Source organism: Augochlora pura, chromosome 9, assembly GCF_028453695.1.
Source record: "Augochlora pura isolate Apur16 chromosome 9, APUR_v2.2.1, whole genome shotgun sequence".
Taxonomy (NCBI): domain Eukaryota; kingdom Metazoa; phylum Arthropoda; class Insecta; order Hymenoptera; family Halictidae; genus Augochlora; species Augochlora pura.
The window spans coordinates 10,307,538-10,430,496 of NC_135780.1; the positions used below are offsets into that span (position 1 = coordinate 10,307,538).

General features: G+C 42.6%; 1 protein-coding gene across 3 annotated transcripts; it reads left to right on the top strand.

The window, feature by feature from the left end:
• Positions 1-21,410: 21,410 nt before the first annotated feature.
• Positions 21,411-120,455, top strand: LOC144475061 (LIM/homeobox protein Lhx9-like). Of its 3 annotated transcripts, none has more exons than XM_078190605.1 (6): positions 21,411-22,339; positions 51,802-52,093; positions 54,328-54,727; positions 101,729-102,258; positions 109,522-109,739; positions 118,399-120,455. In XM_078190605.1, exons 1-6 carry the CDS (start codon positions 22,292-22,294, stop codon positions 118,612-118,614), a joined length of 1,704 nt encoding a protein of 567 aa, XP_078046731.1. In that variant the 5' UTR covers positions 21,411-22,291; the 3' UTR covers positions 118,615-120,455. The 3 variants fall into 3 exon arrangements, with proteins under 3 accessions (XP_078046731.1, XP_078046732.1, XP_078046733.1); XM_078190606.1 differs by having other exon boundaries at positions 51,805-52,093; XM_078190607.1 differs by lacking the exon at positions 21,411-22,339 and adding an exon at positions 26,768-26,870 and having other exon boundaries at positions 51,805-52,093.
• The last annotated feature ends 2,504 nt before the right edge of the window (positions 120,456-122,959 follow it).

Consider the following 122,959-nt stretch of genomic DNA (forward strand, 5'->3'; position numbering starts at 1 on the left):
ATCAATGGTACAAAACCACGGAGCAAAACACGGCTCCCCCCACTTCGGCCGGTCGATCGATCATATCGGTGGCCTCCCGACAACGAAGAATTTCCATGGTATCAGCGACGGGCCGACTCTGTTAGCGAAGATCTCCAAGGGGCCGCCGAAAGGAAAGATGATCAGGACAAGCCGTCGTCGCAGCTGTGCTCGCGATGCAGTCGCATAATTTATAGCATCGGCCGGGGGACACGAAGGCAGAGAGGAGAGAACACGCCGTGGCCGGTCGGAGGAAGGGAGGCGAAGAGGATGAAGAGGAGAGGAGCGAGGGGTGGGGAGAGGAGAAGGAGGAGGAGGAGGAGGAGGAGAGGGATAGAAAGGATACAGTCCCGGCGGCGGCGGCGGTGGCGAGACGCGGCGGAACAGCGAAGAAACAGAGAGACGAAACGGAGAGGAGATAGAGAGAGCGGACAAGGAAAGGGGTGAACGAGGGTAACGGGTGTAGCGGCTAGGGGATAGGGGAGTCGGCGGGGTGGGGACCGAGGAACATTAAGATACCGACACTAGCGTGGCAAGAGTGACGGGGGAAAGGCGCGGCCGTGGAAGAGAGGGACACGACACGAGGGACAAGCATTCTTTATGCGTCTTATCGGGCTTATCAAACGGCCGGTAGTGATGTGACTCTGGCCAACTCGATGGGCCCCTCCTCGCCGCGCTTCCAGGCGTATATACCCTGCCTGCCTGCCCCCCCTCCTCGGGCCCCCTTTCGTCGGCGCTCGTTCCGTCGACGGTCGACCGTGTTATTTACGAGCATCACCGATGCGAAGGGCACGGGGGGTCCAGACGGTCCAGGGTACCGGCGTTCTCTTTTTTAGGCTCCGCTCCAGCTGGAGCGGGTCATCCCGTGCAACTTGAATTTCAATTGTCGCCTATCATTCTCCGCGAGCGAGCGCGCGCGCGCGCTTCGGCAAGCTATAGGAAACTCGGTGTCCTTGGCAGCTGACACAGTCATCGTTCCCAGATATTACACGGTTGGAAAACACGGAGGATCCGTTCGGACAGGTCCACGGTGCGCCGATGATTCGTTATGGAATTCGTGGCAATCGTCGTCTCGGAATCTTTCCCGGGGTTGGCCCAGGAAGTGCAGCAAGGAGCGCGACAGCGTTCTAAATCAAGATCCTTGGCCGGTATCAGATCTACGACTATATTTACCGGGCGCGCAGCCACTTTGTTCGAATTCCATCTACTCCGGATCCTCGTTCCGACTTGTTCGTGGCTCGTCCGTCCGAAAAAGGAGCCCGTCTTCCCCGGGGACCGACCGCACCGCTCCGCACGGACCATAAATCACCCCGAGCGGAGTACGCATCGGTGTCCGGGGCGGCGTGGCAGCGCGACCGGCGGTGCACCACGGCGGACGTTAGATTATTTATCACTCTTGCATCGACGCGTCCAGGGGCCCCGTCACCGTTAATGCAACCGTCCATACGTTCACATTGTCAGCCCGCGCCAAAAGTCCGCGGCGCGATCCCGCCACACCTACGTAACGCCCGATCCACGGCGCGGCGAGAACCAGCGGGGGGAAGACGTAACCCTCTTCACTCTCGAGGGGCTGTAGCCGGAGCTGGCGTCTGATTGATATACGGACTGTTAAGTGTTTGCAATAACCGACGTTTATATCCACCTCTAATACATCCAGCCATAAATAACCGGCCACTTCGAACGCCTGCACGCGGCACGAACGCCGCGAGAGGTGCACTCGCAGCCGCTCCCAGGCCAGTCTCGAGAGGTGAGACGATGACCAGAAGTCCGCTTTCGGGGAGCCGGCGAGTCCCGCGGTGCCCATCGCCTATTTTAACGCGCGCTCCACAGATTTTCCGCGACGATGTTCCGTCTGGTTCCTGCATCGAGAAAATGCCCGAGCGGAGGTTCCCGTGTAGCTGGCTAAAAACAAGGGTGGTTTTAGCATTTTTATATGCGAGAGGTTAACCAAGTATTACTTGGAGGTTTTGAGATCTTATTTTTCTTCAAGTGTACTAAAATTATATAATTTTTTACTTTATCTAACTAGTCGGAATAGTAAGAATAGTTGGGTTACTTTGGTGACGTTATATTCCCTTCAAGTTTGCCACCGTAAATGCACCTTTGTCTTTGACTATATAATCAACTTATATTTGATGTACATTTCTTCTTCTTCCTTTTCCTCGGAGTTTGTATATTTTAGTTTCTTCCTAGTTTTAAGTTTTTGTGTTATACACGTTCTTGGGCTATCACTAAAAAATAATAATATGGAAATTTTATGAACAATTATGATCTTATCATTTATTAGGAATTAGAAGTTCTTTAAAAATATTTCTTTAATTGGAAATTTTGATCAATGGAATTATTAACACTTTCTGTCACTGTAACAATAGGCGTATCCCGACGATGAATAAAGCTATTCTTATTACTATTATTATTATAAGAATGGACAGGTCTTGTTCTATAGGGATCACCGAAAATTCTCTTTATATTATCCCCAGCTCAATAAATCAGATTTTCGTAGTCCTAATGACACAATTGTTCTGTCATGAAATGGTAAAACCGACGAGCTGCAAATTCGCCGAATGAAAAAGGGGAGAAGGTAATTTACGACCGGAGCTTAGCAAAATCAATTGATCCGGATCAGGTACGTCAGCCCGCGGCGATAGATTAGATTAGATTTGTCTTTGATGAGTTGCGGGGTTAATCACCCCTTTTTTACAGTGCTGCTCGCGACGGTAGAATATGCTCTCTCTCTCTCTCTCTTTCCTTCGCCGAAATCCTACTTAAACGCCGTTTATTAGTCACGAGTGACGCCGCATTGTGCGCAGCCAAAGCCGGAGGAATGCTCTTTCGACGAGAAAACGAATGGCCTCGGCGCGACGCGTCGATGAGTGCGCTTAAGGTTAGGGGATTTAGCAGAACTCGAAGATCTTAAGCCGTGGGCGACACCTGGATCCCCGGGAATCGCAGGTGTTCCCTTGGGAGGGTCTATTAGAGATCGTCGAAGTTCAATGGTTCTTGCGGGCACAAAAGGGCGTGGCGACACACTGAGCGCGTCAAGGGTAAATGGGTGATTTCACACAAATTAACCAAAACGTGCCCGGCAAATTATCCCGGGTCCGCCGGTTAATGACGAATCAATGAGATGGGTCCGGTGGCGAGGGCGAAGCGGAATTTTACCCCTCGGTAGGTAGCGTGAAATTCTGTCCTTTCTTAAGAATTAAAGGCCGCTGTGAATGGAGAGAGGGTACTTGCTGCGGCTAAATCGACCGCGTTATTTCCAGAGCTATACTTTTATTATAAATAAAATTTATGATTTATTTCCATTTTTAAATGGAGTTTAATATTCATTTTAAAGTAGAATTTAATAGTCATTTTAAAATAGAATTTAATAGTCATTTTAAAATAGAATTTACTAATCAATTTAAAGTAGAATTTAATATTCATTTTCTAAATAGAATTTAACACTCGAACGACAGATCTTCTAGACAAAAATACAATTGCACATTAAGAACATTTCTAAATTTATTTATCATATTTCTTAAATATATTATTTAACAAGCTCCCTTCAGATACATTATTTCCTCTATAAACTCTAACAAAATATGTGAAAATTTTAATTAGTTATCGAAAACTACTAGCAAATTAAATTTTAATTATATTATAAATGAACAGAAGCTAGAAAAGAAATAAGAATATTTATATTCAGAGCCCAAGCAGTTATTAAACGTTTCATTGCGGCAAGATTATTCTTATATAATACTTCAAATAAATAAATAAATCCTCCGATCGGAAAATAACGAAACAATTTCGTACGAAATGAGATTAAAACGCGACCGAAATATTTCATCGAGATGAAAAAAATGCTTTACAAGCAGAGTTTAATTCAATGCCGAGGGAGGGGAGAGAGAGAAAATAAGCCCGGTACGTCGGGGAACTTTTGCGAACTTTCGCCGCCGTTGGCGGATCGACGCTGGATTTCGCCTAACCGATTTGACGTTTTATCAATCACGAGCTGCCAGCGCTGTCGTTTTCATTAGGCCGCGGCCCTGCGCGGCTTTTTCCATGCTTGATGGATGAATCCTGGAAGTCTGTAACACGAGAACCGCGGGGGCGGAGGACGCGCGTCACCGTGCGCACGGGGCGCTGATCCCGTTGTTTATGAGATTTTTATGGAGGCGAAAATGTTGGGAGCCACGCCGCGCGACCTCTCGCGATAAGCCGGATAATAAAATGTCGAGCAATCAGCCGGGTCCGTTCGTTTTTTTCTGTTTTTTTTTTTTTTTTTTTTCTGTCGGGGCTGCGACGAGGGTTCATAATTAGAGAGACTTTCCCCTAAACGGGGAAGAAAGATCGTCGCCGATAAATTATCCTCCTTCTCTTTTTTTTTTTGTTTGCCACGAGACCTGTTGAATCCACCGTGGCAACGTACATACGTTTCCGGTGAAAGTTGTAACTGATTTTTCGAGGACCGATCCGAACTTCTATCTGGATTTTTTTCGTCGTTGCATTTTAGTGGAGTGGTCTGTAACGTTGACACCACGAGTGTTCGATATTAAATTATGAAGTTCGGAGGAAATTGAGAAAAGGAGAGAGAGAGAGATAAAGATGATATTTAGTTAATGGCACCCTTGGGGATAATCCACTGTCATAAACGAAATCTAATTTATTAACCCCTTGCACTCGAGCGGTGACTCCGAGACATCGCTGAAACTATATCACGTTCCAAGATAATTTTTATATCATCAATATTCATATTTAAAAAATTGTTAAAACTTGTGTCTATCGCATAAGTTATCACTCAATTTTGTATGGGCAATACTCAACAATACCCAATTTCATATAAAATAGAAATACTGTCAGTCAGAAAAATTACTTTAAATTTACAGGTAATAATAATTAGCAACACTCAATTAAAAAAAAAAATGGAAATACTGTGAGTCAGAAAAATTACTTTGGGTATTGCTGAGTGTTATTACCTGTAAATTTAAAGTGACTTTTCTGAATCACAGTAGTTTCACAGTATTTATTTCATGCAAAATGAAAATACCGTGAATCGGAAAAATAATTTTAAATTCACAGTTAAAATGGCTTCGAAAATAAAGAGTTCAAAATTCGAACTATTATAGCTACTATTTCAAATATTTTTGGAAATAGGAAAATATTTTTGCTTTCGATTTAGAAAATATTATTTTTATTTTCGTTTCAGAAAATATCACTTTTATTTTCGATTCAGTAAATATTATTGTTACTTTCAATTATCAGAAAATATCATTTCTATTTTCGTTTCAGAAAACGTCATTGTTATTTTCAATTATCAGAAAATTCTGACGCCCGCGGGAAAATACGATCTCATTAACGCCGCCTTTTCTCTCCTCGAGGAGAATATTATGTAAACGGTAATGGCGTTCCTTTTTTTCGCGTCTACGACGGCAAATTGGACGGCGCTATCCATTTTTTTTTCCACGAGCGAAAAGAGGGAAAGAGAGTCTCGTAACGGGTGGCTCGTAGCTTTCAGACCGTTTCCCACAATAAAGGGCACACGTGATCTCGTTGCGGGGTGCAGAATGTAGCTTTTTTTTTACGGGGGTATCCCTTACACGTCAGATCGGCTCTCGTCAGCGACTCGTATTGCTTTACACGGTATATTAAACCGTCAAGCTCTTCTGGCCTTATAGCATCCTAGCCGTGGATCATTGGATTTTCTTTGCTGCTTCTGTCTCGTTTCCCTTGCCACCCCGTGACACGATAACGGGGCTTGACGAATTAACCGAAATTAAATTCTCGTAGAAATAGAATCAGTTCTCTGGTCGCTTCTTATCCAAATTGCTGTAATTAATTAATAGATCTTTATTGCAGAATAAAACTTTTCCAAATTTTTATAGAAATCTGAAATTAAGTCCAGACGAATTTTTTATTTAAATCACTTTAATAAACTCGAATTAGTGTAACTAAATACATAAAATTCGAAGCCTATTAATTAACGTTTGAAAATTCTACACGGCAAAATCTAATCTTCTTATTAATCAAAATGTAATTTGTTTCTTGTTAATCAAAATCTAATTTATTTCTTGTTAATCGAAATCTAATTTATTTCTTATTAATAGACTGCGGATCTTTGTGCGAAATGAATATTGTTTAAATTAATTTTAAAAATCACAAGTTAATCAGGCATTAAGTTAACTAGACATTAAGGAAATGTCTGTCTTCTTTTATAATATTAGCAAGTTGAAAATAATTTAATAATCTCTTTAAATTCTTCTATTGCATTCGTAGTTTTGTATTTCATTTGTTCGATTTTCTGTGAAACATATCAAATTCCTAGTCTACTTACAGTAATAATATTTCGCCAGGGAGAATAATTCCAAATAAATCATGCAGTTTCCTCGATGCTCCTATAATTATTGCATTCATCGATTACAGAAGTAAGGGGTAAAACAATGAAATCTCCGCAACATTTGCGACAGAGCCTTTCCAAATACTTCGGAAAACTGGGAAGAATGTACGAACTATTAAGGAACTGTTACAGAACCGTAAATCGATAAATCCGAAGTCGACCTCGTTATTATCGATCAGTATGTATATTTTATGTTTTAAACGCGCGCATACCTAATTGCAACAAACGCAGCAGAAAATTGTATCGATAAAATCGTAACACTGCATGCCGCTAACTAAAACTCCATCAAAAACCAATTGCTCGAATTCTGTCCGAATTTTTCTAAAAATAAATTGCATAGTAACGCAACAAGGAAAGCACAACGCAGCAGAATGTTGACTAAAGAAACTTGGCGCGCATAGAATTAAGGAAGGAAGGAAGGTTTCAGCTGCGCCCGAAACGAAATCGAACCGCTATCGAGCCGGTACGATCTTCCACCGTCATCCTCCTCATGATTCACTTTCGGCTGGCAATTTCCATAATAAATATTCCGCAGGGACCATTATCAAGGACCAACCGGTGAAAGCGTGACCGTGTGGGCTTCGGGCCCAAATTTAATTAGTCCAATCTCGAGGCGATGATCGCGACGAAATTCAAGCCGGAAGACAATGGCCGAAAGGAGGACCCGGAAGTAGGGGTGGGTGGCATAACCCCGCGAAAGCGCCGAGAGAACTCGGGGTCCCCTCGAAGCCCGTAGCGAGGCGCCCGCTCTCTCGTCATCGACGATTCCGATCGGCGAACAGGAACCTCCAATTCCTCCCGGCTCCCCCGCGTTACCGAATTTCAAAGCGGCGATAAGCCGGCGGGGCAGGAGGACTCGAAAAATCTGACGTGTCCCGAATCTCGCTTAATTAATAGCGTTAGGACGAGGGCGGGGTGGGGGCCGCCGAAGGACCCTCTCTCCTCTCTCTCTCTCTCTCTCTCTCTCTCTCTCTCTCTCTCGGCTCCGCGCAGGACTGGTCGGTAAAGGGGGCACGTGCAGGCCACGTGTCGGTAAGAGGATATCCGTCCGTGCTACCCTAAGCGGCCCAGGGCCGAAGGGCCGAGGGAGAAGGACAGAGCTAGAGGGCACTGGCAGCGGCGTCGCCGACGGTCTCGGGTGCTCAGGTGCCTTCGGGTCCCGTCTTCGTTCCTCCCCCGGGAGACGCGGCCGTGCTCTTCCTCGTCAGCCGTGCGCGCACCGTGTAATCCGCCGGCGAAAGGGTCGAAAATAAAAGAAGGGAGTCGCTCGTGTAGTCGCCGCTCGGCCGTGCAACGATTTCGCAGGACCTTAATCCACGACCCGCGGCGAATTCGAATCCGAATCGCTCCTTCCTTCCTCGAGGACCGCGCTACCTACCCGGTCAAATCACTTCAACCTTCTTACAAGTTTGCTATGGTGCGGCGGGGAATGGACGCGGATTTTGCGCCTGGTGAAACGGACCCAAGAACAATGACTCACTTTTATTGCGGAGGAGAGAGGATATATTTAGTTTTAGATATAAGCTCCTCGTCCTTTCATCCAGCGCCTTTACAGCTCAATATTTCATGCTGGCGCGTAGCACTAATATAATAGTGGATAATGAGTATTCACTAATATAGTTGCAATAGTTTGAAAATGTTTCTAGGGTATATACTGTAGCGACCGTTCGTTCACGGTTATCAGCGGTGCAATTGTAATCGCTCGCCGATCGTCACCTCTCGAACGGATCGATTACAATTTAACGGTCGCTACAATACAATTTTAAAATAGATTAAAAATTGTTCGATAAAGAAGACGACCTCAAAGCAGCCGCCTATTACCGAAAAACTCTAATAAAGCGCCGGCATGAACGTGTTAACCCCTTGCACTGCGACTCCTTTCACGTTGCGTTGATTAGCACTTATTTGTCCTTAAAACTGTCTTTAATACTTAGACCTTCATCCTATAAGACCTTAGTCTTTAATACTAGGACCAGATAATTTTTATCTCTTTTATTGGCTTTATTTAGTTCCGTTTATAGACTTCGATAACAGAAGAATTCAATTTGATTTAAAAGAAATTAATAATATTCATATCTAGTAGACCTTGTACGGAATCCTATAATCATAGCGCTCCAAGTCGCGAGAAGTAAAGACTATTATCGTTTCTAATAACACGCGCGCAGTTCTCCAGCGACATTTATTCTAACAATGGACCACGAAGAGTCGAAGAAAGCGCCAACAAACAGCCCACTGTATAAGTACCACTATTTGTCGCGGCGCATTAAGGCTGGTTCGGCAGACGGTCATAATTCTGGTGGGCGAGCCGTCTAATTCCCGCGACAAAGAAGGCATTTCACTTCCGACTGTCCACTTGGTTAGAATCGAGGGAAATCTGTTAATCTGCGCGCGGTCCATTCATCAGCACGCGTTTCGGACAAGTCCGGGGCCGGTTTTACAACAGCTTGGACCGTGTCGGCGCGACAGAGCTTTCCGTTCTCGGGCACAATGGCCGAGAAATATTTTCCAGCTCGCCACCGGGCCCCCCCCCCCCCCCCCCCTTTCGGGTGAACATCGGCCGAAGAAAACCGAGGCCCTTCGGTCATTGTAATATCGTTGTCGTTCGGGCGCGTGTAACCGGCCCCTACGGTCATTCATCGGCCTTCGACTCCGTTTACGACTCCGCCGTCGGAGTACCTGGAGCCCGGGACGCGTGCTTGTGGGCGAGATACGAACCCCACGGGACAATGCCGACAATGCGCACGGGGTGGACCGTTTAGGGTCGCAGGGGTGCTTTGTGAAAAACGGCCGCCCCCGATTCAAATTGCCGCATTTCGAGGCCCGTGCTATGCTCCCTTGCCTCTCCTTTCTGATGTCTCTATCCAGTCGCGCCCCTCCACCCTCTCTCTCCCTCTCTCTCTCTCTCTCTCTCTCTCTTTCTGTTCTCTTCTGTTGCTCTCTTTCTCGCTTCGTTTTTCTCGTGGCCGGGCTTTGTGATCTCTTTGGGGATCGTTGGCTCACGGCCGTGCTGATGAACAACGTATTACCGATGCTTTTTCACGTCTGCGCCTGAAACCTCTGATTCCTTAAACGGTCGTTAGCGTCGCGTGACTGATTGCGAGTGACGAATTTGCGATCGTTAACCCCTTCGCGAGGCGAATGCTTCCGACGATTTTTGCGGCTATTACGGCCGGGGCCAGCCCGAGCTCCGGGGCAACAAATTCTTTGCGCAAGTTTGGTAAATATTTACGGGTGGACGGGGTCGATGATCCGGTTGCTGTGGCCAGTGCACCGGTTCTACACGTTCGTATTGTTGTTCATGGTTTTTTAGTTGAAGTTGGTTACACGTTTTAGCAGAGAGGAGAATTTTGAACTAGCATGTATATTGTGAACTCGTGTAATTAAACCCTTGCAGTACTGCTCTCTTTATGCTGTGACGATTAGCACTTATTCGTACTTAACACTAGGTTTACGTAGTAATAAAAGCAGCCGCTTTATATTTGTTTATGAAAGTAACGATTTATTCTAATCGTTGATGTAATCGATAAATAAATGAATATAAATAATTATAGTAAATATAATCGATAAAGAAGCAATAAATGTATCCAAAATCTGAATAATAATACGTTGACAAATCAGTGACCCGTCATTTTGACGGATTCCGTAAATTTAGTGTTAATAATTTTCCTAATAAGATCACAAAATTTTTGTTTCCTGTATTTATTTATCTTCGTTTCTATACTTCGAGAACAGCAGAATTTATTTTCACTTCGAAAATAAAATTATTAATATTCATATTTAGTAGAGCTTGCATAAAATCTTCATCACGTGGCTCGTTATTATAGTGCATGGGGTTAATGCTGAAACCATTTTTCCTATATTACAAATAATTCTTTGGAGAGAACCAAGAAAGTAGCAGACAGGATAAGATAGAATCAATTGAACGCAGAACTGTAAAGACAGAAGAAAGATTTAAAAATACTGCAACACTGCCAATGCACTCTGTGAACGTCTTTCAAAGAAGTAATACACTTTTAACTAATTTCTGTTTGACATTAGAAACGATGCAAAATTTTTAATGAAGTTTCACGGTCTAGTCATCGCTTTCAGTACCGTTGCATAGATTTTACTGAAATATCTACCTATTACTATAAAATCGCGTTCAAAAATAATTAAAAATTGTTCACATTGAAATAAATATTGAAAACAATTTCCCAAACTCCCTAACACCTTCTGACACGAGTAAGCAGCAGTTTTAGTTTCTTATACTGTTCATAGATAGAAAAAGATTTTCGGCAAAGCTAGGTCCTGCAGCGTTGAAGTATAAACTTCGTCCTCTAACCCTTATCGCTACAAGAATTTTACAGAACGCTGGCTCAAGCCTTGCAGCAACTATTACTGCCGGTTGGAGCGACAAAGGTTAAACTGAATACAGAACAGAACGTCGCAGGCTTTCAGCAGCCGAGATTACACGAATCGAAAGATCGAGGAGTGCTCGGTTACAAATGGCGACTCGGCGTCGCCTCGAATTCGCGTAGAACACAGAACCTTGTTAATTCGATTCGGCTAGCGGCAAAGCCGAAAGCAACATCGACGGCAGAACTTGGTTAAAGCGCGCCGCGGAACCTTGACCAACTTTTAGTCCGCCGCGGAAGCAACAACAAAGCGACGGTGCGCGCGGCTCTTCGCGGTCCCTGAATCCGTCGTAATTTCCATCGAATATTTAGCGAAGGGGGTTCCCGAAGTGGCGTAATCGGGCCAGCGAATCTCTCTGCGGTGGGGCTCTCGCGTAACAATTTCGTGCTTCTGTTCTGAATATCAGAAGAAAGCCCCGGCCGCCGAGGGCCGCGTCGAATGTTTAAAACGTGGAGGAGCAGCGGTGGAAACTAAACGCTCGAGAAACCAGTTTTCCCGAGGGAAATACGCGTTCCCCGGGCCGAGAGAACAACGACGGGAGCGTGCGCGCGCGCGCGCGCGCGAATGGAATAGAGGAAACGGTGTATAGAGGGAAAAGCGTTTTTGCCCTTTGACCCAGAACCAGACGCGGAAGCGGCTCTCGCGCGGAAGAATACGCCCTTCCGGCTTCCTCTTTGCCCTGTCATTTCGTTTCTAAAGCGAGCCAGAATCCGGCGCCCCCGACACTCGTACGCGCAATGAAATCCTCCCGGTTTCTGAATTTCGACGGTGAATAGCGGCCGTGTATCGCGATATCCACCGGCTGTGAAACGCGCGCGCGATGCTTTTTAATGGGAGAGAGACTCGTCGTTCATCGCGGCTTTCAAGATGGCGCGTATTCGCGTGTACCAACCGTTTGCACCTGATACAAACCGGGCTGAATCGCTCCGCGATGCTATTCCGGATCCTGGGATTTTATAACATTCGCTGAATCCGCGCGGCGCTTTGTTTTCTCGGTCAAGGACGGCGCTGCCGGGCTCTGTTTCCGTTCGAAACGGATCAACTTTCCTTTTTACGAACGCTCTCTGTTATTTTTCCGAGTGGCTTTTACCGCTGAATAACGTCTCCGCGCGCTGTTATCGGTGCAAAGCGAATTAGCTCGGCGAACGTCGATTTTTGATACACCAAGTAGACCATTTCATGTAACAACACGATGCACTCATGTAACATCAAATGTGGTTGATGAACTGTTTTCAAAATCAAGTAGGTAATATACAAAATATATTTCATTTTACTATTCCAGAAAAAGCTTCCTTGCCAATTTTTGTAAAGATACAAATATTTATAGTTTATAAAATAGTAAATAAACTATAAATATTTGTATCTTTACAAAAATTGGCAAGGAAGCTTTTCTCGTCGACTTTCTCTCAACCCTAGAAATTAATTTTAAAGATTTTTTTCTAGGTTATTAAAAAGATTGCAGGAGAAATTAAATTTCTGTCTTTTTCAAACTTTGACTTTACAGAAAAATCCGCTTGACACAATACAATTAATAGAACAGTAATACAACAAAATTATCTATAATACGAGATTCGCTGTCTTCAACTAATGGTATTAAAAAATTCGCAAACGTCAGCTAATGATAATATTAAAATTCGCCAAAGCCAATTAACGATCATACAAAAGTTTGCTAAAAATAAAATAAAAAATAAAAACTAATAATAATACAGAATTCTCCTCGATTATCTATAATTGACTATTATATTAATTATTATATTAATAATTCCTCGATTATTAAGTATTGCGAACGACGGACACGCGCGAACAGTGAAATAAATATCGATGCCGCGGTCGCGGCGGCTATTTAAAAATAAAATAAAAAATAAAAACTAATAATAATACAGAATTCTCCTCGATTATCTATAATTGACTATTATATTAATTATTATATTAATAATTCCTCGATTATTAAATATTGCGAACGACAGACACGCGCGAACAGTGAAATAAATATCGATGCCGCGGTCGCGGCGGGTATCTGCCGGTCAATTTGCCCCGAAAACGCAACAAATAGACGCGGTGGGGGACAACGGGGCGGAGTAGCAGTGCCCCGGCGTTATTGTGCAGCTATCAATGAACGAACACAAATTTTAACAGTTCATCCGGTTACGTTGATCCCGTAGGTACAAACGGTTCTGTGCGGATAGACCGAGCCCCCGAAACGCAAGGTTCCGTGCCCTCCGCGGGTCTTTCACGGGTTTCCGTCGAGGTCCCACTCTCATGGGGGGGCTTTCTCAACGGGCGGGGCCCCATTCACCGCGGGGCGCCGCCGTTCATTGTACCGTCACTGCGTGTTTAGTACTCGCGCGTCAAGTTAACAGCATCCCTCCCTTTCTCGCCTTCTATATACACATACATATATAATACATACATATATATATTTTTTTCTCCTCTTCTCGCCGCGCTCTGTTTCGATCGGGCGGATCTCATTTTTTCCCCCCCTTATCCGCGTCTTCCTACGGTGCCGGTACACCATTGGCGGCGACGATTTTCTCAGAGACGGGGGATCCGGGGGCCCGGAATAGTCGCCAACTGTTTCTTTATGCCGTTAAACAGCTCGTTTCGTTTGCATGTTTATAGAGGCGCGATGGGCCCCATCGAGAGATGTTCGGCGAGGGTACGCGGCGGGAACTATGCGAACGCGCATGATTTTTTGCAAAGACGAGGGTCCACGACGCTCCGTTGACGTCTTCCGAGGAGCGGGATTCGGCAGGAATGGCTCCGATACCGTTCTATTGTATTTTTAGGGTATAATGTCGCAGTATGAGACTCTTTTCTGCGACACGCTATGTGTTAATAACTTTTGAAAAATTGTAATTCTTCTGAATTTTCTTGTATATTTCAGGTAAAATATTCCTCTGAGAAATGATAAAAATCTTCGTTATCGATGTTTTCTATTTAAATTTTGCAAAGGGTGTTTGTTCTATCTAGTACATTGTAATGTCATTGTAATGTCATTTTTATCAAAAAATGTGTCAAGATAACTTTGTTTAGTCCAAAGCTAAGTATATCATGGTTCTGTCCAACCAACTCGGACACTATAATCTTTAATCCTTCGCGGTCGTGTTAATCGAATTAACTTTCGTCGATCGAACAGTAATACATATATAATAAAATACTGTAAAAATATTGTATATATAATATAGAAGATCGAGAAGGGAAAACAAAATGGACTGATTCTTTCTTAGAAGTTGTGACACATATAACACACTAACATGTTTAAATTTCATATAAAAAAAAAAACTAAAAGAAAAGAATAAATAACTTTAGTGATAATAGACATATAACCGCAAAGGGTTAAATCGACCTATATATTTCTCCGTTTCCACACACCTGCAACGCTCAATAACATCAACGAACATCGACATAATTAAATTACCACTTTCACACTGAAACAATCCCAAGCAACCCCTTTCGACATAACGAAGCAGCAATTCTGAAAGTTGCCAACAGGTTCTAATCCAATTCGATCTGCAACGACGCGAATTTTTCTTGCTACAAAGCACCTGTCGGTGAAACCCATGCCATAAAATTCGAGCTCGTCCTCGCTGATACACGGCAGATAATCGCAGCGGTCTCTCCGAGGCGATAGAAAAAACTCACCCCTTCGACAAAAATGGCGTGGAAGATCGAAACTCTCCGGGAGCCTGCAATAAACTATCTCTCGACACGACGCGTAATTAAACTTCATCATCGGACATTTCGTTGTCGGTCGCATTTTCTCTCGTTGCAATGTTGCTGACAGGGAAACTAGACCATGCAACTCGAACTCGTCTGCGCGAGCGTAGCGGTCGAGCCGGGTGAAGCGGGAGCGTGGTTCCTTCGCTGAAAGCGAAGCAGAGTATTCGAAAGAGAGTTCTCTTGGTTTTGTTAATAAATCATTGCAGTTGTAGTAAATGTAGACAATTTTCATGTGATAAATGTAGACAATTGACATGTGGTAAATGTAGACAATTGACATGTAGTAGATATCGACAAAGTTAACAGGTTCCATGCTATGATACATGCTTACATATTTATTTAAATCGCTAAGAAGCTAGTTTGCAACAAATTTAGAAGTGAAGAGTTAATTTCCACCATAAGAATGAGTCGTAATAAGTCCGTTCCATTGTTTTATATACGATAATTAATACTTACATATAATATGTCATCTTTGTGTAAAATATCAAATAGCGTGATGAGTCGAATAAAAGAAGCTCAGCACAGAAGATGTTAACCCCTTACACTATAATAACGAGTCAGACTGGTGACAAAGATTTCATGTAAGATCTCCTAAATATGAATATTATTAATCTCCTTTAAATTGAAATCAAATTTGATTGTTTTGCAATCAAAATCTATAAACGAAAGTAAATCAAAATAAGAGAAGAAACAAATATTGTTTGGTTCTACTAGGAAAAATATTAAAAACCAATAAGTGCTAATTAATGCAGCGTGAAAGGAGGCGTAGTGCAAGGGGTTAATGGATCAACTACTATTGTTGCCGACGAGAAAAGAAATCTCTGAGAGCGAAGACGTTTCTACGAAGTGGGAATATTAATTAAACATATTTATTTATTAATACTTTGATACCAAAATATTTTAATCTAAAACATCAATTACTTAATTAAATTATCATACTACAATCGATCGCTTAATTTTTACAAAACTCCTCGCATTTTTCGTTCTCTTTCTCTTTCTTCTCATCGCCGCCATTTGCGAAAAACGCAACGATTCATCGGCCAAACGCAGTGTACCGCATCCTTTGTCCCCGACGTTGCGTTGCGAAACATTTCCGCGCCAACGAGACGGAGGAAAGAGAAACTAGAGCAAGAGAACTCTAAGGAGCGACGCGTCGGTTCGATTTTCGATCTCGCTTTCCGACCGGCGACGCGAAATTGATCGTGGTCCAGGGGCGGACGTCGCTCGCCGGCGTGTTTCCCATGGCACCGCAGGGCGGGCAGCCTGTAAACACGGGATTTTAATCGCGCGATGGGTCAGCGCCGACCGTCCGCCGCGGATCCCATCGTTCGGCCGAGCGTTATCGGAGCCACCGGGGCCGACCGACGGTTTCCGTCCACATCGCAAACGGAACCGGTTCCTTTTTATGACGGAATATCGGCCGCGCGGACGCTGTCTCGTCGTTCTGTTTCAGCTGGTCGATCCTCTCTCCGCCATCCTCGGGCTCGCTCCTCTCCTTTCGTTCTTCCCCCCTTCCCCTCCTGTGTCTCTCCGTCTGTTCACCGCCGAGAGACCCGTGTCGTTTTTTCCACGGAGACGCAACACCGGGAAGGAAGCGGTGGGCGCGTTACGCTCGAGCCACGGCCGCGCGCGCGCGGAGAAAAAGAATGAAAACCGGCGGCGACGCTTTTTGTTGCGCCTTTTGTTCCAGACTGGCCTACGGGTCTTCCCGAGTGGATCGAGGTTACCAGATCTACGCCGGATCGCGGATCGTCGGAGAAAACCCGGCTCACGTCCGTCATCGGATGCTGCGCGCGGAAACCGCTGACCTTTCTTATTTAACCCTTTCGTCATAATTAATTTCGTCGCGTTATTCGCCGCGTTATTCGTCGCGTTATTCGTCGCGTTAATTTCGGCGAACGATTTGCGGAAAACGCGCCCATGGCTGGGTTCCATGTCCACGATTTACATTTGGCGATGGAGTAATAATTTACTATTTTATCGTCGCTATCTTTTTAATTGTAATACAATATTGTCGCGTTTATTTCGGCGGACGAGTTGCGGAAAACGCGTCGCCGCACGGTCAGAAACCCATTCACGAATGGGTCAGTGGTAATAAAATAAAGCAATCTTGGTATTTTATAACACTAATAATAACATCCAATTATATAACGCTAATGTTATAAGTGCTATATTTCTTTAGTGATCGTAAATCAATACACGTAATAATATATGTATAATACTTTTACTAGTTTTAATTTTTAATTTCTTTAAACAATTTTATAACAAAATAAAATTTCTTGTAACAAAATAAAGCAATCTTGGTATTTTATAGCGCTAATAATAATATCTAAAGTCAATATATGTAATATTATATAATGCTCTTGAATTATTGACGTCTTTCTTTGCATCATTGGTTAAGAAATGACAAGAGATAATCCTCTCAATAAAAAGAAGCTGAAGAAATGAATAAAACCCTTTCTCGATAAAAATATCTGAAAAATGATCTCAATCGAATATTCTAAAGCTGAATGGCATAATTGGTTTGCGGGTAAACGATGCCGTTTATCGAAGCTGATATAACAGCAAACAATGTTGAAATGCTAGACGCGTACATGATGCAGTATTAGATATGCAGTTATTTACTGATCGGAGTTGAATTAAATCGAACACGATCCTAATTATATGCATCCAACGGCGTCACGCAAGAATCGACGAACTTTGAATAATTTTCAATAATCCCTGAAATCTCAACGCAAACAGCACGACCCCGCGATGCCTGCACAATTTCAATGGATACCGTCGATCGAAAGACAAACGGACCAATCCGATTCGATTGTATCTGGCGAAACTATTGACGTCGAACATCGCAAACGAAATTTTCTCGGTGACATAAAATCCGATAGTTCGAAATAATGTCGCAGTAATCGTCGTGGTTGTTCCGGCTTTTTGTCGGCGATGATTCGACTCAACCCTTTCAGTGCCTCGACTTTAAAGGTTTAAGGCGAAAAACGAGCGCTTGTGCGAAGATAACCGATTTGACGAATTTATTAAGGGAAAGAATTTATAAATACCAAACTAAGAATGATATTTATTTGATTTATAAAGCAAGGTATTATGGAAGTAATAGAAAAATTTTATAAATAGTATATATGTGTAATAATAATTATATAAATTTAATTTGCGATAGAGTTCTCTCGCAATGCAAATGATAAGACGCTATTGGATGCTCAACGATATATCGCTGGCACTTTTTACAAGCGTTGCGAACAACGATATATCGCCGTTCGACACTAAAAGGGTTAATAAGAGCCTCGGAGCAAAGGGCTAATAAGATCCGCAATGCAAATGGTAAGACGCTGTTGGATGCGCAACGATATTTCGTCGCTGACACTTTTCTTAACACTTTATCGACCGGCTTTATATAAATCGGCTTTTTACCCCGATTTTAGCCTGTGAATCGGTTATGTCAGGTAATGTCATAGTAATTACATCATATTAATTAGGTTATGTCATAGTAATTAATAATTTGATAGACTACACTACCGTAAGCTTCAATATTATTATACAGTTCTTTTAGATATTATTGTAGATTTCTTTCACAATTTAATAAAATTGTGAAAATAAGTGAAATCAAAATAGAAACGAAATAGATAGTTTAACATTGACCATAACATTAACCAAATAGAAAGTTTAACATTGAGCTAAATTTTCACGACCTACATTAAGTATCGCGAACAATGATATATCGTCGTTCGGCACTAAAAGGGTTAACAAAACCCGCGTAGCAAAGGGTGAACAAAATCGGCCCGGACGGCGGATCGAAGCGAAGCGGGAAATGGCAACGGAAAGCGTCAACCTTCCGTCTCCGCGGAAGAAAAACGTTTCGGGCAGCTCGCGGTTCGGCCGTCCAGCGATTTCAGTCTATCGTGGACACCGGACCGAGACACGCCGCGGCGGCGGTTGTGTAACAGGCAAGAAAATCCGCCGGTCGAAAAAGTTCGGCGAACGGACAATGTCGTGCGCGAAGACAACAAAGGCTTCGACGGCGTGGCCGCGCTGCAAAAAGACGAAGGCCGCCTCGCTGTTCCGCCGAATCGACTTTCCAGTCAGCGAAATAAAAAGAGGCCCGGACCCCGTCGGACACCGCAGAAACCGTGGCCGGATGCGACTGCACCGCTTCGCTGGCTTCGGGATTCTCCGGGTGGATTCACGATCGCGCGAAACTTACGCGGCCAACCCCTTGCTCGGGTCCAATCGCACCCCCGTTGAACGTCCATGAGATCCGAGCACCGATTCTTTTATTTATTTTTCATATCTTTTCATGTTGGAAGATTATTCATTTTATTGCAATTTATTTCGAATCGATAGGAAAAGGAAATTTAAATAATATATGCTTTATAGTAATTTTTTGTGATCGGAGTTCTTTCGTAACTCTTTTCACCTTTTTAAGAATTGTAATTTAATTTTAATTCACTTCTATCGTTGCTTTCATATATTTATTTCCATGGCTCGCTATTTATTTCTAAACTATGAATGCTTGGAATGTCTATTTGGAGGTTAGGATATTTGAGTAATATGTAAATGCGTGTGTGCTTAATGGTAATATTGTATGATAGTTTTCGCGTACGTTCCCCTTGTCCAAACTTCGAAGATCTAAACACGTGTGAAATGTTACACGATTCGTTAAAGTATATTTTTGTTAAACGCAAATAGATTCTTTAATATTAGAAAACTACGCACCTAGTCAAAATGGCTGGTCTCCGATGTTCCCTTCTACACCTCGCGAGATTTAAAAAACTTCTCCATGACTAATTATTAAAAACAAGTATGTATTACAATAAAAATTATACGTAATATAAGCAAATCCAATCTCAGCGTCACTATAAATTAATGTACATAGACCGCGTTAAAACCACAGTGTTAACGCAGTTTTAACTCGACTTTCTTAACCAGCCCCTATTTCTCAAACCTGCACACGCAACGTCATCGTTGCGATTTCAATGATCTCAATAGAACTTGGGGTCTTAATGTTCCGTAAAATGGAATGGTCCAGACAGTAAACCGCGTTAAACGACCGATCACCGGCGAAGCTCGCGTGACGCGATCGCAGACGCTACGGCTCCGTGTAATTTGGATGTTTATGCAAATGCGCGGGGTGGTTAAGCGGTCCGTTCGCCAAACTGCGACTCCCGTCCTCCTTCCTCGCCGTTGCACGAGCGAAGCGAGCGGTAATTGGCCGGTCCGCCGAATTTCGGGTTTCAACGCGAAAATTGCCAGTCCCGGGACGTGTCCCGTGTCTTGCGGTTTTTCAACCCCCTTCGCGGTCCTCGCCGACTCCTTTTTTCGGTCGCCCGAACGCGCGAAATTGATCGCCAATTGATTTGTTGCGCCGCCTCTGATTTGCAAATTGTGGCGAGAGGATTTCCAATGGCGTGATTCCTGAAGGAACGCGAGTCGACGTTGCGATTGGTGATTACTTTATTAACCCTTTAGATACGGCAGGATTTTGCGCAAATAAAGTTTTTCGTAACTAAATTACGATTTTCTCTTAATACATATTTTTTCCGGACATTTATATATGGTACTAATAACATATATTCTTTTCTTAATATATTGTATATACACACTTTCACTTTAATTGTTTGCTTTAATAAATAATAAAACAATTGAGTAAAGCACGAGCCATTCGCGAAAGCCACTATAGTGGCGCGTAGTATCTAAAAGGTTAACGGAATAGTTTAAGGGTAGGTTTGTGGACGCATCGAATTGTTGTGCAATTAATTATACAATTAAAGTGCATTAATAGGCATGTTAATCCTTGCTGTGTATTTTTTAGGTCACTTTGTCCACTGTTAATAATGCAAAATATAAGTTGTACTAATTGCAATCTACAGGAACTTTGTTTCGTTTCTTAATAATTTGAAGGGGTTGGAAATTGTAGAATAATATTTCTAGATTTTGGAAATTTTGCTACCCTTTCTGTATTTGTGCTAACAATTCCTGCCATAAATGCATCGAATCCACAGTCTATTTATTATATTATATCTACATTTATTATACAAATGCAAATGCTAATATAATATAGTCTACCATGTAGTGTAAAAGTGTATAGTATATTATGGAACACAGTGATCAATCAACCTTTCCAATACGTCTTACAGTATCGTCAAAGACGTGAAACGTCAGGATTGAATTCAAGGATAAGATAAAAGGACGCGTTTCGCTCTAGAAAACCAGTCGACGCGTTTTTCCGCGTTGAAACATTTTGGTACATTTACGAAGCGTCGAACGAGGTCCCGTAGAACGAGAAGGAACCAGTCGGCGTAAAATAGAAGGGCGTCGGAACAGAGCCGAAAAGGTGTTAGGAGCAACTCCGCTAATCCTCGCCGGAATCGTTGTCCTCCGGGGTGCCTTGCTTATCCTGGCTACCTAATAAGCAACCTAATTTCCCTCTTCCAGGTAGAGCTGTGGCACAAAAGCCCGCGGCGGGAGGGGGTGAACGGTGGTAGCCGAATCACCTGGTCAAAGGGTGTGCACAGTGGTCCTCCGGGTTTTTCGACAATACGAGAGAGAGAGCCGGTCTACGCCACTGTGCGCGGCGCGTCGCGCCGGTGTCCTCCGTGCAGACGGGGCTCGGAGTTCGGTGTTGCGACGCGGAGCGAGAAGGGCCGCTATAGAGAAGAGAGCCGCGCGGGCTGGAAGGCAGGAATCGCGTCGGAGAGGGAAATCGTTGCTCGGCGGAATGGGCGTGGCGAGCGAGCGGCCCGCGGTGGGGGTAGAAGTGGGCGTCGCTCGGCGGGCAATCGTGTCCGCCCCACCTTGTATCGCCGGGCTTCGATAGTTCGACCGCGATGCGGCGCTGCCGGTGGCTGGAACCAGTTGCAGCTGTGCCGGTTCCCTCACTCCGCATCGCGGCTTCGTCCCGGCAGACGGGCCTGTATTTACCGTGGCGCAGCGTGCTCGCGCGAACCTCGTTTTCCTGGGGTTGTTCCTCTCGGCGTGTACTGTCGTCGGGTCTCGTCGAGTTCCGTAGTCCACGAAACCACGGGTCAGGCACATGCGCCATAAACCGGGCATCGCCGACGTGACCGTTCTCCAAGCGTTCGCCGTCGCCCAAACCGCGCGCGCGAGAGAGAAAGAGAGAGAGAGAGAGCAGACCCGGGCTTTCCGTCGTCGATCACCCTCGTATGCCTCGAGAGAAGGACTGCCCCCACGGCGAGTGGTAGTAATACGATCGTTACGATTGAGTGCAGGTGTCGCGGCCGCAGTGATAATTTTGTGAACCGGTAAACTGGCCCCCGGGTGTGGCCCCTGGCGATGGAACCAGGGAATTCGTTGCCACGGACTGAGCACAGTCTGCCCGGCTCGCGTGGATGAACCCCGCGGTCAGTGAATATTGTGCAGTGTGCGACTCTGATCAGCGAAAGAACCGTGACTGTAGATCAGAGGGGGTTGTCGTCGGTCATGTGCCTGTGACGGAGCGGAGGCGTAGCGATCGCGCCGGACAGGTGAGACACCCGGCCGAGAAGCGTATGTGGTTTCAGCAGTGACGTTCTACGACAGCGAGAGGAGACGTTTCGCAAGGGCCCCGAGGCAGAGCCAGGGAAGTCGAGGAACTCTGCTCTCTCGGGCGCAAAAGGTGGCCGCGCTCGAACGAAGAGGAGACAGAGGAAGAGAACCTGCGCAGCGGACGCCATCTCCGCGTTATCGGCAAGCGGATCCCCCGGGACTCCCCCCCAAGCAGCTTCGGCGTCGCGCACCCTCGGCGGGAGCTACCCCGCGACAGCAGCCACCCTGATGGGAGTGTATGAGGAGCGCGCCCCTCCTACCACCGGCATGCACTGGGTGAGTGTCATCCCTCTGTTCCAGCTTCTTCTTTGCCCATTGGCCGTGCACAAGACGCGTCGACGGCCGGCTCCCTTTCTACCAGAGCCCGCGATCCACGTCCTCGTCCAACCCCTTTCGTCTACCCTCGTCTCCTCCGCCGTCGTCTTTTTCCTCGTACGCGACACTTCCTCGTTCCACACTTCCTGTCTTACCTCCTAGACACTCCGGCTAGCTTTCCAACGACGAGGTTCTCCTAACCGCAAGAATGATCTCTCATGCTCCAGTTGTCCACTGACAGGTGGATCGATCGCTAAATTCTTTAAAAGCGTAGCGCGTTTACGGATACATGGCTTCGACCGTCGACCTCCTCGTCGCTACGCTGTCAAAGGGCTCTATCCCACAGTGGAACCACAATTCTCTATTCTCCTCGAACATCAGAATCATCTCTGCCAACCGAGCACTTTTCACCTGCAAATTTCACTTTTCATCAATCAAAGCCGTACCTTAACTCCAAACGATTCCCTGTGTAAATAAGAGAACATGACATCTGGCATTTTAACTATAGCTTTAACCGTGCAAACGACGGTTCGCTAATTGTTTAATTTACGATTGTCAGATCGTACGCTCGCGAGTTTTCCAATTATTTATCCGTCTAATATATGCTTGCGGCGAATGTTACAATACTCGTTTATAAACAGAATGAATAGAGTCTTGTTACTTTTATTGATTAATGTGATATCGTAGTTTTCTGTTGATCTATAGGTCGAGAGTTAACCAAGTGTTTTATCGTTTGAACATTTATGCCACTTTGCTGAGACTGGATATTCGTGGTTCCACTGTATAAGAGCCTCGCGACGTCCGACGCGAACAACCCTTGCATTTTCATCTCTTTTGGGAAATCATTCCGGGACGAAGGGATGCCGGTTCCTTTAGGGTGACGTTTCTAGCTGAGTGTAGATCATGAATTAGTATAGAGTCGCTACTAGACCGCAGACTTTATGCGTTTATGAGAAAAATTAGTAGGTCGAATACGAAACGGTGAAAGTCATTAAACGAAATAAATGTCTCCGCGGTTTCTGCATCTTGCAATCAGCGCTGACAATTTTTGTTTCATTATTAAATGATATCATAATTAACCTTTTAGATACCACGCGTCGCTATAGCAGCTTTCGCGAATGGCTCGCGCTTTACTCAATTGTTTTATTATTTATTAAAGCAAACAATTAAAGTGAAAGTGTGTATATACAATATATTAAGAAAAGAATATATGTTATTAGTACTATATATAGATATCCGGAAAAAATATGTATTAAGAGAAAATCGTAATTTAGTTACGAGAAACTTTATTTGCGCAAAATCCTGCCGTACCTAAAAGGTTAAATTAAAACGATGTTAGACGGATATACTCGAAGACCTAGGTTTAACATGCGGGTGGTTTCAACAAGCTTTTAAATAATACAAATTATCAAACACAGTTCCGAGAAATCACGGACCTGTCGTGTCGTAGTTGATAAACATTCTCGTTAATATCGCTGTTATTCAGCTATGAATTTTATTAACTCGGCGACCGTCTCCGACGCGTCCATCGTGGAACCACGAATATTTTCGATCGCGACGATCCGTTGATCGATGGCCGTTAACATCGCAATCAAGAGCGTCGACGGCGGCGTTTCAAGTCGCGCGCGATCCGAGCAATTTCCCCGGCGTCTCTGTTCGCAGAAACATGAATATTCCCGATATTCTGTTACTAATTTAACGAGCGATGTCAGCGTGCCGATAGTTGAAAATGGATCGTCGAACGAATCCCGGGCGACGCCTCGCCGGTTCGTGCCCCTTAATGGAAACAAATCCCGGGCCCCGGATAATTCGAGACGGCGCGCGCGGTTTTATTGCTCGTGATCCCGTAATTGGAATATTGCCGGTCGTCGCGCGACCAGTCGCGGACGAGTCCCCGACGCTTATCGGCGGACGTAACGCCCGGGTGATATATTCACCGGAGAAACGCGCGCGGACACCGGCCGAGAACGGGTTTCTCGATTCGCGGCGGTGTGTAGATCGATGCCGACAGCAAAAAAAAATACCGATTACGACGGTGACACGGCGCGTCGACGGTGCGCCGCGTTAATGGATCGCGATTGGGGGTTTGCCGGCGGTTTTTCGGGGGTTGCTTCGGAAACGTCGCCGCCTATGTCCTGCAGATATAATATGTCCTCGAATAATGACAGTCGACGTCATCGATTCGTCGAAAAGTCAAATCTCGCGGCGGAAAGGGGTCGGATTTTCTCGCGGATTTATTTTTGTCGAAGAGGATTAGATTTCTTCGTGGATTTATTTTTGTTAGCCGAGGTCGAGGTATTTGTGTTAGCCGAACTATCGTTTAGGAACTGTTTTTAAAAGTGACATATACGTGAGAATGATAAAACCGAATTTTTGCAATTTTTATTGCAACGAGCGCTTGGATTGAGAAATTTATTCGAGCATTTCCTGCGAAAGAGTCTCTGTAATTTCGGTAATTTTTAAATAGAAAATATGGAAGATTTTTACCGGCTTGGTTGGTTTATGAAATAAATTTTAACATTGTCTACTTGATAGAGTAGATATTAATTGTTTTAATTACTGTGGTGATTTCTTTTTGAATATTTGTTACCTCAATGTGACGTAGGTTAGGCTGTCTGTATAAATTTATTAAATTACGATGACAGCAATTATATTTTTAGCTTCAAGCTTTTATTTCTGTATTTTGTTGTTCTATATTACAGTAGCGAGTTCAAATTGTTAGCATTTGTTCACTTTTTCTTCGCAAGCTGTCACTTTCTATTCTAGTTTTGTGACATGAAGGGTTCTACTCGCTAAACTAACATAAGAAATAAACATGGTATTGTCTGAAGACAATAGCAACCGGTTTAAGAAAAACCTATAACAAATAACTTATAAGAATAAAAAGATAGAATTCGCTTAGATTTTACGAAGTTTTAATTCTAAAACTAGCTGCAATTTTATTCAATCATTTCACACAAAGATGTCTCCATAGATTATGCTATCGTAAAATTAGTAAATTTGGTTTAGTATAAAAAATGAGCAAAGTCGCTCGACTAGCTTGGACACCAAATTATTGCGTACAAATTCTACTTACTTTAACTTATTAATTATTTCACCGATTACGTTTTCATTAAACACAACGTTCCGTCACGTTTAAATCACTGACAAAATTTTACATCGACTTTTATTTCACCTCTCCATGCTATTATCAATACTTCGTGTATAAAAAAATGTCGGATTAGAGAGAATACTGATATATTTATAACCTTGACATACCCTTGATATATTTATGTTAGTTACTTATTGATGAACCTTTTTGTTCACTGTCGCAAATTAAACATCGACTTTAACGAAGGTAAATCGGTTTAATGTTTATTTAATGTTTCCTAACGTTAATTAGTCTATTATTACAAATTATATATCAATCATCAGAAATTAACTGTATCATTAGTTATAAATGGAATTATAAAGATAGAAATATAAAGCTAGTGCTTTAGAAATATTTATTTCTGTATAAGTTTCTCGATTTTGCAGAAATTCTTCTTTTTCAAAGCAGCTCACCTTTTAATAGCTGTCATTTTATATTCTCAACAATCGTTGCATTTCTTGTACCCAAAATGTTGATAATAACATCTACCTATAAAACGAGATTCCACTTAAACATTCGCCAGTGATTTAACTATTAACCCTTTGCACTGAAAGCCATTTTAACTGTAAATCTGAAATGAAATTTCCGGCTCATAGTATTTCTATTCTAAGCATCAATTAAAGTGCACTTTGATGCATAAGAAATTGATTTCTGTCACTCGTAACAACAGTTCCACTATTTAGTAATTTCTTAAATTTAATCTTTGTATAGAAATTATTATGTGACGCGATAGAACAGTGATTAGTTTAGTGGTGTCTCAGAGTCACCACTCGACTGCAAAGGGTTAATGTCGCTCAATGTTCAGTGACATAGAACAATATCGATAAAATGCAGTGTCCGAAATGAAAATCACGAAACTGAAATCGTATCGACGAGAAACTGAAATCCTATTGTCGAGAACCGAAATCCTATCGTCGTTAAAATAATTATCGACGATTCCAAAGCAACCCCCGTAGCAATAGCCATCGAACTCGACGAGAATCTCTCTCGGTCCCCGGAGTCGTTCGCGTTCCCCCGTAGTCGTGTAAACGCGAATCGCAGAGGAACGCGTTGTAAGCCGGGCACGAAACGTCGACATTCGTTTTCCATCCCGCAGCGCCGGTTAAACGCGAGCCGGCCCGAATGCCCGAACAATGTACGATCAGCGAAAACGGCGTTCATCTTCGCGGAATGTTAATTTCCGTTTTAAACGACTGCTGAATGGCCGGGCCGTTAACGGGTACACCTTGTAAACAAACGTAATTGATTGTTCCGTGTCACCGCGTTCGGCCCCGCTAATTGAACCGATGCATTAAACCGCGGCGGAGAGCCGACGAAAGGAGGTGGACACGGGAGGTGCACCCCCACCCCTCCCCACCTACGGTATTCCTTTGAATTCCTTTTTTCCGTTTTATCCGGCTGCGACGACGCGTCTCCCCACTCTCTCTCTCGCATTAAATTCGTTAAATTCGGGTCGAACGATCATACGAGCGTCGCGGATTTTTCCCGTCGCGGATTTTTCGCGTCGCGTCTCGCCGACGAGACGATCGACGGCCACGGCGTCGATTTCGTTCGCGGTTGCACGAGATTTTTCGCGGCCCGTCGCCGATCGGTGATTAGTGGTTTTAGGCCCCGGGAACTGGTTCCGCCGATTCCTAATGAGCTATTTGAACGATAATTATCGATCTCCTTTCGGTCGCGTTTTCGAACGATTTCGAACGTCGAGCGGACAGTGCTGGATTTACTGTCAGAGCCGTTGATAAATTGCCGGTCAATCTGCGAGCGCGATACTATTCCGAAACGCCAGATGCGGGTAGGTCTTTCGTACGGAGGTGGAAACGGTCGGTAAATTATTATAATTATATGATTATTAATTTGCTCGGTTGTTGAAGATGTAATTTCGGTAATCTAGATATTCCGTGATAAATCCGTTCGCGCAACGGCGATGGTTCGGATGAACTTTGAGAAATGTTCTGGCGGGGCTATTTCTATGAAACTTAGCTTGAATGAAAGCTGGTAGTGTCTACTTTGAGACGGGCTAGACTATATTGCAATAGAACGACGAGATCATTTTGAAAAATTATGATGAAACGAACGATGACATTATGGAGTTCGCGAGAATTAAAAGGAAAAATTCGAATGGATTTTAGGACGCTTTTTCGTAAAGCTATTTTTATTAAACTTAGCTTAAATTAAAGCTGATAGTGTCTATTTTAAGGCAGGTAATCTTAGATTTCAATATAACGACGAGATCTGTTTGAAAAATTAGGATGAATCGACCGATGACGTCATGGATTTCGCGAGATTTAAAAGGAAAAATTCAGATGGATTTTAAAACACTTTTCCGTAAAGCTATTTTTATTAAACTTAGCTTAAATTAAAGCTGAAAGTGTCTATTTTAAGGCAGGTAGTATTAGATTTCAATATGACGACGAGATCATTTTGAAAAATTAGAATGAATCGACCGATGACATCATGGAGTTCGCGAGATTTAAAAGGAAAAATTCGAATGGATTCTAGGGCGCTTTTCCGTAAAGCTATTTTTATTAAACTTAGCTTAAATTAAAGCTGGAAGTGTCTATTTTAAGACGTGTAGTCTTAAATTTCAATATAACGACGAAATCATTTTGAAAAATTAGAATGAATCGACCGATGACATTATGGAGTTCGCGAGAATTAAAAGGAAAAATTCAGATGGATTTTAAGACGCTTTTTCGTAAAGCTATTTTTATTAAACTTAGCTCAAATTAAAGCTGAAAGTGTCTATTTTAAGGCAGGTAGTCTTAGATTTCAATATAACGACGAAATCATTTTGAAAAATTAGAATGAATCGACCGATGACATCATGGGGTCCGCGTGATTTAAAAGGAAAAATTCAGATGGATTTTAGGACGCTTTTCCGTAAAGCTATTTTTATTAAACTTAGCTTAAATTAAAGCTGGAAGTGTCTATTTTAAGAGAATATAGATTAATAAGTCCATTCGGTTGGACGACAGCAGGTAGCAATATTCCTTCACAAGCTACCGCGATCAGCCTCGTTACGCAATTTAATAGTTCAATCTCAGACACGACACGCTTCAGCTTCGCGATCTTTTTAAAACGACTCGCTCACACGAACAAGACCTAATTCATCCCCGGCCACGTGAATTTCGTCTTTCTTTCGTAAACAGTGCTATAAAACGGCCGAGGAAATGCCATCGTTTCGAGAGTGGACCGCGACGAGAACAAAGCTGCCATTCAGTCGGCGTTAAAAAAGACATACATATTTGAAGGCAATCCTAAAATTCCTGCTCTCCGATTAAATATCTTCCTCGAGGGGCTCGCGAGCGGATTGTGAAACGGGCGGGACGGAATGGTCTCTAAACGCTGCGTCGGTTTCGCGAAACCGCGAAAACGAGCGAGGCGATGTTCGGTGCGGCGATGACCGGCGCGGCGGCGGACGTATCTCGGCCTGGCCGACTAATAAATTACGCGCCGCACAAACGGGCCACTATCACGAGCAGACACGTTCGTGGCACGATGCCCTTATCTCATCGAAGTTACAATAATCACACTCTCTTCGGCGGAGCCGGGCCTCGGCTCCAGGCTGACGAGCTCGCGAGCGCGCGCGCGCGGGCGCCTCGAAAACATCGGAGTCGCCGTCGTGAGACTAAACGACGCCGAATACGGGCCACGATAACGCGTATCCATCGAACGAAATTTCCGGTACATCGTTCGATCTGTCTCCGTCCTAATCTACACAATTTCCAAAATCGTCTGAAAATTATGCAAACCTCCGAACAATCGTTGAATTGGAGCAAGAATTCGAAGACACGCGATTGGTTGATGCGACACGCATTTAGAGATAAATTCAGGATGCGCTCGGAGATGCATTCCTGTCGTCGCATGCCGTGGAAACTAGATGAAACGACCAGGAATGCGATCTGTAATGTTTATACGTGCTGTTAGGTATTTTTAATGACGAGGAATTTTTTTAATCCGAGGTACGCGGTTTTTGTTGCGAAACCTAGGCGCGTGGAGTTAATATGATTCTGTAGCGATTGCAACAAATAGAAATTGAACAGGGTTTAAAGTTTTAGTTGGGGTTAGTATTGTTTATTTTATTATTTATTGGGGTAATTGTTTGTGGAATTTGTTAGGAGAGTTTATTGGAATCAGAGACGCGGGTGTTTACAGTTCAGAATCTTTTTAGTATTATATTTTCCTGTTCTATTCAGATTTGTAATTACTATTTGACGCGTTCTCGTCGCAATATTCAACCATAATTTTCTATAAAAATCCGCAGTCTATTTATAACAACGACAAGATTAGATTCCTTCGAACTTCCTACGACTTTTGTTACAACATCCGCGTCGACGAAGCTGTTCGCGTAGAAGCGTCTACCGAAACTGTTTTAACAATATCAGAGCCTATAAAAACAAATATTTGAAACTAATCACATCAGTAGTTTGATAGTACTAGTGACGAAACGACTCGTAGAGGTTCGACGACTCGTGAAACCGTGAAACGCGGAATCGAAGTCGCGGCGTTGTTTCAGAAATTCGCGGCGTTGTTTCAGAAATTCGCCGCGTTAGCTTGAAATTCGCGGCAAAGAAACCGAGTCGCATCGACTCCCATCGCCGAAGAATCGATCATTGTCCGAGGAGACCCACCCCGAGGAATTCTCAGGTCGAATAACTCACTGGTTGTCCGAAAAAGCGGCGGCGGCTCGTAAATTTGCCAGGCCCCGGGGGCCGGCCTCTGTCCGCCGTTGGTCCGGTTATTTATTTTCGTGTTTTCGCGGCCGATGCCGACGAAATGAATTATCCCTCGGGAAATCTGGTTGCGCAACGCTCGAAAAAGCGACGCGCTCGAAAAACCATTTTCGCTGGCTGGCTGGCTCTGGCTGGCTGGCACTCCGGCTGGCTGTTTCGCGGCGATAAAAGTAATCGCAGCGCCGCGCCGGCCAAAGGAGATTAGGATGTTCGACGCACGGCACCCGCCGCCGACTTCCAGCGATACGCTTTTAATCGGGCACGGCCGCTTTCGGTAAACAAAATATTTACGCGGTTCCACAGCGCCTCCGGGCATCGTGCTCGCTTTAACAACGCGTTTACGTACGGCCGTGGCGAAAGCGCGACACGAAGTGCCGCGCGGTGATGCGCGCACGGAGATGCACTTTGCTGCGCTTTAAATTAGACTGTACGGATTTTATTTTTGGTTATAGTATTTTCGGAGGCTATAATAATTTTTGCTTTTAATTTCGTGTTGGTGAGATATTTATAGGCTAAAGAATAGGTTTTGTTCTAAAGAATATATATATTGTTCTAGAGAATTATGTTTTTCTAAAGAATATATATATTGTTCTAAAGAATTATATTTTTCTAAAGAATATATATATTGTTTCAAAGAACTATAATGTTCTAAAGAACTGTATTGTTCTAAAAAAATTATACTACTCTAAAAAACTATACTGTTCTAAAGAATTATAAAACTTCATCAACAAAATTTTCGTGATCAAATTCAATTAAAAATTAAACTTAAATAAAATTTTCAATTTAAAATCAAATAAACCTAAAAATAATTCAACCAACATTATTTAACATAAAATCTACTCAATAAACTAAATTTTAAAGAATTCACTTATCAAAATTAAATTATAATTCTAAAGAATTATACTGTTCTAAAGAATTATACTGTTCTAAAAAACGATATTGTTCTAAAGAATTATACTGTTCGAAAGAATCATATTGTCCTAAAGAACTATACTGTTTTAAAGTAATATTGTTTCTTTCGACATAATTAAATTCTTCGAGTTTTAAAGCAAGCGATTGAACACACAAATTTTGTATTATTTCGAGCAATTTTAATCCGCTTCAAATTATTTTGTATTACTGCAGAGACTTTATTGTCCGAACAATTATTTTAGTAATATTCTGATACAAAATATTATATCATCAAAAAAGTTTATTAATATTCTTTAGCAAGTGATAATGCGTCTAGAGAATACAATGATTAGATAATGCTGTGTTTGGAAACCGGAGTGTTCTAAAAATAAGAACAATGTCGAGAACTCTTTAAATAATTATCGTCTAAATCCTAATAATTTCCGTATTATTGAATGTATTATTAATAATGACTTTGCACAGAAAACATTGCAATTTCATTTCAATCTCACCGTTTAACAACTTCGTAAAATAAAAATTCATTGCACTGGATGCTGCCAATAATTTCAAGTTTATAAAGTTATTATTATCATTTTTCAACTTCTTAATACACTTTCCATATCTTTGCCTTTCTTTGTGATCGCTTATTAATGGCTTAATTCCTTGCCGTACCATTTTCTTCATAGTTACAAGATTATGATGATGACAAGAAGACAGAATTTTGTTTCGCTTTAAAAGAACGGAATAACATTTATACGTAACAAGATATTAATAGATATTGATATAAGAACAAGATATTAATACAATTAACAAGATATTAATATAATAACAAGATACTAATATAATTAACAAGATATCAATATAACTAACAAGATACCAAATTAACTAACAAGATATTAGTATAATTAACAAGATAGTAATCTATGACGAGCCAGACGCGTCGAAATACAACAAAGGGTTAATGCAACAATGTTCCAGCGAACGATGAAATTCTTGAGCTCTCAGAACCCAGCGCTATTAATTATCGTCAAATCTTAATAATTTCCATATTATTAAATATATTATTAATAATGATTTTCCATAAATAACATTGCGACTTCTTTTCTATTTTGATTAAATCAACAACCTTTGAAAAAAGATGTACAGTTTCATATATTCGTTTAAACGCATCTTTCATATGCACCAACCTAATACATCGATTTAGAAGAAATTAATAATATTCATATTTCATATTTATTGTAGTACATCATGCATGGAACCTTTGTCACGAGTCCGACTCTTTATTATAGTGCACGGGGTTAACCCTTTGCACTCGGTTGTCCCCTCTCAGGGGACATCGTAATTCTAGTCTATAAATAAACGTTAAAGTTTATTAGCGATTTGCAACTATTTCTCGATGTCTACAAAATCATATAAATCGAATATTATTATAACAATATTACATATACATATACATATAATATATATTGTGTACTATATAATAATATAAATGTTTATAAGCGCTGATAAGTACAAGATATTAATACAATTAACAAGATATTAATATAATAACAAGATATTAATATAATTAACAAGATACTAATATAATTAACAAGATACTAATATAATTAACAAGATACCAATATAACTAACAAGATACCAATATAACTAACAAGATATTAGTATAATTAACAAGATAATAATCTATGACGAGTCAGACGCGTCGAAATAGAACAAAGGGACGCCTATGATGACGCCGAGTGCAAATGGTTAATCACAGTTACCCTAAAAGCCGTGATTCAGAGATTTCTAGCTGCGGCGTTCGATTTGCGGGAAAACAGCGTCGGGCCCCGAAACGGCCGCACATATCTCCTCGCGGGCGCGTAGCCCCGGGTTCGCCGCCGGGTGGACAGTGAGAAATCTATTAAACCGTCCGAACAAATGGCGGCGATCCGTCGCGCGATGCCGAGTCGGCCGGGATTCGGTCCCGGCGAAAAAGGGCGACGGGAATCGCAGCTACCGGTTCGGAACGGAAATTAATTTCGACGGGGAACACGACGCGCCCGTCTTCTAAGCCGAATTATTTCGCCGGCATTCCTGCCGGCCGCGGCCGGGCGAGCGGCTACCTGGGCACCCGCGACACACTCGAATCGATCAAACCGCGAAGCCGCGATGATAAATGATTTCATTTCTCGGACGATCGTTCTCCTTGTTAACCCTACCGCCGCGCCTTCTCTCGGCTCTCGGCTCTCGGCTACGTCCGACGAAAACGAGAGTGTTTCTCTTTTAACAGGGGAAACGCGTTTTGTTTAACGATACTCGCCGAGAATCGCCGGACGGAACTGGTTTAAACGGCGCGGCTCGTTTTCGCGTATCCGACCGGTGTAAAATTGTTCAAAACCGCCGCGCTGCCCTGTGGAACGGTGCTAATGATATTCCGACTCAACTTGTTACTAAATGAAGCGTAATCGACGACTTGTAACAGTTTCGCGAAAACGCTTCTGGGAACAGTTTCGGATTCACGAGGAACCGATTCGAAAATTCGCGGGGAATCGCTTCGACGAATGCGATGGTTTTTTTTTTTTTAAATTATTCGCGATATATTTTATATCGTGATGTATTCGAATTAAGGATAATCAATTTGGCGAATATATTTTTCTATAGTAGGTTCAATGATTAAGGATGTACGATTTATCGTTTTACTTTCATTCTTTTATTGTTTCGTATTTTGGGGGTTTTATTTATTCGATTTAACGTTGAATTTCTAGATTCGATTGTCCTTTGATTTTTATCCTATGGATTTCGATTACTCTTTCATTGATTACCTTTTAATTGAAAGATTCTTGTTATAAATGTATAAAATTCTCAATCTAGTGATTTTGACTACTAATTTAATAATTTAATAATTAAATTCTAATAATATAATAATTAAATTGACTCAAGATTTAAATATTCCAACTACTGCATAATAACTTAATAATTAAATTGACTTCAAATTGAATAATTTTAACTACCATATCATAATTTAATAATCAAATTAACCTTCAATTTAATAACTGTAACTACTATATAATAACCCAACGAAAAAATTGCTACAACAATTACCTTAAATTGCTACAACCATTACCTTAAATTGCTACGTGTTTCAACGACGGACTCTTTAATTCACTTCCACGATATCCATTAATATTGTTACAACTTCTGCTCTGTAACACATATTCCGAACAAATTGTTAACGCGTTTCTGAATGTACAGCATCGTTGGAGACCCGTCAAAAATGTCCGAGACCGTTGCCAATTCCGCCGAGATTCGCATCGATCAACATTTCCGCGGCGGAACGTTAGAAGCGGCGGATAAATGCGAGAGACGGTTTAGCCGGTCTTTCAGCGAACGGATAAAATTTCGTGCGCGATCGATCGCTGAAATTACGGCCAGCCGGATGACAGCGCCAGGCGGGAAGAAGAGACTCTGTCTAAATTTCCGTGGAACGCGTACGGAATACAATAATCTCGGGGTCGGGTCGTGATTCTTGGCCTGGTCGGCATGCGACGCTTTCTGTCGCTGCATCTCGCAGCGCTCAATAATCGGCGCGTACGTCTCGCGGATCTACGAATAAGACCGCACCGATGCCGTCACGTCGATGATCTACCTTAGGAGACTTTGATCTATTTTTAACACTTTATCGACCGGTAGCCTGTAAATCGGCTTTTTCTTACAATCGTCAGCTTGTGGATCGGTTGTCGTGATTACTAATAATTTTGTTACTTATTAGTGAAATAAATATATGAAATTGTACTACACCAAGCTTCGATATTATTATATAGTATTTTAAATATTAAATATCTCTCGCGAGTAATGAAATAAATTAAATCGAAATAGAAATGAAAATTCAACATTCAGCTAAATGTACAGATAATATACAGATAATAAAATATTAATAGATAATAGAATATACAGATAATAAAATATATAGATAATAGAATATATAGATAATAGAATATACATATAACAGAATATTTAGATGAAAAGTCTCTACATTTGGAAACATTTCTTTACATTAATATTACTGGGAGTATATAAAAGTACGTGGTCCTATTTTATTTCGAATGAAAGGTAAATCAGTTATTAATAAGTGTAATATTAAGTATATAATTACTAGTACTTGTAATACCAAGTATAATAATAAATATATAATTGATAATAAGTACAGTAACCAGTATATAATTAATAATAAGTCTTATAACAAGTGTATAATGAATAATAAGTCTAATAACAAGTACATAATCAATAATAAATATAATAAAAAATACATAATGAATAATACGTCGAATAACAAGTATACAACTAATAATAACTAAGTAAATTATTCGACAAACCAGCTAAAAATAAAATAAAGCGAATGGTACACGCATAACGATTGTTCCACGAACGATCAACCAACTAATGGTGAATCTGTTTAGCAAAAAGATTTCCCATTATTCATCCCGTATCACCGGAGACGCTCGTTGAAAGAAAAAAGAAAAAAGGGAACAGGAATCGGTTTTATGTGTTCGCCAAAGAAATAAACTTTCTTTTTAGATCATAAAGCCCGAAGTGTTCGCGGACGGTGCATGCATAATTAACCGAGAGGCCATCTTGGAACCAGCCGAGTGATATAGGCGCCGTGTTTAGGCTGTCTTTTTATCGGCCATGGGAAGCTCATTGTTCCTATGAAAGTTCAAGCATAGATGAGCCGATAGCGAACGCGTTAATCTCCACACTGGGTGATCCGTCGATCATAAATTCTCGTTACTGGTAGATAAATGTGTTCTATGGTAATTCGAGTCAAATTTTGCCCTAACTTTGCCACGATCTCGATAATCTTCGATTGGCATGAATCGTCATCATTGTTCAATTGCTTCGTTGCTTTATTTTCTCGAAATGAAATAGAAATTAAAAATGTAATTAAAAGGAGAAATTGACGAGAATTATTATTATTTTAACCGAAATTCATTAATAATTGTAATAATCGATTTCGGTAATTTTTTGCTACTAATACAATTTTATATTAGCTACTAATATATTTTTATTTTAGCTACTAATATTCTTGTTATTGTATTTAATTGAGTCCAATCATGCAATTAAAGATTTTTGTTAAGAGTCATCTCTTAGGCTGCTACATACCATCCAATGAAGCCGCCATTTTGAATTTGAAATTGCTATCTTCATATCTATAATCAGTGGACTGCATATTTTATGCATTTGTGACACAAATGAAAAATAGTTTAATAGCAAGCCTGACATAAATGACTGCATATTTTATGCATTTGTGACACAAATGAAAAATTGAACAAAATAGCAGAAACATTTATAGAATTTCAAGATATTATTTTATTATCGTCCGATTAGAATGTTTAACAAATTAAATATAAGTCTACGCAGTTTCCATTTTACATAAATGTCCGCAGCGTAGTTATCAACTAAACGAAAAAATTCTCGAAAAATTCGACAGAGGTCTTGACTTTTGGTAAAAGAGCTACCGGCAAGAAGCTTAAGATTTCGATTCCGATTTCGCGTGATTTTTGAGAAATCGCCGTTTCGGCCGAAACGTGGCGGACCGGCGATGACTTCGCAGCGTTCCCGGCCGGCAAAAAATGAATAATCGCGGCCGAGTGAAAGGTATATCGATTCGATCGGCGTTTCTCTTACCAAAGCGTCGCGCTCAAAACGATTTCAATTATCGAGCCGCCTCCGCTCATAAAATTTCGACGAGTTTATCGGGGACGGCTTTCCACCGCGCGGAACGCCTCTCGGACTAAGCATGAATATATTAATTCGCGTACACATTCGTGTATATATAAGTCTCTCTCTCTCTCTCTCTTTCTCTCTTTCTCGCGGGTTCCGCCGCGGCGCGGTTGCAGATCTTTTTTTCCTCTCGTTTCCATTTTTACTCTTTTTTTTTCCTTTTTGCACGGCCACGGTTGCAAAACTCGCGCGGCGTTTTGCAAGTTCGATGAGTCATCGTCGCGGGGTCCCGGAGCAAAGTCGCGTTTCCGCTTCGAATCAGCGCCGATAAATTTTGCGCGTTCGGTTTCTTTTTCTTCGATTTTCGCGTGGCTCGCTCGTGATCGCGAGGCGAGATTTCTTTTCTTTTTTTCTTTTGCCGAGGGCGAAAAGACGGAGAGCGACCGAAGCAGACGCGAGCGAGCGCGTGCTGGTCGGCAGAAGACGAATCGAGTTTCGGAGAAGAAGGGACGCGTTCCGTGGAAATATTAAATTGAACGGCTGTCCTTGCCGCGCATCCGGTGCACGCCGTTGCACCGTCGTCCCGCCGTTGCACAACCGTGCGACGAGATGCGACGAAGGGGAACCGTCGCAATTTGATCGATTTGGAACGAGCCGTACGTAACGACAATTTCAGAATCGCCGGTCTTTAGCGTGATTTTCTGGAAATTGCCCGCCACGCGAGGCAATCGTTTCCAGTCCTTGGTCGTCGGAAAATCGTCCCTGTTCTGCGCCGATCCTTCGAACAGGATTAACTCTTTGTCATCGATGTCGTTGTAACAGTTTATCTACCGGGAGCCTCTAAACAATTCGTTCAAAGTATCGGCAAAGAAAGAATTAACAACCAAGTGACTATTTAATTTTGGAATTATTCTCTATTTGTCTTTATTCAAATAATTCTCTATTTGTCTCTATTCAAATAATTCTCTATTTGTCTTTATTCAAATAATTCTCTATTTGTCTTTATTCAAATAATTCTCTATTTGTCTTTATTCAAATAATTCTCTATTTGTCTTTATTCAAATAATTCTTTATTCGAACAATTCGATACATAATTCGAATTACGCGATAAAGTAATATAGAAGAAATAACTCGGTAAATCATGGAAAAATGCTCTCTGTATATTCTATCATTTTTATTCGGAATAATTATATTTTTGTGCTAGTTAAACTTTATTCGAATAAAATCGTGTGCTGATAAATATTTAATCTAGATCAATTCTGATTCGATAGTATAGAATAGAAGAAATATATCAATTTCTCTTTTGACACATTTCAAGTATTAATCTATTCAAGTATTAATTCGTTTAGATATTTGTTCGATTTAATATCAATTCGATTAGATATTTATTCTTGATTTAATATCAGTTCGTTTAGATATTTATTCGATTTAATATTGATACGATTTAATGTTGATACGATGTAATATTAATTCGTTTACATATTTATTGGATTTAATATCAATTCGTTTAGATATTTATTCGACTTAATATCAATACTGTTAGATATTTATTCGATCCAATATCAATTCGTTTAGATATTTATTCGATTTAATATTTACTTGATTTAGTATTGATACGATTTAATATTAATTCCTTTAGATATTTATTCGACTTAATATCAATCCGTTTGGATATTTATTCGACTTAATATCAATACTGTTAGATATTTATTCGACGTAATATTAATTCGTTTAGATATTTATTCAATTCAATATTAATTCGTTTAGATATTTATTCTATTTAATATTTATTCGATGTAACGTTATTTCGTTTAGATATTTATTCGATTTAATATTCTCTCGATTTAATATTCTCTCGATTTAATGTTCTCTCGATTTAATATTTACTCGATTTAATACTTATTCCGCAGCGTCGAATAAAATTCGATTCGTTACTCTTTATCTTCCGTCCGTCGTCCGAACAAAATTTCTCCCGGCTCCGATAAAATTCCCCCAAGGTTGTTCCCGTTAATTCGGACAAACCCGCCGCTTTTATTACAAATAGTCCGTTCGAAGAGTTCTCAACTTTGCGAAGCCTCGGCGCGCACATCTTCGGGTCGAGCAAGTATAATTCGGCGTTCCGGAGTCGACCGAATCTTTTCCGCGACGTCGAGGGACGTCGAGGGAGCCGCGGCGGGCAACAGTAGCAGCACGCGTGAACCAGAGCCCACGGAACCAATATTTTCGACCGCAAGAGTGGCTGGTAGCCGGTCGCCGCGGAGAAGTGCAGATAGCGGGAGCAGTTTATCGGTTCTCGGCGGTGTTAACCGTCGCCCACGCGTTTTCAAGAGAGAAACTACGGCGTCCACGGTTCCGCGCGGCGAGTAGACGACGACGACGACGACGGCGACGAGGCTGTTTATTGTTATCACTATCGCGGGGACCGGCCCCAAGGGAAGCTGATACGCCGCCGCCGGGCAACACGGTGGACGCGCGTGCTTATAAAACCGTGAAAATGCTCTCCGCTTCGGACCGCCTGCCGTTCCTGCCGTTTCTGCCGGTTCTATGCCGTCACCGGCCCCGGCCATACTGGATCGGTTTCCTGCTCCGTGTCGCGCGAGCCACGATTTTTCCGACTGTCCGCGGGGCCCCTTCTCGTTTCGTCGGTTTATACGGCCGGGGGAGACACGATCGCGCTAGAAAATCCTATCAATGTTGCTGGAAATTTTACGCTTTGATAAGCGGACGCTGCGAACCTATAATTTTCTGTATTTGGGCTGCCGCGAACGTTCCAGTTTAGATATCGCGTGCGTCAAGGTTTCAATTGGATCTATCTCAGCGGTTATTACTGCTAATATTTTCCCGCGTTTTTCAAGGCCCGCGGACGACGGCGCGTAAATGTTCGCGGACGAGAAGACACTTCCTTCTTCGCCCGCGTTATGCGAATACTTGCGGGGAACGCAAGATTTTTGTAGATCGCGGGTCTCGAAGACCGGTAGAACCGAGTAGAAGACATAAGTGAATATATAGATAGATAAATAAATATAGTAGTGACTCAACAGATAGATAAATATAGTAGTGAATCAATAGATAATTAAATAGACAAATGAATAAATAGGCAAATAGATAGACAAACGAATAAATAGATAAATAAATAGACAATTGAATATATAGATAAATAACTAGACAATCGAATAAATAGATAAATAACTAGGCAAGTGAGTAAATAGATAAATAAATAGATAAGTAGGTAGACAAGCTAATAAATAGATAATTAAATAGACAAGCGAATAAATAGATGAATATCCAGACAAGCCAATAAATAGATAAATAAATAGACAAGCAAGTAAATAGATAAATAAATAGAGAAATGAATAATTATGTAAATAGATGGACAAACGAATAAATAGATGAATAACTAGGCAAGTGAGTAAATAGATAAATAAATAGACAAATCAATAAATAGATAAGTAGGTAGACGAGCCAATAAATAGATAATTAAATAGACAAGAGAATAAATAGATAAATAACCAGAAAAGCCAATAAATAGATAATTAAATAGACAAGCTAATAAATAGATAAATAACAAGACAAGCCAATAAATCGATAATTAAATAGACAATCAAATAAATAGATATATAACTAGACAAGCCAATAAATAGATAAATAACTAGACAAGCCAATAAATAGATAAATAACTAGACAAGCCAATAAATAGATAAATAACTAGACAAGCCAATAAATAGATAAATAACTAGACAAGCCAATAAATAGATAAATAACTAGACAAGCCAATAAATAGATAATGAAATAGACAATTAAATAAATAGATAAATAGATAGGCAAATTACTAAATAAACAAATAAATAAATATATAAATATGCTAATAGATGAATGAACTTGCGAACGCTCCAGGTGGAACCGATTTTCCACCTGCGCTCCGAAAGTCGTCGGCGCGGAATGCCTCCGAAACCGTACCTAATGAAACTTATTTCGCGTTGTCTTCTGGCCCCGATGGAAACCGCCACGTAACAAAGTTTAGCGGCTGGCTAGTCGGCTGGCTTTCTTGCCGCGGTTTTTGTCCGCGATCGGATCTCGAAGTAATTGGAGCGCGATACTTTTTGTCGCGTGCCGCGAACTATTGTTCGAACCTCTTGAATTTTCCGGCGACGGAAAAATTTCTAAAATATTTTCGAGACACTTGTGGCGGGATTTAAGACGCTCTCTTGCGAACGAAACCTGCCGCGATTGTTTCTCTTTGTTAACCCTTTGCACTCGGAGCCATTTTAACTGGAAATCTGAAATCATTTTTCTGGTTCGTGGTGTTTCCATTCTATTTGACAAAATCAATTTTTATGCATACAAAATTTATTCCTGTGACTCCGGCCAACAGTTTTGCTACCTGATAATTTTTTAAATTTATATCTTATTGTTACAAAAATTATTTTGCAACGTAATAGAATTATTTTAGTGGTGCCTCATAGTCACCACTCGAGTGCAAAGGGTTAAAAAGAACTTGTTTCGTTTCTGGAACTAGTATAGAGCAACTTAGATCACGTTTCTTCTGGTAATTTATTGAGAAGTGATAGATGAACGTTTCCACGGATTTGGTCGCGACGCGATCCATCAACAATGTAGACATTGTACGCGTTCATGAAATGGGTATGGAAAACTTGGAACCGTGACATTGTCGGAAGAGTTCGGAGATATTCTTGCGTAATGTATGAACTATGATTCGATGCGTTTATAGAGAACATGTAGGAGATTAATCTAAAAATCTTGTCACGCTATTTTTAACCCCTTGCCATAATTCGACGATGCAAATTTCTAATAATAATTCGTAGATTGTGAATGCTGTTCCGTTGTTTTAATTTTGTCTTTCTTCTTCTTAAAAAATATTGAAATCGAGATACTTCTGATCGTTGCAACTGCGAAGAAAATGAGAAAAAGGGTTAACACATTGAAAATATTCAAAAAAGAAATATATTTCTGTTTAATTCGTATTTTATAAAATTGATGCAGACAATATTTATCAGACCAAAGATATTATTAAACCGTAGATCTTGTAAAAAAAGAACAGAAATTTCAAAAATGTGCACGGCTTCTTCTAACAATTTTAGCAAGTCGAAATATAAAAATACATAAATAATAAATATATAAATAGCGAAGATTTTAGAGGAATATAATAACGTTACTGCACTATTTTTAATTCATCTTATTGTTTTAATTGTAAATGCATCAAACCGAGTATATATTTATTATAAATATAATACCTAAAATCGAGTATATATTTATTATAAATACCTAAAACCGAGTATATATTTTTTATAAATGCTTAAAACCGAGTATATATTTATTATAAATGTTAATTCCGACTACAATCTCACTTAAAATTATTAAAAGCCGTGCTAAAGACGATACACGTTTTTATATAATTCCTCTCATTCTCGCAATCGATGCAGAGTTAACGTTCGCCGCGCATCAAGATGCGCCGTCCGTCTATGATTTACGGGAACCCATTAGGTCGCCAGGCGGCTGAGAATTTTTTCACGCGAGTGTCCGCCGCGCTTGGAGAACGCCGGCTGGCATTTTTATCGGCGCGGCCGCCTCGCGCTTTAACCATGGGAAAATCGAATCGATTCGGTTTCACCCTGAGAAGTTTCCACGCGCGGCTTCCAAGGAAAAGTTTCAAGGACGACGCGACGCCGGGCACTCGACCGGCCAGGTAAAAACGTGGCCGACGATTTTCGAACCGATAACGGGCTTTCGGAGGCTTGACCGTCGATTACAGAGACAAAGAAAGCCGTCGTGTTCCGGCGACGAAACTTCGAACGAAAGCCACGTTTTCGTTCGACGTTTTGCTCTTGAAATGATTTTTAAATGTACGTTGCAAATGGTGGGTTTTGAAGAATTGAATTTTCGTGCGTGATTCTGTCGCGATTTTCGATGATTTAACCCTTTGCACTCCGTTGTCTCCTCTTTTCGTTCGAAGTTTTGCTCTTGAAATGATTTTTAAATATATGTTGCAAATGGTGGGTTTTGAAGAATTGTATTTTCGTGCGTGATTCTGTCGCCATTTTCGGCGATTTAACCCTTTGCACTCCGTTGTCTCCTCTCAGGGGACATCGTAATTCTAGCATACGACTAAACATTAAAGTTTATTAGCGATTTGCAACTACTTCTCGATGTCTACAAATTCATATAAATCGAATATTATTATAATAATATTATATTTGATGCATTTATGGCAAAAGTGAGTAGGTGAAATCTCAGGCAAAATATATTAAAAAAAATATAAAAAAATTTATAATATATATAAAAATATATAAAATATATAAAAATATATATATTTCACCATAACGCAATAATATGCAGTCATCTAATATCTCCATGATTCGAAAATGAAAATACCATTTTAACTTAATTTAACTAATTTCGACATAACCTTGAAAAATACCCTAAAAATAAATAACCTATAAAAGAATAACAAAACGTTCAATTCCTTAATATCGCATAACCAAATTCTCTGTGAACAAAAGGGTGGCGTGCCTACTGGCGGTTACACTTAATTAAAAATAATTCCCGCAAGTCAGAGAGTGCCGCGTATCGGCTGCCAAGTAACCCGTGTACACACACCGATCCGCCGATGGAGAAAAAAAGAAATGTCCCGGTCTCCGAACAATTTCCATTTCCCCGGTGTAAAAAGAAATCCGGTATCTCGAATTAGCAATTCAGCGCGTTGCTCCGGGGACCGAGATGGCAAAAATTCGATCCGGGATCCGTTATCAATCGCGAAGTCAGCCCGGGGAAGTCGCTAAATCATACTGTTATCGGGGCCCGGCAGTCAGTCAACGTGTCCGCGTCGCAAAGGGAAAAACAGGAGGAAAGAAAAGCCGTGGCAGGCACGAGCAAGGGAGAGAGGGAGAGAGAGAACAAGAGTGAGGAATAAAGTGAGAGGGAGGGAGAGAGAGAGAGAGAGAGAGAACAAGAGTGAGGAATAAAGAGAAAGAGAGACAGTAAGAGAGAGGGAGCAAGAGCGAGTAAAAGCGAGAAAGAGAGACAACAAGGCAGAGAGAGAGCAAGAGCAAGTATTAGCGAGAAAGAGAGACAGCATGACAGAGCGAGGAAAGCGAGGAAGAGAGACAGCAAGGCAGAGAGAGAGCAAGAGCAAGTATTAGCGAGAAAGAGAGACAGCAAGAGAGAGCGAGAAAAGCGAGAAAGAGTGACAGCAAGAGAGAGAGAGAAAAAGCGAGGAAAAGAGACAGCAAAGGCGAGGAAAAGAGACAGCAAGAGCAAGAGCGAAAAAGAGAGAGCTCAAGAGTGAGAGAGAGAGAGAGAGAGCGGCGAGGTTGCAATTGGTGGTCGATATCTCGAAACGGTTGGACCAGTGACGGCGCACAATCGACTGCCGGGGCGACATTTCTGCCGGCATTCTACGGCTTTTCGTGCCGGCATCCCGCGAGGCGGATTCCGCGCTCGTTATTTACTTCACGTTTCGCGAAAATGAAAAAGGCGGGGTCTCTTGTGCAAGTTCGACGCCGCGAGGTGAAAGTCGGGCTCGGGAGCGCGGTTCGGCCCCGTGCCCGGTGCCCGGTGCCGGTCCACTCTCGAGATGGATAACGATCTTACCGGAGGGAAGATCGATCGGACCGGTCGTCGTTCTTTTCTCGGAAATTTATGGGACGGCCTGCCTCTTGCGAAATCCTCCGGAAAATTCGGGAAAAATGGACCGATTGTGTTTTACCCTTTTTTGGAGATCTTGCCACCATGCGCGGGTCTCGGTACGGTAATGCTGTACAATGTAGCTGCAAACCTTTTGATATGGAATAATATTTTTATGATAAGGTGAGAGTCTAATTTCTGTTGGATTAGTTTATTAGATTAAAATACTAGTTTAATAGTTTAATAGTTTAATAGTTTACTAGTGTAATAGTGTAATAGTTTAATAGTTTAATAATTTAATAGTTTACTAGGGAGAATGGTTAAGTATTGCTTTCAATTATTGCAATTGGTTTGCGTCACGGAGTCTGGAAAGCGAATTTAATAAATACATTTTGTAGTTGCCTGTAAATTGTACAATTGTACACGTGCTGAAGATTTCATTGGAATCGTCGAGATATAGTCACTGAAAAATTTTAAAATGACCAATTTGTAAAATATTAAATTTCAATGTTAGTGGCTCGTAAAATCGTCACTAATTTTAAAGAAATTCTCAGTGTTATCGAGGATGTACAAAATCAATTTTTAGAATTTACGTTTCATTTTTACTCCTTTTATTATAGCAGATAATTGCTGAAAACAATTTTTTAGCCATTGTCTAGTAACTTAATTCTTTTATATTCGAATAGGAAGTTACTCATCAGTTATAAAATTATTCTTATTATTATCATTCTTTATTAACGTGCTAGTAATGAATTACAAGGATTTAATGTACATACTTCGAATTAAGCGATAAATACAAAAGTTTAATTAATATTCACGTTACACCCAGTTTTCCACGGCTAAAATGTTACACACATATACCATACATATCTCGCACCCATCTCAGCAAAATCTCTTTAAAATCGCGAGCCCGTCGCGCGTCCATTTCCCTCCGTATCATCTCCCCGTGTCCGCGGTCCCGAGACGCGCGCAGACATCTGGACCACGAACCCTCGATCCGCGAAAGTAAGCCACCTCTCCGTCCGTGAAATTCTCGCATGTCGTGGCTCCGTCGCTGTCCGCGCCGCTCCGAAACGGAGCAGACCCGGCTGAAAAAAACTCGCCGGTCGGTGAGAAACCCGGCCTGGAAACGGAAAAACCGCGGCGCGTATCTCCGACGACGGAAAAGAATTCCGCGCGTACACGTTCGTTGTCGGCGCTTCTTTCGGCCGCCGCCGCGGCGCGTTGGGAAATCTCATTGAGACACGTCGAAAGAAAACCAGCCGACCGCTCGCCGCCTCCGCGTTTCGTCCGGGAACCACTCCACGCCGGTGCCTGTACAAGTGCAACTTAACACAATAGAGTGTTAAGAAACGCGCCCGACTGCTGGAAAAAAAAAGCGGCCATTGTTCGGCCGATTCGCTCGAGGTTAATGATGACATTAAAAGCCCGCGAGAGCAAATGGAAACCATTGTCCGTTCCCTTTAGCATCGCGGGACGCGGGATCGGAACGACGCGGGGACACCGTCCATTTTCGAAACGAAGGTCGAGCTTCCGGTTCACTGAATACGCTTCGATTTTTGGAGAAATTGATCCGGAAATATGGTTATGCTTGTCGACGTTCGAATTGTATTTTTAGTTAAATTATTGAGGATCGATGAGGTGAAATTAAGCGGTCTCTTTATGATGAGTATATTTTGTTTGGAGAAATATTTTGTGCTATGATAAGAATACTTGTCAGGAAGGAATGATAATATATTGTGCTATGACGAGAATAATTGTCATGATGAAATTTTAATATACCGTGCTATACTTGTCAAAATTTAATATATTCTGCTATGACAAGAACCCGATACTACGAATTTGATACTCGTCATGAAGACATGATAATATATTGTGCTATGACGAGAATACTCGTCATGAAGAAGTTTTAATATATTGTGCTATGACGAGAATAATTGTCATGAAGAAATTTTAATATACCGTGCTATACTTGTCAAAAAATTCTAATATTGTGCTATGACGAGAATACTCGTCATGAAGAAGTTTTAATATATCGTGCTATGACGAGAATAATTGTCATGAAAAAATTTTAATATATCGTGCTATACTTGTCAAAATTCTAATATATTGAGCTATGTTATATTATTGATAAAATTTTAATTCTATAGAAAATTATTTGATAGTATATATATTTTTTTAGTATATAATTAAGAATAAATTTAATATAAGTATTGAAAAGGATTAATTTAAATTAAATATAAATAGAATTAATTTTTTACCTTTTGTATCAAGGTTAATTTAAATATAAATAAATTATTATTTATCTCGAAGATAAAAGAGCTAATTTTATATAATTCTTTAAGTTTTATTTCAATTATGAATATAAAATTGGGCGTGAAAAATAAATCGGTATTATTGATATCTAGTTTTATCATCATATTCGTCATGAAGAAATTTTAATATATTGTGCTATGATGAGAATACTTGTCATTAAGAAATTGTAATATATTGTTCTATGACGAAAATAATTGTCACGAAGAAATTCTAAAATATTGTGCTATAATGCATATACTCATTACGAAAAATACGAGGAGTACACACGTCCTAAAGAACTGTCTTTATTTTGTGTTACAAGTATACTCATAATAAGTAAAAATGTATTTAAATCACAATTTAAAAAAAACTAGAACATAGCAAATTTTAAATTTTGAATACCAGCAAGTAAAAAGACAAATAATTATCGCAAAGAAGGTAGATATATTTAATTTAATAACATATATTTAACACGTTCGTCGCCGACAATTAGACACTAAAATCCCCACATAATTAAAGCAATTTAATGAATTAAAATAAAACTAAAAAGTTTACATTTATCATAGGGGATGACATTAGAACTCTTTCGCATTCGAAAAATCATGGTCGAATTCGTTTTGCTCGAATATATTGCAATTAAAATAAATCTTCGAAATTGGTCAGAAATTAATGTTACCCAGGTGACGCGGCGACGAACGCGTTAACATATATTTGATTTAATAAAATTATTCTTACTTCTGGCAAACGCACCGTAGCGCTACAGTATAGGGATTTCCGAAACTTTCGCCACTGCCAGAAGAAGGAACTTACGTACGTAGGCGACGATGACGCTCGTCGACGACGGATCGACAGAACTGGTTGAAAAATGACATATTCGTCCGTGGAATCGAGTCCGGCTCGGCGGGGTGTCCCGGATCGCGCCGCGCGCGGCAAGAAAGCCCGCGCGCGGGCAATCAAAGTTCCAATCGTAGGTTTAATCAGCCGATCCCCGATGGAAAACCGAGCATAGTTCCCCGATCGGTCGCGCGCGCGGCCAGAACCGTACGCGGGACAGACGGAGACACGCGGCGTTCCGCGGATTCCTTCCGCGGCCCCGGTTTATTACATAAGAATCGCGCTGGAACGCTTCGTAAGCCCGTTACGTCGCCCGGTGAAAATCGTCCGGCGACGTCGCGCGAAACAAAGTTCCCGGCAATTTCTATTAGTTTCCCCGTTACGCGCGCAACACCCGGGCCCGCGGATCTACACGATCGATCCGCACGATCGATCTCGATCCACCGGCGTCCCTCTCTGCCTAACCGTTATTTCCCGATGCGGATCGGAGTCGATAGGAGAAATAAAATACACCGTGGCTATTAGAACGCGAATATCAGGCGCTGATCATCTCCGCGATTACTTTGTTCTTTATTTAATGGCCGGCATGTGCGTGCATTCTTTTTTCTTTATTACGATCGAGTGTTAACCCTTAGAGCTTGGAAGATTCGTTTTTATGTATGTTACTGCCGGCAACTCGAGGTGATTTTTTCGGAAATTTCGATTTTGTTGTAGAAAGGTGAATTTAAGTGAAAATTATTGCATTGATATGAACGTTTTATAGATACTAATGAATGAGAATTTTTCTGATTTTATTTGTGTATATTACATACGATTACACGTGTATCTTTAATAATCGTGATAATCGTTCCTTTCGAGCCTGTTACAAGTCATGAATGTTAAGTAATTTTGTTGAATAATGTTAATACAAGTTATATGATTTTTTTCTTGAAGTAGGACGAGGTTAAGGTGGAATTTTATAGAATTACAAAAGAAAGTTTTTTCGATGTTCAAAGAGAATTGTTTCTTTATCTTTTAGCAAAGCTACGAGGAAAATTAATTTATAATACACGAAATAATAGTTTCCTGTACCTCTGATAACTCTTTTCTGCTTAAAAGGAATTCAATTTCGTGAAAGAAAGTTTGACAGTGGAACGCGAAAGCTTCACCGCGATTTTACTAAATTGTCTGATCTTGGTTGTCTGTATCTACTTACCGCAAGGCGAGCGCCAGGCTTTTGACTCGATGTATATTTAACGTTCGTACAGTTATAACAGAATCTTCAAAGCACTTGCCATACCAAAGATCAAAACGTCAAAGTCAAGTCATCATCCTTTTACATAAATTTCTCCAAACATTGCACTATTCTGCTAAAAAATAATTATTATCAAAAGGATTCATAAAATCATAAATTCTAAAAATATCTCATCTCCAGACCCTTAGATTCTCTCTCCGTCTAACCCTTTGCAATCGCGGCCATTCTGATTCATTCAATCTGATTTATTCATTTAATCCAGTTTAATTTATTTACATGTACGGTTAAACATCCATTATTTACGATAACATAACAAAGACACGTTATATTTAAACCGACAGGGAATCGGTAAATTAGGTGAAAATTGCAAAAAACATTTCCGACAAGAAAAATAAATATCTCCAAATAAATAGATAAATAAACAAATAAATATCTCCACTCCCCAACTTGTTTATATTCGTTTCCAAGCCCGGGAACAATTTGGCAAAAATTTACTGTACACCCCAATTCCGCGAGGCTCGCGGATTCCCATGGCGCAAATCAGCGTTCTAATTGGATCAGCGTCGGCGATCCCCGTACAGTCGGCATCGGAGGCGCGACTAGAGTCTGTCCGCGGGCATGCAATGAATTCGCAGCGTAACCGGGGAGAATCCGCGTTTAAATTCGTCAGGGCCCTCGGCGGGGCCATCTTTACGACGTCGGACGTCCGCAAGAGTTTACCGCCCCTGGTTCTATCGCAAACGCGCCGCGGCACCGCGGCGCAGTAAATACCGGTATCTGGTGTCGTAAAGTTCAGCATCGGTTTTCCTCCGGCAAGGGGGAGGAAGACGGCGGCGGCGGCCGGCGGGGAGGAGGAGGAGGGGGACCCGCGAAAGGAAATGCGGGGGAAAGGGTCGTAGGGAAAGAAGGAGAGGCTGTCGGAGGGTTAGAGGTACCTAGAGGCGCTCAGGGAAACGAGGAAAGGAGGAGGTCGAGGACGTGGACGGGGAGGGAGGCGAGCGCGCGCGTCGGGGGGGTAGGAGGAAGAAGAAGCGGTGGACGGCGAGAGAGGGCGAGAGAGGGCGGGCGGGTGAGGGGTCGGGAGAGGGCAGAGAAGGAGAGGACCAGGGCAGCCGCCTAGCCTTGTAATTTATGTCCCGAGCTTGCCGCGGCCGCGTTGACAGTTGAAACACGGCGGCTCCTCGGATTGGTCGGCATCGGGCGCCTTATAGGGTCGCGCGCATGCGCGATACACCGCCTTGCGACATCCATCAGAGGCGACCGGCTACTGCCGTCACCGTGGCCACCGACTCTTTATCTTTCTCCTTTTCCCTAGCCCCCGTCGCGCGCGTCGTAGCTGCCCTTTGCCGATGTCAACCGAGCCGTAATCCGCTGTCACTTCGGCTACCGTGTGCCTCTCCGCCGCGCCGCCGACTCCGCGAGCCGTCGACTCCGCGAGCCGTCTCCTTCCAGGTTGTTGTCCTATTTCGCCTATTCCGCGCGCTCGGAATAGCCACCGCGAAGCCGTCCCTCGCGCGACCATGTCCTTTCAAGCTCCTCCGCCTCCGTGGAAAGTGTCTTCGCCATGCTCGGCCGCTCCGTTCCTCGGACTCCTGTCTCCCGAACCCTTCCTGCCTCTCCCAGCTGGAACCTTTTTCTGCCGCCGGTTCTTTTTCTCGACGTCGCGAACGCGACTTCGCCTAGCCTTTGTTCCCCGTACGACGCTCCCTCGAACCTCCTTTAATTGCATCCACGCTCGATCACTTTCACCGCGAGTTTCTCTTTGGCCGGCGATTCCGCGGCGGCGACTTTTTTCGCGGCCCGACACCGTTCCCGGAGTTCTTCCAGGCACCGCCTACCGGCGCTCGTTCGTTTCGCGTTTAAGGACACGCTTCGGATCCGATCGATCGATCGGTCGATCCTCTTCTTCTTCGTAGCGCTCTCGCGGCTCTAGGCTGCTCGTACGGTGTAGACATTTTACGGCCGCGGATGGCGAAGCGGAGCCTGGGAGCGAACTGGTATTAAAGGCAAGCAGGTGGCTAGGTCAATTTTGACCCGGGATATTTAAATCGGTCACTTGATCGTTGACTAAGTTGCATTTTACTTCGAAGGTTTATTGAGTCTGTAATCAAATGTTTTGTGAAATTAGCGTAAAAGTTTCGGAAAACATTGTAAAACATGGATAATCAATTTAAATGTAAATTTCGCGAGGAATTGACTTTTTAATACGTAAATAAGTAAATGTTGTTTTGGGCGATATGTCGATCGGCTTTTGTCTAACTATTAATCCGTTGGCCATCCTGTGATCATCCTATATTAAATTATCCGCAGATTGCATTTTAATCTAACGTAATTAAATTGCCATTTAATTACGCGCGTGACGTACGTATACTTTACTTAATTTTCGACAATCGAGTAAAACAAATCGCCGTTGTATTAAGAACAAGGAAAACATTAACATACGTGTGCAAGAAATATATCCAAAAATATATTCCGAGCAATTTTCTTTTACAAAGCTCGGAATCGTTGCGAGCACCGTGAATATCACGGTTGCGAAAATGTCGGGCGGTTCGAGACTCACCGCGTCCGGGGACGAGATAATTAGGGATGAGTCTCTTATTCGTGCTGTCATCTCGGACGGTTCGACAGGTCCCGAAAGAGGCGAGGGGCGACTTTGAAGCGGGCCCGCTTGGAAGATGGTCCGGGCAGGTCGCAAAACATGTAGTTAGACGCACCGGAGCCGATCGGCGGCGATTACTCAGCGATTCGAGCGGGGACCCCTCCGGCTCTCGCAACGAGCCGTTCGGTTTTCGCCGGCTCCGGGTCAGCCTGCGGGGTTATGCAACGATTGTTCCGAACGGTATAGACGTGAGGATGATCGGGGGAGGTCGTCGGTTGAGCAACGCGGCGCGGCGGCGCGTCCATCGAAGACCGACTCTCGAAATGGAGTTTCTAAAGTCCTCGGACTCGGTGTTTGTTCCAGCAGCCGGCCAGCTCGCAGGAGCGTGGCAGCGGCTTGGCTGTGGGGCGTCAAGGGGGGCCCGGTAGCGCGGGGGGGCCCGGAGCAGTGGACCAGGCGAGGGACCTAAGTCCCTGCCTCCCCGCGTCCATGGGCGACGCTGCACGACCCACCACCTTACCGTGCAGTCCTCCTGCCGCCCACCATCACGGGCCCCATCATACGCCCCTGCATCAGACCCACTGTGGCACGAACAACAACTGCTACGACGGACCCACCACCCCCTACGACTCTAGGGACTACGACTCTCCTGGAGGTTAGACACGATTTAAACAACTTCTGATTTTATAGCGTCGATTTGGCTAGGGCCCTCGGAGGCTTCGCCATACTGTTCGTGCGGTTTTCGAATTTTAACCCCTTGCGCTATCGCTTCTTTCTGATCTGCGTTCATTGGCACTGTTTGGTTATTAGTCATTTACTTGATGGAAGAAGACGATTTCTAGTTTACGTTTGTTTTCGTTTGCTTTCATGATCAGATTTTAGTGACAGAAGATGCAAATCTTGTTTCCATTTAATAGAAACCATTGGCAGTCATATTTATTAGATTGTATTACATTTATTAGATTATGTTACATTTATTAGATTATATTACATTTATTAGATTATATTACATTTATTAGATTATATTATATTTATTAGATTATATTATAGAAGTGTTCATCACGAGTCTGACTCGTTGTTATAGTGCAAAGGGTTAAACTTTCGTGCTGGACTTTTTTAATCATCTTGAGTATACGTCCCAGGCTATTAAAATTATTAAGAAATTATACATATACATATTGTTCGATGCTAAACCTATGGAGCTCTAAAAACGGCTAACAAAAATTACCGCGCAAGAATTACAATGTAGAGTTTATTTAAATAATGATAATGTATGAAATATGTTGAACAATTCTTAATGAAAGCAGCTTTATGACTTCAATAATTATGTAATAAAAAATTAGGGGAGATGGGGGCAAAGTTAGAACTTCGAAAGTGTAGAAAAAAATGTAAAACGTTTTCTTTGATAAAAGAGTATAGAAACCAGCTTAATTTATAGTTAGATATCTTCTCTGTACGATTCCAAAGCAACGCATGAAAAAATAACAAAGCAGTTCTAAAACACCATATAAAGAAACGATTTAGTTCTGTTTGTCTCATATATGGGGTGAAATGATCATATTGCCACATATGTGATCTCGCTATGGGGCAACAAGAATCTGGAACAGAAGCAGAATATAAAACTAGAAATTAAACAAATCAATGAACTTTATGGCACTGTTAAACGCACGTTCGTCAGGTTATAAATAGGAATACCTTTTAGGTTAGTTTGTGAGTTAAGTCAGTGCACACTTCTCTTCTCTGACGCGGCTCAGTTTTCCCGGAATGTTTATTATTAATCGAAACGAATAAAATTGTTTATTTGTTAAAAACCGCACGAACTTTCTGGTCAAACCAGCGAATACCAAAAATCGTATAAGAGAAAACGTACGCGAATTAATTTGCCGTGTAATTAGATCGTTAACTTTGCTACCTTCACCAGTTAGTATTCGATCGAATAAATTATATATATAATAATTATAATTATTACAATTGTAATTAACACAGTCCATTGACCGATTTCACAAATAGAGATCTGCCGTCTAGCAAAACTTCCGACAGAATGATTCCAATATTTTTACATATATTATTAATTCAGTGCTGGGTAAATATCGATTTTTAAAATAGTAAATAATCTGCAAACAACGGTATGCATATACAAAGATATTTCTGCAAATATATTTAACTCCGCAGTATCCATACACGAAGACGTGACAGAAAACGTTTATTTTCCAAATTCTGTATCACGTGAGAAGATCGATACATGTATAGAATAATATACTACGATAGAATATCGATTAACCGAACAATGTTTTCCTCGATCTTTATTACATAATCGCTATTATTTGGACTAATCAAAAATCGACCTACCCTATTGTATATATAATTATTCAAAAACGAAAAGAATTTGGCTATCACTTTTGACTTCGGATAATTCATGTTAATAAATATTATACTGTATCTAAAGTATCGACACAAAAATCGACTTACCCTATTGTATAAATAATTATTCAAAAACAAAAAGAATTTAGCTGTCATTTTTGAATTTAGATAACTCATGTTAATAAATATTATACTGTATCTAAAGGATCGATACAAAAATCGACTTACCCTATTGTATAAATAATTATTCAAAAACGAAAAGAATTTAGCTGTCACTTTTAAATTCGGATAACTCATGTTAATAAATATTATACTGTATTTAAAGGATCGATATTTCCCCAGCCCCGGGCAAAGTCCGCGAGACGCTAGAGAGACACCGTCGAACCGGTTGAAACGGAATAGTAGCAAGGTGGCTATCTAGAGCGTGTTAACATCGGTTCGCCCGATATATAAATTCCGTCCGGGACGGGCACACGCGGGCGGTATACGTCCGAGGTGAATGCAATTGATCGTTTGTGTGCCGTGCAGGTGGACAGGAGTACAGGAACAACAACAGCAGCTTCGAGAACCCCAGCGACCTGAGCATGCCGCCCCAAACCGCCCACCACCACCACCACCACCATCACCACCACCACCACTCCCATCTGCACCCGCAGACTCACTCGCAAGAACAGCAGACCTCGGAGCATTTGCACGCTATCCCGAAGCTGGAGCCGCCACCCACCCCGCCGGCGCAGTCCGAGGACGTTCCGGGGGTGGTTTGCGCCGGATGCGGCCTCCGGATATCCGACAGGTTCTACCTGCAGGCGGTTGACAGGAGGTGGCACGCCGCCTGTCTCCAGTGCTCGCACTGCCGTCAGGGCCTGGACGGCGAGGTTACCTGTTTCAGCAGGGACGGAAACATTTACTGCAAGAAGGACTACTATCGGTGAGTCCGCCGTCATGTTTGCTTGTTTCTGCTTGCTCGCCTGCCGCGGGGGCGAGAGTGGGGGGGCCTTGATTAATTGCGATCGTTGATCTGTGAACCGAAAACATTAGCACAATGCTGATCGGCGGACGCCGTTGCCACCGACAAGATTTATGCGTCCTGCGCTCTCCGTGCCTCGCGAGGAGAGCCCCCCCCCTACTTTTTACTCCTGTCCCGGTTTGACGTTTAGTTAATCATCTTGACGGCGCTGCCTCTATCTTCTAATAACGGAGCTCGAGGCGTCCCCCCTCCACTTGTATCAGTTTCTAAACGTTTCGCACGAATTCGAGTGAAATATCGTGGCCGCGTTCCTGGCGATTTTTCAGCCGGTCTTCCGTCGGCCTAGGGAATTTTAATGAGAATCTGCTCGCCGCTTGGAAACGCTTCCAATTCTAACGGGCCGGACTTCCTAGGGATCTCCGCTGAGTGGAGGATTTGCTTGTGTTATTTTGCATTTCGTGGCGAGCAGGGTAGTTTGTGACGTTTTTATTTTTGTAGAGATTAACGAGAAATGTTTAATTTCTTTGCATTATAATAACGAATCGATGAGAAAAAGATTTCGTGCAACGTCTGCTAAATATTAGCCGTTTCTTCTAAATCGAAATCAAATTGAACGAATTGCAATTTTGATATTAAAATTCTTCTGTTATTAAAGTCTAGGAAATAAATAAAGACAATACAAGAAATAAAAATTATCTGGTTCTATTAAGGGCAGATAAGTGCTAATCAACGCAGTGTGTTAGTAGTCGTAGTGCAAGGGGTTAACTTAATTCGAAATAGTACAAGTTTGCTAGGACAGCATCACGAGATATTGTTTATTACGTTTATTAAATTTTCGAGTAATTTTCATTTGAAATGTTGGATTTTTAGGTTGGTCAGTTCAGTCTTCAGACACGAAACAAGCAATATAATAATATTAAGAATTTAAAAGATTTCTAATTTTCTTTATACTTGTAAATAATATCTCATAATCTTGTCCAAGTAAAATTGCATCAGTTTATCTAATCACGTTTTGTTACCTTCTGCAAAATTGACGAAACCATTGCACAGTAATTCAATACTCTGCTTCACATGCAACATATCTTAATAAAAATATTACATTAATTTTCTATACTAATAGTTTCTTGTCAATTTTATCCGTCGTTATAGAATTAACACGTTCGTCGCCGCGTCACCCATATCTCGGTGACACTAATTTCTGACCAATTTTGAAAATTCATTTTCATCGCAATATATTCGAGCAAAATGAATTCGACTATGATTTTTCGAAAGAGTTTTAATGTCTCATCCCCTGTGACAAATGTGAACTTTTTAGTTTTATTTTCATTCATTAAATTGCTTTAATTACGTGGGGATTTTAGTGTCTAATCGTGGGCGACGAACGGGTTAACGCGAACTGTATCTAGTAACGTTTCATCGGTCCATAGTCGATGCAGCGCTTTATCAAATTCGCGCTGCTACCTATGAAGCCTCGCGCGGTCGGTCGATAACGTTCCCCGGTACACCAATTAGAACGAAACCGCAGCGTAGTCTTTTTATCGTTTCCCCAAGGAAGTTCGTAATCCTGCGGTCGGCCCGGTATCTTCGCCTAAATTTATCTTCGCAGATTTCGCTTCGCATTGAAAGACCGCGGCCGGCCAACAGACACCGTTGCGCAATAGGAACGTACTTCCTGTTCGGTGGAAAAAGGTAGCCGGAATTGCGATTCCGAAATCTGCGCGTCGGGAATTATCAGAGTTCGCCATATTTCTGCGAACTATGATTTGATGCGATACGATTAATCAACGGTAGATCGCCGTAATTAGCACGTGCACGGTAGAATTCGTGGAAACGTAGTACGCAAAATTCTTAGAACATAGATCGTGAAATTCTTGCAAATGTGAAACGCAGAATTCGCAGAAACGTGGAACGTAGAATTCGCAGAAACGTGGAACGCAAAATTCCTAGAACATAGATCGTAGGATTTCTGAAACGTAGAATATGAAGTTCTTAGAAACGAAAGATCAAGCGAATAAATAACGCGATAAATCAATGCGAAGCGATAGAAGCAAGGAATACAAATAAAAAGACAGCCATGGCTAAAACACAATTGATTAATAAAAACTAAAATATAGATACAAATATGTGAAACGTATAAAATATAATATATATATTATAATATAAAATAAGCAGTTGTAGGGTTATGTACGTATACTCAAACACGAAACTATAATTAGCTTAAAAGGTTGACATAACCTCTTGCAATTGTATGAAGTTTATACGCAGGTATCGTGCTAGCCAGAATTAATTTTCATTATATGAACAGTAATACACATTATGCAATATCAAATGGGAGAAACAAACTTTATTAATTCTTTCTTAAATTTAAATATATATAACACAATAACATGTTTTAATTTTATTTTATTACTTTATCTTTTTTTTTTATTTCAACCTGACATAACCTCTTGCAATTGTATTAAGTTTATACGCAGGTATCGTGCTAGCCAGAATTAATTTTCATTAAACAAACAGTAATACATAATATTTAAGATTAAATAGGAAAAACAAAACTTACTAATTCTTTCTTAAATTCAGATATGTACAACACAATAACATGTTTTAATTTTACATGGAAATAAAGGAAAATTAAGAGAAGTAAATAGATAGGTTGCTGAGAAAATATATAATATGTCGAATATATACGATCGCAAAGACTGAAACCTTTCGTTAAACAGCTCAGTTCGTAGAATATGCAGGTACGTTACTCCTAGAGCGTTGCAATATTTATTGCCCCAAGGAAACAGCGATTATCCGCTTCGTCGTCGCCGACCATACTTTCCGTGGATTTATTGCACGCCTTGCCGAAGTAACATCAAATAACCGGATAATTAGTATCCGGATAATCGGCGCTCCATTGTGCATCGAATACGTGTCCTTAAGTATATCCGAACGATCGTAAATTAAACGCTCGGGGGTTGAGCCGTTGTTTCAACAGGATCCGTAAACCCGGTGTTGAATTTCTCTTGTCATAAATCGACGAGGTCTTCGATCGACAACGACGAGCTTAACCACGAAGACAAAGCCTGGAACGGAGACAAAGCCGTCCGGGGTAGGTAAACGAGTTCGAATACGGATCCACGCGATTTTTATTCGTCGATCGCGGTTCGAGTCCCTCGGCGTCTTACCTGCGGAATCCCAGTTAATCCCGGGGGGGATTATCGAGTCGGCGAGAGATATGGCGGCGAGCAGGTGATTTCCGGGTATTCCCGGTGCCCCCGACGCGATTGTTTCTCGGAATGGAAATCGCGGGGGGAGACCTGCGCGCGAGCGACGTGAGAGAATTCTTGCCGCGACGCCGAGAGCGCACAACCATGGGAATTTCGTCTGTTAAAGGAACCGCGCGCGGAATTTCTGCGCGACATTCCCGCGTTCGTCGCCGTCCAAAGGGGGGAGGGTGGTGGAAAAAAACGTCCGCGGTTTTTCCACCGGAAATCGACCGGTTGCGCAACTTCCTGCGAATTGTTTATCGGTCGGTGCAGCGCGCGCGCGCGCGCGCTCGCGAGCCCTCGTCGGGGAAAGTCGATTAATTCGCGAGCGGATCTCATCGCGGAGATGAAATCCGAAGAGAAGCTCGACGGCGAACGATCGGCCGTGCTTTCCTCGTAACTGGAACGTATTAGTTATACCGTTGGATACTCCGCGGATGATGTTTAATTAATGAGAACGCCGCGGTTGATTCCACGGGAACGGAAGAGTCGCGATTCGTTGCTTCGAGTGCTCGCGATCGATCGGACGCCGCGGAATTCTGATGGAGCACGGCGGTTTTTTTTTATGTGGTTCGAGGAACGTCGCGGTTATTGGTGAACGTTTTGCTTTTGAAGGGTTTTGTGTGTCACGCATTCACGCGTTCGTTACCGATGACGCGCAGGGGGTAGCGGAGCCTGGTTACTATGGGGTGAACGATTTCTGTGCTTTCGATCTGTTTTTGGGAATAATGAATTTCGTATTTATGGAGCAAGGTGTGTTGAATATTTTACTCTTTTTTTCCCCGTTTAGTTTTTGATGCAAAATTTAATGTATTATTCTATAATAATGCTTTTATTTAAAAATAAACAACGTGGGAGGATAAAAGGTTTAATATGGCTTGTTAGATCGGTGTAAGATTAATTATTAATAAATTAGTAAGGTGTTTTTTGTTTGTTGAAAAGTATCGAATGAAGTCATTTAAAAAAAAAATACTAAAGGACGATATATTAGTATATTCCTATTACAATATATTAGTATATTATTATATTACAATAGTACAATATATATTACAATATATTAGTCATGTTGTGGGTTCGGTAGTTCGATTGTTAAGCGCTGAAATGTTAATAAATTATTAGTAAATTATTGGTTAGAATTATATAAAAATAATTAATTTAAGCAAATGTCAATTTTATCCACGTCGATGCACGTGTTAGTATATAAAGTCACAATACGTAGCTGCCCAATCAAGGATATCTAAATTCTGTCATCATTTCTCATTTTGCTTTCAATAAGATATTTCGACGATGAAGACAGACAGAAAAAACTTTGCTAATTTTTATTAAAGCACCTACAGTGTACTACTGAATATCTCCTCGCATAAAATGAAAATAAATAACACTAATATTTATCATAGATGGCTTTAATCGCAAATAAAAGAATTCCGAAAAATCCTCCAGTAAAAATAGAAACACAAAATCTCGCAATCATTGCTCCCTCTAACATTAAAAATCGAGCACCGGATAAACAAAGACCGAAAAATGTCCTGGACATTTTGCGCGCTCCGTGGTCGCTGTTATTTTTGCGGGATTTTCGATCTCGCTCGGCCGCGTGCGAACCGCGCGTATCGCGTTTGTTTTCCGAGCGGCAGGCCGTGCGACGATAATTTTTTGCTGTTCCGCGATTGTTAGCGCATGATTCGCCTGCGCCGCCGGCAATTTATTGTCAATTGCGTGCACGTCGATAAAACGGGGCCCTTATCGTGACGAGCCGCGTCGCGTCGCGTCGCGCCGGCTCGAGCGATTCTAGGCCTCTCTCCCTCCCCCCCGGTCGTGTCGCGTTGCGCAAAACGTCGGTTCCCGCGTCCGCTTGGAAACTCCGCTCGGCTCCGCTCGCGGACCGAGAACGGTTCCCAAGCGCCGTCTTCGAATGGCCACTGGAATTACAGAAATTGCTTCCTCGGTCGACTTGCTGGCGTGACGACCGTGGACCGACCATTCTTGCGACCCTAACAAGCTGACCCCGTTCCGCGGATTCTCAACGATTGAAAATTGTTGGACGCGTCCGCGGAAACGCGATACGCTGCTACGCGGAATCGCGCCCGCGCCGATTTACGCGATTTTTCGTGGATTTCTTTTACGAGAGTAAAAAAGACGCGAGCTCAGCTTCGTCGTTTGATCTATTTGGAAGCTTGATTATATTTTTATCGTTTATGGCTAGGTTATGATTTTTTTATGATTTTGTTTAGTAAGATTTGGATAATTTATTCTTGTCTAGTAAACTGAGTTGTCTTAAAGTTGCTGATATTCGCTGCAACATTTTATGGAATTTTTTGGAATTTTAAGGAATTATTTGGAGGCTCGTTCAATGCTCAAATCATGACTATAATGTCTGCAATGTCTATAATATCTATAATAATGTCTACATTGTCTAGAATGCGCATAATATCTAAAATACTGTCTGCAATGTCTAGAATATGTAGAAAGTCTAGAATAATGTCTGCAATATCTAGAATGTGTAGAATGCCTAGTATAATGTCTACAATCTCTAAAATGTGCAAAGTGTCTAGTATAATGTCTACAATCTCTAAAATGTGTAAAGTGTCTAGTATAATCTCTACACTCTTTGGAATGCGCAAAGTGTCTAGAATAATGTTTGCAATGTCTAGAATATACGGAATGTCTAGAATAATGTCTACAATGTCTAGAAAGTCTATATCCTCCAGAATCTCTATAATGTCTACAATGCCTACAGTATCTACATACAATGCGTATGATATCTGCAATAATGTCTGTAATATGCAGAATATCTAGAATATGTACAATAATGTCTACAATGTCTATAATATCTATAATATCTATAATATCTATAATATCTATAATATAGTATCTATAATATCTGGAATAATATCTATAATATTAATAATATCTAGAATAATGTCTACAATATCCAGACTGTATGAAATATTTACAATAATGTCTACAATCTCTAAAAGTCCTACAATATCTATAATCTCTGCAATATGGCTACAATTTCTACAACATCTACAATGACTGCAATATCTTTAGCTTCCTCAAAACTCGATGGCTTCGTAAATTAACATCGCGTTAATTCCCAAACAATGGTATAATTTACCGCTTGAAACTCGGTTTCCTTAAAAGCGCTATAATTGACCGCAAACTCGGTCTCCTTAAAAAATCAATCTTCAAATCCAAAGCATCAGCAAGTAAAAAAGTTCCAACGCTTCATCGATACCTCTTCCGCCACTTTCTCTCACCACTCTCAAGCTCCGACAATAAATAATCTACAGTAAAGATATTACAATACCATCGTCCACGCAACACTCGCGAACAATACAATAGTTAGTCACTCGCAACAAACATTTCCCCTCGCATCGATCCTCAGCGGCTCCACGATTAGCATCGACGGAATCCATAAATTTCTCGATCGCAACAGTCAAATTCAATTAATTCGTACACCATCGATTTTTCCGCCATTTTATTTGCACTCGCGTTTGCGCGCGGGATCCGAACAATTCTGCTTATGAAATCATTCGCACTTGCCATTCGCACGATCGTCCCGCCACGGGAGCCTCTCATTCGGCGGACGCCGTTTGCTTGGATACCCATACTTTCCCCTTCGATCGTTCCCGACGCGTTTCCCGCAATGTGTTTCGCCGCGGCTGGATCGGGCAATTAGAAAATCGACGAGCAAAATGTTCCGCCGCGGCTCGATCGGGCAATTAGAAAATCGACGAGCAAAACGTTGAGAAACCGCGGTGCCGGCGAAGGAAGCGCCAGCCGGTTGCGCAAGCTCTCGAAGATTTTAACTGTTTCGTGTGTCCGGGCTGTCGTGTGTCTGTCAGAAACACGCTGACTGTGAGAAATTGCTCGCGGAACCGCTGACTCGCTGCGCCGGCTGCAATCAGTTTAACAGTTTCGCTGCCGCGGGATTATTTCCACGGATTATTCGAGGATTAATTCGCCCGCCAAGTTGTTACATATCCTTGGTATTATTGGGAACCGTAAAACGTAAGAGCGTCGAAATCGTGATTAATTGCACGGAGATGAACTGGTTAATTCTCATTCGATTTGACGAAGTATCGTAGAGTAGTGTATTTTTCTGATATTTTAATGGGAAAATTGCATTCGAGTTTTCTACTTTTTTAAGTGGTATTAAAATAATACAATTATTGTAATTGTATAATCGTATAATTATATGCAATTCTTGAAATTGCTGACATAGCAGTCAAAGTGTTCAATTAAATTAAACAATGCACGGGAGAATATATATTCATTAAATTAAAAGCACATTTATACTCTATAAAATTCTACAAAATTCCACCAAATTCGGCGAGATAAAAATTCGATAAACCTCGGACACTGATCTATTCGCTTCCGACGCAGCTAAGAAAATAGTCTGCTAAAACTCGAAGCCGATATAAAAGCGCTTCTCTTCGAAACGTCGCTTGTATCATCGCCACCGCATTTTATCTATTTCCATCGACTTTAAACGACGCTTTAACCACCGCTAATGCCTCTTTACCACCGCCGTCAACGAGCACAGCTAACCAACGAATGCGCCCTATGAATCCTCGGAGCTCTGATTAGCACAACGTCCCGTTTTATAATTGATTGCGAGCGGTACCGTCGCGGAGGAATGAAAATATCAACGCTCGCGGTCCGTCGTAATTCGCGATTGTCTCGGGCCGATCGCCACGGCGAAATAATTTAAAGGTTCACGGCGGAATATCTCGATGGACGTTAGGCGGAGAAGACAGGAACATCGTGTTGGGCCGTGGAAGGCCTCACACGGCGCGGATATTAGCGTACTCCCTCGCCGGGCCGGGCCGGGCCGGGCCGATCTGCGCGCACAACCGGGCTCCTTACGTACGTACGGACTGACCAGTCCGTGAACTAATGGTCACGACTCGACCATTTACCTCCGGCGAAGCGTCGATTCTTGATAAGTAAATCACCGTCGATCTACATTTCACGAGCGACGGACGATATACACGTGCAACGGCGGGGCCGTCATCGAGACCGGTGCAACGACGACGACGACGGCGACGACGACGTCATCCCCGGATGTCCTCGATGCACTTGCTCGGCATTGTCCTTTTTTCCCCGGTTCGCATTGGCAATTTATTCTTCCTTCTTCCGTCTCTATATATATGTACCCTCTATTTCTTAATTATTATCCTTTCTCTATTTATTTAGTTGCACTTATTTTGTTCATTAATATCACTTGGTATTACTTGGTATTATTTGGTATTGTCCTTTTTCTGAATTGGGTCGCCTTTGGCAATTTATTCTTCCTTCTTCCACCTTTATATGTGTACCCTCTATTTCTTAATTATTATCTCTTCTTTATTTATTTAGTTGCACTTATTTAGTACATTAATATCACTTGGTATTGTCCTTTTTTCCCCGGGTCGCCTTTGGTAATTTATTCTTCCTTCTTCCACCTTTATATATGTACCCTCTATTTCTTAATTATTATCTCTTCTTTATTTATTTAGTTGCATTTATTTAGTTGCATTTATTTAGTTCATTAATATCACTTCGTATTACTTAGTATTGTCCTTTTTCTGAATTGGGTCGCATTGGCAATTTATTCTTCCTTCTTCCGTTTCTATATATGTACCTTCTATTTCTTAATTATTACCCTTTCTTTATTTATTTATAATATATAAAGAAAGGGAAATATAATTCATATAAGAAAAAATATATATAATATATGCCCCGGGCGGCACCTATTTAGTACATTAATTGCTCAGCATTGTCTTTTATCCGACCCTACTCGTCTTTGGCAATTTATTCTTCCTTCTTCTGCTTCTATATGTGCACTCTCTTCGCTCCGCCATTTCTTAATTATTATCCCTTCTCTATTTATGCGTATCCTCGTCACTCCACCATTTCTTAAATATTACCCCTCCTCTACTTATTAAATAGATCTTATCTAGTACATTAATATCACTTATTTTAGAGCATTCGACTAAAGCAACTTAGTATTAACAATATTTTCATTTGTATAATATTAATAATTAATAGGTATTTAATCTCTTCAAATCAGTTCCTACGTGTTCACATATTCTTGCAATAAATAGAATTTAAAGATACCATAAAATCGATCATCAATTTCCATTTAACTTTGGTCTTTCAATTCTCAACGTGCAAATTCTTGCAAATTCGTGCAAATTCTTCATCCTGTGCTTTCATCGGTCAAAAATTTATAATGGAACTTGTTCAGCTACGCTCAGAAATATTTGTTCAAAAGACCCGCAATGTTATGTCAAGGTATTAAAAAAATTAATACAACAAATTTTAATTTAAAGTAACCCATATCTACTCATAAATATACTACATTTTCATCTGAATTATTATCATATTAATTAATATACAATAAATAGAATTTGTAGGTACCATGAATTTCCATTTAACTTCTATCTCACAATTCTCAACATGAAAATACCTCATCCTGCGCTTTCACCGTGCAACGATTTATAATGGAATTTGTTCAGCTATGCTGAAAAATATTTGTTCGAAATACCCGCAAGGTACTTCGATGCGTGATCGAAGATATAGTCGAATCGCCAAAGGTTCCGCAGAATTTCGGTAGCCGGTGCAAGAACGGAAAGAGAGAGAGGGAGAGAGAGAGAGAGAGAACGTTTCGCCCGGTTCGTGCGGTTCGTGCGCTTCTGCACGCTCGTAAACGCGCTGGTATGCCTCGAAAATCACGGCAACCGATCTCTGAAGCGACGCTCGAGATCGCCAGCGATAGCCGGGCTGGTTTTATCGCGCGAACGAGGACGCGGTAGGAGAGACACCCCGTGACAGTTACGAGATTAGACCCCGCGGAGTAAAAAGGTCGGCTATCGGACATTCGAATGTGTGTTACGGTGACCCGCGCGCCGCCGCAATTCCTCGACACCGAAACTCGTTGTTATTCCGCGACACCGAAACTGTCTTGCGGTTTTAACCCTTTGACTGCGGAAGGTTGGTTTACAGGTCTTTCAATGTCTACGAGAAGCGTGAATGTATGCACTATGCATTTTGTGGACCGTAATGGCGAAGGTGTTGCACGAATTTATTGTTGCAGTAAATGTGTTTGTCAAGTTTGTTGTTGTTAATGAAACTTGTTTGTTGTTAATGTTGAATTTATTTCTTTAGGATTGTTAGAGTACGGATTTTTATGCAAAGGATTTTTATAGAGAGGACTTTTTAGCAAAGGATTTCTATGCAAAGATTGTCTGTTTGAATTGGGAACTAAATAACAAATTTATTGTGTCTTTAATAACATTTTTTAATTCTTCGAATTTACCTACTGTTAAAGGATGACTAATATGAATTTTCAAAATGGTTTGTTTTCCAAAATAGTTGCTTTCAGCGAATTCCAACGCAAATTCTGCCGAAACAGCGATACCACAAGCTAAAACGTCGTTTTCATCCAAAATCGAAGCTATATCGTCATATTTCTTGAAATCGACTTGGATGCTTCTATCTAAGAGTACTCCGTAGTCAAAGAGTTAAGGTAGAAAATAGCTCTGTTTTAAATTCCAGCTTTCGAGACGAATTTTGCACTTCGAGTCATCAATTTCAAAGAAATACAGGCAAAAGTGTTTCCACTTTTCACCGTCGCTGAACATCTAAACTGCAAACTCTGAATTCGTCACCATCTCCATTTTCTACTATTTTCCAATCGACGTTCTCTCTTTCCATCTCACATCGAATCGAGAAAGTATCGAACGGACCAAGAATCGCCGCGCAACGTTCTAAATTAGGATTTTTCCGAACGGCCGCGTTTCCCATTGTCGCGCCGGACAGGAACCTCGGCCGCGGCGGATAGTGTGTCGGGGCGATACGCGATATCTACTAGGAAAAGGAATAAATTTGTCGCTGCGATGTGCGGCCGCGATCCCCGGTGATTTACTCGCGCGGCACTCGTAAATTAAGCCTTGAAATTTGAGAACGTAGATTTCCCGTTGATGCGATTGTGTAAGACGAGACCTCCGGGCCTTTTTGCACGGGCACGGATCACGTTGATTTCGTTGTTTCGTGCCCGAGATGCAAATGCTGCGCTCGCCGATTACACAAGGACTGCCGCTACGCGCCGGAATCAGCCTCGGGAGGACGACTTGATAACGTCCTTTCGGTAGACACCAGCTCCGGGCTCGGTTCCCTCCGCTATTTTCTTCCCGGCTGTAATCAGCCGCGGGAAAGAAGTTTTCTTTCAATCGCGGATTTAATTCGATGAAACGAACGATGGTGGACGCGAACGAATTTTAATGATATTTATTATGTTTTATAGTATTTTAATGATATTTATTATATTTTATACTATTTTAATGATATTTATTATCTCTGGTTCTGATATTTAACTGTCTCTGTTTTTACTCGCCAAATGTCGAATAATATATAGCAGTCTAGTAAAAAAATAAAATATATAAATATAAAATGAAAATGCAAATGGGGCGAATTTTAAAAGTAACAATGCACACCCTTTCTATACTTTTAAATGTCACACCATTTATACTTCCATTTTATATTTTATTTTCGTACTGAATTACCTTATATTATTTAACATTTGACAAATAATAGAATTTCGAAGAGATATTCAACTAACCACCGCCTGTTTCCAATTGAAAATTATTACAAATTTAATAAAAATTCTGCAGAAAATCGAAGAAAATTTCGTGTAAAATATAAAAGAGAAAACTGTCCAAGAAACATGCAAATAAAGAATTGAAATTAATTAAAAAATTCGTAAAGAGACGAAGGAAAACCTTGATTAATAAAAATTAAAATTCCATGCACCTGCTCAATCTCACATACTAATATTCTACAGAACATAAAGAGAATCTATTCAGAACCATAGATCAACGTTCGATAGACGCGGAAACAAAGTGCAACAATAATGGACACGACACAGCCACGATGCACCTGTTGGATAACTTAATGCCACGATGATTGAAAACCCGCGTCCGGGAGATCGAATGCCAGAAACCTAATTATTCCTGCGATCGTAGAAACCGAGCGCAGCACATCGGCTAAAGGTCCTGTCCTCCCTTTGGGCGCGCGCGCATCGCGTTCGCGTGGACGACGCTCGATCTCTCATCTAGCAGAACAATAGGGAAGCCTCCCATCGCGATTACCAACAAGACAATCTATGCTCGGAGATCGTTCCCGATCTGACCCAGGCACGACCCACGCTAGCCAGAACACATAATCCTTTCCGAAGATTTTCGAAATCGGCCAGGTATTTCAGCGAAAGGTCTCTTCACCTTTTAGGCACGGCTGGATTTCGCGAAGGAAATTTTTCCATTACTAAATTACCAGTTTTGTTAACCCTTTGCACTCGGTGCCATTTTAACTGTAAATCTGAAATCATTTTTCTGATTCGTGGTATTTCCATTCTATTTAACGAAATCAATTTTTATGCAATTTTACTACTTGTTTTACTACTTGAAAATTTTTCAAATCTAAACCTTGTTACAAAAATTATTTTGCAATGTAACAGAATAATTTTAGTGGTGCCCAAAGAATAACCACTCGATTGCAAAGGGTTGATATGTTTGCTACTATATGTGTATATACATTTGTTTGGAATAGTTATATATAATATTAGCTATGTATGTATATTTTTTTCTTAATGTATTGTGTGTATACACATTACTTTAATTAGAATTAAGAAATTAGAAATTGAATAGGAATGAGAAATTGAGGAGAATTAAAGAGTTGTTCGTCTTTATGAATTCACAGTTAGTGCTCTATTTGTGCTGGAGACATTTCTGCGTGAATGCACAGTGCTCCACAGTTAATTTTTAGATCTAAATAAAGTCTTTATTTAGCCTAAGAAATAGCCTTTAAAAACTGAAAATCCAGAGTACTAAGCTCTTTGAATAAATTTGTGATAAAATAAAGAGCTGCGAAAAGAAATTTAGTGAATTAAAAGTATTATAATTCGAAAATGTCACAATATCACTGTCGACTGGATAGAATTAGAGTCCACGTCATCTACATCTATATCTCATAATTAACGGAGACAATCATTTCGCATAAAAATCTGCAGGCTGGTTGTCAACAACTTTAAAGACACTGAAATTTCCGAAGAATTCGTCGAGACTAAATTCTATGGACAAAGATTACCGTCGCCGGGACCGGCGTGCGCCGATCGGGCCTTGATCGCGTCTGTGTCTAATTGCTGTGCAATTATCGCGGCGTGTCTAGGATTCCGTCTGGTCTGGAAAAACGCCGCGAGAGCCAGCGTCCCGGCGCGTATCAAGCGAGACGGAGCTTGTGTTCGCACATCGGGCGTTAGCACGCGAACCGTGTACGCTTCCCCCGTCTCCAGGTGGTTGGTCGGTTGGTTGGTTGGTTGGTTGGTTGGTGTCCGCGTGCTTATAGTAGTCCCCGCGTGTGTCGTCATACGAGAGTGACAGGCAAGATGGAATAGCGCGGACATCCCGTCACGACACGGCTTCGGGCCCGAAACTCCTCTTATCTGGCCGGCTCGCATGTGCGATCTGCGCTCGGTTGTCGCCGCATAGCGCAGCGCGAACCCGGTCCGCCGCGTAGCGCCGCGCGGTGTTATTAGGCGAGACGAGCCTCTCGGAGCCACGGCTACGCTCCGCTCGCGTGTCGTGCACTGAACCCGTCTTTCACGCGCGTGACACCCTTTCCCCCAAGGATCGGAAGGAATTATTTCCAGCAGCGTTTCTAACCTCCCGGAATCGCGCCGCCGCCGCCGCCGCCGATCCATTGATCGGACCAGACGACGCGTTCAACCGGTCCGAGCTTTCTGGTATCGGGTTACTCGGCCGGCGTCGGTGACGATGATCCATGACGATCGTTGCAACAAGAAAACGTGCTCGCCCAAACACCCCCGCGGATTTTCTTGCTAATACCTCGTGTCCGTTTGCGGTTCTCCAAACGCGGGGAGGACGTGTCTATCTCGAGGTGCGAAACCAATTGCTACTCTTGCCTGGGGGAACTCGCGGCGAGTGAACCCTTTGCACTCGAAGCCATTTTAACTGTGAATTTAAAATCATTTTTAATGTATGCCTATGCAATAAAAGTGCACTTTTATTAACCCCTTGCACCACGACTCCTTTTACACAGCGTTGATTAGCGCTTATTTGTTCTTAATATTTTCCTTAATACTACCAGATAATTTCTGTTTCTTGTATTGCCTTTATTTATTTCCGTTTCTAGACTTTGATAGCAAAATAATTCAATTTTCTTTCGATATACAAGAAATTAATAATATTCATATTTAGTAGATGTTGCATGAAATCTTAATCACGAGTCTGACTTATTGTTATAGTGCAACGGGTTAATACAAATTTGATTCTTATGACTAGTAGCAACAGTTTCACTGCTTGGCAATTTTTCAAATCGAAATTCTATTATTGTAAAAATTATTTTGGAACGTGATGAAATAATTTTAGTGATGCCACTGCTTGGCAATTTTTTAAATCGAAATTCTATTGTTATAAAAATTATATTTTGGAACGCGATGAAATAATTTCAGCGGTGCCACAGAGTCGCCGCTCGAGTGCAAAGGGTTGAGGATAAGTAACTGCTGAGCAACGTAAAATGAGTTGCAGCGCAAGGGGTTAATAAATTTCGAGCAATTGGATCGCTCGCAATAGTAAATATCTCATCCGTCGCCTCCTAATCGAATTTTCGTGGGTCGAGGATCGGCGATCCGGCGGACCGGCAGTAATCGCCGGCTGTTTACCGTTTCGGACCGATTAATTAACCCGCGGGCCGTGCATCCCTGTGGTCCCCCGGGCTCGGGGAATGGCGGCCGCCTACGTAACAAATCTGCATCGTTTACGGTCGAATTTGCCCCGGCGTGGGCAAGAAATTCCGAAAGGTCCGCGGAGCGAGACGGGCCCCGAATTAATTACCCGCCGGCATTGAACTTCCCCCCTATACGTGTGTGCGTGTCTATATGTGTCTGTGTGTGCAACTCGCGCTCTCGTCCGCAAAAAGACCGACGCTAGGCGATCCGCACGAGGTGGAGCCCATCATCGACGTCTCCGGCGCGGTGGGAGAGACCCAACGAAAGCATCCTCTCCGTCGGGACCGCGGTTCTCGGACCTCGTTGCGGGTAGTTCATTAGTCGCATTAGAGCAATTTATCAGCGATCAGGGTTGCCGGACACGCTTCGATTGCCGACGCCGTTCATATTAACTCGCCCGGCGGTGCCAGCCGAACGGACGTAACCGGCCACGACGAACAACAACACCGCCAACAGAGAAAGGACAGAAAGAGAGAAAAAGAAGAGGAGAGAGAGAGAGAGAGAGAGAGAGAGAGAGAAAGATTGAGAGAAGGAGGGGAGGGGGGGCTGGCAACGTCGCGACGAGGAGAGGAAACGGAAGAATCCAGGAAGCTCTTAGGCTCGGCGAGCAACGATCTCTTTACGCGCAAGCAATTTTCACGACGAAGCCACCGGGCCGGGCCGAGCCGGCACGCGAGCCCCCGTATACGCTTTCGTTAGACGCGGCCTCGTCGCCGCGTTCGTAATTTCCCTGGAAAGTGGCTCGTTAAGAGTTTTTAGGGCTCCGGCGACGCGAACGGATAAGCCGAATAAACCCGGGACGCGCGCGCGCGGGGGGGAGGGACCCACCTGGACGACGCTAAACCCGTACACCGGCCAGTTTCCCCCCCTCCCCCTCCCTGCCGCCCGGTTCCGCTAATTACATCCTGTACACTGTCAAAATATCAAGATCTGGTCACCGGTCTGGATACCAGGCTACTTTGTTCCTCCTTTTGCCGGAACGGAGAAGACCCCGGGACGGCCCTGATAACGGACAGATAGCGGGGAAAGCGAGACTGTGTTCAGGATACCGTCGCCAACTCGCTCGGATTCTCTTCCGACGGCGGAGACTGCTTTTAGGCTGTCCACGGTTCTCTCTCTCTCTCTCTCTCTCCTCCGGTCAGTTTTGCGCGACTGCTCGCGAGATTCTGGAAACAGGGGCGGGACCAACATAACCTGACCAACGTTTCGATTTCTCGGCCGAAAGTGGGAACGAGGGTTATCGTCTGCCTTCGTTGATTATCTTCTTAGGCGGACGGTGCGCGCGGTGGTATTTCTCCGGTGACAAAAGTCGGGAGCGGCCGATAGAGGCACGAAGGGTAGCGAAGTTGGTTTCTAATTGCTTCGGCTCTCGCCTGTTTCCGGGAATATTTAACTTTGTATTTGTCGAATAATTTTGTTTGGATTATTTTTAAATATTATCGAAAGGAATATGTTTCCAACGATAGGGTTGTGGAACCGGTTACTCCGGGGTTGCCGATCGCCTTGTTTTAATTTCCTTCGTTTTCGGACGTTGTTCACTTTATGTTTAAGTAAGACAAATACATGTCAAGTAAGACATATTAAATATTTAATTTACGGTCAGACCCGTCAGGCGGCGTACATTTGTTTATTTTGCTTGCATTTCACAAAATAGATACTACAAAATAGGTTTATGTTATTTTATATGAACATTATAAATAGATATCCAATAGTAAAAACATAGAAATTGAATACTATAAACTTGACATAATTATTATTTAACATAATTATATTTATTTAGTCTCGCAGAGAAAATCGTGAATATCGGCGCCGGCGTCAACGTGTTAAATAAGACAAATACATGCCAAGTAAGACATATTAAATATTTAATTTAATAAGAAACAAAATAGAAAGATATAGTATGTAAAATAAATACTATATAAGATAGATAGTATAAAAAGATAATATTCGAAAGAAATTAACCCTTTGGCTAGGGCAGACTTTGAGACGTGCCGGTCATAGCACACGGGTAGGAATTTGTTTATAATGTCCACCTGGAACGGCAAAATTTTCGGCAGAGATGCGTTTTTGTGAAAATATATTTCAATAATTAAGAAACTGTATTTCGCTGTATTAAAACGATATTATTTATTTCTTTGTGTTACGGGCCGAATTGCTCTTGTAAATATTAAAAATTTATAGTTAAGTGTATAGCTGTTTTGTGTTGAGTGCCTATATGCGCATTTTGAAAGCAAAATTTCTGAGCGCGTATACGCGTCCACAGTAGCCAAGGGGTTAAACGAGTAAGAAAAGATGCATTAAATCTGTTATCCGAAGACAGACGAAACAAAAGGACAAAGAAACGTATAAAGTCTCGCTGGACGGTTTCGTATAAAATCGATCGCGCCGCCCTATCGAAGATAGGGAAGATATTCATTTCGGAGGGCGCGGCCGAAAGAAAAATGGTAGAGCGGCGAACATTTCCCCGAGGCACCGGCGCGGAATGGTTCTCGGATTTTCTAGCGTTGCGTGGCTGCCCGATGATTGATAACCTGGCGCGGCTCGCGGCCGAACAAAGGCAACTTCTTGCGGCGAGAGATTGTTTTCCTGGTGAAAATGGCAGAAAACACGGATTTAATTGTGCAAGACGGAAGCCTTGATAACCGGCATCCACTTGAAACGAAAACGCTCGTGGAAAGAACTCTGTCTGCGCTTATACACACACGTATACACGTAGAATAGAAGGCACGCATGCTCGAGTAGCATGCACGGTCGCTTCGCCGCAACGTTCGCGTTCCCGTCGTTTTGACAAATTCCTGGAAAATGTGTTACACCGGTGATTGATAGATCAGCGGAACACCGCGGACAGATTTCCAAGTTGCCCGACGAAATTCGTAGCGACCTCGAGGGAGAGGGTAGGGGGGCACACCCGCGTGCCGACGAAGTTGTTCACGGCCCGCACGTTTCCACGTGTGTCACGCGAGGGTATGGACTGGAGGGGTCGTTAAATTTACCAACGGTTCCGAGTACCGAAGGGTACGTCGGATCGGATTTGCCGGAACGCGCGTTCCTGCAGGTTTATTTTCGCTATTGGTAGTCGAAATCATTGCCGGAACCCGGGCGACCCGTCCTTCTCCGCCGCCGCCGTCGCCTTCGACGGGTCTCGCCGGTCCCGCGGGGGCCCGGGACCCCTCTCCGCTCATTATTTATCGAGTGAGCTCGTGGCCGCGCCACGTGGGACGCTCGACACGCATAATTTATCGCGCGGCCTTTTTTGCATACAGCGAACGTATGAACTTCGACGGGGATATCCCCGCACGAATTTCGATCCGCGGATCGTCGCACGAATCCTCGGCCGGGCACCGTCCACGCGCTTCGATCGAAGTCGTTCCGATTGCTACGATGTTGCCGATGATGTATCGTTTCGGCTCATTCTTCGATTCGTTTCGGCTCATTCTTCGATTCGGTTTTCGTTCGCTCGCATTTTGTTGCAATCGTTGTCGAGATTCTCTCAATGTTCGACAATCCTAACATTAAATTTCACGGTAATTTGTTATATTTTTTAATTTTATGGGGTTTCGCAAAATCTGAGAATATTGCAGAAATAATTAATACTATATTTACGGATCACTAAATTTTAGATTCATATTAGATTGTAACATATGAATAAGGCGTTTATTCTGATTTTTAATTAGTCTTACTGTAATATTTACCACAAGCAACGCAAACATCGAATAAATGGCTCATAAATGTATCTCTTCAATCTGAATAATCGTGAATTAGAATATTAAACATCTATGATTTTAACGAGTTTAATATTGAAAAAGAAAAAGCTCGATTATACGTATAATATTAATACTAGGATTAGAGGAACATTAGAGGAACATTTTAACGTAGTGTTAATATTATATAATCAAGCCTTTTCACTTTAACTTCACTGAAGAAAGTACTTCAATTTTATTTATTTCTTGCGACTGTCAATGTAGAGATGAATAGCGTTAAAAATATTTTTAAACTGTGATATCTCACATATGCAATATGAATATAATAATCGATTAAATCATCATAAAGATACTGTCTCGTTTGCTCAAATTTAATTTAATTAATCATAGTACCTCTACGCTTCTCGGCATCCTAAAATCGTAAAATACAACAATTAGCCAGACGAAGGGAATCAAATGCATTTATTACCGAAGGATTTGCAAGGCGATCCCCGCGCCTCTCGCGAAAGGGTTCAACAATGCGCGCGAGGGAGACACATTGTCGCGTCCCGCGATTAAGCGAGCGTTTACGGTTCACCGAACAGAGGGAGCAATTACGCGGACGATAAATCACCGCGTATGGCCGAACGTTGCTCGGTATCTGCGGAATGTCATCATATTTTTGCATCGGAAGATACACGACCGCATAAAATTCACTTATTCCTTGTAGAACCAGCGATATACGTTTGAACCGGTTCGCCGGGATAGTATCCTGGGACCCCGTTGCCCGCCAATGGCTCTGTTTTCGCGGGGCTCCTATGCGACTTATCTCCTCCCCTCCCCCCTCCTGGATTCTGGTTTCTTTACAGTTCCACCAGACACTGTAACCTTAATGTTTCCTGCGAAACGTCCTCGCCTTTAATACCGGTGATTCATTCCGGCCGAAACGGTGACGTTTCCTCGATGCTCGGCGACTCTTTCTCTCTCTCTCTCTCTCGTCTCTCTATCTCTGTCTCACTGTCTCTTCCTCTATCTCTCCGTCTCTCTTTTTCTCTTATTCAGCGAAGAACTTATCAGAAATCGAGTTCCTCGAATCGTCTAAAGACTCTTCGTCGTTTAAACTTTTAGTCTGGACAGTTTATCCCTAGACGGTCATATTTTCGTAAACGTGGACGTAAAGGAAGAAGAAAAATTGTCCGACTGCATCAAAGAAACGATTGAGAACGAATAAGTAGGTTAATTGATAAACTAGCTTCGACGCGGTTGCTAAAGAAAGCGTGATACAAGGGGTTGAAAGGGTGAATTGGTGCTAAGTAATTCAGGGTTAGTTGGACCACGAGTGATCGAACCTTGTTTCAATGATTCCTTTCACAGTTTATTAGATCAGTACATCTGTAATTGTTAGGCCAAGTTGCAAATAATTTCCCTATCTTTATTAGACATTTATTCTGTTTTATTTTTAATTTTATTTATTTTGAAGCTGTCTATACAGCGACAGCGAAAGCTTATTTATTTCAGCGATTCGTGGTGGACGGATATGGACAGTAGATGCAGCATAAGATGAAATTATTTATAACATAACCATGAAATTATCTATAACGTAACCATGAAATTATCTATAACGTAACCATGAAATTATCTATAACGTAACCATGATATTATTTATAACATAACTATAAAATGATTTATGGCTCGACTAATATTTTTCTTATGCAATTAGATAATTTTTGTTTCGTCAACGCCCTCGTTTGCGTTCATTTCTATATTTAAGAAATAAACGAACGACACTCGCGTTCGGCGGATCAAGCAAATCTCTGTAACTCGTCGTTACACTCGAAAGGGTTAAAGAGACTGGTCGCCGACGAGTGGCGCAGCAGTTGGACAAGACCGCTCGCGAGGCGGCTCGATCCGCAACCCGTAAAAACGATAACCATCTGTCAAAGGAGACGAGCGGAGAAGACGAGGCACCTAATTGCAGACGAAAAACGCCGGGGAAATGATCTCGGCCGGTGTTCCGACGAGACTTCCTGCATGACTCTCTCTCTCTCTCGCTCTCTCTCTCTCGCTCTCCGCGGAGTCTCTTCTCTTGGCTTCTCCGGGCCGGTGGCAGTGGTCACGCATCGTGGCCCATGGCGTGCCGTGCTGCGCGAACCAACGGCCCCTAATGCGCATCTCCGTGTTAGGTGCGCGTCTCTCTCTCTCCCTCTCTCTCTCTCTCTCTCTCTCTCTATCTCTCGTTGCGCTCGGATATTAGTCGTAAAGTATATATCGCTGTAAACGTCTCGGCGGATAAAGCTGCGTGCGTGCGGCCGCTCCGATGACTGAATTTAGCGTTCACGATCCCATCTAGGCGCAGACATTGTCTTCCTGCAGGCTCTAATTGGCTGAACGAAATCCCCGGGCTTTCTTCTCCTTCCTGGATGATCTAGTTACTTTTACAGTTCCAGCCGAGGTGCTGAACCCTTTTTCACTCCTTTCGCAGGCGACCACGTTTATTCTTCGACCGTGTCCACGCTTCTTCTTCGACCATATCGACGTTTTTTTTCTCGAAGAGCCCACGTTTCTGTAACCCTTCGTTGCCGCACTATCTAGGCGATGCGAGGCGTCGTATAATTTTCGTACAACTATTAACTCTTTAACTCCTTACACTATAATAACGAGTCAGCCTCGTGACGAAGATACCATGTACGATCTATTAAACATGAATATTATTAATTTCTTACAGATTGAAATCAAATTGAATTTTTCTGTTATCAAAGTCTAGAAACCGAACTAAATAAAGACAAAACAAGTTGGTCCTATTAAGAAAAATTTTAAGGATAAATAAGTGCTAATCAATGAAACCTGAAAGAAGATGTAGTGCAAGGGGTTAAATGTTATCGAGAAATAAAAATTGAACGTTCGAAAACATCGTCTCTTTAATTTGAATTTGATGTCTCACTTACAAGTACGACGAACGTTAATTTCACTTTTATGTTATATTATATATTATATTATTATACTATATTATACTATATTATATATTATATTATAGATGTGAAAAGTAGGCTCAAAATTGCTTCGTTCTACTTATTATTTATTTAAAACAGAAACTCAACGTCCAGACTAGATTCCTGCCAAAAATAATCTCCGCAGTTGTTAAAAATTGTTCCCAAAACGGAGGCAACAATTTTTACAGCAGAGAATCGCGTTTCAAGTGCAAAGGGTCAAAGGACAGGCGAGTAAAGTCCACCACCGGATAATTTATAAATTATTGAAACGTGTAGCGAGCGAGGAGAGATTCTGCTGTATCGCGATAGATGAAACGGGGCGCGCCGTAATGGCGGCCGGCGTACGTCTGGCGGACGGTCCGCGGCCGAAACGATCGCGAAAGGACATTTCTCGGTTTCGCAGGAAGTGGTCGCCTTAAATCAACGGCTCGCAAAGGGAAATAGCGAGTGGTAATTGAGCCATAACCCTCGGCCGGCGAACACACAAATATTTCAGCGCCGGGAGCTCGCTCATAATTTAGACCTCATAATTAAGATGCGCCGAGCAGACTCCGGACCCGCTGGAACCCCCTGCTCGCTCGCTCGCTTCGCCTGCTAGCTCGCCACTCGCGTCGTACGCGCGAGAATCCTTGCACGAAAAAGGACGAGCACGAGCCGCGCGACCAGTCCGCCCGAAACTTTCTCACGAAAATAGATGCGACCTGTTCGGGGACCGGCCCGGGCGAGACCATTTTCATTTCGGGCTCGTTCGTGGAACCATACTGACCTCCCTGGTCTACATTTCGAGGCGGTCTTTTCGATCATGGTGAAACCGTTCTTCGTTCCCTCTGATCAACGGCCGAACCTTTTTTAGAGAAAATTATTTTTTAAATTATTCAAGCGAGGCGTAGTCTGTTTTCTAAGAATTAGAGTCACGTGGGCTGAGTTGGAGATACGAGGTTATTTTATTGGTGCAGAGATGTGTATATGACGATATAGGATTTAATTTAATATACAGTAGTATTCTTTGCGATATTTTATTATTGTTGGGAAGAGGACAATAATGTTATTTTTCACACATTGCTATTGTACGAACTTCATGGAATAGTCAGTTAGTTAGTTGGTTACTTTTTGATTAGGTGGTTAAGTGTACAGTATTTCTCTTTTTCCCTATTGGGACCGTATGGAATAAAATTAATTAAATTAAATTCCTTTTCTACGCTGTCTTTATTAACACATTATCCTCCGGATGACTAGAAATAGTTACGTTTCCGATTGCTTCCGAAATTCAATGTTAAATAAAAGATCCAATTATAAAATATATTAGTACAACTCATTTTTTAGTAAATGAAAATTATTTCAGGTAAATAGAGTTCATTTTTAATAAAGCAATATATCTTATAATTTAATTGAACTGTCTGATATTTTACAAATTATTTTTTTTTTCCAAAATTATGTAATTTTAAAACGTGCCGGCTATATGAAAAAGTTTCTTGCACAAATAGCTCTTATATTTTCTTAACAATCTCTCCTTCGTCCCTGCGATGCCTATAATTATTTATAAACGAAAAAATCTACTTTGACCCACTTGCCAAACCCACCCCTATTCGACGGACAACCCTCCCTCCAAGAAACAACAGTACCAAAAAATCAAGTCGCAGAATCGTTCGACAAACTCTCAGCGTTCGCAGCCAATAAGTAGAAACCCCAAGGGCGTAGGGCCGGGAGCGGCCACAGGGCCGAACGTAGAAGCTTGTCCAGGGCTACCGGGACGGCCGCAGGCGTCCGGCACCAAAAATCACGGCATTAATCAGCGGCGTTGCAGCCACCCCCAGAGCAGCGCTGGCTCGCAGGGCCGGTGCAACGATAACGAGGCACCGGGATATAACTCGGTGCCTCCACCGTGTTACGATCTAAGAAAGGGGCCGAGAAATACTGCGACACCGGGACGGCTACCGATGATGCATGTCCCAGAAGTGCGAGAGCGCGGCGGCGCGGCTGCACGCGTATTATGTTACCGTGCGACGCACCGGTGCGCGCGGCACACCAGAAAAACCGGACACGACGCGCCGGTCGTCTACCGTGCGTGTGGATCCACCGGGTCATGACTCTATCATATTTATGTCCCCGGGGTCGGGCTGTTCCCGGGCCCGCGGGCCCCCGGGCAACGTCGAAATCACCGGGTCCCCGCGTAGAAGATCCGAGAGACGAGATTACCGTGGCGGCGATCTTCGATGGACGACGCCGCGCGGTTATCTCGGCCGCAGTCTAATCGGAGGGGGGGATTCCCCACGAAGGGACTGATTAGGGGAACGTAAACGGAAAACGGACACGCGGTACTTTAAGGCCCGATCCCGAAGATACCCTCTCGGGATACGCCGCTGCATTCCTCTCGCGCCGTAATAGCGGTCCCCGGGGCTGCCTCTGCGGCCTCCGCTTTATCGGCCGCTCCGCTCGTTAAGCCTTTTTTTTCTGGTAGCGAGGGAAAATCGTCGATCGATTTTCGGCTGCTCCGTGACAACGTTCGGGGAGAGGATGGCTGTCGTCGTTAGGCTGTCGATAGGGAAGCCGGGGACCGTCTTCGGATGGCTTGTAATCGTCGCCGCGGCTTCCGAAACCGGCCTTTGATCCGGCGCTGCGTGAGAAAACGATGTGTCGGGAAACTCGGTGTTTTAGGGACCGGCACGGTTTTAGGAGCGCTGTCTGTGGTGCCGCTTAGAATTCCGTAATGGACGGTGTGTTATATTTTTTAGAATCTCGCAGTGGTTAACAACTCGAGACTGTTTCAACTCCAAAATGAAGACTTTCTTTTTTATTCTGCGTTTAACGTTTAGTTTTAGTTTTTATTAGTCGTTGTTAGCGACTCGAGACAGATTTAACTTTTAGCGGACTTTTGCCCCAAGTGAGACTATTTTAATTTGTATATGATACAAATATAGTTTATATACGATTATATGCAATTATATATAATTATATAATTTATATACGATTATATGCAATTATATACAACTGTATAATTTATATAAAAATTATTTTAACATAAGCACCGACTGTAGTCTCTCCTGCCAAGTGAAACGCCGTGAAAAATGCCTCTCGTCCTCAAAGGATTAAAATTTATTGTACAGCAGAGACTATTTCAGTTAATACAGTAACTTCTCGATTGTTTCTTTGTTCTCCAGTCTGTCTTCTAAAGGTCTAATGTAATAATTATTCTTGCTATTCAACAATTTATTAAAAAGACAAATCTGTCTCGAAAGTAATGCAGCAATTATCAACGTTGCCTCAATAACGCCACACGAGGTCTAATGTTATAATTATTTAATTATAATTATTATAATGCTGTAACAAAAGTAACGCAGCAATTGTCAACGTTACCTCAATAACGCCACACGAGGTCTAATGTTATAATTATTTAATTACAATTATTATAATGCTGTAACAAAAGTAATGGTGCAATTGTCAACGTTGCCTCAATAACGCCACACGAGTGCAAAGAGTTAACCCTTTCGCAGCGACACAATTTTTCCAAGCACATTATTGAGAACCTCGTTCGCGACGATAATCACCGATCGGAAATATTTCGACCTGACACATCCCCGAGGAGCCCCCGAAGGAGTGATTCACGGGCGTCGTGTTCACGAATTTTTCGCGGCCCGGTACGTGTTTGCCGCGCGCAGCGAAAAATAAACGGTCGGTTAATATCGCGGCTGAGAAGTCAGGCGACACGGCCGCGTCCGGCTAAAATATCGCCGAACAATGTCGGCCGCAACCGATCCCGTTCTCCATTCGGCTGTGCGGCAAACAAAATTATCGTTATCGTCGTTCAAGAAGTCACGCCGGAATTATCAGGGATTAATACCGGCGCGCGCGCGCTCGCGCGCGGTAGAACGGCCGCTGCAAAAAGGAATTGATACGCCGGTAGTTGTAACACGAACGGCGATGCGACTCCTAGCGGGGCGCCGTTCCCCCCGTGAATCTGATAATGGCAAGAAAGGTATATCGAAGGTGTGTACGATGCCGGGGCCCCGGCTATCATTCGTATTCGCGCTGCGTTCCCGCTCGCGTCCCGCCAGCCCCCTACCCCCTCTGATACATGAAGTGTCCCTGCGCGCAGGTGTCGCCGGACAAATACGCTCCGCTACACGGCTATCTCGCCCGGCGATCTACGACATCGCGATATCACGGCCGCCGTTTCTTTCTTTTTCGCCGATCCTCGAAAATGAGATATCTATTAGCTCCGGACTGTTGCTTCTCGCTGTTCTTGCTTCTTCGCGTCGCGATCCCTTTCGCAATTTTCCTAGAACCAGACGCGCAACCGATCCAACGGGTAGGTGAGATTTCGAAGGATAAAACCGTCGCTGTAATTTAACACATTCCGTGCCACGTGTACCATTTGTGGTACATGCTTAAATAGCCGTTCAGTGCGTTGGAAAAATATTTTATGACAAGCTGGAATCCGAGAAATAATTTCCACCGAAAGAATAGATTCGTAATAAGTCTGCTTTATAATTAGATTGACAATAATTGATAAATAAACATAATATATTGATTTTTAAAACTTCAATTGACCAGAATGAAGAGTCGATTAAATACAGGTCGGTACGGAACGTGTTAATAAAAATGTTTCGCAAAAATGCATTATTTATTATTTATCGGTTTACTGTCTATAGTAGTTAGTCATCTCTTCGAAAACTAGCTTTGTGGCTGCTTTAATATCCAATCGATCCTCGCTGCAACTTTGTTGCATAAAATAAAAATACTATAAGCCAGAAAACTTATTTTTAATTTCCAGTTGAAATGCGTCCGAGTGCAAAGGATTAATAATCGGGTGACAATTAATATTAAAAAAATATTAAAAAACTGCAGAAACAATGTAATTTTCCTCGTCGACTATTTCGACAATTTGTAACACGTATAAACGAATTTTTACCATGTATAAATAATCGACGATGAATAAATAAAGACGAGGAAAAAATATTCAAGAAGTGTAACGACAATGTAATTTTCCTCGTCGAGTACATAAACGCGAGTCGCTATACTTCTGCAGCGGTTTTCGATTTTCCGCAGCGGTTTCCAATGCGAACGAGATCGATGTCCGGCGACGGCAAAGTAAAATCGTCTGGCCGGGCGAATCCGGCGCGCATGCCAGCGACACTTTCGCGCGTATAAACCCCGTTCTGCATACGCCTCGCCGGGGATTCATACGGAGTTTTTACGAGTGGCACGGCCGTTGGTCATCGCGTTGCTCCTTAAGAGGATTCGGCGTAGCCCGGCAGGGGGTCCGGCGTCTCGGAGGGGTCCGCAAGGTCACGGCGAGTCGTGTGTCCGCCACGGAATTGCGAGTGTCACCACATAAACCATCCCCCCCTTGCCGCGCAAAAGTATCGGGTTACCGCGACGCCGCGGCCACGTCTCCTCCTCCCCCCGGCTCTAACCCCTTCTTCGTGCCTCTTCCTGTTCGCCTGTGCCCTCCCTACGGGGCCGTTGACAAATGGCTAGATGTCGCCGGCTGATGCCTCCAACTCGGCCGTGATCGTCTCGTTTCGGTCTACGACGACCTCCCTCTCCCTCTTTTCCCGCTTTTTCCCGCCGTTAATTAAACGCACGTTTCGGTGTGCCGCGAGGCTAATTGAATCGCCGACTTTCGATATTCTTTTATTTACATGCCTCCGCGTGTATATTTAGAACGATACGTGTGCGTGCGCGCGCGCGCGCGCGCTGAGCTGATTGATCGCTGCGGATCTCGCGCGTTTACGACGTAAACGAATTGATCGAACGGTGGAGATATTTCAGGAATTTCTAGACGATCGTGCAGGATTTTCAACTCGATGAGATAATTAACGAGTCGAGGAGACGTCTTCGTATATTTTGTGTTATTTCGCTTGAAAATGTGCAGTTTATTTTGACAGCGAACACGTGGTAGCTAAAACTGAAGGAACGGAGAATTTATTTATGATAATATACATTATCAATTCTGTGTAATAGAATCATATAATCACAATAATAGTAAAGCATAACAATTAAAATTTGATATACCAAAAATGTTCAGAAATCCGAATAATTTACTTACGGTAACAAAAATTCTATTCATACAATTATATGGAACATAATCGTTGCTATCGAACTCTTCTCTCAATAAAAAATGTCTCTGATCATTATATCAATGTTCTTCTAACATTTACGTGCCGCGATCAATCGCCAAAGTTTCTCCTCTTCGCGAAGTTCTCCCGGAGATGTAATCAAAGATTAACGTCGGAGCCTGCTCCCCTTGAATCTCGAGAATTTCAATGGACCGTGGTTGAACGCGAAATGTTGAGAATCCGGGGAATGCGACTCGGATCTAGCGAAGTTACATTAGAGTGCGTTTCAATGTTAGAACCGATGCCGCGCGAGGTGGATCCGGCACCGATGAAGTGATTCAGCCGCGAATTGCTCGCGGGGTGGACTTAGCCGGAATTGAAATCCGGTGTAGTTTAATCCACGGAGCGATGTCTAAGGAAAGATCGTAATCGCCGTGCTTTCGGAGCGAATGCTACCGTGCTGGGGTCAAGAATTGGTTTAGAAGGTCTGCGCTGTCTTACGATCTTATACTCCTTTTCCAAGGAGGAATTTTAGAGTTTTAAATGGTGATTTATTAAGTAGATTATAATATAGAAGAGTATTGAATTAAAATTGATCGATTTTGATCGACTATAAGTCTAGAAAAAATTATGGTGGGACGATTGCTATTAATTTTAAATTAAAGTTTGAAGTGTCTATTTTAAAACGATGTTCTTGGATTTTAAATTTGACGCACCCTAAGCTAGATGTAAATTATTAATTCTGCAACAGCCAAAAGAAAGAGTCAATTTACAGTGCTGTAACTTTTAGAAAAAATCGCCGCCACATTTCTCTTCTTTAAATTCAATTTTCTTTAATTTCATTTCAAAGAGGAAATATTTAATTTTATTTCATTCCAAACGGTATCTCTAAATAAAATTTTACGCAGTTTGTACATTTCGTGAAGCTTAGCAATTTTCAATACGACAAAAATGGCAATTTTCAGCCCCACATTTAAACTGTTGTAATAACAATGGCGAATTAATCTTAAATTCGAAAAATAGCGTCTCAAAGTCCGTGTTCCAAGCTTTAATATCAAAGTAAATTCATCATCCTACGATGATCTTTCGCGGAGTTATAGCTGGTCAAAGTTGGCCAATTTGTCCACGCTATAATTTCGTTGAGCTGTAATAACGAAGTAGGTTTTGGAAATGTTCGTGGAAAAATGAAAAGTTAGTAGGACCAACGGCGTATGGGGACTCGAAGGCGTAGTTGAATTACAGCCTCGCGACATTGTAATCGCGGGTATTTATTGCGCCGGCGTAGATGAGGTACGTACCCTCCGGCTAGATACCCCGCATATCACGCGACGCGGCGTGTCTTCCCCGTCGAGTTTATATTTCCTCGGCCGAGCTCCTCTCGCCGCCTCCTCCTCCTCCTCCTCATCCTCCGGCTCTTCCTCTTCTCCCGGTTCGTAGATCAATAATCAGATTAGACTGTTCGGTAGATAGGCGAGAGCGGTCGGCGTGCCGCGCCGGGGGAATTTCTGTGATTATTATATCACGGAGGATGGTTTTACGGCCGCCCGGGTTCAGGAGCCGTTCTCTCGCTCGTTAGAAAATCTGAATGAATAGGGATCGTACGACTTTTTACGCCGGCGCCGCCATAACGCGGGATACGAACACCGATTCCGGTTTCTACCACGGCGAAAACTGGATTTTCCGGCCTCGAAATCGCCCCGCTCAAATTGTTCAATTAATTAAACCAATGGATCCCGATACCGCTTATCCGCGTATACAGAAGCTGCCGATGTCGTCGCGTCGTTTCCCGTCAACCCGGAACCGTTCGTCTCGATCGAGTGTTCTGTGTTCCGCGCGTCGACGGATAGTCGAACGAAGAGCTCGGTGTCGCGGCGTACCGGAAGTCTTGGGCGACATCGCTTAAATTAGAGCTGTGACTTACGAGCGGACCGCGGAAGATTATGTAGGTACTTGCGACATGTGGCGAACATGCGCACTGTATGCAAGAGTATGCAAGAGTATGCAGACTATAGGAATATGCAGACTGTATGCAAGATACGTGGAAAGTATATGCGGCATAGATTTGGCAAATATGCACAGGCGTTGATACTAAAAATGAATATATTGTTGATATGTATGCGAAATGGGAGCATCGAGTGCAAAGCAGAGGAACCAAAGTTTCTGTCTTCATGAAATAATTTTAATTTGTTGCAATTAATATATACAATCACTTTATTTACTAGTAAAACACAGACAGCTGTCACTTAAAACAGCGATGAGTTTAGAAGAAATTAAGTGATTGTTGACGACTTCACTGTCGGCCTTAACAATATTTACTAGTAAAACATAGAGAGCTGTCACTTAAAAAACAGCAACGAGTTTAGAAGAAATTTTGTTAAGGCCGACAGTGAAGTCGTCGTAATGTGATACTGTCCTGATGTGGACAACCCTTAAATAGTTGAAGATAGGGGTTGTCACGACGCAATTATGGATGTTACCTACCAGCTATTATGAACCTTCATATTATACATGAATCTTTATATTATACATGAATCTTTATATTATACATGTATATTTATATTATACACTATTTATAGTATACGTGCAAATGGCTAGATATTCACAGCATGATTATAAATATCGTAGAATAAAATGCCGTGACGTATAACGCGTGAAACAGAGTTCGTGGCAATATAATTCCTGAATTGGGTCGCCACGAGTTAATCTGCATATTTAATCATTAATCTTGAACCACTTCGCGTCGACTCTAAATCGCAAGATCGACGCGCAGCGATTTCGCGAGATCCATGAATTGGTCGGGCAGTCCAGGATCTCCGGAACGTGGTGCGCGAGTGTGATAGGCAATTTCCCGCGGGAAAAATCGCGGCAGCCTGTCCACGGTGCCGCGGAAGACAAACGATGATAGGAACTGCGGCCGAGCTCCCGTAGATCATCGGACAAATAATTTCGCTAGCTTCCTTTCGCCGAGTGCAACGCGGCCGCGCGGCGCGCTCCGATCGGTCGGATGATGGATGCATCGGCATTAATCAAGCCTCGGCGGCCGAGCCACGGTCCCCGGAGCCCCCCGCATCCCCGGGACTAATATTTCCTAAAGCGAAAGAAACGACGGGCATAAATTTCTGCCCCATCGGGGGCCGTGGGCGTTCGTAAATGGATATACGCTCGCGGCCGTTTTCGGCCGATTCGACGGCGCGCGATCCTGTGCTCCATTTGTATCGGCGCGAGCAGAAGACGCGCCGTCGCCAGTAATGTGTAGCGAGGTCTGCAAATTTTCCATCGGTCCTACCATGGACGACGCTCCAATTATCTGCGGCGGCCCCGTGACACACTTGCCGTCAAATTATTGTCTATCGGCCATTATCGGTCGCCGGGGCCGCGATATTGTTGCCATTTATTTCGAGGCGTCTATTCGATTTCTGTCGCGGCGAAGAAACATCCGAAGTCGATATTAATACCATTCGTTGCCACTTGCTAGATTGCTATGTAAAATCTCTATTTGTTATTACGTATTTTGTAATGGAGAGATTTTCTATCTATTATATTGTATTTTTATTACTATTATTATTAAAGTTTGAAGATGAGTTTCAGGTGAAATGATGGTATGATTAATTGTTTAATCTGCGTTCTCTAATTAGTTTCAAATACATATATATTTCTAGGAAAATCGAGCTTATCAGACGTATTCAATATTACTGATTAGGCTTCAGATCTTTATGCGAGGCTAGATTTCAACGAAACATTTTCGGAGAATTTTCGAAACATTCTTGAAACATTTTCTAAATATTTGGGAAACATTTGTTGGAACATTTCTCAAATATTTGCGAAACATTTTTGAAACATTAATATAGAAAAACCAACGTGCGCAAATTTCAGGTACACCGCTTTCACATCGTTGATATTAAAATGATAATATTAAAATAAATAGTAATCGTGAAAAACTAAAACGAGCAATAATATCATGAATTTTCCATCAGAACCAAGACAATATCTTCGGTATCTTAATATCGTGCCGGATTCGAATAGCGATCAAACGGAAGAACGAAGATCCGCGAACCCCTCGCTCGAATAGAATTAACTCGTCTCCAATTTGCAGACACGATAAAAACGTTCCGATCCCCTACCGATTACGTACTAATCTGATCCGTTTCTCGCGGAGATGCCCGGGATCATGAATAAAACAAGACAATCTCCGAGATTAGAATGTGAAACGAAAAAAAAAAATGGTCGAAACATCGTTGGACGATCGTTCGCGCTTCTATAGATTAATCCCGCGTGGCGTGCATAAAAGTTAATCGTATAAAAGTCATAATAGCATAGAAAACACAAGATGCATGGGGCTCTTCCTTGAACTTATGGTAATGGAATCGCCCGCTGTAATTACACCGGCCCCGATATATGTACACCTAATGTATATTAATTACGTAATGCACGCCGGTTATCTGTGCACCGTTTTCTCAAGTATTGTTCGGGCACCGTGGCTGGCTGGATCAACGTTGTTGCTGCTTTTTTTATCGATCGGGAAGCCGGGGGCATGTCGGACCAGAACAATTTGTAGGAGGATATGAAACATTTTCTTCGGTGAACAAAAAAATACTGAAATGAATTCGGATTAATTTGAAGTCGAAGATTTTATGATATAATTATGATTATATGGTGGAATAGTATATGATAATAAGTATACTATAAAATAATATATAATAATTATTATATTATATTATAAAATAGTATATAATGATAATTATACTATACAATAATAATTATATATTGATTCAAAAATATAATCTTAGAGTAAAGAGGACGCACTATAGAGTAATTGGATATTGAAACAAGAACAGAATATAAGATTAGAAAATAATGAACTCAATTAATTATATTGAACTGTTTAATACGTTTACAAGTTTGTAAATAAGGAGAACGCTTTTAAATAATTTTAGGCAGTTATATTTACTTGTACCTTTTGAGGTTAATATGCTTTGCTTAAGAAATGTGGAAGTTTTAGGTTAGTTTCTAGTTTAAGTCACTATACACTTTCTTATTACAGTTCTCGAATGCGATTCAGATTAATTTAACCATTCATCAACCATTTTCAATTCCTATTAACGTTATTATTATAAATTATTATAAGTTGTTAACATTTGAAAAAATCATCAGATAAAGATTTTTAATAAAATTTCAAATAGATCAATTCTCCAAATTCTAATTTCTATAAAATTATCAATCAGATTTGCTGACACTTTATTACTTGATCTACTAAACAAAAGGATTAAAAAACTATCGAAACATATAATTACATATCATTAAAAATCAATTTAATACATAACTATATATCGTATTAATTTTAATGGTAGAAATAAATGTTCAACAAAGTTCTCTTCGTAGCACGTGTGGTTTTCATTTCGAGTTGCTACATCAGAAACAGATAAGAAAGGGGTGAAAGTCGGAGACGCTTTTTTTGAAAGTTATCGCCGGTGATCCAGTGAATATGACATCTTTACGTCCGCATCAAGGACCGCGATCCTCGCGAGCAACGTGCACGAAACCGAAGATTTTAAAGGGTGTCCCAAAATTCACGCAAGAAGTAATTTTGATAGAAAACACAGATTTATAATTAAAAATTGTAAATTTTTTATTGATTTATATAGTATTTTGTGTAGTGCTCCATCTTTAATAACCCTGAACTGTCAGCTGTCATTCTGTATTTTTTTTTGGTTAGCAACACTTTAGCGCACAAATGGCGCAAAATTCAAATCTTCCGTGAATATTGGGACACCCTTTATTAGCACTTAGCTCTGCCGTGGTTCCCTTGCTGTTCGTACCCCCTTTATCCGCCACGGAGCACTGTGGGACCCGCTTCCGCTCCACAATATTGCGAATTTCCATATCGCCGTTCTGGAAGACGTGCACGGAGCTTTAAGGCGTTCGTTTCCGTTCTGGCGCGCTCTCGCGCAGGGTTGCTCCGCGATTTCCCGACGTTTGTAACGTTTAACGCTAGAAAAGCGAAGCTAATAGGCACTAACAGCTCCGCGGTGGGTATCGCGTTGCTCACTTCGCGTGGGATTGGCTCCTGTCATGTTGCGCTTACACCGGAGTAGATATTAAAGCTGTTTAACAAAGCGGTCGCTTTTCACCTCGGTTTTAACACTTTCGCGAGCGCGCCAAACACCATACGAGCCTCGCGAAACTTTTTACTCGATTCGATTAAAATTGCAAAGCAGCGGTTCTTACCTCTTGCTAATTGTAATATCGATTATCGTGAAAATGATTTAACATTATTTAACCCTTTGACTACTGTTGGCGCCTATTGGCGTCCGAAACATGTTGGCTTCCCGGCACTGTAGGCGCCAATAGGCGTCAAGATCAAATTTCCACCCCGTTTATTATTAAATTTGATTAATTATATATTGTGCAATATTTATGTTATATATTGTAAAAAATCTTAATACTATTCTTCACGTCAAGTAATATTGGTTTAATGTAACAGAATTCAATATTTTTAATATTTTAATATACTTCCTCAGAAATGCATGTCTAACGAAAAACTACGGCCGTGCCAAAGTCTGCCGTAGCCAAAGGGTTAAAGACAGTACAGTGCTCAAGGAAGTCGCAATTTTAATGTATCGACTTTATTTCACATTTATAGGAAAATTTGGTGAAACAAAGAACCATTTAAGTAATATAAATTTGTCAAGGCAGAGAAGTTGTTATCGTCTAACTGGAATTTTTTCCTATTTTGCCAAAAATAAAAATATTTTATTTACGCGTGAATATGTGTCAAAGGTTTCGCGGTGGATTTATAGCTATTTTCTTAAAATGAAAGAATAAGGCTTGGAATGAGATCGATGGATCAGCCAGGGAAAGACGATAAAATAAGATGATCCAACGCGAACAGGACGGCGCGGCGCCGCGACGCGGAGCGTCCCACGCGCGCGTGTCCTCTCGGACGAGTCGGCGGATCCGCCGGTAGGCTGTGTCGCTACATTATTCATAAAATAAAACGCGAGACCGGTGCCCGGCTAGCCGAGGCGCAGACGAGAGAATCATCATCGGCGAGGATGCAACGAGCCGAGGCGAGCCAGCACGAGCGCGGCCTGTTGCGAAATTATGCGAAAATCATTCCGCGGCTACCGTCATCGCTTCCGGCGGCCCGCCTCGCAATAAAACGATACTTCCGTGACGCCGTACGCGATCAACGAACACCTCGAACGGGATATCTTCCGCGGCAACAATTTTCATGATCCACTAAAAGCCGGTACTGCCACGCGCGACGAATGCCACGCACCGAACATGCTTTTTCTGTTCACAAAAGAATACGATTAATGTCTATCGCAACGTACTAAAACGAAACACGAAAAACATAAATTACGATCATAGTTGTTACCGGGAGGGCAAATTAATTTCATACTTACGAGCCATTTCCGCTGGTTTTTAGCTTCATTGTATAAATTCTTCTTCCCGCGCGTTATTCAAGATGGCCGTGTTTTCTGCATATATGTTAATTCTTCTATTATTTCTGCGCAGCTGGGTCTAGCCAAAGTAAATGTATTTACGTATAAATATCGCGGACCCGGCTGACGTTTATGGAAAATTAGCACGAGATCACGCGGTGCAGAGGAAACGCCGAAGGAGGAGCCACCGCGCTTCAAAATGGCTGCTGGTCCGCAAGCTCCAGTCCTCTCTGCCAATTTTCTTGCGCAAACGTTGCCGTTGCGATTTATTTGCATAGTATTGTGTGATATTGTTCGAAGAGACAGGAGAATAGAGAAGTGATAATAAACGAGTATCGAGTAAGAAAGACAGTAATATAATTACTATAAAATTATATACAAAATAGTAGAGGAAAACTATGGAAGTTTTGAAGATTTAGTAGAAAGAAAGAAAAGGTTGATGAGCAGAGTTATATTACTCGAATAGAATTTTATTCGAAGAATTGTTTCGAATGTTTCTCAAATACAATCTTATTGGCTGAATTTATTTTAGTCGCATAAAATCGTATTTAAAGAATTTATTCCAAATATTCGTCGAATAAAACTGTATTTAAAGAATTTATTCCAAATATTAATCGAATCAATTTGTACTTAAGGAATTTATTCCAAATATAAATAAAATTCTATTTAAAGAATTTATTCGAAATATTAGATGAATCAAATTCTATTTAAAGAATTTATTCGAAATATTACTCAAATAAAATCGTATTTAAAGAATCTATTCGAAATATTAGATGAATCAAATTCTATTTAAAGAATTTATTCGAAATATTAGATGAATAAAATCCAATTTAAAGAATTTATTCGAAATATTACTCAAATAAAATCGTATTTAAAGAATCTATTCGAAATATTACTCAAATAAAATCGTATTTAAAGAATCTATTCGAAATATTACTCAAATAAAATCGCATTAAAGAATCTACTCGAAATATTACTCGAATAAATATTTTATTCACAGAATTTCTTCGAACTGCTACTCGAACTCAATTTTATTCGACGAATTCGTTCAAAATACTGTTCGAATAACATTAGACTCCGCTGATGAGATACGTACACAGGGAACACCAGAAAATTACAGTGATGTACTGTAACTGTAAGAGTGATGTACTGCAACAGCAACAGCAACGAGAGTAAAATGAGCAAAGAATTCGCAACGGGGCTGGAAAGGAGATCGAGATCTTGTAAACTAGACCGACCGCGACGAAATTAGTTTTAAATTGCTATCAATCGACGACTCCTAGATAAACGTGCCAGCCGTCGGACGGGACGCGTGTCCGAGAGATCGAAATTCCGTGGAATCCTTTCGATCAGGATTTCCTGTTTCGCCACGCCGGTCACGTCTCGTCGGATCCTCCGGGTGTGTCCCCCCCTCCCCGGGGAAGGCCAGAAGCCGGGGCCGTTTATCGGCGGACGCATTAATTACGTCGTCGACGAGATTCCGGAGACCGGGGGGAGGACAAGCCTTATCGTGGAAATAATAATTTAGAGTGTCGCGAGGTCGCCCCGGCTTAAATCCTCCGGGCGGCTTGTCAGAAGCGCGGCGAGGCCGCCGCCGCTGGCTTGAACGGTCCGCGCGGCAGCTGGGGAACGGATGGAGACATCCTTCCCGATGGCGCTCGGACGTTGACTTGCCCGGCGAGGACACGGCACGCGCGTACACCGCTTCGCGCCGCGCTGAAAAATCGCCGCTCGCGTTAATTAATTCCCCGCGACGTGATCGATGATCCGCCGTCGGTCCGCGCCGCGTCTCGCGAACGGAAACGCGCCATTGTCGTCCGGCAGCTCGCGCAAACGAGATCTTCGGTTTATCGTTTCGTCTTTTGCTTTTTTCAGACCGTTGTTAACTCTCCGTCGTACAAATTGCCTAGAGTGTTAGGTGTCTCTGCTTTTTATATCCGGTCGCGTTTTTGTTCGTCTCGGAGCTGGTCCGATGCGCGTGCAATCTCCCGCCGAAGGTGAACCTGGCTATAAAATGCTTGTTTTCGAAGCTGCGCGACGCGTGGCGGCCGCAGCACGCGCGAACCTCGCCGAGCACTGTCGACTCTTCGGAAAAATTCTCGAACGGCGAGAGCACGCGACGATTTCACGTAACGGCGGGCGACGCAATTTGTAAAGCAGCGTGAGGGAGCAAAGGAACGCGCCGCGTTTGAGAGCCTCGCGCAGAAATTCCAGCGCAACAATGGCGACGCGCGGAAGCGTATTTTCCATCGAAAGCGATCCACGATGGCGCGATCGGGGCCCGTTGCTACCGGCTATTCTACACGGCGCGGCGTTTTAACGACGGCGGACGACGGCCAGCAAATTTAAGAGTCCGCGCGTCGGAATCCGCGCCGCTCGAACTTTGTTGCTACATCGCCGGGAAATCGCTGGAATGTTTAATCGACCGCCGGTGTTTCCCCCTCCCCCTTCGGATTTTGGCGGTTAATCGTCGGTAGAACCGGCGATCGGAGCTCCAGGAATCCCAGACGCGTTTGATAATATTTTTAGTCCTCGATTCGAGCGACTGGAATTAGCGACGGTGTTTTAACCGGCGTTCCCGCGGCGATTCTTTACACGAAGAGATACCGACGCCGGACTACCGGCGAGCGTTTTACGCGCCGATGGGTGTGAAGTCGGATGTGCTAAACGCTTTAATACCATTCGACGTTCGATCACGTTGAACGGAAATATGATAGTTGAATGTTTCGCGCGCGAGCGTGGGCAACCGCGGGTGAACACGATCACAGAATGTAGCGGTGTATCGCGAAGACGCCATCGCGGTATTACTCGTCGTCGATGTTCGAGGAGTAACAGTACATCGATTTTATTATTATTCGCTTATTTTTATCGAGTAACGGTGCGCTTTCTATGCGTCGACGTAGAACTCCAACGCGTTGGAAATACATTAACATCGTTCAAAATAAGGTGACTCGATTTATTTAGATCTTGTACAGCACTTAATGCAACAATTGCTGCAACAATGAGATTCATTCTCATGAGACAATTTGTACAATTTTTACAAATATTCTTCGCAAAATTTTATAATTATTCTCTGCAGTTTTTATAATTATTCTCTGCAGTTTTTATAATTATTCTCTGCAATTTTTATAATAATCCTCTGCAATTTTTATAATTATTCTCTGCAATTTATATAATTATTCTTCGCAATTTTTAAAATTGTAGAATGGTCATTCGATCGTCATCGATTTTACGTTGCACTTGATTACACTGAAGTTTCATTGTAGGCTCGGATAAAAAGTGTTCTCACATTTCTTTAATCCCTTGCAGTACTTTTATCTTCGCAGCTACAATGATTAAATGATTTTGCGATTGGAATAATTTCTTGGAGGAGAAATAATATTAACATTTATCGCGTGCTTGCAATTACTTCAGCGCTTAAATATTAGTGGCAAAAAGGCAGAATTTTATTTCGACTTAAAAAGACGAAATAACACCCTTGCTTAACACTAGGTTTACGGAGTAATAAAAGCAGTCGTTTTATATTTGTTTATGAAAGTAACGATTTATTCTATTTATTAATGTAATCGATAAATAAATAAATATAAATGATTATAGTAAATATAATCGATAAATAAGCAATAAATGTATCTTTAAAATCTGAATAATAGTACGTTAACAAATCAGTGATCCGTCATTTTGACGGATTCCGTAAATCTAGTGTTAACAGGTTATTGTTAGAAATCACAACGACTAGTCAGACTCGTCAAAGTACGGGAAGGGGTTAATTTCCAGAGACATCAAAATTGAAGAAAATAATAATTAAGTAATTGTAAAGAGAACCGGCACTTCGAAAATTTACAAAGAAACTAAAATATTTTCAACATTTATTTCCGAGTACAAAACGCGAGTACTTAATCCCACGTGTTCTCTATTGTCGCGTGGAACCGGTACGCGTGACCCGCAGCCTGATAAAGGACCAGCGTATAATCGCGCCACCGAATTGCACGAGATATCGCGATACGGTCAATTAGCTAATATCCAGGCGGACGAACGAGAAATAATTCGCGGCGGCGCTCGCGATGGAAGTTGGGCAACGGCCGGCGAATGAAGACGCTCGAGTCGCACGCAGCGGCTCGCTCGTCGGCACGTGAGAAATCGCGGTCTCGGCGGGGCTCGTGTCCTCGCGGCCATATCTCGCCGGGGCGAGACGTCGGGCCCCGGAAGAGGGACGAGCGAGGGGCCGTAAAGAAAGAACGAAAGAAAGAAAGAAAGAAAGAAAGAAAGAAAGAAAGAAAGAAAGAAAGAAAGAAAGAAGGAAAGAAAGAAAGAGGCCGGGAACGAAAAGAAGCAGCGCAGTTAAGGACGAGGCAGCGAGAAGGAAAGAAAGGGAGTCCACGTGCTCCACGGGTGCCGAGTGTGCGAACGCGCGGCAAGTGGTCCCCGCGGCGAGTAATCGCGTATATAAAAGATTTCCGACTCTTTGTGGCGAACTGAGGCTCTGTTTAGGAGCGGCGAACGCCGCGCGCGGTTCCCCCCGAAACCCTCCGCTGCGCTTAGAATACCCGCTCGCATTGTATAATAATGTATCGCATATGGCGCATCTTGTAAAACTCTGCGGGCGTCCCCCCACCGTGCCGGCCCTGGAACACGGATGTGCAACGAAGGACGGATGGAAACGTGAATGAGGTTATTCCCGGTCGTGGAGCTCGCCTGCGCGCCCCGTTCATTCATCCATCGGCCCCGGCTTCGGCTTGGTCTCTCGCGGGAACCAAGATGATGCTTCCCTCTCTCTCTCTCTCTCTCTCTCTCTCTTTTTTTCTTTCTTTTTTTCTCTATCCCTTTCTTTTTCTTTCTTTCTCTCTTTCTCTCTCTCTTTGTCTCTTTCTCGCATTGGCTCACCCTTCGGAGACTTCTCCAGAATTTTTTCCTACCCCCGGCACCCCATTGTCGAAGCCACGTCGCCGAGGTGTTCGGACCTGCGATGCGATTAGAGGATGGAGCTGTGATGGGTTAATGAAGCGGGAACGTTTGCGGGCTGTTTGATGCGGTCCGCTTCGGGCTACGAGTGCTTAGGGATGGATGCTTAAGGGTCTGTGGGAGATCGAATTTCGGCTGTTGTTTCCTTGACTTCGGGGATTCGACTGTCGAAATAGTTACTTTGGAGGTTCGTGGGAGGCGTGAGACAGGGCTGTGTTCATAGAATCCTATTTATATGATCGTTTTAGGTTCATTTAGGCTCATTTATATGATCGTTTTAGGATCGTGGTTTTAACCCTTTGCTGTCGTGTGACTATTCTCAGTCGCCAAAGTTATTTATTTTTATTTTTATATAAAATTGAAATATATTATTGGGTTACGTATATATAAAAATTTTAAAACAGAATTAATAAATCTTTTTTTTTTAAGGAAAGTCTTAAGAATTAACTGTGGATTTAGGCGCCATCTTAATATTCTGCTTAACAATAGAATCACGGAACCTTCAACGTGACTATTATATTGTAATGTATATTATTCTAATATAATAATATACTAATATAATAATATACTAATATATTGTAATATAATAAGAACAATATAATGATAAAAGCCACCCAATAATCAACAATATAAAGTTAAATACCACTTGGGACTTTTCAGCAAATATACAATATTTTGTTCAGCGTCGACAATGGACCACTAAAATCTTTACACAGTTAAAACAATTTAATCAATTAAAGAGAAACTATATAGTTAATATTTATCATAAGGGGTGGCATTAGAACGCTTTCGCATTCGAAACATTCTAGTCAAATCCAGTTTGTTCAAATAAATATATGCGCTAAAATTGAATTTTTAAAATTGGTCAGAAATTAGTGTCATCCATATTTAATTGTCGCTGAACGTGTTAACGATAAAACATAGCTTGAATATAATTATATTATTACCAAAATTTTTCTGCATATACATGACTTGTCTCGTGAAAAATTAAAAAAGAAATTTGACAGTGAACGAGTTAACAACCAGCACTAATTGGAGCAATTATTAGATCTAGCAGCGTTGAGTGTCGAAATTCTGATAAACAAGGACTAGCAGAAAACCGCGTCTAATTCGCCAGTTTTAAAGAAGTCTGAACTCGAATCGGAACTATACTTCGCACATCCGTTGCAGAAAAGAAGTATCCTATCCCGCAAGCCAGACCCATCCCGCCGCTGAATTACAGTTACTCGCGCGTACAGTTAGGCAACCGACAAAAGAATAACAAAGAGCTCGCCGTCGGACACCTTCCGCAGCGTGTCCGAAAGGTGGATCCGCAGCACACGGATCCGGAAAAGGGTCCCCGGTCGATTACCCAACACAGTCGAACGGATCCGATTAGGTGAAAATACGCGGTGGCGTCCCGCTGCGAGCGAAACCGGGCTGCTCCTCGCATTGTGCGCCGGATGTGTACATGCCGGGGGATTGTGGGGCTGTCAATAGGATCAGCGCCGATAACAATGTGTCTCGAGTCAAGAGAGAGGACCCTCTCGACAGTCCCGAAATTCTCTCGCTGTTGCTAATGCATTAGATTAGGTTTAGGTTTTTGCACGGCTGGCCGGCCGAGAGAATCCCCCGGCGTGGCGCGGAGGACTGCGACACGAATGGTTGGCTCCCGTGTGCCGGGAGAATGGATCGCGAGCTACTTTGACGGCTCAGGTTGTTTCGTTTCTGGCTCTGCGAAGAGGTGTTGACACGACCCGGCCCGGTAACACTCCCGGACACTTGAATGGGATCCTCGAGGACCGTGGAATTCTTTTCATTAATTTGATCGGCTTCGCTCGTGGTTCGCGACGCGACCCTTGTCACCGCGGCTTGTTTTCCCGCTCGCACCCTTTGCTGCTACGTGACAATGATACGCTGACTGGCACCCGTACCTGTCGGTCTAAATAAGGAAAATATCTACGACATCGTCGAGGATAATGGGATTATCATTAGGGACGAATTGAAGACTGCTTTCGTGGAAAACAGTGCCAAAAGTGTAACCTTCTAAAAAAGCTTCTTTAACCCTTTACACTATAATAACGAAATGGACTCGTGATAAAAATTCCATGTAATTTTTATTAAACATGAATATCATTCGATTCTCCTAAATCGAAATCAAATTTTTCTATTATAAAAGACTGGGAATAAGATTAGGCAAAAATAAAGGCAAGAAGTCGTAGTGTAAGGTGTTAAAACTATTAACAAAACTTGACTATCTTAAAGCATAACATACTGTATAGCATAATGACCGTAATAAATAAAAAAACATGACAGTTCGTTCTATTTCTTCCGACAGTAATTCGCGAATTTACGAAAGGAAGAATTGGCATTATTTATAATTATCCGCAACAAGCTATTGTACCTAAATAATACAGTACTGTGTTTCCAACAGAATATCGAATATTTTAAGAAGAGAAAGCAAAATTGATCAACGCATTGGAAACGTTACATTGTTCTTTGCACATACCCCCATCGATCATAAAATTACGTCCGGCTCAAACGCTATTATCCCCTAATTATCGTGCCCACCTGATGAGTTACCATTACCCCGGCAACGCGTCGGGGAAGCGATTTAAAAATTTGTAAGGAAAACGGTGTTGTTCCCCTTGAAAGCGCGAAGGGGAATGAAAAGAGCGAGCCGGGTATGTTCGACGTTAATTAAAACCAGGAACGTGGGAGGGTGGGGGAGGCGGGCGTCGGTTCCGAATTTTTTATTCGGCCGCGCGGAATTAATATTTTCTCGTTACGAATTGTATTTCGAAATCGAAATTCACCCGGACGGCTGAATGGGTTCGTTATTCGATCCCGAAACAACGAGGCTCGTTATGTTACGGGCTTCTGCTTTTCCGTTCCGCGGGTATCAGATCATTATTCTCCATTTTCTCCCGTTTTCCGATTGCCTGAGACCGTTGGCCGAGCCGCGCCGCGCGGCCGCCGCGGCGCACGATGTCGTGTGGCCACATCCTCCTTTTGTTTTCCCGTACTTCACCATTCACCGCGTCGATATCTGGCCATCTCTTAAAAATCATTGTCTTGCGATAACCGAGCGACGTGATTTACCGGGATCGAGGCGGGGAAAAACTTCTCCGCCGTACCGATGGAACTTTCCCTATTCAGGAAAATCTTTGATGAACGTAAATCTTGCACTCCGCGGATCGATCTTAACACTTTACCGATCGGTGGCCTGCAAATCGGTGGCCTGTAAATTGTTTACCAAGAACGGAAGCTTGGAAATCGGTTGTCGTGGCTACCAGTAATTTGGCTGTAACTAATTTGAATTTTCTGTAACTAATATTAGGTAAAATGTATTAAATAATGGTAATTAAAATGAATTAAATAATAGTCTTGAAAGTCGATTAAATAATAGTATTTAAAGTGAATTAAATAATATTCATGAAAATCAATTGAATAGCAGCGAGTAAAATTAATCAAATAACAACAAGCAAAATCACTTAAATAACAATAATTAAAATTAATTAAATAACAGCAAGTGAAATCACTTAATCAACAGTAATTAAAATCGATTAAATATCAGCAAGTATAATCACTTAAAAAGCAGCAAGCAAACATAATCAAACACGATCCAAGACTCAGTAACCAATCGTTCTCTCGAATTCCCTAAAACCACAATTAACCCTTTGCACTGGGAGCCATTTCAACTGTAAATTTGAAATAATTTTTCTGATTCGTGGTATTTCCATTCTATTTAACAAAATAAATTTGTATGCATACAAAATTTATTCTCGACACTCCTACCAACAGTTTTACTACTTGACAATTTTCTAAATCTAAAGCTTATTGTTGCAAAAATTATTTTGGAATGGAATAGAATAATTTTTGTGCTGCCTTAGAGTCACCACCCGAGTGCAAAGGGTTAAATTCTTGAAAGTTTCGCAACCATTTCGCGATCCACTTTTATTACAAACTTGTTCACATCCCACTCGTAAAGAATTCTATATCTGGTAGCTCGAGAATAGCCGTACAAGTAGGAACGATGCAGTTGTATCTCGCTGTAAAGATGGCGACCGGGCGTCGCATCGACGGCGATTCTTGGGAAGGGTGTAATCCGAGGTAGAGAGAGAAAGAGAGAGAGAGGTTCGCGAACAGAAGCCGTTTGCCCGAAAACTGGTGCGTGTTGGGAGCGTGGCCGAGGATCGTCGTATAAAATCCAAATACGTGGCACGGGATGCCACAGGTTTCGCCGGGGACTGGATCCGGCGCGATGCGGCATCAGGGTTATAAGATCGGCCACGTCTCTATCTAGGTTCTTTAGTACGGCTGCGAGGGGACGCAATATATTTGGGTGGTGGAGAGCGAGATAGGTGGTTAGGTAGGTAGCCGTGGTGGATGTCGGGTAGATAGCCGACCGGCTTCGGTAATGGAGACTGCAGGGTGCCGCTAATGCAGTAGCGATGTCACGATGCCCGTTGCATCGGTATATTCCTTCCCTTTCCGGCCTTTTGCTCCACCGCGGTTTACCATACGCGTCCCTTCTTGCCTTCGCGATATCACCGGACCTCTACGTGTCCCGCCGGCCCTCTCCTCTCTCTACCTCCCTCTCACTCTCTCTCTCTCTCTCTCTCTCTCTCTACATATACTCTCTTTCTCTCTATACTCTCCAAGTTCCCCGTGTGTTCGGCTCCGCGGAGATCTCCCGGTCCGTCGTTCTTTATCTGCGGCCTTCTTTTTCCCTCTTCCGCGCTGGCGCTCTCTCTCACTCTCTCTCTCTTAACGGAACCCTATCGCCGCGGACACACGGCAGATATCCGGGGGCCGATGGGAAACATTCTGCCGCGCCGATGTGTTTGTATCGTTTAAACCGAACGGAAAAATGGTCGCCGCCTGCGTCCCGCAGTTACGATAATTTCTTGGTCATTTTTGTTATGCCGCGGCGGCGGCCGCCCCCTTCTCCGCCACCCCCCGGCGACGTTGCTCGATTTCTTGCCGCGTTAATTGGCCCCGCGACGGTGCACCGAAAAAATGCGCCCGCGCCCCCCTCTCCGGAGGAGAAGGCACGTTTTCAAACGGTTTTATGGGGATCCTGGGAATTTGAGGCACCGGCGTGCGCGCGCGCGCGCGCGTTCCGCCGGACACCGAATTTCTTGTGTTTTCACGAGCGTTTACGCCGGCTTACGGGAATCCTCGCGCAGCTGTGCGCGACAGCTCCCTGGAAACTGGTTATTTAAATTCCCCGGCTCGTAAGGCCGTTCTAACTACCGACTAAATAATAACAGCGTTTGAGAAAATGATACGCCACTGCGGTCGCGTTACGCGCCAATGCGTCGAGGGTGAGGCCGTGATATCTTACTGGACAGCTTGCTACCGTCTGTCTTAATTATCATTTCGAGCCTTCCTCCGTCATCGTTTTCATTGTCTAGCTGGCACGCGGCTATCTCGAATCGGGAGAGCATAGTACTACTGTGCCGTTGGCTTTGTATTATCCGCGAGAATTCAGAAACTGTGCGCGCAGTGTCTTGGGTCGCCGCGATTTTTATTGGAAAGTTGCTATATTTAAATCACATTAAATTACGGACTAATAGCTTTGATAGTCGATCAAGCGTGCGTTTATATACAGGGTGTTCTAGAACACTTGGGACTCGCTTTAGGAACAGATTTTACAGAATTGAAAAATAAGGAAACGGTCGCTTCGACCGCGGTAGGTTCAATTTTAATATAATTGTAAACTATTAACCCCCAGCCCTACAATACCGTGTCAGTCTCGTTATGAGAATTTGGAACATGGTCTACTAAATATGGATATTATTCAAGCGTGTTGAATCGAATAGAAATCTACCCTTCCATTGCCAATATCGAAGTAAAGATTAAACAGTGAATAATAAAATAAAGATCAAACAGTATATAATAAGATAGATATTAAACAGTAAATAGTGAGATAAATATTAACCCTTTGCACTCCGCGCCGTCATGGATGTTACCTACCAGCGCTTATGAACATTTATATTATTATATAGTATACGTTATATATGTATATAAATATATATATGTATATATAATATTATTATAATAATATTTGATTTATATGAATTTGTGATATACTAGAATTACGATGTCCCCTGAGCGGGGACAACGGAGTGCAAAGGGTTAAATAGTAAATAGTAAGATTGAGATCAAACAGTATATAGTAAGATAAATATTAAACAGCAAACAGTAAAATAAATATTAAATATTATATAGTATGATAAAGATCAAACAGTACATAATAAGATAAATATTAAACAGTAAATAGTAAGATAAATATTAAATAGTAAATATAAGTGACTTGTCATGCTTAGGAAGTTGTTAGTCACAAACAGTGGCAGAAATAGTATTTTAAAGAGTTAAATAAGTGTTGACCCTTCGCACTCGAGTGGTGACTCTAAGGCACCACTAAAAATTGTTTTGTCATGCCTCAAAATAATTTCTATATTATCATTGTTATCTGTGTCTAAAAAACTATTAAAACTGCAACTGCTCTGCGAGTCACACGACCCAATTTCGTATGAATAAATTGCAGTAAGTCATATAAAATGAAACTACTATAAATCATAGAAACTATGTTGGAATTTTAGGTAAAATGGCTTCGAGTGCAAAGGGTTGACTCGTGCTGAAAATTCATTAATTAGAAAGCCGTGCACTTTGTCCCGAATGTCCACAAGGACCATAACACCATGCGTAGATGTCTTTGGACAGCACAGATCGCGAAAATAAATTGCGCGGACGTTGCAATCCGGCTCCGAACATCTCATTAACCGCTGTACATTGTCTTTTCCAGGATGTTTGGCAGCATGAAGCGATGCGCCCGGTGCCAAGCGGCGATCCTCGCCTCGGAGCTCGTGATGCGAGCGAGAGAGCTCGTGTTCCACGTGCGGTGCTTCTCGTGCGCCGCCTGCGCGGTACCGCTGACCAAGGGCGACCATTTCGGGATGAGGGACGGCGCGGTGCTGTGTCGGCTGCACTACGAAATGGGCGCGGAGATGCACCCATCCCAGAGCCCCCCTGTCCCGGTCTATCCGCCGGGCCCCCACTACCCCGGCCAGCCGTTCCCCTCGCCGGAATTCCTTCACCATCACCACCACCACCCCGCCCATCCGCCGCATCCGCACCACTCGATGCACCCGCAGCACCCCCACAGCCACGTCAGCCCCGTGCCGCTTCAACCCTCGACGCCGTCCGTGCCCGACGCCGGCTCGCCGCCGAAAGTCCCGTACTTCAATGGCGCCGCGGTCGTGCCGCCGCCGAGGCAGAAGGGCAGGCCCAGGAAGAGGAAGCCGAAGGACCTCGAAGCTATGACCGCCAACATAGGTGAGCGACTTTAAGTATTTCGCGTTCAAATTGATTTCTTCGAGACATTTTAACCCTTTCGCTACGGCAGTCCGTTCCGCGGGAGTTGCGCCGCTGAACGAGTTAACGTGCCGCGCAGTGCGCATGATGCGCGTCGGCAGTCTTCGAGGTTCGCACTTACGTCTTTAACCCTTTCGCGCCGAGCGCCGCATATACGCGGCATCCACTCGACGGATATATCCGCCGTTCGGCTCTGCGAGTATCCACGTGGATTGTCGGATATATCCGTCGTTCGGAGCGAAAGGGTTAATGTCCTATGACATTTGCGGACTCGGCGTTGCTTGGCAGAATGTTTGCTGGCTAGACAGTTCGCTATCGGCGTTGTCAGGAGAATAAGTTACGCAAGGAGTGGGGGTAGGTGACGTCTGGCGCGTCTACCGCGTGAGGATTATATTTTTTAATTACGATCGAAGTGACGTGAAAGCTCCGGTAATGGAACAATTATTATTTATAGTAGTTAATATGCCAGACGTTGTCTTTATTTATTTGTAAAATAAATCATTTCATATACGATTCACTATATGGATACTAGTACTACACTATTCTATATACGGAACCGCTTGCAGGTAAAACGCATTTATATAACAGATGATTCTAATATTCGAGGATAATCGAGACTACTAATTTCATGCATTTATGACAAAGATGGGTTAATAAAATTTTCCATCTTCTATATATTATTATAACATTCGTCCATATATCTTAATAACTCGCTAAAAGTATTAAACAAAGAAATTTCTGTCTCGGTCCTGTCTATTGAAATTTAAGAAAAAGGGTTTCTATTTTGCATTAAAATTTGCAATATGGTAATAATAACAAAATAGGAACTTCGTAGTCTATATATATTAATAACTAGCTAAAAGTATTAAACAAAGAAATTTCTGTCTCGGTCCTGTCTATTCAAATTTAAGAAAAAGGGTTTCTATTTTGCATTAAAATTTGCAATGTGCTAATAAGAATAAAATAGGAACTTCGTAGTCTATATATATTAATAACTCGTTAAAAGTATTAAACAAAGTAATTTCTGTCTCGGTCCTGTCTATTCAAATTTAAGAAAAAGGGTTTCTATTTTGCATTAAAATTTGCAACGTGGTAATAAGAACAAAATAGGAACTTCGTAGTAGATCGTTGAAGTGATCCGAACACCGTAATTAAAAGCGCATCCCCGGAATGTTCAAACGCGACCGTGCAACGGGCGAGAGATTGAAATGCAGCCGGGGAATGAAATACGAAAACACGTATAAATTTCGGAACGCAGTCGGCTTGTTAAGAATATATCAAGCAATTAGTCGACTGTACAATTAGAAAGCATTGACTTGCAATCTCACCAATTTCGTATACGATTCCGCGGAGCGTAAAGTGGGCTATCCCCCGAGTAATAACACGAGTTAACGCAGCGTTCGGTGTTTTCAGTAGTCGGTGAACGCGTTGCCGGGCCGCGTATCTCGCTTATAATTAAGAAGCACGGCGAAACATTGTTTCTGTCAAAGTACAGTTAAGCCTGGGTATATCGTTCGCGCCGGCGCTCTTCGCATTGGCATTTAATTGATGATGTTACGGCGGCTTGAACGCTCAAATCTTATTCGTTTCAATTAGCATTTAGATAAGCCACTGGCATTATACGTGTAGCATTGTATATCCGATTTATACGGCGATCCCTTTTCCGAGTTACGCCGCTCGAATGATTTCCAGCGATTTCCGCGCGATGCTCGCGGTTTAACGCGTTCGAATAGTTCGCCGCCGATTTATGGACTTAGGGAGAATCGAAAATGATCAGCAACGTCTCGAAGTTTCGCTGAACGTAATTTCAGAAGCGGCCGACACGACGCATCGTCGATGTTGCCGCTCTCGAGACCAAGCATCCGTCCGATCGTTTAAATTAGCTGCCGGCAAATTACGATTCACATCGGACGTTCGTTAATCTTCTGTGTCGAGAGTTCACCTGGCTTACGGTTTCGTGTTCTGTAAAATCCTTCCGGACCTCCGCGATCGTGTTGCAATTTAAGGTACAGAAGAACTCGTTACTTTATGTACGGGTAATTGGTTGCTTTTTATTTATTTTACTTATTTATTGTACGGACGGTGGCCCATTAGTTCGGTTCTGATAGAGAACAAGGTTGAGAAGGAGAGGAAGAAATACGAGTATAAAAGTTGATCTTCGCCTCAAAGTAAAAGGATACAGTGGTGTGCATATTTATAGACTCCAAGCAATTTCTACATTGTTATCGATATCTGAACGAGAATTTAATCCCTTGCACTATAATAACGAGTCAGACTCGTGGATAGAAATTCCACTGAATATTCTTCTAAATATGATTATTATTAATTTCTTCTACATCGAAATAAAAATTAATTCTTTTGTCGTCAAAGTTCAGAAAGAAAAGTAGACAAAGACGATGAGAGAAATAAAAATTGTCTGTTCCTATTACGGAAAATATTAAGAATAAATAAATGATAATCAACGCAGTGAGAAATGAATCATAGTGCAAGGGGTTAATAAAATATACCATATTTGTATTCTTCTGTTACATCTAATATAGAAATATACAAGTATGATATTTCGTTAAATATTATTTTTAATCCCTTGCTCTATAATTTCTGTTATAGCTATATCGATTAGCACCGCCCCTTGTTCTTAACAATTTTCTTAAAAGAACGATAGAATTTTTATTTATTGTACAGTCTCCTCTACATTCATTCCTAGATTTTAGTAACAGATGAATAAAATTTTATTTCAATTTACAAGATATATATAAAATTCGTATTTACTAGATTACGCATAAAATTTTCGTCACGAGTCTGTCACGTTGTTATAAAGCAAGAGGTTAGGATATATTTAACCCTTTTTGTGCCGAACGACGATATATCGTTCGCAACGCTTGCGAAAAGTGCCAGCGACGATATAACATTGCGCATCCAATGGCGTCTTACAATTTATATTGCGAGAGAACTCTGTCGCAAAATAATTATATGTATAAATTATTTATAAAACTCCTCTGTTTTTTCTATAATACGTTGTTTCTTGAATTATATAAATATCATTCTTAGTTTGATATTTATAAATCCTTCATAAATTCTTTATAAACAATTTTGGTAAATTCGTCTAATTCGTCCGGTTATGTTCGCCCGGCACTAAAAGGGTTAATACCAACTAACCGAAGCATATATATATTTCTCGATATTTAAAGCAAAAAGGCGACTACATTTTCGTAGTAAAAATAAATCATAATAAAACCGCCGATTTTTCTTTCGCTGACACAATAAAAAAATGGCGTTCCCTCGGGACTGTCTCCGCTATCCGAACCGCAGGTCGGCGATTTTCATTATTCCGTGTCGCCGGTTGTCCGGGCGATGGCAATCACGTCGTGTACGGGGTCCGCACGGTGGAATTTTCGTGCGGGGGCCCCGCGTCCGCAGCGTGTTCTCTCTCGGGGTCTCGCGACGTGCAGCACGCGGTCAGATCGCACGTAGCCAGAGGCCGTGGCGCGCGGGCTCTCCGCTCCGGCTCGGCTCCGGCTCGGCTCCGGCTCGGCCCCGGTCGCGGCGTGTCCCGGATACACGGATCCGACTCCGCCCGGCGTGATTTACGGGCGCGCGTGGGCGCGCGGTGTTTGCCACCGAACCCTGATAAAATTTGTCGCCGCGACATAAATTCACGAATCCAATCCCGAGCGAAGCGTGTACGTGTCGCGCGCCGAATCCGCTCCGCGCCCGGCTTCCACCCACGAGGCGGAGGACTTCATCTCGATTGTTGACCGACCGTGGGAACAAACGGATCGTCTCCGCGAGCCTCCACCTCGACAAGAGCCACCCGGCCTTCGACGTCCGGAGGACCAGTCCTCCCCCTCCTCCTCGTTCTCCTTCTCCTCTTCTTCTTCTTCGTCTCTCTTCCGACTTCTTTTTCCTCGATTTTCATCGCCGCCAAACCAGAAACAGACGGAAAAAAATATGTGAGAGGACCACGAATGATACCCATGGGGCCCCTCTCGGCCCGCCGATGACTGGGAGTCGCGTTCTCTATTTGGTCCCTGGCCGATGAGGCGCGAAAATTTATCGTCGGAAATAAAATAATTTGGTTGGGGGACGATGCGTCGATTGGGCCTTTTTTTCTGGCAAGGTCACCTGGTCCCACTCTCTCTCTCTCTCTCTCTTTCTCTCTTTTACGCTATCTCTCTCGTTTGCTCGCTCGCTCGCTAGGGACATCAACGTTTTATCATCTTTAACCTTTTTTGCTCGCGCTCGTCGATTTTGCCGGGCGAGCACCGGGGCTGCGGACCCGTTCCTGAATGAGACGTCGCGCGGCTTTTATTGGAAATCCGAGATTAGGGGTTGGGAAACGTGTAAAGTCCTCCGCGGAGACGTTTCAATTCCGAGGGAGAATGATAGCGGTGTAAAACTGCTGTTATTAGATACCTTCGGAAATATTATTCGGCCGCCTGCGTTTCTATGGCGAGCCGTGGATTTTCACGCTCCGCCTTGCCTAGTCGCTTCTTTGTTCGAATTCGCCTAATCTTGTATCGAAGACGCGGATCGTATAGCTCTGTGGCGGTGAAAGATATTGAGTTTTATTACGATAAAAGACCCTAATCGTACAAAAATGCGGATAAGTTCTATTAACCCTTTCGATTCGAGTGGTGACTCTAAGGCACCATTTAAAATTATTACAGCACGTTTCAAGATAATGAGTTTCATGAAAAATTAGATCTCAGAAATTATTAAAAGTATAACTGTTGTTGCATCACTTGCAAGATTCAATTTGTCATATATTTGTCATATAAAATGGAAATGATATATGTCAGAAAAGTTATTTTAGGATTACAGTTAAAATGGCTTCGAGTGCAAAGGGTTAATTGTTTATATGATATAATATAACTAGATACGGTGGTTTAAAACATGGTATAGTCAATATAGATGTTGCTCTTGAGATTTTTAAATAAAATTCTACACTTTTAGTATGACAATTTTTAATGATGACTTATAAGCACTGTTCAATTGCAAAGTTCAATTGCAATTTGAACCTCGATTATCCGAATACAAAATTGATCATTCAATTCCCTTTATTTTCTATAAAATTATTGACACAATAGGAGGTGAAGTTTCCTAATAAAAAACATGCATAAATCAAGGAATCTACGAAATCGTATCGCAAAGATAAGCAACCTTTAACCCTTTACCTAATTCAACGAGTCCGATTATCCTGTCAAATACGAATCTTATTCCATTCTTTCAAGCCAAAAGAATAAAATGAAATATAATTATCTATATATTATATAGAATAAAATTCGGTCCTCTTGTGATCAATATTTAATCATTCCAGTAAATTTAGACACATATAATACAAATATACATTTTTTTTTTAATAATACAATCGCAAAGCAAGCTAGGCAAAAAGTAGTACGACAAAGGGTTAAATAAACAGTCTCCATAACGGACTCTAAAATTTCCAAACGACAAGTTTCCATCGAAGCAGATAATCCTGCGAAAGAGTTAGCCTAATTTGCAACACGGTGAATTCGGAGCGAAGACATCCGCGACGCGTTCCAAAGTCCGAACGAATTGGAGCGCGTTCGCGTCGTTGGATCCGTGGATCGGACAGAATCGGGATAAATTCGAAAGGACGCGTCGCGGGCTCGAGGATCGGCCGGCTAGATGAGAAACCGTTTGGCAGGCTCGTTTAGACTAGTTTCCGTGCTGGCAGCAGATCCGGCCGCGATACCGCGGCGATCGCGATCTTATCGATCCGCGCTCGGATTCATCGCTGTAGCCCCACCGGTGCGCGCTGGCGTTCTCTCGATCGTCGAACGACTGTCAAGCGCCGGTTTATCGTCCGGGACGACCGGGGGTGACCGGGGACAAGATACGTATACCGGAATGAGGTATCGTGCCTGCAAACTATTTGCTGCATAGAGTTGTAATTGGCTTGTGTATCCACCGGTCTTTCGCATACGCTATCACCCTTCTTGTTTGCACTCGGGGAGCTAATGAGCTGTGATACACATCAAACACCGCTAGAGTCGCGGGGCCCCGGCCGCTGAACGCCGTTGAACGCCGCTTCCGACGGTTCGTCGCCGCTACGCTCGCGGACCCCGGCTTTCGATCCTTTCCTTCGATCGCTTGATCCGAGATCCCAGACGCGATTGTACTTTACGCTACCAAATATCCGATCGCGCGACTGCGTTTTTCTTGGCGGAAAAAGAGGAAAGCCGATTCGAGATCGATGGTGGAACTGTTTTCGCATAGTTCTTCAGGTCGTGGCGATTTTGATCTAATCTCAGCGTACGTTGCAACGATATTGTTTAAAATTATTCTAAACGACTTGAACTTTTTTCGTAAATATTAGGGTTACTACTTTAGTATATGATTATTAAAATTGAATATCTCGCAACAAGACTACAAATATATATACATAGAAAAAATGTTGTGTCTGGCTCGAAGATAATTTGTACATTCAAAAATTTAATTACATTTAAAAAAGCTTTTTAACATCGTCGAATCAGTCCAAATGACTGGTTTCCGAACTCTTTCTGAAATTCTTGATATTATCAAACTATTTCTAGAAGAATTGATTAAAGTATATATTATAATATAGATAACAGAGAGCCCAAATAAATATCTAATCTTGCCATTATTATAATACAATAAACGTTAGAGCCCGATGCTCGCGCATTTAATTTTACCGAAACGAACAAGACAACAGTAAATAAATCCCCGCCGTGAACAGCGGATAAAACGATAAATAAATACTATGCGGACAAAATAATAACAACAAAGTCCGGTTTGAAACGTAATAAAATCGAAGGAAGCATACAATGTAGAAAGAAAGGGAAACGGAAGGGACCCGGTCCGCGGCACCCCTAATTGCGAAACGGAATAAAATATGCGGTCGGCTGACAGAGGGAGGGCGAGGGGATGGGAGGGGAGGACCGTCGATTTAAGTAGCCACGGGAACAATGGATTTCCCGAATATCGACGTGACGGTCACCGGAAAGACGAGCAGAGCCGCCCCTGGCCGCGCATAAATCTAAACTGGTCCGCAACCCCGTTCGCGTCCGCCCGTGGCCGTCTCGCGGGGCCCGTGGCCGCCGGAAAAAGATCCCCCGGGCTGATATACGCATGCCCCGATACCGTGGCGCGGCCACGGCGAAAAAAATAGCCGGGCGACGCGCCGGTGTGTGTGTGTTTTAATTAAGACGCATAATCCGGATGTTGGGATTTATGTTGCAGATTTAAACGCGGACTACATAGATATGCCCTTCGGCAGAGGGGGGCCGGCGACTCCCGGCATACCTGGCTCGAACAGCAGAACAAAACGAATGAGAACGAGTTTCAAGCATCACCAGTTAAGGACGATGAAGAGTTACTTCGCGATCAATCACAATCCGGACGCGAAGGATCTCAAGCAACTTTCCCAGAAAACTGGCTTGCCAAAAAGGGTGCTGCAGGTAAGCCTCCGCGAGGATTCTCCTCTATTCGCTTCTCTGCCATTCTCCTCTCTCTCTCTCTCTCTCTTATGTTTGCTGATCTTCTGTCTCTTTTGCTCTTTTCTCTTCTGTTCTCTGCGCTCTCTGCTCTCTCTCTCTTTTCCTCTGTTCTCTGCGCTCTCTGCTCTTTCTTTTCTCTTCTGTTCTCTGCGCTCTCTGCTCTCTCCCTCTCTTCTATTCTGTTCTCTGCGCTCTTTGCTCTCTTCTCCTTCGTTCTCTGTGCTCTCTGCTCTTTCTCTTCTCCTCTGTTCTCTGCTCTCTTCTCCTATGTTCTGTTGTCTCTTTTCTCTTCTGTTCTCTGCTCTCTTGACTCTTTCCTCCTCTGATCTCTTCTCTGCCTTCTCCTCTATTCTTCTCTCTCTTCTCTTCTGTTTTCTGCTCTGTCTTCTCCTCTGATCTCTTCTCTGTCTTCTACTCTATTCTTCTCTCTCTTCTCCTCTGATCTCTTCTCTGTCTTCTCCTCTATTCTTTTCTCTCTCTTCTCCTCTGATCTCTTCGCTGTCTTCTCCTCTATTCTCTTCTCTCTCTTCTGTTTTCTGCTCTGTCTTCTCCCCCGTTCTCTTCTCTCTCTTCTCGCCCCTTCTCTCTCTCTCTCTCTCTCTCTCTCTCTCTCCGGCCTGTTATCGTTAGTCCCGGAGGCCCCGTCCGCGTAACGGCGGCTCTCCCCAGTAAATTGACAATCTCCTTTTTGATCGGGACTCCTGTCCGGCGCTGTTCCTCACATGCCGGCGAAACAACCGATCCTGCTATCGTTTACTCGCGGTCCAATTTGTTTTCGCCCGACATGCTAGCGGAGAGCTTTCCTCTCGGTAAATCCTCCGATCCCCACCGATCCCCACCACACCCCACCGCGGGAGGAATCTTTGTTTGGTAGCCGTTCCACCTTCACCTCTTCATCTTCTTCGTTCGCTCTTCTCTTTTACGGTCGCCTCTTATAATTGTCAAACGAACAAATACGGCGTCTCGTTACGCTATACCACCGCGTCCCTTTTGCCCGCATTCGTCGCGAATTGTCCGCAAATTGCTAATGACTTCGCCGGTTTTGGCCAGCTGCAATACGTTCGCGTCCAGTTCACGTACAAGAATCGGTTTTGCTGGACTCGGACTAATTGAAAGAGTTTTCGGGACGACGTGGATCGGTTAAATTACGTTTAGAATTGACGAACGGTGGTTGCGAGTTTCATCTTGACGTTTCTGAGATTTGTTTCGCGATGGAGATTCGATCGCGCGGTGTACGATGTGTTTTATTCTTATTAAATATTATTCTGTTTGAGTGAAATATTATTCTGTTCGCATCGGATATTATTTAATTCGCATTACATGTTACGTTTAAATATTATCAAGTATTATTTTATAAGCCTCAGATTTTATTTTATTAAAAAATATTCAGTCACTCGTGGCTTGAAGCTTCGGAACAATTTGTAAATTCAATACGATTCCATTTAGAATCGACGAGTGGTGGCCTCCATCTTGATTTTGTTGAGATTTATATTGCAAAAGAAAATCCATCGTGCGGTGTACGATGTATTTTATTCGAGCCAAATATTATTCTGTTCGTGTCAAATATTATTCAATATTATTTTGTACGCCCCAAATTTTATTTTATTTGTAAAAAATATTCAGTAATCCGTGGCTTCAATTCAAAGCTTCGAAACAATTTATAAATTAAATACACAGTCTCGTTTTCTAAAAGAAACACAAAATCGATTAGTATAATAAAAGTTAGCGCCTCCTTTCCACCCGTCAAATAATAATCGATTCGCTAAAACCGAATCCGGCGAACGCGCTAAAATTCGAATAAGACTCGCGGAAATTCCAGCGAGATACATATTCCGTTTGCCGCGGGTCCGTCTCGTAAAGCCAATAAAACATCGTATCCCGGGTGTTTGTGAAGGGACATCGCCGCGCGCCGTGCGTCAACGGGGCCGTCTAGCCTCGTAATTAAAGCGAAATTTACAGGGTCGGTTCGCGGGAAAAATATAAATTCGCGGCGGCCGGCCTCCTCCAATTAGTGAGCGGCGTCAATGACGCATGACGACGCCCTTCATAGACGCTAAAAGTATCCGAGTTAGAGGGATCTTTTTGGACTGCAACGGCGTCGTCGTCCTCTTCGCCGTCTTCGTCGTCGTCGTCGTCGTTTCGGACAGATTGTATCGTTGGGGGCCGCTTCGTGTTGTTCGATTCCGTTGGTGCTCACGGAATTTATGCGAGAGAGAGAGAGAGAGAGAGAGAGAGCTCCGCGTTACACGTTTATTTCTGCGGCCGTTTCGCCGCCACGCCGCGCCGCGCCGCGACGTCGTTCGCCGGCTTGGTGGGAGGTTAAAGATAGCAAGAGATTGTTAGTACGCGAAAAGCTCCGGGAAAATTCTTATCTTCGCCCGTCAGAGATCCCGGGCGGACGTCTATCCGCTGTCTCGATTCCACCGGCGAGATAAATGGCTCCGGCCAGATAAATATGGCAGTCTCGCCCCGCCAGCGAACTCGTTTTCCAAAGAAACTTCGTCGACTTCGGCCGAGATTGTACAACTTTTACTCTCGGCCGGCGGGACTTCTTGCTCATTTGCTCGTGCCCCGATTTTTCCGCCGGCGGGAAGGATACGGGAAGACGCGTTTAGACGCGGCTGCCTTATTAGACGAAAATAATCGATCGACGCTCGTACGGCGGTCAGAACGCGTACACGAGCGACTCGTTTATTCCTTTCCGCTTCGCAGTCGTTCGCGTTGTACGCGTCGAAAGTAACATGACTTTTAGGATCTCCTTTTGGGAAAACTGTGCGAGCCGTGGTCCTTTCGAGTCCCGTAAAATACGCGCTATGGCGTCCGTCGCATGATCGGGCGTCGCGGTTTGTAGCATATTAGCACGACCCGTGGCTGTACGATTGTGAATTTCACTTATTTTCGTTTGATTTTATTCATTTATTCAGAGAGAAGCAGCCTGTCTTCTTATATATCACGTGCCTTAAAATAAAATACAATCGACAAAAGACTCAGAGAAATAAAGTAGATTAAAACACGATAAATTGAACTCAAAGAAAATAGAATAGAATAATACACGTAATTTAAACTCAGACAAAATGGAATAGAATAAACACGATAAATTAAACTCGAAGAAAATATAATAGAATGTAACACGATAAATTGAACTCAAAGAAAATATAATAGAATAATAAACGATAAATTAAACTCAAAGAAAATGAAATAGAACAAAACACGATAAACTAAAATCAAAGAAAATATGATAGAATGAAACACGATAAATTAAACTCAAAGACAAGGAAATAGAATAAAACACGATAAATTGAACTCAAAGAAAATATAATAGAATAATAAACGATAAATTAAACTCAAAGAAAATGAAATAGAATAACACACGATTAATTAAACTCAAAGAAAATGAAATAGAATAATAAACGACAAATTAAACTCAAAGAAAATATAATAGAATAATAAACGACAAATCAAACTCAAAGAAAATATAATATAATAATAAACGACAAATTAAAATAGAATAGAATAAAGCACGATAAATTAAAGTCAGACGAAATAGAATAGAATAAAACACTATAAATAAAACTCATCGAAAATAGAATAGACTAAAGCACGTGAATTAAACTGAAACAAAATATAATAGAATAAAATAAGACACGGTGAATGAAATTCAAACGGAATAGCATAATTTACGGTATGGTAATTGACTTACTTGCGGTAAGAAAATTCAAGTTTCCCGACCGGTTGGCCGAGTCGCGCGTGGATCAAAGCCAAAGCCGGAATCCCGAAAAAGTGTTCTACATTCCCGGATTATTTTTACCGTGAAACCACCGCGTCGCATCAATTACCCTAGCCCTCAAGGAAGCGGGCAAACAAGCCGGGCCGAGGGGAAGGATCCCGGGCAAAAATCCTCGTTAAAGCACGCAAGAAACTCCTCGTCAATTTCTCAATTCCCTTTTACCAAGATTTCCCTCTGCAGGAAACGCGGCGCTCTCGAAACTCCGGCTACTCCGGTACGAAAATAAAACGAAACGTATTGGTAGAAAGTCTCGAGGATGCTCTGTCTCTCCCTCTCTTCTCGCCGTCTCTCTCTCTCTCTCTCTCTCTCCCTCTTTTTCTTTCTTTCTTCGGTGTACCTATCGCTCGGCAAAGAAAGAACGCTCGAAGGGGGGTAGACCGCTTTCCAGGGCCGGGTAAAAAAGGCGCAGAGAAAAGTCGCGCGGCTCGGAAGATGGATAGCCGGTGGGTTCGATCGTTTTTCTGCGCTCTTTTTTCTCGGTTTTCGCTGCCGCGCGCCCGCGGCGGCTCTCCTATAAAAATATTCACGTGCGGTCGAAACGCGCGCGCGCTCTCCGCGCTGCTTCTCGAGCGCTGCGCGGCGCGCACGCTTCTCTCCCAATTAGTGCGTGCTGCTGCGGCGCGTTGAGGTAAAAGAACCGCATGGGCCGCGTGATATTTCCGTCGACGAGCCTCTGTGGCCTTTCTCCGTAATTATGGCCCTCCGTCAATCCGCCGCTACTCAAAATCCCCGCGGCCCCGGGGGCCGCGCCGGAACTTTTGTCGTAACGAGCTACGCCGGGCCGCGTCGCGCTGCCCTCGTTAACCCACTACCGTTAAATTACACGGGCCGAAATCTATCCGGGCCGTGAACGGATCCCGAATACCGGCGATCGATCCCCGCGGAATCCGATGATCGCGAACGACCGGTCCAGCCTCCCCGCAAATCACCGGGTATGGTCGCCTAATCTTCCAGGCTTCTGGGCTTTTTAGGGCACGCCCGCCATTATCGCCGGCCAACTTCCGCTCGCCGCGCACGGTAGCAACTTTTTATGCCGAATTAATCTCCGATGTTTCGTGACTCTCGCCTACATTCTTCCGACCCTTCGGGCTTTTCTTGGAGAAACCGTGGGCCGTGGGAGCCGCGGCGAACGGGCAATATTTGGACACTTTAAGAGAATTAGGGCGGAGTACTGTGTTTAGGTTTCGTATGAATTTCGACGCAAATATTCTTGAAATGAGATAGCAAAGATCTTTATTTAGTCTGCTGGGGCTTTAACACGTTCGTCGCCGACAATTGGACGCTAAAATCCCCACATAATTAAAGCAATTTAATTAATTAAAATAAAAGTAAAAAGTTTACATTTATCATAGGGGATGACGTTAGAACTCTTTCGCATTCAAAAAATCATAGTCGAATTCATTTTGCTCGAAAATATTGATATAAAAATAAATTTACAAAATTGGTCAGAAATTAATTTCACGCGGCGACGAACGTGTTAATCTATGTCTTGGTACACTGTTCTGCATAGATAATATTCTCTCTTTTCTCTTCTTATTTTCCTTTTGGCTAATTTAGTATATATTTCTGTCTATAGAATTGTAAATTAGCTTAAAATCTGTGTCTCTTTCGTGTAAATAGTTTCGTAAAAATATATTAATCTCCAAATATAGTATTATAAAAATATAAACTATTATTTATTATAACTATTCTTACATTAATTATATATACTATTAAAAGTCTATCTAATTAAATAAATTAAGGAAAAGTGATGTGTATTTGACTAGAACTTCTAAACGGCTCAGAATTTCTCAATTCATTCTGCAAAGAGAAATAATAATAATTATACACTGTGCGATTTAACTGAAGATATACTTTGTCGATATTCAGCTTTAATTGTCCACTAATACTGGAGAAGAATAAATTCTTTAAATAGTAAATGGATTATAGCTATTTTAATTTTCTCATGTAAAACAGGATTTGCAAAAAGACTTTTTAAACAGTAGTTACATATAGAAATACCATTTACTATTCGTAACTTATATATTACTAAATTATATATATATATTACTAAAATATCAAAAACAACTATTCGTAACTAGAATTTCAAAAAACAGTTCACCAATCAAATTTCGCGCTACACGAAAAGATTAACCCTTTGCACTCGTATGGTGACTCTGAGGCACCATTAAAAATTGTTACATTACACTCTAATATAATTTTGACGTCATTGAAGTCGTTCTTGCTTAAGAGACTGTTAAACGTGTAATTATTTTAAGACTTACAAGGATTAATTTGATATGCATAAAATGTACTTTGCATAATACTTTGTTATATAAAATGGCGATACTGTTGGTCAGAAAATATATTTCGGCTTCGAGTGCAAAGGGTTAAAACATTTCCAGTCGATTCGCTGTTTGAGAAATCGATTTCCCCGCAACCCCCTCTGCTCACTTGTCTCGTCACACCGCGTAGACCTCCTCGACTCCTCGCCGACCGAAAGAAAACAACCGGAGAAAATCGTTCCCCACGCTTTTTCGCGCGCACCCAGCAATTTTCCCGTAGCCGTCCGGCTCGCGCCGACAAAGGTATCCTGTCCGGCTCGAAAAGGCTCGGACGCCTATCGAAGAGGGCGGCGCGCGTCGTTACACCTGACGCCCGAAGAAGAGGAAGGAACACGGTTGCCACGGACAAAGAGCAGAGAGAGAGAGAGAGAGAGAGAGAGAGAGGCGCAGGGTCCGGTCCGCTTACGAAAAAGCTCTCTGCTCGCTCGCCCGGTTATATATCTTCATCGAGGGGGTTTGCTTAGGGGAGTCATTTAAATGCAGCCGCGCGCGCGTCAGCGGCCCGGCTAGGATAGCTACATCGTCCATACAATGCGACAATATATAATGCGACGACACACACTCGACTCTCCGGGCGGCGTCTCTCCCTCTCCCCCCCCCTCACTCTCTCTCTCTTTCTGTCCTTTCCACTGTCGCTGTTTCTCCCTTTACCCTCTGTGTCCCCGATAGATAAAAGACGGCCTCGATGCACGAGGATCCCCGCGTCGCCATTTTCAAGATAGTCTCCTCCCCCGCGGACTGAAAACCCGGAGAGACTTGCAGCCGACGGCACCGTGGGCCTCCCCTTCGCGGTCGAGGCGCGCACGAGTGTTTCTCTCCGGTCCTTCTCTCTCTCTCTCTCTCTCTCTCTCTTTCTCTCTCTCTGTCTCTCTGTGCACACGGCGCGCACAGGTGTGTGCGTACGGAGGCGTGTAGGTGGCCGTCTGTGAGTGCTAGAGGCTCTCTCACGTACTCGCGCGTCTCTACGTGCACACAGCGAGAGAAAGAGAAAGAGAGAGAGAGAGAGCGGCGACGAACGCAGCCGCGGCGAATGAGCGAGTATTCGTGCGTTTCGCGATCAATATCAAGCAAGATGGCGACCAAGAACCCTACGCCGCACCGAATACAATAGGCCGGATCTCTCTCTCTCTCTCTCTTACTCTGTCACTCTCCCTCTCTCTCCTCGCTCTTTCTATCGCTCTCTTCGCTCTTTCTATCGCTCTCCGCCTCCCCCGGGCAACCCGGCGACCCCTCGGCCTTTTCTCTTTCTCTATATCTTCTTTGGCTGATGCCGGCGCCATCGAGTCACCCGGCGACCGTCTACGCCGATCCCGCTGTCGAATCCGCGGCTGAACAACGTTTCGAGGAGCTTAGAGGGCGACGGAGGGAGGGCGAACCTTTGTGCTACGGTCGAGACGCGTTCCTCTCGGTTGACAGGGATGCGCGGTGTCTGCTAGGCAACGCGCGCGACCCGCGGCTCCTTTCTTCGGGGGGTTGCTGGTCGATTAGGGTCTTTGGGAGGGGCTTCTGTCCTTGTCGATCGCGGGAGTCGCGGCTCCATTTTGGCATTGGTTCTTTTTACAGCGAGCTCTTTTCCAATATTAGGTTAGATTTGTTTCCCTTCAGGTTTTATAAAATGTCCTTTACATTAATTACTGGCTTTTTATAATACTGTGTTGGCACGTCATGCAGACAAAATTACTATAGTCCTTCCATGATATTGTTACGAATATGGATCGATATCTTTTGATATCGAGATATCGAGAGTTCCTCGTGGCATCGTTGCTTGGTAAATATCTCCTGAGCAACGATTTAACAAGGACGACTCAGAGTTGCGAGAGACGTCGTGGTAAACGGTCGAATATTGAGTTCCCCCTTTCCCGAATAAAGAGTTCTGTTGTTATTAAAGTCGTGGCGTTATTATTCAACATGCCGCGATTGCGCTCACGTAACAATATTATAATTGAACATGGTCAAACCCTTTGAATTATAATATAGTGTCAGTCACGTTTGTGTATTAATATAGTTCAAATGTCGATGCCATTCACGTCTTTTAAATCGAAATACAATTTTTTTGCTTAATTCGAAACAAATTAGAGATTAAAATTAAGAATTTAAGCGTTGAAATATTAATTTATTGGTGGCGAAAAGATGCTAATCGACGCAGTTAGGGAAGAAATCTTAGCGCGAAGGATTATACCAAGTTGCCAATTAATTGCAAATTTATGAATCGCCATGAAAAATACGAAAAATTATAAATATTCCAAATTTATTAACTAGAGACTCGGCAGACTTTGATAAAATTATCTTAGACATTAAACGAAAGAAAAAAAGTGGTCATCGAAACGAAAGAAAAAAAGTGGTACTCTCAGAATTCTCACCTATTTGTAATAATATTCGTTTCATCTGCACGACAAATTATAAAAAATTTAATCTTCGCCAGAAGATTAAACAATGCTCTTCTATACTTTAGAACCTGGAGCAATCGTCCAGGAACGATCTAATCGGTGTAAAATTGTTCTGTTCGCAGGTCTGGTTCCAGAACGCTCGCGCAAAATGGCGGCGCATGGTGCTGAAGCAGGAGGGGAAGTCGGACAAGTGCGACAGCGGCGTGGACGGTGGTTCCCTGGGCGATCTCGAGCTCTACGGGAACAGCACCGGAAGCGGCGGACCGCCGATGAGTCCCCCGTTCATGCTGGGTGGACCCCACAGTCCCGCGTCCCTCGCCTCGCTGGACTGCGCGTGATCCCCGAAATCCCTTTTCCGGGCCAGGTCGATCGAACGATTCGCCACGAGGGACTCGTAAAAGGAATCGGACGCGTTTCCAAAATCGTCGACGATCCGTAATAGCATCGACACTTCCATGTCCCGACGCTGCGAACAATTTATTTCCTCGCTGCGAACAATTTATTCGCCGCTGCGAACAATTTGATTCGCCGCCGACGGAGGTGCTTCCTGGTGATCCAGGTTGGTTCGATCGACGAACAGATTTTCTAGGAAATAGGCTCTTTTTCTCCGAGATCCAGCGAATCGATGCTCAGAGTTGCCATTTTAATAAAAATGGACACTGCCAGGCTGAGGACACTTCAACCGAGACGATGCGTCGTGTTCGTACGCTGCTCGACGTCGATCCTTAACCGAAGTCCCCCCGCTGAAATTGATCCAATCTCGTTTATACAGCGAAAATTAATATTTATTCAGCTGCTTCGGACGTCTGTCGTCGCGGTTTCATTCGTTTGGTTCGTTCAAGGAATCCAGCCAATTCGGAGTTATTCTTTCGGCTCGGTGGAAGACCGGCGTTCCACAATCTCCTATCTATTAATTTCGCTATAGCGTCGGGATGATTGTGAATTTAAGCGCAGCCTTCGTGAACAAGGCTGTTTCGAGTCGGCAAGACGACTCGAATCGCATCGATCAGCTCGAGAGGCATCCGACCAGTCCTGGAAGCATCGGCAGATCGACCGGCGTCTCCCTCGAACGAGGACGGGAAAACGGATCGCGGACAAAATGGCGGATGTACCATAGCGGAGAGCCGATTAGTCGAAAGCATTAGAAAGCGTTGTATTTATTGTAATCCGGCACGGTGAATCGTCCGTTTCGTATTGTCGTTCAGTGCCGTCGTGACGACAGAACTCGACGGACAAGTGCGGAATCGCAGAAGATCGATCGATCGATCGATCGATGGATCGACGGGGTGACCGTTCCCCTCGATCGTGCGCGTTTGTAATTAGTTGTCGATGTCTATTTATTGGTTATAAGCGTTCTGAGGTAAGCCTAGTTTGGGTTACAAACTTTACCAGTGCTGTGTGAAAATCCAACGTTTCCGGGAGGAAATTATTATCATCATCGTTTCCGGAAATCATGGGAGCGGAGCGGAGGGGGCAATGTAATACCGACGCTAGTATTACGGCATTATAAATAATATATACGTATACATGTTAACGGATAATCGTTAGGCGAACTTGGGCGGGCGGTGGCCGTTGATTCCGGAACGCGAGCGGTTCGCGAATCGCGGTTCCCGTCGGCGCGGAAGTCATTGGAAATTCTTTTTTTTGTTAAACAATTCAAAGGAGCGTTCTGAAACGTTGGGTTTTAACGTCGATATAAATAATAAATATAAATACAAATATAAATAAAAAGTATAAATATATATATATATATAAATATAAATATATATATAAATATAAATATATATATAAATATAAATATATTATTTATAAATAAATGTCGGGCGCGCGAACGATGTGTAATTATAATTATTGCTCAAGGGAGAACAGGCGTGAACGACGACGACGCGATTGATAGCGGAGCGAGGCGGCACGGCGGTGATCGGACCCGCGCCCGATCGGCGATATCCTTGGCGTATTTGACGTAATTGTTGTAAATAAAGGACGTTCCTCGAGTTTCTTAAGGCACCGCTATAGGTTGTAGGGATTATAATTGCATTCGGTAGCGGTTCTGTTAGGCAAGGTAATAATGATGACGACGATTATTATTATTATCACTCCTATTATTACTATTCTTGTAACGAATGGAACGATTGTCTAATTTTACAAGATGATTTTTTCATTGAATATATTTTGACAATATACTCGCTGCCTCTGTCGACTTTTTATTTCTCGACCCTCGTTCGACCACCCCTTCATCCTTTATCCTCAACAATTTATTCTTAACGCAACGTACCATGTAAGAACAAACTTTTTTAATCGATCAATTTATTCATCTTTTGAACAGCTTTCTAAGAAAAAATATGCAGTTTTAATTATCATACAAGAAATTTTTATTTTTGAATTATTATTTGAATTTATATATATTTAATTTTATATTTAAGTACCATATATATAAGATTTAAATTATATACAGTGACAAACTAAGGTATTCTTAAACCTTTCAAAACGTAAGTACTGTTTTAAAAATGCCAAAACACAAGATATAATTTTTTCAATTGCATGCAGCAGCGAACTAAGGTATTCGTACACCTATTAAAACCGAAATAAGTGTTTCAAAAATATCAGAACACAAGATATAATTTTTTTTAATTACACACAGCAATGAACTAAGGTATTCGTACACCTTTTAAAATTTAATAAATGATTTAAAACGACAGAAAACAAGAGTTCTTGCAATTCAAAGTAAAAGAAAAATTCTAAATAAAATTATCCGAATCGTGACACGGTAAAATAATCCACCCAACCTATAAAAGTAATTCAATCAATTAAGTCCAACATAAAAACAATTTACTGCGATTGAGAAAGGGCGTGCACTATAGTTCGCCCTACGGTCCAAATTCGAGCGGATAAAAGCGAAGAATTGCCGGCAAGAAATGTTGCACCGTGTTGCTCGCGTGCAGGTCCGAAGGGTTCGCCCGCGCGAGCGTAATCGCCGCCTAGGAAATCTGTTAAAGGGGGAGGTAACGAGAGCGAGAGAGAGAGGGAAGAAGGATTGAAAAATAGTCGCCATCGAAGGTAAATGCTCGTGATGAGTGAAGGACGCGAGGCTGCCGGCAATTTAACGATCCCGTTACGCACACCTACGAGCGCGCCACGCATTCTCCCGAAGGGCGAGCATTAAAATTAAAATTATACGTCGCGCGCGGCCGACCCGAATCACGCAACGCCGGATCCGCGGGCGCAAATTATCTTTTAACAGACGAACACGGGAAAAGAAACTCCTCGTTAGCTTTCGCCCGCCCGGGCAGGGCCGTTTTTACGAGTGACTTGCTCTAACCGACGGATCGCCGACTTAATTGCATCACGGTATCGGCCGCAGAAATTCAAACACTTCGCGCTCCCCGGCGCCGTTCTTTCGCCGCCCCCGCACGGACTCGCTGAAAGCTGCTTCGCGTCGTTCTGCTAAAATAACCAGACCGCGCTCCGATTAGCGGCGATTTTTATTCCGTCGAGTATAGATGTGCAACCCCCTCTGGTAATAAGTTACCGCGGTCGCGTAAGTGTGGAACTTAATTAATTCACTATTGTAAATTGATTATCCTTCGCGATTAAAGAGAATTAAGAAGTGAGAATTAAGGGGTGATTAGTATGGAATAAATAATAATGGCATAGCTAGGATTTTGTTTAAGGGAGGGTGGAAATAGATTTTTCTAAGTAATTCATTTATTTCTTGTATGATGTCTAAGTAAAATGGTTGAAATATATTATGTAATTTCTCAGAGATTCTTGACAAAAATATTTAGACTCAAACTCATTGGGTTCATTTTCGCGATTCACAATTTTTATTTTTATATGCTATTCGAACAATGATCGTTGCCTTTTATTCAGAAAAAAATTAAAATTCGAACTTATTTTCTTCGATGAATAATGAATTTTACTTTGACTTTTACTAAATAATGTAAATAAATTTATGGTAATATTAACAGTAACATTTATGGTAATATTAACAGTAATATGTATGGTAATTTATGGTAATATTAACGGTAAGTACAATCCTTAATTTGTCTGACTGCCTTATGTATTACAGTTGAATAATAGCTTTACTTTTATCGTATCAAAAAATGTTCCGCTGGGGTTGCATTAAATAAAATATAATCGAGACCATAAAATAGAGCGAAACAAGTAAAAATTGCACGAATATTTACAGTTCTAAATTATTTAATACAGTCTACAGCCAAAGCATCCAGTGTCCATTCTTTCAACATCAAGTTTATGTTAAATTTACATCAAGTTTTTTCAACGTCAAGATTATGTTAAGGTTATGTCAAGTTTTTTCGACGTCGGCGTCATCGATGACGTTCCCTTCGGTAAATAAATTATGCGAATTTCGGCGGATCCTGCAGAAACATAATGGCGGTGCACGCGACCGAATTTTCGACACCGGTGGAACACGAACTGCTCGCGGTTGGAAAGCGCGGCACGCGGAGAGGGAGAGAGGGATAACGGAAACGCGGGACGGAGGGGGAGATAGAAACGGCAAGGTAGAACAGCGCATTCGATATGCATCCAGTTGCATTGTGCCGCTGAGTAAGCGTCTGACGCACGGAGCGATGCGATTTCGAACGGAGATTGCTCGTTGGCTTTCCGAATCGATGGAAATCGCGGGAGCATCGTCGCTGCGAGCTAGAACCATGCACAATC

What these genes read in the sequence shown, in the direction of transcription:
- LOC144475061 (XM_078190605.1), top strand. Translation starts at nt 22,292, where the DNA reads ATGGGAGTGTATGAGGAGCGCGCCCCTCCTACCACCGGCATGCACTGG. An exon ending in CTACCACCGGCATGCACTGG is followed by an intron (nt 22,340 to 51,801) that starts GTGAGTGTCATC and finishes TGTTTGTTCCAG; the next exon opens with CAGCCGGCCAGCTCGCAGGA. An exon ending in TGCAAGAAGGACTACTATCG is followed by an intron (nt 54,728 to 101,728) that starts GTGAGTCCGCCG and finishes TGTCTTTTCCAG; the next exon opens with GATGTTTGGCAGCATGAAGC.